Genomic DNA, 142,894 nt, shown 5'->3' with positions numbered 1-142,894 from the left:
CGCTCACGTGGGGAGTGGTGGCCCACCAGATCCTTATCAGGTGATCTGGTCCCCAATTAGTAAACTTGATAAGATAACGATCTTCGGAAAAGGAGCACCGTCGCAGGCCCTTACTCCGAGCCATTCTGTTGTCAGATAACCTGCCGATGTATCTGTTGAGATTGGTGCCTTTAAGAATAATAACTGTTTTTGATTGTGTTTTTTTTTTATCGCCGTATAATCTTTCAAGTATCTTTCAGTCATAATCGCCGCACGTACTCGCATCCTCTACAGAATATTCAACTGTCCCGTGACCCAAGGTGCTAACAAAGTGATAAGGGTTGCGTATGATCAATAAGGAGTACGGTACTGCGTGAACAATATTGAGTAATCATTCATTAACGTTAAGGTTTTTCTTAGCATAGTATTTGCATGTTTTAACGACTCTCTCTCACTAACAACCATCGCGTTATGCGGGATCCATGTGCCGCTGTCAAAGTGAAATCAGACAATCGTTGATGATACTGTATTGATGCCGTGTTGACGTTCCGGGATTGAGAGTTCGCATACTATATCATAGTTGAGGTTGAATTAGTAATAAATTGATTAATACAGAAGTGGTTGTGTGATTCTTTCCTGAAATCTATGCATAAGATCTGCTTCTGCGTTGAGATCTGAACTTGGTGACCTTAATAAACACACTAATACATACTCAGTAAATGTTAAAGCGATAACGGGGTGAACCGGGGACCTAAAATAAGCGAGAATGAGACGAACCTAGACAACGATGCCGAGTTAATCTAAGTTAATCTTGCATACTTACACCACACCTGCATAACTGCATACGATTAATTGCCTTATTCCGATCGATAACCCACCCTCGTCACCGAGGCGGGGTCTGGTTATCATAACGACTTGCATTATCATAATTACACCCACTCGCATAATTACTACGATTACCTCTCGAATTGGCATAATTAAATGTGCATAATTACATAAATTAACATATTTCCGGATAATTACACATTTGGCCAAATTTCATTTGATTATTATTATTTTCACTGAATATTCATAACCCACATATACAACATAATAATTTCACCCACGCACGCATACAACATAACAAATTTTGATACCCAACATATACAACAACCCCCCCCTCTCTCCATCATCTTTATCCATAAAACCATCTATATTTATCCTCTCGTCCTTCTCTCTCACTCCTACATCATCCTCCTCTTGACAATTCATCTGCTTCTTGCAATAGACATGTTGTCACACATCACTCATTCTACAAATTAGCTGTTTCCCGTTCAATCCTTGCCTCGAAAGACGTTTGCCCTACCCTTTGAAGGCATGTGCGTTACAAGCAAGAGACTAAAGTTTTGTAACGATTAGGAAGGCTTGTGGCCAGCGTACGTCGATTGAACTGCAGTTCAATAACGTTGAATAAATCTATATCCGTGCATGAATGCATGAATATAACGAACGTGTGCGGCTCGGTACGAATTAAGCGATATCAATGTAGTTCGAGTTATACTGGTAGGAACCTCCTGGTTACACCAGCCCACAGGGGACTATTGTGTCCGTCCGTCCGTCGTGAATCCAAAAATGGGAGGGGTGGGGCTGGGTGGAGAGGGGAGGGTGGGGAGGGGCTGGGTGGGGAGGGGCTGGTCACCCCGTGGTGCCCTTATAAAACTCAACGTTTAACCTACTCACGCCGGCTTGTGCCCGCCCTCAGTCGGCATGCGGAATACACCACGCCGCCGTTGACCCTGGCCATTGACCGAGCAACCCAACGTTCCTACCAGCTCCCTCCACAGGAATGTGTTCGTCATCGTGTGTAGCAGCAACCGTTATTGTCATCAGCAGTGACATCGGCACCATCAGTCACAGCGGAACCATCGACAGCAGAACCATTATATCCATAGGGTTTTTTTGGGGTTAGATCTCGTAAATGTCATTAAAACCCGCCACCACCAACTCGTAAGGGTTGTCACGTAAACAGAACTTATCAATTCGTTACTAGTTGGGTTTTAATGACATTTCAATATTTACGCGATCCAACCCAAAAAACACCTCTTATGGATATTGGTCGCGAAAGCCTGAACATGTCATCGTGAATAGCGGCAGCACTCATCGCCACCACCGCACGCCAATGGGTCCGCTGTGCACGATTATCAGTCTATCGTTAACTGAATACGGTATTTGGTGTGCTATGAAGAAGGCCCATTGCCAACAACATCGCCGATTGTAGATTTTCCCAAGGCGGTGTTATTGACTAACGCGAGTCGTTTTTGTATCGTTAGAGGTCGCTATGGTCGCAGTTTGTACGCACTTTGTACAAAAAACTGGTGCGCAGATTAAGCGGCGGGACGAATTCGTGGCACAGAACGAGGACGTGGATCACATTGCATCTCTTACTCATCTACACCTCATTTGACATCTCTGCCTCCGTGTACATATCTTCTCTTTCACTCATCATCCATACCTTTTCATTCACCTCATTATTTCTACATCTCTATCACTCATCCACGTGGCTTTTCATTTTATTCCATTGCGTTTTTCTATTTTCTGTATCACGTCTCACATGACTAGATCTCTTATCGGTTGGCTCAAAACATATCTTGCTAGTTACTGCAGATCCTTGGCTGGGCATACATTTCACGACTTCACATTAAACACATTCCTGCGGAGGGAGCTGGTAGGAACGTTGGGTTGCTCGGTCAATGGCCAGGGTCAACGGCGGCGTGGTATATTCCGCAAATATGGCCGACTGTGAGGGCGGGCACAAGCCGGCGTGAGTAGGTTAAACGTTGAGATTTATAAGGGCACCACGGGGTGACCAGCCCCTTCCCACCCAGCCCCACCCTCCCCTCTCCACCTAGCCCCTCCCCTCTCCACCCAGCCCCACCCCTCCCATTTTTTGATGCACGACGGACGGACACAATAATCCCCTGTGGGCTGTTGGAACCAGGTGGTTCCTACCAGTATGGTGGCAAAACTACACAAGCATACGCACACTTCACTGTGCCAATGGATTTTCTGGGACCCACATCAGCAGTTCCTCTTAGCTCAACTCTGACGTCATACCAGGGATATGAAACCCAACACCCATCCAGAGGCAAGCATCTCTCAATGGATCCTTCACCTCACGTCTCCTTTACCCTCCACGTACCTCCCCCTTCACGTCGCCAGGTTTCCCTGCATGTTCATTCGCCCCGACATTTCTCTTCACATCCACGATTCTCTCAGTCTCCACCTCCCCATGCCACGACCATAACCGACTCGTCCTTCCAGCAGATCCACGTCATTTATTGTTATTTAAAATAAACACACCCAAATTCAAATACGCGAACACATTTTCCCCATATAACGTTCAACAGACTGCTGTAGCAAGTGTTGTTAGCGAGCACCTATTAAGATTAGCACAGAACACATGTACACACACACACGGGGGGGGAGGGACATGGGAATGCTTGGGGGGGGGGGGGGGCAGGAAGATTTGGGGCGATTATATACAACACTTTAATGGGGTTGTTGTAGTTAATTGAGTTGTTGTAGTTAACGTTCAGGGGTAGAGGCAAGGCTGTGGTGATGCCCGGTGGTCAGGCTCGGGCAGTTTTGCGAATGACACTTGCCAGTCACAAAAGCACTTTTACATTTAATTATTTTTCGTTGACTTAACAAATCAAATAACACTGCACATACCTAATGATTGGTGAACACTAGACGTGAGCGAGCACACCCGATTGAAAAAAACGCTACACGGCGGCAATTTGTAATGGACATGTCAAAATCATCAAGCACGTTTAGTATGCAAGGACAATTTGTATCTGAACAGTGAATAGTGATCACTGCAGATCTACGCACTGTAGTGAGCAGGGGGGATTAGGAGCGGGGATAATTCTGGCAATATGACTTTAGCATCCCCCTCTATGCTCGAACAGGTGAGGGTCAATGTTGATAAGAGTTGTTGCCAGTGGGATGTTGGTTAGCGCAAGCAGTTCTGCGAGAGCCTCCCCGCGTTGCTGCCTCCCAGCTGCTGCTGTATCTTCTTCTTCCGCGACTGGTCCCCCTGGAAGCAGCGCCACAGGCGCAGGCTCTCATCGGCACCGACCGACATCACGGAGGATCCGTCGGGGCTCGCTACAACCTGCAGCACGCGCTCTGTGTGGCCTGCGGGGTACGGAGAGACATGGCGGGGGCGGGGGGAGAGACACATGGGGGAGGGAGACACAGGGACACGGGTTAGACGTGGATCATGGGGAAGGGATGGGGACGAGGGAGAGACATGCGCGAGGGAGAAAGACAATTTGGCGGTGTGGTTGTTTGTATCCTTTAATTAACCGGATGAGATAAACCCACGGAGTCGCGTGAAACATCACTGGCTTTCTTTCAAGGACGACCTGGGATATGAACTCATGTTCCGCCATGACCAGTGTCCCCGTGTCCCTATACTAGGTAGTTATTGATACACAACCAGTGTGCATCCCCCCCCCTATGCTCCTGTGCGTCCACCGTCCTCGTATGCCCCTATTTTGCCTCGTGTGTCACTTACTCTTTAGCTCGGCGCTGGACATCAATGCTCATTATCTCAGGAATAGGCATGTATGTATGATGGACTTCTCTCATACCGTATGTAGCCAACCGTGCTAATCAGAGGTGCGGAGAAGGACAAACTAAACACAAAAAGCAGTTCTAAACAAAAAAGCAGTTATAAAGAAATCATGACCAGGCACATTTATATTGTCCCCCCCCCACGTTGCCATCTCCAGATTTGTCCTTGTGCCTGTGTGCTCGTGTGCCCCCATACCTAAGAGCTCGGCAATGGGCACCATCGCTGGGTAGACCCATAGTGTGAGCTGGTTCTTGGCGTAGCCATGGGCGGAGAGCAGCTCCTTGTGTTCGCTCGACCACAAGACGGAGCACACCTGGAGCGGGGGAACGAGTCGTTAACACGCGTCCGCGTCTCTTCGTGCCCGAGACACACACAACGTCCACGGCACGGAAACACTGCTACTGTCTCGTGTCCCCCATTCTCGCAGAGCGTCTCCCTCGTGTCTGTGTGTCCATGCCTGAGACTTGGCGTCCACTGCGTTTAAGCAGACCCCCGTGTTGACATTCCACAGGCGAATGTGGTGGTCGTTTGTTCCACCCCCACTCGCCAGCAAACTCGCTTGCCATGGACACCACGCTAGTGCCTGTATACAAACAGACAGACACGAAGAGACAGACAAATATTCTTCATTTAGCCTCAGATTGTTGAGGCCAGTGCCAACATCGCACACCTATTAGGTCGAGCACGGCACATCATGCCGGCCGCCTTTGTCTCCCCATTGCTGATGTTCAGACACGGCACCAGGAAGGCTGAGTTGATCTCGACGAGTTCAGGACCAATTCAGACATCACCTGCAACCGATGTTAGCCGTGGCCGGGAATCGAACTCGTGATGCCGGGTTTGGAGCGCAGTGCGCTTTGCAATGCACGACCGCTCAAAAGAAGCACAGAGATAGTGTGTCAGTGTGCGTCAGTGTCCGTCACGCACTCGGCGTGCACACGTTGCACACTGTGGCTCATGCGGTGGAGTCGGGAGGGCAGGTGATCCATCTTCTAGTTCTAAGCTAACCCATAACACCTCGGACCTGTCCCAAGATCTCTTGCCAGCAAGCCTTCAACACTTCACATGACCTGCAAAATGCACAAAGGCCATCTGTGCTTTTTATACGTTTCTGCACTATTTTTCTGTTTTGATGGGTTTTTTTTTTCAGACGAACACTGCGGTGATGTTTCCACTACTTAGCGGCCGTTATAGCAATTGGCTCGGCACACGTCGGCGAGCGCGTGTGTCAACGTGTCTGTTGTGCCAGCGTGTCACTGCGTGCGTGTCCCTGCCTTGACGGCGGCCGTGTGCTGCTGGAGGGAGTGGAGGGGTGCCGAGGATGTGCTGCCGTTGGCCCACACGAGGAGGTTGTTGTCGTTGCTTCCGCTGGCCAGCAGGCGTCCGCCAGGGGACCACGCCAAGCCGCACACCTCCTGAGAGTGGCCACTCAGCGTGGCGACGTGATGCTGCACCATCCGCACGTCATGGTGGTGGATCTGACCCGAGCGGGACCCACTACAACAAACGCCGCCATGACCGCAGAGTTTACAAAAAACCACAACCGCCACGGCCACAACAAGGAACGGCAATGTAGTGTGACGCCACCCGCATCTCGAAGTTGAGAGCCACAACCACCACTACAACACCGGCGTTAACCACCACAACCAAAGTGTTCACCACAACAAGTGTGTGGTGTGCGCTCAAGCACTTGCCTTGACAGGAGGTGTCCGTTCCAGGACAGGGAGCTCACACGCCCCGTGTGGCCCTGCATATTCCTTAAACACTTGTTGCGCTCCACGTCCCAGATCTACATGTGCAAACACACACACGGAGATCCACATGAGGATAGGCACGCGCAGGCGCGCGCGCACGAGGACAAAAACAGGGACACAGACGCACACGCAAAAATATACAATGGGGAGACACAGGCACACATGCTAAACGATATAGACACATAATTGGTTCTTTACCCTTCTATCTGGCAACAAAACTGACACCTTTTTTACAAGGAGTCATGTTTGCATAGACCGCAATACCTGCAGTCATAATACAAACAAAAGAACATAACTCTGATAATGTGCACTGTCCTTAAAGTTGATTGATCCAAACCCGAGACAGCTTTCCTTAGAGCCTAGTCTCATATGGGTTGGACCAGATGACGCCAAAAGGCGCACAACTCAAAGACAATGCACCATCAGAGTATGAGAGCTCGGGGCAAGCATCTACACTATGGGAACCTCATTTGCCATATGAGACTAGGCTCTAAGGAAAGCTGTCTCGGGTGTGGATCAATCAACTTTAAGGACAGTGCACATTATCAGAGTTATGTTCTTTTGTTTGTATTATGACTGCAGGTATTGCGGTCTATGCAAACATGACTCCTTGTAAAAAAGGTGTCAGTTTTGTTGCCAGATAGAAGGGTAAAGAACCAATTATCACATTTTTACTGGCAAATGAGGTTCCCATAGTGAGAGTGATATAGACACATACAAGGACATACAAGTTATGGCACCAATAAAAAGCCCACCTGCTCACTTCCCATAATCCTCTGCTCCCCTACCAGGCAATTGCTCCACACTCCCCCCTTCCAGAATGCCCTGCTCCTTGAAATATGCTAGAATCCTCTGCTCCAGGCCCCTTTCCAGAATGCTGTGCTCATTACCTGCACGGTTTTGAAACTGGTTCCGATGGCGATGATGTTGCCTCCAGTTGGTACCCATGAGACGGACGAGGGGTAATCCTGCCCCTCCATCTGATACGCGGGCAGAGACACAGCGCACAAACACGGCACAGCCTTAACACCTTTCTCATGCTCAAGTTCCCGGTGTGCATGTGCTGCCTCACGGCACCCCGTCTGCTTTTCACAAGAACACAACACTGCCCCCGTATCCCCATGCATCTATGAATGAGCCTGTTTTCCATTCGTCTGTGCCTGTCTGCATTTCAGTGTCTCTGCATGTCTGTGTCGATCCATGCATGTGTTCCAGTATGAGGAGCGGTCGTGTAGTGATTAGCGGGCTGCGTTATAAACCCGGCGACCCAAGTCCGATTTCCGCTCACCGTTAACACAAGTGACAATTCTCTGAACCAATCATGCGCCTCCCCTAAGCAGACTCAACATCAAATGAGTACCTGGTGCTCATCACCCATAGGGAGACAAAGGCGGCCAAGTCTGTTGTTAGTCACCCACCCCCTTGTGTGCCATGCCAGTGCTCTCTAATAGCACTTGCCCCAATAGTATGTCAAGGCTATATGGGGGGGATCTTTGTATTTGTGTCCCAGTATCTCTCCGCATGCCTTCATGTGCTGGGTCACATTCCCCGTTTCTGCGTCCCACAGATACGTCCCAAATTGGCCCAGCGCCACACACACGACGTTGTCCACACTCCAGTCCAGCGGGTTTAGGTCTGCGCACATGGGGGTACGGGGTCACAGGTCAGGATAAGGGTTATAACTTTTAGTTCAGGACCAATTTTGTGTTGTGCATATATATGTATCTATATTACACATATACATGGGTAAATATGGATTTTATATGATGCCGGTTTTGCAATTCAGGAAAGGTATAGATCTAATAACTGGTTAATTACTCCCGAGTCCAGCGGTTCTCAACCCATGGGTCATGCCCCCAACCGGAGTGAGAACAAGGCCTTAGTTGTGGCGGGGAGGGCGGTGGTGTCGCAGGCTGCAGCGTGGATACTGTACAGGATAACTTGAGAATGCATGAGGAGAACGTCAGTGCCACATTGTGGCGAAAAAACACTAATATACAATGTGAATAAAAATGCCAAACTAACACTGCGTTGACTAGTTGCGTGGACGTAATCTCAGTATTGTGGCCTTAGTAATTGGTCAGGATGGGCACGTGGGGGACTAGCGGTCTTGATTGTGGGGCACTCGTATCTAAAAATATTAATTTGCTGCTAAAAATTCCCACGTGATAAGCCACTTTGTTGAGCTATCATTTGTGGCCAGGTTGCTGCTGAAAAATAAGTTAATAGCTCAGTGGGCTTTACCTGGTAAGTTTTACTTGTACATAAATTAAGTGATTTGTTTACCTTAACTATACATTGCACTCCTTTCGTGTTTGTCATATTGTTTGTTGTTGTAACATTCTGACCAGTCCCTACTGGACATTTGTAAAAAAACAGCTGTATAGCTCATTGGATTCCTCCAGGATGAATACATATTTAGATTCTGATGTGAGACGTAAATTATGGACCATATTCTTAGTCACGGATCAGCTCTGGCTTGAGGTGCTGATGTTTCTTTCAAACATCGAAATCCTGAGCATGCTGGGAGCATGCTCAGAGCTGGCTAAAGTGAAGCACGCTCCCTTGAGCAAAGGCTGAGCTGAGCATAGCTCTGGCCGAGGGGTTTATTCTGACTGGAAGTAACCATGGATCTATGGTAACGATGATGAGCTATTCACATGTGCCTGCGTAGATGTGTATACACGTGTGTGTGTGTGCACGTGTGTGTGCGTGAGTGTGCGCGTATCTCACAAAAGTCATTGCGGACGGCCGGCGCGTCGAGCACACGCTCGGGCTGCGTGGGTATGTGTCGCTTCTTCTTGAGCAGGGAGAGGGGTGTGTAGCCCTGCTGGGAGTACAGCACCTTCTGTGTGTTGCTGTAGCCTTAGGGGACAACCACAACAATATTAACCACCACAGCAAATGCCATGACCACATTCACCACGAATGCTACGAACACAGCCCTGGAGGGAGTACAGCAACTTGCCTGCGTCGATGTACCAGGGGGAACCACTCACAGCCACATCCATAGTTCCCTTCTCCCCCACGTGTCTCCGGTTATCTCTATCCCCCTGTACGCCAGTCTCCCCCATGTCCTTCCCTCCACTTTCCTGTCTCTGCCTTGCCCCAACACCTTTAACCGTCCCTAGGTCTTTTCTATCCCTCAAGTTCTCTCTCCCACTACGCCCCGTGTCCCCACCGACACATCAAATCCACTACTCAGCTGCAGATCCCCGTGTCTTCCACCATCTCTCCGTGTAGCCGGTCTTACCCTCAGGTACAGGTGGCGCGGGTCCCTGGTAGCGTAAGATTCGTGCTTTCTCCACATCCACGCCGCTCAGCAGATGCATCATCGCTGCCTGCTTCTCCTTCACACGGAAAAATAAACATGGAGCAGTGTTCCCTTGCCCCCACCTCCGTTGCTGTAACGATGTCCCCAGGGCGTGGAGGAATGAAGCAGACTCGTCAAAACACGAGGCCGATTGCCTGCCACCTCCGAGCATCCTCGTGTGTCCCGTGACCGTCAATGGGGTGGAGACACCACCGTCGCATCTTGAGACTAGGTGGCTTGACCAGATCCATGTGTTTATATGAACCATGACTTCGTGCTTCCCACGTATCTCTCTTTGAGACACGTGGAAGTAGCCTGCCACCTCCATTACAGCGTTTGATCCCGTGTCGGTCTCTTTGAGACACAAAGTAGCTTGTTACCTCCATGTGTCTATGTTCTGTATACCTAGTGAGTCTTAATGTGTCACCGTGTGTGCGTGTCACCGTGTGTGCGTGTCACCGTGTGTGCGTGTCACCGTGTGTGCGTGTCACCGTGTGTGCGTGTCACCGTGTGTGCGTGTCACCGTGTGTGCGTGTCACCGTGTGTGCGTGTCACCGTGTGTGCGTGTCACCGTGCCTTCAGTGGAGATGCGGTTTCTTCTCGAGATACGAGGTAGCTCGCCACCTCCATATTTTTGCTGTTGCGCACTGGGATGAATCGGTCACAGAACTTGCCATGGGGAGTGCGGGGGGCACGACCTGGAGTTTGGGCACGCACAGCTGGCATTCATGGCAAATATGTACACGGACAGTAAACACACAGCAAAGTATATACAAAGAGAATACATATATATGGCGATGCGTACACAAGCGTGCATACAGACCCACACGCCGCACATTCCACACATTCAAACACCACAATCATCACACACCATATGCACAAAACCACAGACTATAGATGTATATTTAACTTATTTCGCACCGTACGTAGCCACGTCACACTCACCAGGTGAGCTCTTGCCCTTGGCCCCGGGCGTGTTCTGGCACTTGGACGTGGGAGTGCGTCCTGGCGTGCGGCTGCTGCTATTGGCGCGACTAGACCCCTTCATTGGTGACACTGCCATTATGCTGCTGTTGTTGCTGCTACAGTTGTGGGCGCCAGGGGGGGCTGGCATGCCCAAGCTTCCCACCGTGCTCGTGTTCGCGGACGCCGCCTTGCGCTGCCAACGCGGCTGGGGACCCGAGGAAATCGGGGCATCCAGCTTCAGCAAGTGACTCACGTCACTCTCAAACGAGAACTGCGACATCCTGAGACACGCGAAGACATGCAGCGAGATATTGATACAAGCAGTGATGTAGATCAGCTCTGAAATTTCAGCAGGACATGATCTTTCTCTCAAAGGGCACTCCTGGAACATCCTCAGATAGATGGAGCCACACAAGGACACAGGCATTACTTATCTCTTAGATAAAAAGTTTTACATCTTCAGACAGACAGACAAATATGGAGACATAAGAAATCTCAAACAAGACCTCAGATATGTGGGGACAAAGCCCCAGACTAGCGAGGCAAACGATGTCAAGCTACCAAGTGCAGCAGTTGTGTGCAAGTCATCCAACACACATTACATTGTAATTCAAATAATTTGCAGCCTTTTGTGAAATTATTGTCAGAATAAGGCCTTCTCAGGCTATGTCAGTGATTGTGTTATGTTAACCATACTTCACCATGTTGGTCAGAGTGGGACCAATTAATAAAAGGTGTGCTGGCCAGGTCAGTGTGGTTACCCCACCTGGTTTGGTCAGCTTGGATGCTGGAGGGAATGTAAATACAGATAGAAAAACGCAAGGAGATGTGAATTGTCACTGGTGCACCCTGAGACAAGGGTGCGGTGTCGCCACAACCTTCCGCGAACCGCACTGGCTCGGCACGGCTCGGTTGTGCCAGTCGAAAATGAGACTCTGACGTACACTGTGTAAGGTGGGGCCGGCTCGGTTTAATAAAATATTTAAATATACTTTTTTTTAACGCTTTAATAAAATGTACTGTCCGAGCTGCCCCTCCCCCTGCCCCCTTCCCCCATCGCCCCTCCCCTCCTTCCACATCCCCCGCCCCTCGGCGTGGCTGCCCGAGGCCGTGACGTAAGGGACCGTGGCGATTTACAGGCAACGTGAGTTGAGCGTGGATAATTGGAGCCGTAAAAAAGATTGTTAAAAAATATATTTTTTTTATGATAGAATATCGTGTTGTGATCAGTATGACATACCTATACCAAGTTTGCAGTCGATACGACATTGGGAAGACGGTTGAAATTGAGTTACAAGATTTGAGGATATCACAACAGACAGTGAGTTAATAAAAAACGTGTAAAATGTAAAATATATATATTTAATTTTTAATGATAGAATGTAGTCTTGTCATCAGTATGACATAAGTATACCAAGTTTGCAGTCGATGACACATTGGGAAGTGGGTAAAATTTTAGTTACAAGATTGAGGATATAAAATCGTGTAAAAAAAAGGCACGGGGCAATGACGTCACCCGCTTTGGAGCAACAATTATCTTCCCAGAAGACTTCTTCTTAAAACGTCGAGAAGAGTTACACATCTGATCATAGGTCAAAGTGGCCTTTATCCACCCCAAGTCTCCGTAACACGCTTAAATAACAAAGACTTCGTTCAGAGCCATCGCTACCTGGCGGCCACCGTGTGCGCGTTGATTCCGGACTTGGGCCAGAATCTAAACAAAACTCTTCCCAGCGGTTGTGGAATCAAGGCAAGCGACATAAGCATAGACAGTATATTAGTTTAGTTCATCCTCGAGGGGCAAACACAATTAAACGGTGGGCTCCACCAACACTCACCCAAGCTCGTATATCGAAACACACGACCACAACAAAGACACACGCCGTGTCGCTACAGAGACATCCACACATCGCAACCAGGAACACAAAGACCCCCACCCGTATCGCCTGGACAGACTTTATATCGCCTTAGCAGACTTTATATCACCTTGGCAGACTTTATATCGCCATGGCAGACTTTATATCACCTGGACAGACTCTAAACAGAGTCGACGGGTTAGTAGCACTTTCACACAACAGCGGCCACAGCCATCACAACTCCAAACCCACGATTACAATTCTAGATTTGAATTCTAGATTTAAAGCTTTCGTGACTGCAAGGATTCATACGATCACAACCACGCAACGCAATGACATCAGCCGCGATAAAACTACAAGCGAACACACGATAATAACCACCACACGACCACTGCAATAATCACCACACAATCAGATCAACCACAACACACCACAGCAGCACGATGCCAACCACTGTAACCACCATCAGACATCCTCCTCACCTCACGCAGCCCTCTCTCGCAGGAGAGTGACCGCTCCCCGTGTCTCTCTGTTGCCTCTCAGTCTTGTGCCTCTCTCACTCTGTATCTCTCACGCTGTATCTCTGTATCTCTCACGCTGTGTCTCTGTGTCTCTCACGCTGTGTCTCTCACGCTGTGTCTCTCACGCTGTGTCTCTCACGCTGTGTCTCTCACGCTGTGTCTCTCACGCTGTGTCTCTCACGCTGTGTCTCTCACGCTGTGTCTCTCACGCTGTGTCTCTCACGCTGTGTATCTCACGCTGTGTCTCTCACGCTGTGTCTCTCACGCTGTGTCTCTCACGCTGTGTCTCTCACGCTGTGTCTCTCACGCTGTGTCTCTCACGCTGTATCTCTCACGCTGTATCTCTGTATCTCTCACACTGTATCTCTCACGCTGTATCTCTGTATCTCTCACGCTGTATCTCTGTATCTCTCACGCTGTATCTCTGCACTACGAAGCCCCCCACGTGTTCAACGGAAGCGCAGACGCCCCTCTCATAACGGTCGCTTCGCGCTGATTGGCCGCGCATTTTTGAAAACGGCGGCTCTCGATTGGTCAACGACGCCGAGGACCCCACCACGCCCCCGCCCCGCCCCCACCACGCCCCCATCACGCCCCCGCCCCCACCACGCCCCCGCCCCGCCCCCCGCTTGGTGTAGGCGGCCACGGAGAACGCCTGACGCGAGCAGCGGTCGCCACGGCAACCGCCGGCGTCGCGGTTTCTTAGGCTTCAGTTTAACACGGGGGAGGTTTCTTTTTGGTTCTTTCGGTAAAGTCACGTAAAAGGGAAGTAATAAAATAATGAAAATAAAACATTATTAAATAATTCTCACGACGTTTCGGCCACAACGCAAGCAGCCGTCCTCAGGTGAAGACCAGGTCTGTCGGGGAGACGCTTCACCTGAGACGCTGTCTCCCCGACAGACCTGGTCTTCACCTGAGGACGGCTGCTTGCGTTGTGGCCGAAACGTCGTGAGAATTATTTTATTATGTTTTATTTTTATTATTTTATTATTTCCCTTCTACGTGACTTTACCGAAAGAACCAAGAAGATGAATCCCTGCAGTCATGGATGCTTCAAAACGGGTGAGGTTGTCACCTCCAATATCATCCCTAATACACTGTACAGGTCGCGTAAATGTATGAAGTGTCGTTAAGCCCGCCACCACCCGACACAGGCAATTAGTAAGGGTTGTCACGTAAACAGTCTGTTAAGGCGATACGCGGGGTTCTTTGGTGTTGAGGTTTAGTTTTTGTTAACAGGACAATTTATCTTCTTGGTTCTTTCGGTAAAGTCACGTAGAAGGGAAATAATAAAATAATAAAAATTAAACATAATAAAATACAGGACAATTTAGTTCTAGATTTGAAGTAGATTTGAAGAAACCAAGGGGTACAATTTAGCTCATATACCGAAATGTAAATCTATCGTGGGGCCGGCTGTGTGACCGCGACTGAGAATAATGAGAACGCCGTTCCCACCTCTCGGCCGCCGCCTTTGTCTCTCCCAGCCGCAGACATTCCTCTTTGCCACGTGAAGAATGAACAGCAGAGACTCAAGTGACCCCCCCCCGCCACCATCAACCTACCCATACATCCAGCGCAGTGCGAGGCCGCACAAATATGTGCTCAATAAACACACTTCTTTAACGTAAAATACATATTTTCATATCTATAATATTAGAATATAATGTTTCGTGAGTATTACTGCCAACACGTTGCTCTTCTTAAACAATAGAAAATCTTTTACAGGCCCCATGGTGAAAAGGATGTCAGTACCCTGGTGTTACAAATAGTCCTCGCGACACTAGTGTGTTCTGTACTTGCTCCGGCAGTACATATACTAAAATTGGAACGATACAGAGAAGATTAGCATGGCCCCTGCGCAAGGATGACACGCAAATTCGTGAAGCGTTCCATATTTTTCACCTTTTAATTCACATTCTTGGACGGCTGCTTGTGTTGCGGCCGAGACGTCGTGAGAATGTGATTATGTTTAATATTTATTATTTTATTATTTCCCTTTTACGTGACTTTACCGAAAGATCCAAGAATATTCCTGTACCTAATGGCAAACAAGCGTTGCTGAATTTATTTGCTTACACGAATGATACACTAAGTGTCTTCAGATGGTTGGCATTACACAGATCTGGGGGCTGGCGAGGAAGTACAGCAAGTAGATTCCCGTACCTGTCTGTGCAGATCTTTGAGCGTTAGACTCATGTTTGTGGTTTTCCTGGCCATGTTGGTTTCTCCTTGAATGCAAAACTACACTGTGGCCCTCCCTCAAATATATACATTATTTGGTGACACTGCGTTGGCCCTTGCACGACACATCCCATATTTATTACTTTTCATACGTGCTGAATATACAAATGTGCAAATAAGAACGGCTTTGACCCGTCAGTAAATTCAAACTGCCTCTGACCCAGGACATCTTTGTGCCATCCATGAAGGCACCTCCAGTGTGCCCACCTGTTCTATCCCACAATGCACTCCGGCATAAAACATGCCAGTGAATCCCAACAAATATGTGCTCAATAAACACACTTCTTTAACGTAAAATATAATTAAAGTTGCAATGACATATCTATAATAATAGAATATAATGTTTCGTGAGTATTACTGCCAACACGTTGCTTTTTTTAAACACTAGAACATCTTTTACAGGCCCCATGATGAAAAGGATGTTAGTACCCTGGTGTTACAAATACCCGTCGCGACACGAGCATGTTCTGTACTTGCTCCGGCAGTACATATACTAAAATTGGAACGATACAGAGAAGATTAGCATGGCCCCTGCGCAAGGATGACACGCAAATTCGTGAAGCGTTCCATATTTTTCACCTTTTAATTCACATTCCTGAACGTCTGCTTGTGTTGCGGCCGAAACGTCGTGAGAATGTTATTATGTTTAATATGTATTATTTTATTATTTCCCTTCTACGTGACTTTACCGAAAGATCCAATAATATTCCTGTACCTAATGGCAAACAAGCGTTGCTCAATTTATTTGCTTACACGAATGATACACTAAGTGTCTTCAGGATTTCAGCTGGTTGGCATAACACAGATCCGGGGGCTGGCGAGGAAGTACAGCAAGTAGGTTCCCGTACCTGTCTGTGCAGATCTTTGAGCCTTAGACTGATGTTTGTGGTTTTCCTGCCACGTTGGTTTCTCCTTGAATGCAAAACTCCACTGTGGTCCTCCCTCAAATATATACATTCTTTGGTGACACTGCGTTGGCCCGTGCTCGAAACGTCGCATATTTATTACTTTTCCTACGTGCTGAATAGTCAAATGTGCAAATAAGAACGGCTTTGACCCGTCAGTAAATTCAAACTGCCTCTGACCCAGGACATCTTTGTGCCATCCATGAAGGCACCTCCAGTGTGCCCACCTGTTCTATCCCACAATGCACTCGGGCATACAATATGCCAGTGAATCCCAACAAATATGTGCTCAATAAACACACTTCTTTAAAGTAAAATACAATTAAAGTTGCATTTACATATCTATAATATTAGAATATAATGTTTCGTGAGTATTACTGCCAACACGTTGCTTTTTTTAAACACTAGAACATCTTTTACAGGCCCCATGATGAAAAGTATGTTAGTACCCTGGTGTTACAAATACCCGTCGCGACACGAGTGTGTTCTGTACTTGCTCCGGCAGTACATATACTAAAATTGGAACGATACAGAGAAGATTAGCATGGCCCCTGCGCAAGGATGACACGCAAATTCGTGAAGCGTTCCATATTTTTCACCTTTTAATTCACATTCTTGGACGGCTGCTTGTGTTGCGGCCGAGACGTCGTGAGAATGTGATTATGTTTAATATGTATTATTTTATTATTTCCCTTTTACGTGACTTTACCGAAAGATCCAAGAATATTCCTGTACCTAATGGCAAACAAGCGTTGCTGAATTTATTTGCTTACACGAATGATACACTAAGTGTCTTCAGATGGTTGGCATTACACAGATCTGGGGGCTGGCGAGGAAGTACAGCAAGTAGGTTCCCGTACCTGTCTGTGCAGCTCTTTGAGCGTTAGACTCATGTTTGTGGTTTTCCTGGCCATGTTGGTTTCTCCTTGAATGCAAAACTACACTGTGGCCGTCCCTCAAATATATACATTATTTGGTGACACTGCGTTGGCCCTTGCACGAAACATCCCATATTTATTACTTTTCATACGTGCTGAATATACAAATGTGCAAATAAGAACGGCTTTGACCCGTCAGTAAATTCAAACTGCCTCTGACCCAGGACATCTTTGTGCCATCCATGAAGGCACCTACAGTGTGCCCACCTGTTCTATCCCACAATGCACTCCGGCATAAAACATGCCAGTGAATCCCAACAAATATGTGCTCAATAAACACACTTCTTTAACGTAAAATATAATTAAAGTTGCAATGACATATCTATAATAATAGAATATAATGTTTCGTGAGTATTACTGCCAACACGTTGGTCTTTTTAAACACTAGAACATATTTTACAGGCCCCATGGTGAAAATGATGTTAGTACACTGGTGTTACAAATACCCGTCGCGACACGAGTGTAGTCTGTACTTGCTCCGGCAGTACATATACTAAAATTGGAACGATACAGAGAAGATTAGCATGGCCCCTGCGCAAGGATGACACGCAAATTCGTGAAGCGTTCCATATTTTTCACCTTTTAATTCACATTCCTGAACGTCTGCTTGTGTTGCGGCCGAAACGTCGTGAGAATGTTATTATGTTTAATATGTATTATTTTATTATTTCCCTTCTACGTGATTTTACCGAAAGATCCAAGAATATTCCTGTACCTAATGGCAAACAAGCGTTGCTCAATTTATTTGCTTACACGAATGATACACTAAGTGTCTTCAGGATTTCAGCTGGTTGGCATTACACAGATCTGGGGGCTGGCGAGGAAGTACAGCAAGTAGGTTCCCGTACCTGTCTTTTCAGATCTTTGAGCGTTAGACTCATGTTTGTAGTTTTCCTGGCCACGTTGGTTTCTCCTTGAATGCAAAACTCCACTGTGGTCCTCCCTCAAATATATACATTCTTTGGTGACACTGCGTTGGCCCGTGCTCGAAACGTCGCATATTTATTACTTTTCCTACGTGCTGAATGACCAAATGTGCTAATAAGAACGGCTTTGGCCCGTCAGTAAATTCAAACTGCTTCTGACCCAGGACATCTTTGTGCCATCCATGAAGGCACCTCCAGTGCGCCCACCTGTTCTATCCCACAATACACTCCGGCATAAAACATGCCAGTGAATCCCAACAAATATGTGCTCAATAAACACACTTCTTTAACGTAAAATACATATATACATATCTATAATATTAGAATATAATGTTTCGTGAGTATTACTGCCAACACGTTTCTTTTTTTAAACACTAGAACATCTTTTACAGGCCCCATGATGAAAAGTATGTTAGTACCCTGGTGTTACAAATACCCGTCGCGACACGAGTGTGTTCTGTACTTGCTCCGGCAGTACATATACTAAAATTGGAACGATACAGAGAAGATTAGCATGGCCCCTGCGCAAGGATGACACGCAAATTCGTGAAGCGTTCCATATTTTTCACCTTTTAATTCACATTCCTGAACGTCTGCTTGTGTTGCGGCCGAAACGTCGTGAGAATGTTATTATGTTTAATATGTAATATTTTATTATTTCCCTTCTACGTGACTTTACCGAAAGATCCAAGAATATTCCTGTACCTAATGGCAAACAAGCGTTGCTCAATTTATTTGCTTACACGAATGATACACTAAGTGTCTTCAGATGGTTGGCATTACACAGATCTGGGGGCTGGCGAGGAAGTACAGCAAGTAGGTTCCCGTACCTGTCTGTGCAGCTCTTGAATCCAGAGTCAAGAGAAGCGCATTGTGAAGAAGAGAGGCCATGCGTTGTATTGTTACAAGTCAAGATTTAATAAAAGAAGTGTGTTCCCGTCAAGGAGTTTCCTGCCGTCATTTTCCAATACTTCATCTGGCGTCAGAAGTGAAACGGGCTTCCAAGTATGGAGACGAGGAAGACCCGTAGGACCCACGGGATTGACCGCGAGGAATACCTGGACGACTCGGGGCCGCTGGTGGCGGGGGGTGAGGAAGAGGACTTGCCCACGCTGCAGGGTCCGTCGACCGGGGACAGACGCCGGGCTTCGTGAGGCGCACTCCCGACTGGCGGAGCTGCTGCTCGCCGCCGCGTCCATCTGGCGGAGATCAGCTCGTCGGGAGGAGCGGGGACGGTGGGGGACATTTTACAAGGTCGCCCCGCAGATTCCCGCCAAAACGGATGGGGGATTCCCGCCATTGCGCCTGGGCCTACTTTTGGCGGGAACGGCGAGCGCCACGTGGTGGTGGGTTCCCAAGCGCGCGCATCGACGTCATCAGCGCGCGAGGGGGTCCGCCATCTTACGTCTGCTGCTGGAGCCGCCATCTTAGACACCGACGGACAGGCGGAGAGGAACCACGAGGCGGATGACTTCATTTTTCAGCAGCGCCTGCCCACGTTGTCAGCCTTCAAGGCGGAAGGCGGAGACTGGGGCCAATTTCAGCGAAGGTTTTTGGCGCATCAAGAGATGTCAGCGTGGTCCGATGCTACGGCGCTGCGGGCATTGCCCGCCATGCTGGACGACGATGCGCTCGCGGCCTTCAGGGCTGCACGGAAGTCGGACCGCTCCACGCTGAAGGATGCGCTGGGTTTGTTGGCCAGGGTCTACGGGCCTCCCTCTACATGCCGCCATCAGTTCTACGCAAGACGGAAAGCGGCCACGGAGACCGCGCTGGCCTATCGCACGGCGTTGCTGGCTCTTGCTGATGCTGCGTTCCCTCGGATGGACGAGGAGGGCCAAGACGCGATGGTTTTGGAGCAGCTGCTCAAGTTGGCGCAGGACCTGGGGGTCCCTATCAACACAGCTGACGAGATTGATATTTCTTCTTTGAGAGTCGCCACGAGTATTCAAGCGCACGAGGCCCTACAACGGAAGCAAGGCGTTGGTTGCAACGCTGCTGTCGTCGCAGCCCCGGGTTTGGTGGTCGCCGAACCCCAAGTCGTCAGCCCACGAGAGGAGGCGTTCGCCACGGGACGACCAGGGGACTGGAGGCCGGGGGCCCGGTCGCCTCTGCGATCGGGCCGAAAGTCGGAGCAACCAAGATCTACTCCGACCCTCGTCACGTGCTATAACTGCGGCCTCCGGGGCCACGTGGCGTCCGGGTGCCGCGCTCCGCGGCAGCGCGCCATGGGAGCTCGGCTGGACGACGACCGAGAGCCCAAGTCATCTCTACAATCCCCGGCAAGTCGCGGCACCTCACACGCTCGGCCTGTTTATTCGGCACACATGGGACGCCGCGTTGCGGCGGAGGAGGGCCGGTTAAGGTTCGGGGATTCGGTTCGGCGAGGGGGGTTCGGCCGGGACCAGGGAGACATTGAATGGGCGGAATTGGGGCATAGAATTGTGGCTGCTTCGGCGGGTTCGTCCGTTGTTACGGGATCTATTGATGGGGTTGAGATTAGGGTGTTAGTGGACACGGGGGCATCGGCAACTATTATATCGGACCTCATTTATAATATTCTTCCAGTCCAATGTCGTCCGCTGCTTCCAGTGGATGTGCCATTTTACGCCGCTAATGGGGGATCGTTGGGCATTATCGGTCAGGTTAGGGCGTCCATTTGCATTGGAGATATCAAATTGTCGGGGCCCGTTTTCGTTTCGTCTTCCTTGGCAGTTCCGTGTCTTTTGGGCACTGACTTTTTGGCTAAAATGCCCATTAAAATTCTTATCGATCAACGATGCATTGAACTGCCATCGGGTCGCCGGATTTCATTTTTGACGGGCCCTACTGACATTCGGACGGCGTGCGCTACGATACAAGCGGTGGCGACGCAGACAGTGCAAGTGCCCCCGGGTTCACAGATGTTGATTCCCCTCCGGTTGCGGAAACCATGGGTGAGGGAGGCTTCGGGACAGAGTATGCTTTTGGGTCCTTCTAACAAGGCTGTCGGGGGTCTTGATTTATCGGTGGCTCACACTTTGGTGCGGGCTGACAGGGATCCGTTTGTGATGGTTTTGAACGCGGGGTCGCGACCAGCTGTCATTCCGCAGGGCACCGTGCTGGCTCACGCGGCGCAGGTCCCTGGGGATGATGGGTTGGTTGCGCAGGTGGGCTCGAGCCCCGCGCGGAACGTTGAGCCAAGGGAAGACCTTGAGTGGGTCCATTCGTTATGTGCCGCCTCGGACGATTTGTCGGCGGCGCAGTTGGGTGCGCTGCGCGAGTTGCTCATTGAATTCTCTGATGTATTCAGTAAACATAAGTATGACATTGGGTGCACGGATTTGTTGCACCATCACATTGAAACGGGCGATGCGGCGCCGGTCAGGCTAAATCCCTTCCGACTGAGTCCCGTGGAGAAGGAACATGTTCAGTCGGCTGTTAACGATATGCTAGAAGCCGATATTATTTCGCCCTCCTCTAGCCCGTGGGGAGCGCCTATTGTGCTGGTTAAGAAGCAGGACGGGTCCCTGCGATTCTGCGTTGATTTCCGTCGCCTGAATAAGATCTCTGTGGCTGACGCGTATCCGCTCCCCAGGATGGATGAGTCCCTCGATGCATTGTCTGGTGCGCGATATTTTTCGACTCTTGATTTGTTATCGGGGTTTTGGCAGTTGCCGCTCGACGAAGAGTCGAAACCTAAGACAGCATTTCGGACTCCAGGGGGGCTGTTCCAGTTTAACCGGTTACCCATGGGACTTCACTCCTCTCCAGCGACGTTTCAGCGACTTATGGAGCTGGTTTTGTCGGGCTTGCAGTGGGATACATGCTTGATTTATATGGACGATGTCATTGTTTTCAGTAAAACGTTTGAGGAACACCTCCGGCGATTGAGAGGGGTGTTCTTGCGAATGCGATCGGCTAAGTTGAAATTTAAACCGGCCAAATGTCACCTCCTTCGTAGGTCCGTTAGATACTTGGGTCACATTGTCGATTCTTCGGGGATCTCCACCGATCCCGCGAAGACGGATTGTGTCGGTTCGTGGCCGACACCTACGTCCGTTTCCGACGTGCGTAGTTTCATCGGGTTTGCTTCTTATTATCGGCGGTTCGTTGAGCACTTCGCCACTATTGCAAAACCCTTGCACGCTCTAACGGCGAAGGGAGTGAAGTTCAAATGGGGACCGGAGGAGGAGGCCGCGTTTCGCTCCCTCCGGGACGCCTTGGTGGGTGCCCCACCCTTGTGTTATCCCGATTTTGCCAGTCCCTTTTTGCTGGACACGGATGCTAGCAACACGGGCATTGGGGGGGTGCTATCCCAAGTCGTTGGGGGTGTCGAAAGAGTTGTCGCCTACGGTAGTAGGGTGTTGTCTCCGGCGGAGCAGCGCTACTGTGTCACCCGTCGCGAGCTGCTTGCCATTGTTTTTTTTGTGCAGCAGTTTAGGCCATATCTTTATGGTCGTCACTTTACAGTCCGAACGGACCACGCGGCGCTACAGTATTCATTGAGGGTCGCCCAGCCCTCGGGCCAGTTGTCGCATTGGTTGGAAGTCCTCCAGGACTATCAGTTTACGACTACGTACCGTAAGGGGTTGCGACACACGAATGCCGATTGCTTGTCGCGGTTGTTGCCTTGTGATGAATGCGCGTGTTTGTCGGGATCGGCGCGCTGTAAACCGACGCTTGCGGGGGAGATGGGGGCACTGGCTGCGACAGCGGGCGCACCGATCGGGGATGATTCCACTGCCTCTCAGGGTCGGGACTCGCTGCTCTCGCTGTCGCTCAGCGAATGGGGCCGCCTCCAGATGGCGGACAGCTCGCTGCTAGCATTGCGCCGCAAGGTTGGGGGTCCCGAGGGGGACCAGGAGCGTACCGGCTCCTATGTACTTGAGCGGGGCGTGTTATTGAAATGGGACAGTTTGTCCCGGCGGAACGCACTCGTGGTGCCTTCCGCTGTGAGGGGGAGGGTTGTCTTGGCGGCACACGAACGCCTCTTGCACTTGGGAGTTAACAAGACGCTTGCCCTGCTTCAGCGTGACTATTACTGGCCGGGAATGGGAAGTGATGTGGTGCATATTCTGAAGGGGTGCGTTGAGTGCGCCAGGCGTAAACCACCGGCCGTGGCAGCTAATCCACCGCTGCAATCTATTCAGGTCTCGCGTACCAACGAGCTCGTTGCACTCGATATTTTGGGGCCCTTCCCAGTCACGCCGAGAGGGAATAAATATTTGTTAGTGGGGGTCGAATACTTTACCCGATGGCCTATGGCGTGGCCTCTCGCTAACCAGTCGGCAGCGGCTGTGACGGATGCCTTCGTCCAGGGCTATGTCCTGGACAAGGGGGCTCCCGAACGCCTGCTGACCGACCAAGGTAAAAATTTTTCGAGTAAATTGTTGCAAGAGGTGTGCGATCTGTTGGGTACCAAGAAGGTGCGTACCTCCCCGTACCACCCGCAGACTGACGGGATGGTGGAGAGACTCCACAAAACCTTGACTTCCATGCTGTGCCAGCAGGTGTGCGAGGCACATGTAGATTGGGACCTGCAGGTCCCGGGAGTCCTTGCTGCGTATAGAATGGCCCCCCATGCAGCTACGGGGTTTTCCCCATTCTATTTGATGTACGGTCGGGAAGCTGACCCGCCAATAGAAAAGCAACTTGGCCTGTCCGCTCCACGAACTAATTCTAATTTGGCAGAACATATTAAGTTTAATATTCACAAGCTGACAGAGGCGAGGGAGGCCGCGCGGCTTAATTCGCGGGCTCGCCAAATTGCTAATGAACGGTTGCGGGCACGGAAGGTGTCCATGCACGAATGGAAACCAGGTGACAGGGCCTGGCTGCATTGCCCTCAGGCACCCTTGGCTACGTCGCCTAAATTGTTGAGACCGTGGAGGGGACCCGTGGAGGTTGTGCGCGTTGCACGGCCCCAGTGCGTTCAGATAAAGTGGGGAAAGCGCCGGTGGTACGTTCACCCCTCCCGACTGAAACCGTTCTCGCCTCCATATGGCCTCCCCTTGTGTCGTGATGGCCGGGCGTGTGACGTGACCGGCGACCCAGAGGGGGAAATGTCTCTGCCTGATCCACACGTATTTTCGCCTGATCTGCTCCCAGGTGTCTCGGAACTGACAGCTGCCGATCACCGGCGGCCGGATCTCCGCGGCGGGGCCGGCCCTTTCAGGCCCGTTCCGCGCCGTCTGGAGCAGCCGGAACCGCCGGACGGTCGTCAGTGTCCCGCCCCATACGATGGACCAGCCAGACGGACTCGCGCCAGGTCGTGCTACTTTGCATGACCTGCCTCGTGAGGAGTCGGGGCAGTTGGAGCGCCTCGTCACTGCGTGTAGTCGCAGGGACGTGGGGCGCGTTCGTTTCGAATTTGCTCGTATCGTGTTATTGTTGACTTTTCGGGTTCATTGTCAATCTGTACATAGTTATTCTTGTTGTTGTTGTTGTTGTGTTATGTTACGGGGCACACTCGGGGGGTTACGGGGTTTTTTTTTGTTGGTTGTCGTTTTATCGTCGCGGTTGGTTGTTGTTAGCAGCCGGGCCGGCTGCGAGCTATGTGGGAGGGGGTGATGTAGTGGTGATACGCGCTGGGTGTATATGTCGTGTGCCAGCGCGTATGTACGGGTGTGTGTGTGGTGACGCGCGCTGACGGGGAGGAGCAGGCGTCAGTGCGCGGGTGGGGGTAGTGCTGCTGATTGGCTGTGTGCCGTGACGCGCCCAGAGGGAGTGATCGGGTAGCAGCGCGGTGTGATTGGTCGGGGAGTGGAAACACGCGCTGAGCGGAACCGGATCGTAGGGATAGCGCGTGGGGATTGGGTAACTGAGGAGCGGTGCCGACGTTGAGGTCCGCATCCGCTCCGTCTCCCGGGAAGAAGGGGTATATAAGGTGATGCACAGAGGAGCAGGGGCAGAAGTGGAACCATCTAAGAATGAAGACAAGGGTGCAGAGATAGAGCCCGGAGAGGAGAGTAATGGAGAGTAATGGAGAGTAGAGGAGAGTAAGGTATAAGTGTGTAGCCAGCGAGAGAGAACGGTCTACACGAGCTGAGTAATGTATAGTGTGTAGCCAGCGAGAGAGAACGGTCTACACGAGCTGAGTAATGTATAGTGTGTAGCCAGCGAGAGAGAACGGTCTACACGAGCTGAGTAATGTATAGTGTGTAGCCAGCGAGAGAGAACGGTCTACACGAGCTGAGTAATGTATAGGGTGTAGCCAGCGAGAGAGAACGGTCTACACGAGCCGAGTATGCATACGGTGTAGCCAGCGAGAGAGGAAGGTCTACACGAGCCGAGTATGCATACGGTGTAGCCAGAGAGAGAGATGCAAAGTCTACACGAGGCGAGTGGAGAGTGTAGCAGAGGCGCAGAGTCTACACGAGGCGAGAGAGGAGTGTAGCCGAGGCGCGGAGTCTACACGAGGCACAGAGAGCCGGCAGCACAGAATCCAGAGTCAAGAGAAGCGCATTGTGAAGAAGAGAGGCCACGCGTTGTATTGTTACAAGTCAAGATTTAATAAAAGAAGTGTGTTCCCGTCAAGGAGTTTCCTGCCGTCATTTTCCAATACTTCACAGAGAAGATTAGCATGGCCCCTGCGCAAGGATGACACGCAAATTCGTGAAGCGTTCCATATTTTTCACCTTTTAATTCACATTCCTGAACGTCTGCTTGTGTTGCGGCCGAAACGTCGTGAGAATGTTATTATGTTTAATATGTATTATTTTATTATTTCCCTTCTACGTGACTTTACCGAAAGATCCAAGAATATTCCTGTACCTAATGGCAAACAAGCGTTGCTCAATTTATTTGCTTACACGAATGATACACTAGGTGTCTTCAGGATTTCAGCTGGTTGGCATTACACAGATCTGGGGGCTGGCGAGGAAGTACAACAAGTAGGTTCCCGTACCTGTCTTTTCAGATCTTTGAGCGTTAGACTCATGTTTGTAGTTTTCCTGGCCACGTTGGTTTCTCCTTGAATGCAAAATTACACTGTGGTCCTCCCTCAAATATATACATTCTTTGGTGACACTGCGTTGGCCCGTGCTCGAAACGTCGCATACTTATTTCTTTTCCTACGTGCTGAATGACAAAATGTGCAAATAAGAACGGCTTTGACCCGTCAGTAAATTCAAACTGCCTCTGACCCAGGACATCTTTGTGCCATCCATGAAGGCACCTCCAGTGTGCCCACCTGTTCTATCCCACAATGCACTCCTGCATAAAACATGCCAGTCAATCCCAACAAATATGTGCTCAATAAACACACTTCTTTAACGTAAAATTCATATCTACATATCTATAATATTAGAATATAATGTTTCGTGAGAATTACTGGCAACACGTTGCTCTTTTTAAACACTAGAACATATTTGACAGGCCCCATGGTGAAAAGCATGTTAGTACCCTGGTGTTACAAATACCCGTCGCGACACTAGTGTGTTGTGTACTTGCTCCGGCAGTACATATACTAAAATTGGAACGATACAGAGAAGATTAGCATGGCCCCTGCGCAAGGATGACACGCAAATTCGTGAAGCGTTCCATATTTTTCACCTTTTAATTCACATTCCTGAACATCTGCTTGTGTTGCGGCCGAAACGTCGTGAGAATTTTATTATGTTTAATATGTATTATTTTATTATTTCCCTTCTACGTGACTTTATCGAAAGATCCAAGACTATTCCTGTACCTAATGGCAAACAAGCGTTGCTCAATTTATTTGCTTACACGAATGATACACTAAGTGTCTTCAGCTGGTTGGCATGACACAGATCTGGGGGCTGGCGAGGAAGTACAACAAGTAGGTTCCCGTACCTGTCTTTTCAGATCTTTGAGCGTTAGACTCATGTTTGTAGTTTTCCTGGCCACGTTGGTTTCTCCTTGAATGCAAAATTACACTGTGGTCCTCCCTCAAATATATACATTCTTTGGTGACACTGCGTTGGCCCGTGCTCGAAACGTCGCATACTTATTTCTTTTCCTACGTGCTGAATGACCAAATGTGCTAATAAGAACGGCTTTGGCCCGTCAGTAAATTCAAACTGCCTCTGACCCAGGACATCTTTGTGCCATCCATGAAGGCACCTCCAGTGTGCCCACCTGTTCTATCCCACAATGCACTCCTGCATAAAACATGCCAGTCAATCCCAACAAATATGTGCTCAATAAACACACTTCTTTAACGTAAAATTCATATCTACATATCTATAATATTAGAATATAATGTTTCGTGAGAATTACTGCCAACACGTTGCTCTTTTTAAACACTAGAACATATTTGACAGGCCCCATGGTGAAAAGCATGTTAGTACCCTGGTGTTACAAATACCCGTCGCGACACTAGTGTGTTGTGTACTTGCTCCGGCAGTACATATACTAAAATTGGAACGATACAGAGAAGATTAGCATGGCCCCTGCGCAAGGATGACACGCAAATTCGTGAAGCGTTCCATATTTTTCACCTTTTAATTCACATTCCTGAACGTCTGCTTGTGTTGCGGCCGAAACTTCGTGAGAATGTTATTATGTTTAATATGTATTATTTTATTATTTCCCTTCTACGTGACTTTATCGAAAGATCCAAGACTATTCCTGTACCTAATGGCAAACAAGCGTTGCTCAATTTATTTGCTTACACGAATGATACACTAAGTGTCTTGAGCTGGTTGGCATGACACAGATCTGGGGGCTGGCGAGGAAGTACAACAAGTAGGTTCCCGTACCTGTCTTTTCAGATCTTTGAGCGTTAGACTCATGTTTGTAGTTTTCCTGGCCACGTTGGTTTCTCCTTGAATGCAAAATTACACTGTGGTCCTCCCTCAAATATATACATTCTTTGGTGACACTGCGTTGGCCCGTGCTCGAAACGTCGCATACTTATTTCTTTTCCTACGTGCTGAATGACCAAATGTGCTAATAAGAACGGCTTTGGCCCGTCAGTAAATTCAAACTGCCTCTGACCCAGGACATCTTTGTGCCATCCATGAAGGCACCTCCAGTGTGCCCACCTGTTCTATCCCACAATGCACTCCTGCATAAAACATGCCAGTCAATCCCAACAAATATGTGCTCAATAAACACACTTCTTTAACGTAAAATTCATATCTACATATCTATAATATTAGAATATAATGTTTCGTGAGAATTACTGCCAACACGTTGCTCTTTTTAAACACTAGAACATATTTGACAGGCCCCATGGTGAAAAGCATGTTAGTACCCTGGTGTTACAAATACCCGTCGCGACACTAGTGTGTTGTGTACTTGCTCCGGCAGTACATATACTAAAATTGGAACGATACAGAGAAGATTAGCATGGCCCCTGCGCAAGGATGACACGCAAATTCGTGAAGCGTTCCATATTTTTCACCTTTTAATTCACATTCCTGAACGTCTGCTTGTGTTGCGGCCGAAACGTCGTGAGAATGTTATTATGTTTAATATGTATTATTTTATTATTTCCCTTCTACGTGACTTTACCGAAAGATCCAAGAATATTCCTGTACCTAATGGCAAACAAGCGTTGCTCAATTTATTTGCTTACACGAATGATACACTAAGTGTCTTCAGGATTTCAGCTGGTTGGCATTACACAGATCTGGGGGCTGGCGAGGAAGTACAGCAAGTAGGTTCCCGTACCTGTCTTTTCAGATCTTTGAGCGTTAGACTCATGTTTGTAGTTTTCCTGGCCACGTTGGTTTCTCCTTGAATGCAAAACTCCACTGTGGTCCTCCCTCAAATATATACATTGTTTGGTGACACTGCGTTGGCCCGTGCTCGAAACGTCGCATATTTATTACTTTTCCTACGTGCTGAATGACCAAATGTGCTAATAAGAACGGCTTTGGCCCGTCAGTAAATTCAAACTGCCTCTGACCCAGGACATCTTTGTGCCATCCATGAAGGCACCTCCAGTGTGCCCACCTGTTCTATCCCACAATGCACTCGGGCATACAACATGCCAGTGAATCCCAACAAATATGTGCTCAATAAACACACTTCTTTAACGTAAAATACATATTTACATATCTATAATATTAGAATATAATGTTTCGTGAGTATTACTGCCAACACGTTGCTTTTTTAAACACTAGAACATCTTTTACAGGCCCCATGATGAAAAGTATGTTAGTATCCTGGTGTTACAAATACCCGTCGCGACACTAGTGTGTTCTGTACTTGCTCCGGCAGTACATATACTAAAATTGGAACGATACAGAGAAGATTAGCATGGCCCCTGCGCAAGGATGACACGCAAATTCGTGAAGCGTTCCATATTTTTCACCTTTTAATTCACATTCCTGAACGTCTGCTTGTGTTGCGGCCGAAACGTCGTGAGAATGTTATTATGTTTAATATGTATTATTTTATTATTTCCCTTCTACGTGACTTTACCGAAAGATCCAAGAATATTCCTGTACCTAATGGCAAACAAGCGTTGCTCAATTTATTTGCTTACACGAATGATACACTAGGTGTCTTCAGGATTTCAGCTGGTTGGCATTACACAGATCTGGGGGCTGGCGAGGAAGTACAGCAAGTAGGTTCCCGTACCTGTCTTTTCAGATCTTTGAGCGTTAGACTCATGTTTGTAGTTTTCCTGGCCACGTTGGTTTCTCCTTGAATGCAAAACTCCACTGTGGTCCTCCCTCAAATATATACATTGTTTGGTGACACTGCGTTGGCCCGTGCTCGAAACGTCGCATATTTATTACTTTTCCTACGTGCTGAATGACCAAATGTGCTAATAAGAACGGCTTTGGCCCGTCAGTAAATTCAAACTGCCTCTGACCCAGGACATCTTTGTGCCATCCATGAAGGCACCTCCAGTGTGCCCACCTGTTCTATCCCACAATGCACTCGGGCATACAACATGCCAGTGAATCCCAACAAATATGTGCTCAATAAACACACTTCTTTAACGTAAAATACATATTTACATATCTATAATATTAGAATATAATGTTTCGTGAGTATTACTGCCAACACGTTGCTCTTTTTAAACACTAGAACATCTTTTACAGGCCCCATGATGAAAAGGATGTTAGTACCCTGGTGTTACAAATACCCGTCGCGACACTAGTGTGTTCTGTACTTGCTCCTGCAGTACATATACTAAAATTGGAACGATACAGAGAAGATTAGCATGGCCCCTGCGCAAGGATGACACGCAAATTCGTGAAGCGTTCCATATTTTTCACCTTTTAATTCACATTCCTGAACGTCTGCTTGTGTTGCGGCCGAAACGTCGTGAGAATGTTATTATGTTTAATATGTATTATTTTATTATTTCCCTTCTACGTGACTTTACCGAAAGATCCAAGAATATTCCTGTACCTAATGGCAAACTAGCGTTGCTCAATTTATTTGCTTACACGAATGATACACTAAGTGTCTTCAGGATTTCAGCTGGTTGGCATTACACAGATCTGGGGGCTGGCGAGGAAGTACAGCAAGTAGGTTCCCGTACCTGTCTTTTCAGATCTTTGAGCGTTAGACTCATGTTTGTAGTTTTCCTGGCCACGTTGGTTTCTCCTTGAATGCAAAACTCCACTGTGGTCCTCCCTCAAATATATACATTGTTTGGTGACACTGCGTTGGCCCGTGCTCGAAACGTCGCATATTTATTACTTTTCCTACGTGCTGAATGACCAAATGTGCTAATAAGAACGGCTTTGGCCCGTCAGTAAATTCAAACTGCCTCTGACCCAGGACATCTTTGTGCCATCCATGAAGGCACCTCCAGTGTGCCCACCTGTTCTATCCCACAATGCACTCGGGCATACAACATGCCAGTGAATCCCAACAAATATGTGCTCAATAAGCACACTTCTTTAACGTAAAATACATATTTACATATCTATAATATTAGAATATAATGTTTCGTGAGTATTACTGCCAACACGTTGCTTTTTTTAAACACTAGAACATCTTTTACAGGCCCCATGATGAAAAGGATGTAAGTACCCTGGTGTTACAAATACCCGTCGCGACACTAGTGTGTTCTGTACTTGCTCCGGCAGTACATATACTAAAATTGGAACGATACAGAGAAGATTAGCATGGCCCCTGCGCAAGGATGACACGCAAATTCGTGAAGCGTTCCATATTTTTCACCTTTTAATTCACATTCCTGAACGTCTGCTTGTGTTGCGGCCGAAACGTCGTGAGAATGTTATTATGTTTAATATGTATTATTTTATTATTTCCCTTCTACGTGACTTTACCGAAAGATCCAAGAATATTCCTGTACCTAATGGCAAACAAGCGTTGCTCAATTTATTTGCTTACACGAATGATACACTAAGTGTCTTCAGGATTTCAGCTGGTTGGCATTACACAGATCTGGGGGCTGGCGAGGAAGTACAGCAAGTAGGTTCCCGTACCTGTCTTTTCAGATCTTTGAGCGTTAGACTCATGTTTGTAGTTTTCCTGGCCACGTTGGTTTCTCCTTGAATGCAAAACTCCACTGTGGTCCTCCCTCAAATATATACATTGTTTGGTGACACTGCGTTGGCCCGTGCTCGAAACGTCGCATATTTATTACTTTTCCTACGTGCTGAATGACCAAATGTGCTAATAAGAACGGCTTTGGCCCGTCAGTAAATTCAAACTGCCTCTGACCCAGGACATCTTTGTGCCATCCATGAAGGCACCTCCAGTGTGCCCACCTGTTCTATCCCACAATGCACTCGGGCATACAACATGCCAGTGAATCCCAACAAATATGTGCTCAATAAGCACACTTCTTTAACGTAAAATACATATTTACATATCTATAATATTAGAATATAATGTTTCGTGAGTATTACTGCCAACACGTTGCTTTTTTTAAACACTAGAACATCTTTTACAGGCCCCATGATGAAAAGGATGTTAGTACCCTGGTGTTACAAATACCCGTCGCGACACTAGTGTGTTCTGTACTTGCTCCGGCAGTACATATACTAAAATTGGAACGATACAGAGAAGATTAGCATGGCCCCTGCGCAAGGATGACACGCAAATTCGTGAAGCGTTCCATATTTTTCACCTTTTAATTCACATTCCTGAACGTCTGCTTGTGTTGCGGCCGAAACGTCGTGAGAATGTTATTATGTTTAATATGTATTATTTTATTATTTCCCTTCTACGTGACTTTACCGAAAGATCCAAGAATATTCCTGTACCTAATGACAAACAAGCGTTGCTCAATTTATTTGCTTACACGAATGATACACTAGGTGTCTTCAGGATTTCAGCTGGTTGGCATTACACAGATCTGGGGGCTGGCGAGGAAGTACAGCAAGTAGGTTCCCGTACCTGTCTTTTCAGATCTTTGAGCGTTAGACTCATGTTTGTAGTTTTCCTGGCCACGTTGGTTTCTCCTTGAATGCAAAACTCCACTGTGGTCCTCCCTCAAATATATACATTGTTTGGTGACACTGCGTTGGCCCGTGCTCGAAACGTCGCATATTTATTACTTTTCCTACGTGCTGAATGACCAAATGTGCTAATAAGAACGGCTTTGGCCCGTCAGTAAATTCAAACTGCCTCTGACCCAGGACATCTTTGTGCCATCCATGAAGGCACCTCCAGTGTGCCCACCTGTTCTATCCCACAATGCACTCGGGCATACAACATGCCAGTGAATCCCAACAAATATGTGCTCAATAAACACACGTCTTTAACGTAAAATACATATTTACATATCTATAATATTAGAATATAATGTTTCGTGAGTATTACTGCCAACACGTTGCTTTTTTTAAACACTAGAACATCTTTTACAGGCCCCATGATGAAAAGGATGTTAGTACCCTGGTGTTACAAATACCCGTCGCGACACTAGTGTGTTCTGTACTTGCTCCTGCAGTACATATACTAAAATTGGAACGATACAGAGAAGATTAGCATGGCCCCTGCGCAAGGATGACACGCAAATTCGTGAAGCGTTCCATATTTTTCACCTTTTAATTCACATTCCTGAACGTCTGCTTGTGTTGCGGCCGAAACGTCGTGAGAATGTTATTATGTTTAATATGTATTATTTTATTATTTCCCTTCTACGTGACTTTACCGAAAGATCCAAGAATATTCCTGTACCTAATGACAAACAAGCGTTGCTCAATTTATTTGCTTACACGAATGATACACTAAGTGTCTTCAGGATTTCAGCTGGTTGGCATTACACAGATCTGGGGGCTGGCGAGGAAGTACAGCAAGTAGGTTCCCGTACCTGTCTTTTCAGATCTTTGAGCGTTAGACTCATGTTTGTAGTTTTCCTGGCCACGTTGGTTTCTCCTTGAATGCAAAACTCCACTGTGGTCCTCCCTCAAATATATACATTGTTTGGTGACACTGCGTTGGCCCGTGCTCGAAACGTCGCATATTTATTACTTTTCCTACGTGCTGAATGACCAAATGTGCTAATAAGAACGGCTTTGGCCCGTCAGTAAATTCAAACTGCCTCTGACCCAGGACATCTTTGTGCCATCCATGAAGGCACCTCCAGTGTGCCCACCTGTTCTATCCCACAATGCACTCGGGCATACAACATGCCAGTGAATCCCAACAAATATGTGCTCAATAAACACACGTCTTTAACGTAAAATACATATTTACATATCTATAATATTAGAATATAATGTTTCGTGAGTATTACTGCCAACACGTTGCTTTTTTTAAACACTAGAACATCTTTTACAGGCCCCATGATGAAAAGGATGTTAGTACCCTGGTGTTACAAATACCCGTCGCGACACTAGTGTGTTCTGTACTTGCTCCTGCAGTACATATACTAAAATTGGAACGATACAGAGAAGATTAGCATGGCCCCTGCGCAAGGATGACACGCAAATTCGTGAAGCGTTCCATATTTTTCACCTTTTAATTCACATTCCTGAACGTCTGCTTGTGTTGCGGCCGAAACGTCGTGAGAATGTTATTATGTTTAATATGTATTATTTTATTATTTCCCTTCTACGTGACTTTACCGAAAGATCCAAGAATATTCCTGTACCTAATGGCAAACTAGCGTTGCTCAATTTATTTGCTTACACGAATGATACACTAAGTGTCTTCAGGATTTCAGCTGGTTGGCATTACACAGATCTGGGGGCTGGCGAGGAAGTACAGCAAGTAGGTTCCCGTACCTGTCTTTTCAGATCTTTGAGCGTTAGACTCATGTTTGTAGTTTTCCTGGCCACGTTGGTTTCTCCTTGAATGCAAAACTCCACTGTGGTCCTCCCTCAAATATATACATTGTTTGGTGACACTGCGTTGGCCCGTGCTCGAAACGTCGCATATTTATTACTTTTCCTACGTGCTGAATGACCAAATGTGCTAATAAGAACGGCTTTGGCCCGTCAGTAAATTCAAACTGCCTCTGACCCAGGACATCTTTGTGCCATCCATGAAGGCACCTCCAGTGTGCCCACCTGTTCTATCCCACAATGCACTCGGGCATACAACATGCCAGTGAATCCCAACAAATATGTGCTCAATAAACATACTTCTTTAACGTAAAATACATATTTACATATCTATAATATTAGAATATAATGTTTCGTGAGTATTACTGCCAACACGTTGCTTTTTTTAAACACTAGAACATCTTTTACAGGCCCCATGATGAAAAGGATGTTAGTACCCTGGTGTTACAAATACCCGTCGCGACACTAGTGTGTTCTGTACTTGCTCCTGCAGTACATATACTAAAATTGGAACGATACAGAGAAGATTAGCATGGCCCCTGCGCAAGGATGACACGCAAATTCGTGAAGCGTTCCATATTTTTCACCTTTTAATTCACATTCCTGAACGTCTGCTTGTGTTGCGGCCGAAACGTCGTGAGAATGTTATTATGTTTAATATGTATTATTTTATTATTTCCCTTCTACGTGACTTTACCGAAAGATCCAAGAATATTCCTGTACCTAATGGCAAACAAGCGTTGCTCAATTTATTTGCTTACACGAATGATACACTAAGTGTCTTAAGGATTTCAGCTGGTTGGCATTACACAGATCTGGGGGCTGGCGAGGAAGTACAGCAAGTAGGTTCCCGTACCTGTCTTTTCAGATCTTTGAGCGTTAGACTCATGTTTGTAGTTTTCCTGGCCACGTTGGTTTCTCCTTGAATGCAAAACTCCACTGTGGTCCTCCCTCAAATATATACATTGTTTGGTGACACTGCGTTGGCCCGTGCTCGAAACGTCGCATATTTATTACTTTTCCTACGTGCTGAATGACCAAATGTGCTAATAAGAACGGCTTTGGCCCGTCAGTAAATTCAAACTGCCTCTGACCCAGGACATCTTTGTGCCATCCATGAAGGCACCTCCAGTGTGCCCACCTGTTCTATCCCACAATGCACTCGGGCATACAACATGCCAGTGAATCCCAACAAATATGTGCTCAATAAGCACACTTCTTTAACGTAAAATACATATTTACATATCTATAATATTAGAATATAATGTTTCCTGAGTATTACTGCCAACACGTTGCTTTTTTTAAACACTAGAACATCTTTTACAGGCCCCATGATGAAAAGGATGTTAGTACCCTGGTGTTACAAATACCCGTCGCGACACTAGTGTGTTCTGTACTTGCTCCGGCAGTACATATACTAAAATTGGAACGATACAGAGAAGATTAGCATGGCCCCTGCGCAAGGATGACACGCAAATTCGTGAAGCGTTCCATATTTTTCACCTTTTAATTCACATTCCTGAACGTCTGCTTGTGTTGCGGCCGAAACGTCGTGAGAATGTTATTATGTTTAATATGTATTATTTTATTATTTCCCTTCTACGTGACTTTACCGAAAGATCCAAGAATATTCCTGTACCTAATGGCAAACAAGCGTTGCTCAATTTATTTGCTTACACGAATGATACACTAAGTGTCTTCAGCTGGTTGGCATGACACAGATCTGGGGGCTGGCGAGGAAGTACAACAAGTAGGTTCCCGTACCTGTCTTTTCAGATCTTTGAGCGTTAGACTCATGTTTGTAGTTTTCCTGGCCACGTTGGTTTCTCCTTGAATGCAAAACTCCACTGTGGTCCTCCCTCAAATATATACATTCTTTGGTGACACTGCGTTGGCCCGTGCTCGAAACGTCGCATATTTATTTCTTTTCCTACGTGCTGAATGACAAAATGTGCAAATAAGAACGGCTTTGACCCGTCAGTAAATTCAAACTGCCTCTGACCCAGGACATCTTTGTGCCATCCATGAAGGCACCTCCAGTGTGCCCACCTGTTCTATCCCACAATGCACTCCTGCATAAAACATGCCAGTCAATCCCAACAAATATGTGCTCAATAAACACACTTCTTTAACGTAAAATTCATATCTACATATCTATAATATTAGAATATAATGTTTCGTGAGAATTACTGCCAACACGTTGCTCTTTTTAAACACTAGAACATCTTTTACAGGCCCCATGGTGAAAAGCATGTTAGTACCCTGGTGTTACAAATACCCGTCGCGACACTAGTGTGTTGTGTACTTGCTCCGGCAGTACATATACTAAAATTGGAACGATACAGAGAAGATTAGCATGGCCCCTGCGCAAGGATGACACGCAAATTCGTGAAGCGTTCCATATTTTTCACCTTTTAATTCACATTCCTGAACGTCTGCTTGTGTTGCGGCCGAAACGTCGTGAGAATGTTATTATGTTTAATATGTATTATTTTATTATTTCCCTTCTACGTGACTTTACCGAAAGATCCAAGAATATTCCTGTACCTAATGGCAAACAAGCGTTGCTCAATTTATTTGCTTACACGATTGATACACTAAGTGTCTTCAGCTGGTTGGCATGACACAGATCTGGGGGCTGGCGAGGAAGTACAACAAGTAGGTTCCCGTACCTGTCTTTTCAGATCTTTGAGCGTTAGACTCATGTTTGTAGTTTTCCTGGCCATGTTGGTTTCTCCTTGAATGCAAAACTCCACTGTGGTCCTCCCTCAAATATATACATTCTTTGGTGACACTGCGTTGGCCCGTGCTCGAAACGTCGCATATTTATTTCTTTTCCTACGTGCTGAATGACAAAATGTGCAAATAAGAACGGCTTTGACCCGTCAGTAAATTCAAACTGCCTCTGACCCAGGACATCTTTGTGCCATCCATGAAGGCACCTCCAGTGTGCCCACCTGTTCTATCCCACAATGCACTCCTGCATAAAACATGCCAGTCAATCCCAACAAATATGTGCTCAATAAACACACTTCTTTAACGTAAAATTCATATCTACATATCTATAATATTAGAATATAATGTTTCGTGAGAATTACTGCCAACACGTTGCTCTTTTTAAACACTAGAACATCTTTTACAGGCCCCATGGTGAAAATCATGTTAGTACCCTGGTGTTACAAATACCCGTCGCGACACTAGTGTGTTGTGTACTTGCTCCGGCAGTACATATACTAAAATTGGAACGATACAGAGAAGATTAGCATGGCCCCTGCGCAAGGATGACACGCAAATTCGTGAAGCGTTCCATATTTTTCACCTTTTAATTCACATTCCTGAACGTCTGCTTGTGTTGCGGCCGAAACGTCGTGAGAATGTTATTATGTTTAATATGTATTATTTTATTATTTCCCTTCTACGTGACTTTATCGAAAGATCCAAGAATATTCCTGTACCTAATGGCAAACAAGCGTTGCTCAATTTATTTGCTTACACGAATGATACACTAAGTGTCTTCAGGATTTCAGCTGGTTGGCATTACACAGATCTGGGGGCTGGCGAGGAAGTACAGCAAGTAGGTTCCCGTACCTGTCTTTTCAGATCTTTGAGCGTTAGACTCATGTTTGTAGTTTTCCTGGCCACGTTGGTTTCTCCTTGAATGCAAAACTCCACTGTGGTCCTCCCTCAAATATATACATTCTTTGGTGACACTGCGTTGGCCCGTGCTCGAAACGTCGCATATTTATTACTTTTCCTACGTGCTGAATGACCAAATGTGCTAATAAGAACGGCTTTGGCCCGTCAGTAAATTCAAACTGCCTCTGACCCAGGACATATTTGTGCCATCCATGAAGGCACCTCCAGTGTGCCCACCTGTTCTATCCCACAATGCACTCGGGCATACAACATGCCAGTGAATCCCAAAAAATATGTGCTCAATAAACACACTTCTTTAACGTAAAATTCATATCTACATATCTATAATATTAGAATATAATGTTTCGTGAGAATTACTGCCAACACGTTGCTTTATTTAAACACTAGAACATCTTTTACAGGCCCCATGATGAAAAGTATGTTAGTATCCTGGTGTTACAAATACCCGTCGCGACAGAGAAGATTAGCATGGCCCCTGCGCAAGGATGACACGCAAATTCGTGAAGCGTTCCATATTTTTCACCTTTTATTCAATTTATTATGCTCCATAATAAATTGCTGGGGCACATGCCAATTCGTTTCTCGTGTCGTGACGTAAATGGAGTCACTATGTCGTTTATCGCCAGCTACTGTCACAAGAGTGGGACTGTGCATCTTGAGCACAGTATGGCATGGAAGCGGACCCCAAGGGGCATGGTTCTGGTGACGGTCAGAGAGAGGTCAAGTAAGGACGTGATATTCTGGATGAACCCGAGAGGGCACGTGAAGGGTAGCGAGGGGGCCCAAAGGGTGGCTTGAGGGACTCGTGATGCTTGGTCGAGAACCTTCTGGAAAAATCCAAAAGAGGGCGTGGCCGAAGGCAGAGCGAGGCCACTCTCAGGAGCATAAAAGGGAAGTCCTGAGAGCATTTGCGGCTGTCTGTTGGAATGGAACCCATCGGTGCTACGGCTCTTCGATCCTTGGTCTTTACACTCGGCATCGTGCATCAGGTAGTGTTTTACTGACTGATCCGGTTATGTAGTTACCCCGTTGTGGTAAAGGGTGACAAGAAATGTCCCTAGTGGTCCTCAAGGTAGGGCTGCTGATGTGTGGAATGGAAAATTGCAACGATATAACTTTGTGGTACACGCCGTTCTGTGGGGCAAAGTATAGGGGCTGCAGATTAACGGTTGCTGCACCTTGAGGTGCAACAGACTGAGTCGACCTTGAAGCGTGTCTTCCTTGACCCGGTACATGGGTCGACCTTGAGGCACGACTTCTTTGGCCAGGGATGCCGGAAGACGTCCAAATTGTACTTAAGAGGTGTGTGATTTGATGGGCATTTGAAGGTTCATACGTCGCCCCATCACCACCTGATTGTTGAGGGAGGTGTGTGATTGGATGGGCACTTATAAGGTTTAGACTTCGCCCTATCACCACCTAACTAATTGATGTGATGGTTGCACGGTGGCAGGGGACCCTGACATCCATGTTGTGTCGATGGGTGTGTGTGTATCCAGTCTGATCGTTTGTTGTGCATCCGTCACGACTGAAACCGTTGTTATCCCGCCGGGCGGGATCCCTTCATCTCCACTACCCAAGGGCCGGGTGGCTGATGTGTCCAACGAGCTGGGGCGTGTGTCCGCGGATGTCGTGCCTCAGGAGTTTCAGGTTTTCCACCCACAGGATTCCAGCGCCTGGCACCCTTGGAGTTGCCGGTTGCGCCGACCGGATGTGGATTGGGGAGAGTGGAGCAGCCGTCACCCACTTCTCCTCCCGTTGTTCTTCCCGGGAGGTGCCGCACCCGTTGGGCGTTCTTCAAGTCCTCCCGTTGAAATGACCCTTTCTCGTCTTATTGATCCCTACGCCGTTGGAGATCGCACACACGAGCCGGACTGTGCTGCCGGTTGGACTTGGTCCTTCATGTGCTCGTGGGTTGTGACATGTTTACGGGCGTTGGGTCGTGGACATTGTCTGGGGGTTGTGTTGGTCATGTGTGTGTCTGTGTAATGCTGTGTGTGTGTAATGCTGTGTGTAATGCTGTGTGTGTGTAATGCTGTGTGTAATGCTGTGTGTGTGTAATGCTGTGTGTGTGTAATGCTGTGTGTGTGTGTAATGCTGTGTGTGTGTAATGCTGTGTGTGTGTGTAATGCTGTGTGTGTGTGTAATGCTGTGTGTGTGTAATGCTGTGTGTGTGTGTAATGCTGTGTGTAATGCTGTGTGTGTGTAATGCTGTGTGTGTGTGTAATGCTGTGTGTGTGTGTAATGCTGTGTGTGTGTAATGCTGTGTGTGTGTGTAATGCTGTGTGTGTGTGTAATGCTGTGTGTGTGTAATGCTGTGTGTGTGTGTAATGCTGTGTGTAATGCTGTGTGTGTGTAATGGTGTGTGTGTGTGTGTAATGCTGTGTGTGTGTGTAATGCTGTGTGTGTGTAATGCTGTGTTTAATGCTGTGTGTGTGTGTAATGCTGTGTGTGTCGTGCAGCGGCGAGCGAGCTGCGCTGTTACGAACCCCGCCACCCGAGTTAGATTCCCGCTCACGGCCAACGCCACCGGTGACAGCGATTATCTGAACCGGTCCCGTGGGACTCCCTCACGACCGGCGTCACCTCTCGGCCACCGCCTTTGTCTCTCCCAGCCGCCGACATTCATCTTTACCACGTGAAGAATGAACAGCAGAGACTCAAGTGACCCCCCCCCACCGCCACCATCAACCTCCCCACACATCCAGCGCAGTGCGAGGCCGCCCCGGTTTTTACAATCCCACAATGCATTGGGGCTGGAAAAACGGGAGTTAAAATCCAAACAAAAATATGCTCAATAAGCACAGTTTAGACGCGAAAACTGTGATTATTCTCGATAACAATAACATTAGTTTCAAATGTGTATGAGTACGATTGTTAGTAATTTATTTAAAATAAAATAACACAAGTTTTTGTGGGGCCCATAGTGTAAAGTGTATTCTGGCCGCGGTACTATAAATACCCGTCGCGACACTAGTGTGTTCTGTACTTGCTCCGGCAGTACATATACTAAAATTGGAACGATACAGAGAAGATTAGCATGGCCCCTGCGCAAGGATGACACGCAAATTCGTGAAGCGTTCCATATTTTTCACACTTTTAATAAATATATTATGCACATGCCAATTCGTTACTAGCACAGCAGCACACCGGTCTGTGGGAGAGCAAAGCCACAACATTTACAATCTGAGTGCGACGTTTTGCCAGTAATTACAAATAGCTTCATCAGGCAACAGGCAGATTTGTTATATTATTATTTCAATGACTCCCCTGGGAAATTGCGTGGTTGTTGGTGCGTCGCATGTTAATGGTCTGAATTGAACTCACAACCTTCTGACTGCGAGATGACGCTAGCTCAAACGCTGAGCCCCCAGGACCGGTGTTCATGTGTGTGTGCTGTGTAATGCTGTGTGTGCTGTGTGTCTGTGTAATGCTGTGTGTGCTGTGTGTCTGTGTAATGCTGTCCGTGTAATGCTGTCTGTGTAATGCTGTGTGTGTCTGGGGAGCGGTGCGCTATGAACCTGGCGACCCGGGTTCGATTCCCGCTCACGGCCAACACCGGTGACGATTATCTGAACCGGTCCCGGGCCTCCCCTAGGTCGACTCAGCCTCAAATGAGTACCTGGTGCGGTGTGTAAACATTGCCACTAGGGAGACAAAGGCGGTCGGGCGTGGTGCTGGCCACCCACCCCCTCGTGTACCGTACCGGCCTTAATAGGTGCTCGCTAAAAGCAGTCTGTTAAGACGATACGCGGGGTTCTTTGGTGTTGATGTGTAGTCCTGCTCCTGCTAACAGGACAATTTAGCTCAAATACCGAAATGTAAATCTATCGTGGGACCGGCTGTGTGACCGCGCCTGAGAATAATGAGAACGCCGTTCCCACCTCTCGGCCGCCGCCTTTGTCTCTCCCAGCCGCAGACATTCCTCTTTACCACGTGAAGAATGAACAGCAGAGACTCAAGTGACCCCCCCGCCACCCTCAACCTCCCCCGGCCACCCTCAACCTCCCCACACATCCAGCGCAGTGAGAGGCCGCCCCGGTTTTTTAAATCCCACAATGCAATGGGGCTGAAAAACTAAACTTAAATCCAAACAAACATATGCTCAATAAGCACATTTTAGACGCGCAAACTGTGATTATCTTTAAAACACAATAACTATAATATAAGTTTCAAATGTGTATGAGCACTATTGTTAGTAAATTATATAAAATAACACACATTTTTGTGGGGCCCGTAACGTAAAGCGTATACAGTTCGCGGTACTATAAATACCCGTCGCGACACTAGTGTGTTCTGTACTTGCTCCGGCAGTACATATACTAAAATTGGAACGATACAGAGAAGATTAGCATGGCCCCTGCGCAAGGATGACACGCAAATTCGTGAAGCGTTCCATATTTTTCACCTTTTAATTCACATTCCTGCACGGCTGCTTGTGTTGTGGCCGAAACGTCGTGTGAATGTTATTATGTTACATTTTTTTAATTTTATTATTTCCCTTCTACGTGATTTTACCGAAAGATCCAACACATCCCTGTGTTCAGCACACCGGTGGGCTAAAGAAGTCAATTAATTTGTCCTTTGAAAACGTGACACATTTTTTACTGTTTGGCCGTGTCGGGTGGTGGAGGGTTACGACACATTTATAAATAACGCGATCTGACCCAAAAACCTATATTATGTTTGTGTAATGTTGTGTGTGTTGTGTGTGACAGTTGTATGTGTAACGCTGTGTGTGTTGTCTGTGTAATGCTGTGTGTGTTGTCTCATCGGCTACAGCATCCCACGTCGGAGAATGAGGAGGCTTACCGCAGCCTTCGCTCGGAGGTTCGGAGAGCCGTGAGGCGCTGCACGGATGGGTTGTGGTCGTGGGTTGCTGAGGAGATGGAGTCTGCCTCAGTGGCCCGCGATTACAAATCGCTCTTTAATCACATCAAAAAAGTAACCTGCAGTGCAACACCTATTACAATCATTAGGGGAAAGAACGATGATCCAATCTCCGACCCCCAGGAACAGGTTTGCAGATTTGCTGAGCATTTATGTCAGGTCCTAGGGGAGGGGAAAATCCCTCACCCAGGAAAACAACGTGGGACAAAGTGAGGATGACCCTGCTCAGGCTGCGGTGCCTCAAATATTGGAGGAAGTCACCCCCTGTGAGTGGCTGGCTGAGGTGCCATCTGTTGAGGAAGTACTGAAGGCGATCCAGAGTCTGAGACCAGGAAAGGCACCGGGCAGAGATGATCTCCCAAGCGAAATGCTGAGGGAGGGTGGCGTTTGTGCACAGACGGCCCTATATGACATCATAACAACAGTCTGGGCCACTGGACGGGTTCCACAGGATTGTAAGGATGCCCTGGTGGTCCCCCTCTTTAAGAAGGGGGACCGCACAGACTGTAACAACTACAGGGGCATCTCACTCCTCAGTTTGCCGGGAATGGTCCTGGCAAGGATTATTCAACATCGCCTTGCTAGGCACGCTGGTAAAGTCGTGTCGGTGGAGGCCCAGTCGATTCCGAGAATCGACACCGAATCGCATCGTTCTGCAGATCGATTCCTACGTAATCGAACGTCTGTCCGTGCGCCTCCGTCGTTCAAACCCAGGCGCCCCCTGCATGAAAACGACGGGAAATGCAGCGTTCATCACAGAGGAAGTGATGCGTTTAAATGTGGAGAAGATGCAAATCTATCGTGGGACCGCGCCTGAGAATAATGAGAACGCCGTTCCCACCTCTCGGCCGCCGCCTTTGTCTCTCCTAGCCGCCGAGATTCATCTTTACCACGTGAAGAATGAACAGCAGAGACTAAAGTGACCCCCCCCCCGCCACCATCAACCTCCCCACACATCCAGCGCAGTGAGAGGCCGCCCCGGTTTTTCGATCCCACAATGCACTGGGCTGAAAAAACTAAACTATAATCCGAACAAACATATGCTCAATAAGCACATTTTAGACGCACAAACTGTGATTATCTTTAAAAAAACAATAACTATAATATTAGTTTCAAATGTGTATTAGCAGGATTTTTAGTTATTTATTTAACACACTTTTTATGGGGCCCATAGTGTAAAGCTTATCCGTGACGCAGTACTATAAATACCCGTCGCGACACTAGTGTGTTCTGTACTTGCTCCGGCAGTACATATACTAAAATTGGAACGATACAGAGAAGATTAGCATGGCCCCTGCGCAAGGATGACACGCAAATTCGTGAAGCGTTCCATATTTTGCATCTTTTAATAAATATATTATACTCTGCCATACTTGCTAGGGCACTTGCCAATTCGTTCATTATACTAATACAGCAGCACACCGGTGTGTTTTTTTGGATCAAGTCCCAGGATCTTTAACGTCCGCTTTGAAGCAGACTGTGCCTGTTTGTGGTTGATATTTCCAGAGTAGTATTAACCAGGGTGGCTGTTGGGCTTAAACTACGAACCTCAGCAAAACATGAATTGATGTATCTTGAAAGGCGGTGATACGCTACTTTGTGAGGAGCTGTATAATAACAATGGGATCGTGCATTTACTCATTCGTCAATTAATATCAATCCTAAAGCGGACGATACAGTGTACAGTATCAAATTGCACGTGTACTAATTGTCATGTACCGAGCCCCGTTTATGCTTTTGTATTTTACCCCAAGTATTCCAGTGCGTCGTGTCGTGAGATGAAGATTTCATTTAGAAATATTGCAGGGCGGCTATGCAAAAGAACGGCTGACAGAAGTGGAGCTACTTCTGAGATATTTTCAAGTGACGTCTTTTCAACACGAGAGGCTGCATCTTCTCACCCACCCTGCTACGGAGAAATGTTCGTTGCATGACAAACTTCAAAATGTGTATTCTCAGAGCTGGAATTTTTGCCAAATTAAGTGCAAGACCAATTTTGCCACGATGGCTTTTTGGTTCAGTCATTCGTGGCTGGGCTGAGTCCATCATCTCACTACACTTGAGAAATTCACATTTAAACCCAGGATCTTAGAAGTGGCGACTGAGCACTCTGACCCATGAGCCACGCGGCCACCGCTTCAGCACCCTGTTGTTTAGCAGAACTCTTTCCCAGCCAAAGCACTACAAGGTTCACGCCAATTAACCAGTAAAGCCCTATTAGAGCATTTATTTATAATTATGAACGCTATTGTAATCGTAATAGCTTTATCAAGACGAGGGTATGAAGAGCTTGAACCCATAATGGCGTTGGCTGTGTACCAAAGATGACCATGATGAACTCCATGAAGATACACTCAGACCAAGGGTTGTAGTGCAGGAACTCATCGCTGCTATGCACCTCAATTTCTCAGACATGGTTATTATGAATCCCCAGACACCCAGGTCCAGCTTGAACTCAATACCTCTACAATGCTGCTTTCAGTGTATGTGACAGGGCCAATCTCATGAAATTGTAGCTTTTGATAAGCAAATTACATAATTATGTTTTTTTTCCATCTGCGTGCCAACATTTCACAAGGAATTCACCGAGTGAATGGTTGCATAACAGGAAAAAAACACTCACGTGTTTTTATGTTTAGTTTTATTGTTTTAAAGAAATGAGTTCTAAATCCCTGCTGCAATATCAGGTGTCAGAGACAATGATCCATCGGTAAGTCCTGGGTAAAGCCCCATGAGCTACGTTTTTCTCTCTCTTTCACTGGGTTTATAATGGCCATGTCAAGTTGATAATGGACAAGTCACAATAAACGAGCACTACCGAGACCCTGGCATTGCACAGAGGGTCTGAGAATCTATGTCATGTACACGCACGGGCGTTTTGTTAATCCACTGCTGGATTACGGCCTCCCCATGCCTTGGTTAGTGTGGGTTGGAGGTGGGAGCATTTTTCTTTTGCATGGCAGTGTGTATATAGATGGCATAGTTGAATGTGAATGTCCTTCAACCAATCCAAGGCGGCAGTAGATGCAGCGATACCGCCAGGGTGTGCATGGATGGCGCACTCTTCGGTGATGTGTTTGATGGTTTGGGCTTTACCACAGTCGCAGATTGGTGAATCTTTGATTTCCCATTCATGGAACGTGTACGCACATCTCCCGTCCTGCGTCAGTGTGGTCCACAGATGCCGTGAGAGAAAGAATCGCGGCACTTCCACGGTCGGGTCCTCAATGATGTTTTTGTTTGCCACGTTCGTAGCCGCACACCCTTCAGACCATCGAGTGCCAGTGTATAAAAGTACATTACCCTCAACGTCGCCTATGTTTCTATGTTAGGGGCTTCATCATGACGGTGCCAGAGCCATTAAGATTCTGGGTTTCAGCACCGATAACCCCACAAAATCAGAACATTGAACAATAAAAAAATTCCACTTAACTTCCCGCTTAATTTGGTCACACTGCAGGCATAATGTAACAACCATAATATAGGTTTATTTGTGGGTTAGATCGCATAAATATAAATCTGTCGTTAAACCCATCACCACCCGACACAGCCAATAAGTAAGGTTTGTCGCACAAACAGAACATGCCAATTCGTTCCTCGTACAACACATCGGTGTGTTGGAGAGCAAATCCACAACATTCACAATCTGAGTACGACGTTTCGCCAGTAATTGCAACTGGCATCACCAGGTGGCAGGAAGATTTGTGAATGTAAATATAATCGGACGACTGACACATGGCAAACCACCCTTCGTGGAAACTTGAAGGTGAGTTAAAGAAAACCCTCGCTGGAAATATCATGTTCCAGAGGCCGTGCCCTGTCATGATGCTATGAGGCTGTGATAATTGCGAAGTTTTGCGTGGAATAGCCTCGACAACTTGCATGGCAAGGAGAGGACCTCGTCCCAAAGTGGACTGACAAAACGGCTTCACATTTACATTCACATGATTAAAAAGGTTTCAACAAAATGGGATGCCGTGGGGTTTTTTCTTCAAAGATTGTTTAATAAAATTAAATTTTTAAAGAGCTGGATTTTCTCAAAACAATTACAGAAAATAAAATAAAAACATAAAACGTACAGTAAGAATGTCTTATCAAAAGTATAATCGATAACAATGTGCTTTATTTACCCAGCAAAACCTCGCTTAGTCTCAACACTTTTTCCAAACGATCCAGCTTCAGGATATTTGGCCAATTTTTTTTACTTTTTTTTTGTTTGGCTTGAAATGGAGGGAAACCAGTTTTCCTGGAGAAAATCCAACATGCTTGCGAGGTGATCATGCTGGATAAATAAGCGATAGATATTTGTCAGCAACATACTTGCTGCAATGTCATTTGTTGGACAGCAACCGCCAATGAGAAATTACCTCGTCGTAGGAAACTCGTAATCAGGTTCCAAAAATATATTTCAAATACATTTAAAACTATTGTTATTAACAATGATTAAAGAAGCAATTGTAACAGGTTAGTCATAAACAAGCAACGGTAGTTATTTAAATCAAATATTTGACAAAATATGTTGCGTATAATTTTTGTTTACACATTTGGACCAACCATCTGAAACGTGTTTTTCCCCACTGGCCATACCAATTCTCAACATTGATAAGCGAATGCGCCGTGGTAAAGTGTAACTACTTTACTATGCTTTTACGAGTTTACACTCTGTTAAGCGACAGAGCAGTATGAGCACTTTCCCAACGAAAAATGTGCCCACAACTGTGGCAACGTTCAACTTGGCACTGTGTCGCCTTGTATCTTCGCTTTGCTGAAATTTCCTTTTCACAAAGTTGGCTTCTTTGTATATTTTTGTTTTGTTCAGACACAAAATACACGAAATAGTTAACAGGCCTGTTGAGATTAATTTAAGTCCCAACCAGTCCAGGATGTTTAGACAAAAGCTCTTGTACTACACTGATGCAGAAGGCACATTGGTCGCTTCATTAAATGTATCGTTAAATTAAGCAGCCTTATTGATAAATGTGCATGTTAAGAGATTGCTTACTAACAAGCCCAAATAAATGTGGCATCATATGGCAGCTGATATCTCCCTACGCCTTTGTGAAATTAATCGCTGGCTAATTTTGGTTTATGAAAAAGACATTTACGATTCTGCGTGTAAAGCGCTTTTATACCAAAATGCAGAACCGAGTGCTGCACTTGCGATTATAATAAATAAATAAAATCAACATATTTTCAACTGCTAACGACTGAGGTTTGCCATGCGTTATCACAGGTGAAATTGAGGCATTTTTGGGATTCTTAAGTTCATTAGAATGCCCAAAAACCACTCAAAGGCCTATACCGACGCTGGATTCATACTATTGAAGTGTTTTCAAAAATAGTTGCCAAAAGACATAAAAAAACTGCCAGATTCATCGATTGTTGTTTGAACACGGTTGCCCGTTATTACAGTTACAATGATTTCGCAGCCAATCACATTGTGAGTTCTTGTCAATAACCGGTGGGTAGAGGCTGAATGAGAGCTCTTGACTCCACTCTCACCTTGGTGACCCACCCCAGCAGGTTAACTGAAGATAGGCAGAGCGCCCAGGCAAGAGGCACGGAAGGGCCTATTTGGGCTGATAAAGCTTAATTGGTATATTACAGAGGAAACGACATTACTCTAAGCAGATATATAAGCATATATATGTGAATAAGGTGCAGAAATGTTGTATGTATTTACATTGCTTATTGTACATAAGCTAAAACGTTTCCTTCGACAATCATTACACAAATTTGCTCAAAATACTACGAGATTACGTGAAACGTCTGATCATACGAAGACATTTCAATCAATTACAAAAAAATCTCCAAAGCCATGTCTCTGTCACTCACATTTCAGTCATTTAACACCTAACAACTGGGCGAGTAGAATTCATGACGGCAAGGTTACGGTCACACTGAGACCGCACGGATTTTCTTTAGCGTTCTCCCTCATAGGCGTAGAGTTTCTCTGGACAATCCGGTATCCTCAAATGTGCAACAAAAACTCAATGAGAAATTGATCAAACATCCCAGGCAAAGGACTTTCAGCTTCACAATTGAGGCTGTCTAAGGCAGAGATTCTTGGTAGTTCAGCCAATCGCTGAAATAAAACTCCACATGTTCTCCTTTCAGTCACTCCTAAAGGTAATTTAATTTTAATAAGTCTTTTATCCAGAAAAGCCTCACTGAGTCTCAAAACTATTTTTAGAAGGTTCCTGTATTGGTATGATTGATCAATGCCTTTCTGTTGTTTCACATTTTAATAAACCTGAGTATCCGGAGAAACCCAGGCAGACAGGGGGATGATACTCATGTTCTGCAATACAATATCAGTAGGTCGCTTACTTGCTTTACTGATTTACAGTTTATTCTTTTACTAACAGTACCATGTAAGAAAGATGATAATTATATTGACTACATTTATGATTAAACTGAAATAAATTCTCAGTTCGTCATCTTGACTCAGTTACCTTGCGATTTTTTATTATTATCTGTTAAATCGCCTGCGATTTATGACCAATCGGTAACCGTGATTTAACTACAATATGTAAATTTATACAGCGTCTAAATGGCACTGCAACTCTAGATGCGATACAGAAACTACGGGAATATTTGTTGAATACAGAGAGGCAGTCGGTCACGTATATATGTATGTTGAACTTCTTTCGCACCGTACGTAGCCAACCGTGCTAATCGGAGGTGTGGTATAGGCAGATGACAAAAGCAAGGCTTTGAGCCTGGACTTAAACAAGCGCGCGGGGGAATTGGCAGCAGAGATGGCTTGGAGAAGGCAGTTCTAGACAACTGGGGCAAGAAGCGATTGAACCAGCCTCCCACTGAGGAAAGGTTGACTGGGGCTGATAGAACAGCTTTGATTGCTGGAGGAGTGTGATTTATTACAAAATGAAACACAAATGACCGTGTGCAATACCAATCAGTGTAATGAAAAAAAACAAATATGGTTTACACCAAAGGCAAGCATTGACAGTGATGCACACGCACAAACAATATCTTCTACCTTTGTCAGGGACACTGCCTCATTGTAATAATTTAATATTACATGGTGTATTGCGTTATGTATGTTGAGTGGATTGTGTTGTTTTGTGTATTGTGTTGTTTTTTTGTATTGTTTTGATGTGATTGTGTTATGCATGGCGCTCTGAATGTGTTGCGCATTGCGTTGTACTTTGAGGCGTGAATTGCGTTTCATTTGCCCGTGTCATGTATTGTGTTGTCATGCTTGTGATATGTATGTGTTGCATTGTTGTTTCTTAGTTTGATTCTGTGTTTGTGTTATGCTTGGTGCTGCATCACAAACACCGTGATATCGGTCCTCTATTAAACACCCTCGACCTCAAGGCTTAATTAGGCATCAAGCCCACATCCAGGCCTGAACCTTTTCAGGCCCAAAGCCTCAGTCAGTCCCGGACTTGGCAAATGTTTTCAGGTGACCTCCGCCTCCGTTTTCAGTAAAAGATGGCTGAAGCCCATTCGATCGGAACCCCTGGTTCGTTTCTTCAAACTTGAAGGACGCCCCGAAGCCATTTCCAACCTAATGAACAAAAAGTAACACATACGAAACAATCATGCACACGCATGGATTCTGTAATGCTTGCCAAAATGCATTTGTCCTCTGAAAGATTGAATTCGCGATATTTATGTTACGTCCATCAAAAAACCCACAATGGAATTACTTCAAATAGCTTATGACTCGTGATGTGAAGAGATGATGTCATTAAGTGTGAGGTCATCGCCTTGACTGGCAAAGCATGTACTTTTAGTGCTGTTTTTTCTCTTCTTACAAAGGCTTTGGCAATCATTTGATACATTTGGCCAGTATTCTCTAGAATAATAAGTTCCTAATAGCAGAGGTGTGGACTCGAGTCATGTGACTTGGACTCGAGTCAGACTCGAGTCATGAATTTGATGACTTGCGACTCGACTTGGACTTGCATAACAATGACTTTGTCCCACCTATGAGATGTGGACTCGAGTCATGTGACTTGGACTCGAGTCAGACTCGAGTCATGAATTTGATGACTTGCGACTCGACTTGGACTTGCATAACAATGACTTTGTCCCACCTCTGCCTAATAGCAACACTACTTCATATTAAATTTATTTTTGCATTGCATCATCTTTACGAGCTATCGTGATCCCCACTTTACATGCACACGGACGAAAATACATGAATGCTTCGAACCTGAATTTCAAACCCTGGAGACAAACCACATATTCAAGAGCATATAACACTCTTAGACCTGAGTGTGAAAGAGGAAAGCACTGAGCAAACCCGGAGAATCCTGTCATTGTATTAGAGGGGAGAAAGTGATCCTACTGAGCTGCGTGTTCGTGTGTGTCAGCAAAATGGGAGCTGTAGTGTAGCGGTTCGCACGCTGCGCTACAAACCCAGTGACCCGAGTTCGATTCCCGCTCATGGCTACCAACACCAGTGACGATTATATGAACCAGTCCTGGGCCTCCCCTAGGTCGACTCAGCCTCAAATTATTACCTGGTGCGGCGTGTAAACATTGCCGCTGGAGAGGCAAAGGCTGTGTGCGGTGATGTCCACCGATCCCCTCGTGTGCCATACGGGCCTTTATAGGTTCTCGCGAACGGCACTTGCCCCAACAGGCTATTACAGGCTACACGGGGGATCTTTGTCTTTGTTTTTTGCAGAATGCCCCTGGGATTAAAGGGGACAGCGGGGATCTCACCGAGCCCCGTGTGCGGGTTCCGTGGCCACTGGAGGATGACGTTGATCCCCTCACGAGTTCCGTGTAGCCGCAGAGACGCCGCGCGATGCGAACGTACTCGTCACGCACCTGCGCACGGGAGCACAGCGGTTGAGTTGAGAGCCTCGCATTGAACGGATGTTCCTGGTTACTAGCTGCGTGTTGCATCATGGGACCTCCTTTGCCAGTACCAAAATATACTAATAGGGTTTTTCCCCTTTTTTTTCTGGCAACAAAACTGACACCTTTTGCAAGGAATCATTGTCTTTCAGTTTCAAAGACAATGCATAAATTATCAGAGTTTTTTTTTGTTTGCATTTGACTGCAAGTATTGTGGTTAATGTAAACATGATTCCTTGCAAAAGGTGTCAGTTTTGTTGCCAGAAAAAAAGGGGAAAAACCCTATTAGCTACGTGTTGCTTCATGTGTTTGTCTTTTGTGCATGTCGGCTGTCTCGGGGCCTCCTGCCAGCGAGCCTTCGACACTTCACGTGGCCTCAAGGTGCACCCAGCCTGGTACAAGTGCTGTGGTGGTGTCACAGCCACTTTCCGGAAAATGGCGATTTGTTGTCGTTTTTGTGTAGTTAAGAGGCAATTGCTTGGGGGAGCATTAGTCTAGTGCAGGGGTCGGCAACCAAAATAACAAGAAGAGCCATTTCTTTCCAATTCGGTACAAAATTCAGTATTTCAAGAGCCGCAATGCATCTGAGTACATACTGTACATACGTACATATCGTCAAGAAGCAGCCCGTAAAGAGCCGCATGCGGCTCCGGAGCCGTAGGTTGCCGACCCCTGGTCTAGTGGTTAGCGCACTGCGCTATGAACTCGGCGACCCGAGTTCAGTGGTGAATATTTTAACTAGTCCGAGGCCTCCTCTAGCTCAAATCGGCCCTAAATGAGTGTCTGGCGTGATGTGTAACCATCAGCACTGGGGAGACAAAGGCAGTCGGGCATGGTGTTTTCACACCCCTCCTGCCCCTGCACAGCACTTGCCCAGAAAACCTACAAAAGCTGCATGGGGGATCATTGTCTTATGTTTGTTTATGTGTGTGTGCGTGTATGTATACGTGTGTATGTATATGTGTGTTTATATTCCTGGGCCTCCCCTAGGTCAACTCAGCCTCAATTTAATACCTGTTGCGGTGTTTAAAAACATCGCCACTGGGGAGAGAAAGGTGGTCGGGCGTGGTGCTGGCCACCCACCGCTTCGCGTGCCGTGCCGGCCTTCATAAGGTGCTCGTGAACAGCACTTGCCGTAACAGTCTATTGAGGCTATACGGGGGTTCTTTGTGTGTTTGTTTTGTATGTATACATGTGTATGCATACGTGTGCATGTACACGTTGTTTATAGACCTTCTTCTGCAGCAGGCAATGAAAGATGTAAATGAAGAGCCCCTGCAGAGCGGCGAACACCGTGAAGATGTAGAGTGCGAAGGCGGTGCCATCGCTCACGTAGAACAGGGCAAACACCCAGGGCACGCCCAGCAGGAAGGTGAGGGCCAGTGATGACAGCACCAGCACCCTGAAGTTTACACACACACACACACACGTACAAGCACATTAGAAAGACACGATAGAGACGACATCCCCTGGCCAGCACCACGCTTGGCCGCCTTTGTGTCACTGAGTGGTGATGTTTTTACTCGCCGCAACAGGTACTCATTTGAGGCTGGGTTGACCCCCCGAGTTCGATTCCCGTGAGCGGAAATCGAACTCGGGCTGCCGGGTTTGTAGCGCCGTGCACTAACTGCTGCACCACCGCTCCCCTGCCCCACACACACACACACACGTATGTACGTATAAACACACGTGCAGTGTGTAACCACAGAAACAAGACAACTCATGTAAACCTCCCTTCGTGATTTCAAACCCGTATCTAAATTTGGAACTCTTCCTTGTTTATACATTAAGAACTCCTACGTGTTTCTATTTTTAAGTAAAAAATTCCAACTCGCACAGGAAAAGACACAAGAAATTTACAAAACACAAAGCCTCCCTCCCCATCTCCCCCCCCCTCTTCCCAGTATCCTCCACACCTCCCCAAGCCCAACTTACAATGACCGGAAACTTACAAAGGCTTCTATTGTTATTACCATCTCATTACTGTCCTCTAACCACATATTAAATATCCACTACTGGATGAAAGCCTCCCCACGCTGTACATGGGTGCAGAGGCTCAGTGGGTAGTCGCACTGTGCGATTCCAGGCCACGGCTAACATCAGTGGTGAACTGACTAGCATGGTGAAGTATGGTCAAATAATCCCCATGGCCCCCATGGCATGGGAAGGCGCATATCCAGCAAGGGATCCACAAAGCAAAACTGAACTAGTTTTTATTTTACCAGGTAAGGCCCACCGAGCTATTATGAGCTCTTTTTCAGAAGCGACCTGGCCACAAATGAGAGCTCAACGAAGGAAGGGGTTTACCTTGTGGAAATTTACAGCAGCCAAATACTCCAAACACACGTTTCTATACGTGGAGGTAAAAACTGGAGGGCCCAGAGAAAAATCCACGTGACCACGGGGAGAGAGACACGCAAACTCCAAATATACAACAGGTGTCGGGATCGGGATCAAATCCACGACCTCCTGTATACCAGGTGAGGAAGTTAACATCTCTACACCATGGCACCCAGTACTAAAGGTGTGTGTGCGCATGTGCGTGTGGTGCGCGTGCGTACCGCATTGTCTCCATACACGAGACCCCGGGGGTGATGGGGTGTCTGTGGCGAATCATCTTGTACATGGTGATGCCAAGGAAGCCCAGGTTTGTCTGCTCAGACACACCCAGCATGGAAGAGGCACGACTTAGTCTGGCTCTCCCAGCCTCCATCATTTACACTGAACTGTTATAATGCTAAACGTACTTTAATGCGGCTCACTAAGTGTAATGTATTAAAGATGCATCCTCGGCATCCTGGACATGCTACGGTCTGGCTCTCTGAGTCGCAGTCATTTACACTGAATTGTAAGAATCAGAAATATTTCAGTACTGACTCCCTAAGTATAATCAATCAATCAAACTTAATTTTACGTTCCAATATCGCCCTCAATAAAGTAGACATCAGTGCAGATTACAGCAGAAGGGGAAAAGTAGAGGAGGGGCACACAGCAACATGAAACAACAAAAAGAAACCCATCGCGACCTCACCGACTAACACCGATGTTTTAACGAGGGTACTTAAGAAGAAATAACGCCCTGGGAATGTCCAATGAACCATCAGAATCATAATTATACCTTAGTCTGGCCCTTAAAGTCTAGGGCATTTACAATTAGCCCCGATTAACTGAACAGCCAGTGTCCTGAACATGGTGATGCCACGGAAGCCCAGGGTTTTCCGTAAAAAAAATAATAATTATTTGTAGATAAAAATCATAATAATTGTAAAAGCAGTTTAATAAATCCATCCATGTCACCGCTGTCAGTGAATTTGACTCGCGATCTTAAGGACACAAGCCAAAATCCTGGTTAGAGGTCAACCCATCATTCCTTTGGGGATTCTTAAAATGAGCACCACATTGTTGTATGAAGAGGCTGGTCACCTCCATTGAAAGGTGGAATTTACACCACTGGCCCTTGGCGGGAAATGGAGATAAAATTCACCGCAAACACTCTCTTGAGAGCAGGGCGGCACCAGGGCTGACATTTGATTGTCACGTGCGATGGAAGGGCACCAGAGATTTGATTTGAATCACCGGATGCCTTTTGGTGCCACGTGTATGGTAGCAGACGCTTAATGTTTTTCAGAGTGTTTTTGTCTTTCCCCCAATTTTATGCCAAATGTTCTTTTGGTATAATGTCATGGGATGAAAAATACATCTCAGGAGCAACGTCCTTCGCGTTAGAGAATTATCCACAGAAGTACCACAGAACTACTTATGAAATGTCATTCAAATTTCCACCCCCCCCCAATTTTATGTCGCTTGCGCTGTAAGTGTCACGTCATGAAATGAACAATCCATTCGGAACTCTAGCAGATCAGTGTAACCCTTTGTGTTAAAGATTAGCCAATGGAAGCAGATATCAAAGAACGACTGCTGAGATCCTTCCAGTTGACTGCATGATCCACACTGCAGCGGGCAGCGCTTTCCCACCTGCCTTGCTACAGAAAGTAATGTCCGTCACGTGACAGTCAAACTAATATTTGTAACTCTCGGTGCTGGACTTTAGGAACTTTTAAGTGGAGAATCAAATGTAATATTTTGTTGTTGTTCAGTGATTGGTGACCGAGCCGAGATCATCAACTTGGCGCACACGAGAATCCAGTTTCACCATGTGTGGCTGAAACCCGGATTCGAACCCAGAATCTAGGCAATGCCAGATCAATGCTCTGACCTCCGAGAAACCCATCCAACTCTCGGCGTTTAATATTTCTCAAAGTTGCATTTAAATATAAATGTTTTATTACTAAACCTCACAAAACAACAAACGGAATGGAATTAAATGTAGCATTTTTCATGATAGACATCTCAAAGTATTTCACAATCTCGACAGTGCATTACACTGTGAAAAATAAAATAAATGGAAAGATCAAAGATTAGACAAAACTTTTAAACGAGATCATTTATTTTTAAGAACTCAGAGTCCTCGGCTGGCAAAGGGACAGATTTCCACAGATGACGGATAAAAACAAAGAGCCCTCGCTGGCAGGGAAGCAGCCTTCACATCGTTTTCTGGACCTGGAATGGTCCATGCCCTGCAGTGATTCAACAAAGTGTCGGTATTGAGAGTCATGATGCGATTTAAGAATCAGTACTTTTTTTCAATCTTGATTTGAAGCTTTCGTGACTGCAGGAATCCATACTCTTTGGTTCTTTCGGTAAGGTCACGTAGGTATAAAATAAAATAAATCACGACGTTTCTGGCGCAACACAAGCGTCCATCATCAGGTGGGAAAGCATGGTCTGCTGCTGAGGCAGACTGTTTTAAAAAAACTCAGAGTCCTACGTGACTTTACCGAAAGAACCAAAGAGTAATAATTTTTTTGTCTTATTTTAGCCGTATTTATGACCCCTAACGACCCCGAGGACCCACGTGACTGTGGTCATGTGAGTGAAGGTCACGAGTTCAAATCCTAGTTCGAGGGTCAACTCATAAATCATCCATGTGGGGTTAATAAAATCATCACAACTTTGTGGTAATTCAACGGTAGGTAAGAGGGTTGTTGGCGAGGGGTGGCCGGGTGGGTCAAAGGCCAAAGCCTTCAGCTGACATCACTGAGATCCTGGCTTCGAATCCGAGCGTAGTGAGTTGATAGTCTAAACCCGGTCGCCAAAGACTACAAAAAAGAACTGATGACATGAATATTTGGTTTTGCACCTAATATTGCTAATTTCCAGCTCTGAGAATTAAAAATATGGGATTGACTCTCGTGCGATGAACATTATTTTCAGTGGCAGAGTGGCTGGGAAACTGCTGCCCACTACTCACTGGAAGGGACTTCAGGTAGCAGCAGCTCTGTAATATTTGCATTCCTTGCACCGTTCTCTCACACGAAGGGTTGCACTGCTCTGTGGCAGATCCAAATGCATTCTTGATCTCATGATACCGAGAGCACAATTGTAATAAAATGAGGGTAAAGACAAATATCAAATTTCGATTTAAAGCTTTCGTGACTGCAGAGATTCATCTTCTTGGTTCTTTCGGTAAAGTCACGTAGAAGGGAAGTAATAAAATAATACAAATAAAACATAATAATGTGAGAATTGTTTTATTATGTTTTATTTTTATTATTTTATTACTTCCCTTCTACGTGACTTTACCGAAAGAACCAAGAAGACAAATATCAAACTTGAGGTGTGCTTATGGAGAGACTTGCTGCCGTGTGAATGTGTAATATCCAGCCATTGGTCTCCATGGTGAAGAGAAGCCGACCGGGTTTTGTTAGCGAGGAATGCCGTGTGCGACGCGGCTCTGCCGACTCACCGTGATCACGCACAGCACGGGGCCCGCAAAACTCCAGTAGATGCTCTTATCCAGCCAGCAGCTACAACACAAAACAAAACAACAAACATCCCCTGTATAGCCTCAACAGATTATAGGGACAAGCGCCGTTAGCGAGGACCTATGAAGGCTGGAACGACACACGAGGGGGCGGGTGGCCAGCACCACGCCCGGCCGCCTTTGTCTCCCCAGTCGCGATGTTTACCACACACTGTATCAGGTACTCATTTCAGGCTGAGTCGACCTAGGGAAAGAGGCCTAGGACCAGTTCACTGGTGTTGGCCGTGAGCGGGAATCAAACTTGCGTCCCTGGGTTCGGAGTGCTGCGCGCTAACCGCTACACTACCGCTCCCCAAACACACGACACACACAGCATTACACAGAAACACACAGCCTTATACATACAACTGTCACACACAACACACACAGCATTACACAGACACATACACACCGCACACACACACAGCATTACACAGACACACACACAGCATTACACACACACAGCATTACACAGACACACACACAGCATTACACAGACACATACACACCGCACACACACACAGCATTACACAGACACACAGCACAGACACATGAACACCGGTCCTGGTGGCTCAGCTTTAGAGCGAGCCTCGCCTCGACGCCAAGAGGTTGTGTGTTCACATCCTGGTTGGGGGTTGACTCAGCCCATTAACATGCTTTAATCTGCATTCGGAAATTTCCATTGAACCATAAAAATCACAACTATAGCTCAGTGTGGCCTATTGAGTACGGGGCACTTCGAGTGATCCCTGCCGGAGTGAAGAGCAAGCGTCTCCCTGACCTACCAGCCGCAGGGTGGCACTGCTCTGTGGCTCTCCATTGGCCACGTTCTGTTCACGTGACAACCCTCACTAGTTGGCTGTGGCGGGTGGTGGCGGGCTTTAACGACGCATTTATATATTTACGCGATCGAACCCAAAAAAACCTCTATTATGGAATTATGAAAGCTGTTTCATAAATCTAGTTACCGCCATCACCTGTGCACTTGACTCACAATCTGAATGACAAGTTCAAATCCCATTCATAAGTTGACTCATCATCATCATCAATCCTCTGGGGTGTACAAAATAAGTATAATTTCGTGGGAAGGTCAATAGTGGTTTTACTTTGGACTTACCACCACCATAGGAATGTGGAATTCCACCAATCAATGCTTATTAAGCAGGAAATAACCTTCATATCACATCCATTACGATCATGACACAACCATTACGAGAATGAGATGGCCGTTATGAACATGACACAGCAAATAGATAGGCACCCATCCTCAGAACTCAGGACCTGGCGATGGGTGTCTAACAGCACTCACAAGTTGAATTAGACGCCAATCGAATGACAGTAAAAGCTTCCACTAATAACAACAACAATGACAGCCATTGTGAAGCCGATGGGGGCGACGTGTGCAAGGCCTCACTATTTGTCGGTTCCATGAGAGCCGGGGGCGATGGCCGATGTGAGGATCAAGATGACCAGTGGCACGCCGTAGCCGACAGCGTAGAGCGAGCGCACGGGCAGGTCACGTGACTTGAACACCTGTACGGGAGACGTGGGGGGGGGGGGGGGGTGATGGCAATGGGGATTCGTGGAAATAGACGAAGACTCGAGTCCTAAGGTTCAGTGATAAAACTCAACACTCACCGAGCCAGACTAAGGCATGTTTATGATTTTTTTTGGTTACGTAGTAATGAATTAGACTTATCGAGCCAGACTAAGGCATGTTTATGATTATTTGGGTTCCGTTTTAATTAATTATAATTAGACTCAGTGAGCCAGACTCATGCATATTTATGATTCTTAAAAGGCCAGTGCTTACGACTGAGTTTCAGAGAACCAGACTAATGTACAACTATGACTAAAAGTTAGCTGTTATTGCTTAAAACCCACAGAGCCAGAACAAGGCACTTGTAAGATTCGTAGGGTTTACCGTTAAGGGCCGAGGTTCCCAGACGAAGATCATGTCGTGGTGTTTGGGCTGTAGTGTGAGCGCCCGAGGCTCATAGAGGCAGACTAAGGCACCTGCACGACCATGAAGTAGAGGCAGACGCCCTCGAGGCTCATCCAGGTGAACGCGGCGAGGAAGAAGTAGTGAAGAAAGTAGGCGATCACTTTACACAGCACCTGCACGCACACACGGGCAGTTGGCGAGCGCCTATTAAAGCCGGCACAGGCACGTGTGGTCTGCGAGAGTGTGTTGTAGATGTAGTTGTTGAGTTTGTTTTCTCACACGCACCTGCGATTAGCACGGTTGGCTACGTACGGTGCAAAGGAAGTTCAATATACATACATAGATAACAGCACTTGCTCTAACAGTCTGTTAAAGGCTATATGGGGAATCTTTGTCTTTGTGCATATGTGGGAAGCGGTAATGCAGCGGTTTTAGCACGCTGTGCTATGAACCCGGTGACCCGAGTTCGATTCCCACTCACGGCCAATACTAGTGAAGATGATCTGAACCAGTCCTGGGCCTTGCCTAGGCTGACTCCTCAAATGAGTACCTGGTGCGGTGTGTTAACATCGACACTTGGGAGACAAAGGCGGCCGGGCGTGGTGCTGGCCACCCACCCCTTCATATGCCATGCCGGCCTTCTTAAGTGATCACTAGCAGAACTTGCCCAAACAATCTGTTAAGGCTATACAGGTGATCTTTGTTTTTGTTTAGTTTGTTGTCCTTTCCCCACACCTCCAATTATCACGGTTGGCTACGTCTGGTGTGAAAGAAGTTCAACATAACAACTGCACTTGGTCAAACAGTGAGTTAAAGCCTATATGGGGACCTTTGTCTTTGTATATATTTGTGTGTATGTGTGTGAGTGTGTGTGTACGTGTGCGAATGTGTGTGTACGTGTGTGAGTGTGTGTATGTGTGTGTGTATGTGTATGTGTCTGTATGTGTGTGTATATGTGTGTGAGTGTGTGTATGTGTGTGTGAGTGTGAGTGTGTGTATGTGTGTGAGTGTGTGTGTATGTGTATGTGTGTGAGTGTGTGTGTATGTGTGTGTATATGTGTGTGAGTGTGTGTGTATGTGAGTGTGTGCACACACAGTGTATGCTGTCTGATGCACGCCCAGCAGGAAGATGAACTCGGCGATGAAGAGCGTCGCGCACAGATTGGCGTGCACCGAGTTGCGGGCTCCGTGCAGCGCACGGCTCAGCATGAACGTGGCCACGCTCAGCGCCAGGCACACCAGCGACACGGAGAGCGCCACGCGCGTCAACACAGAGAGGATCAACGCATCGTGCTCCGATACCTGGGCACACGCGCACACATATTCACACACACACGCATGCTCACATATACACATATGCAGGGGCACTCTCACATACACAGACACACAAAAACAAAGATCCCCCGTATAGCCTCTAACAGACTCTTGGGGCAGGTACTGTGAGCACATGTGAAGGCTCGCATGGTACATGAGGAGGCATGTGGCCAGCAAGCACGCCCACCTGCCTTTGTCTCCCCAGTGTTGATGCTTACACATTGCATCATTTTAATTTTATTTCGTCCCACACACACAGTGGCACAGAACAACAATAACAACAACGCGATTCCCCACTAAGTGGTGGCGATGGAATCACGGTGCTTGTGCCAGGCTAGGTGCACTTTCAGGCCATGTGAAGTGTTGAATGCTCGCTGGCAGGAGGTCACGGGAGAGACCCAGGTGGCTATGGGGTTGACTGACTGAGATGACTGGCACACACACAGGTGTACACACACACACAGGTGTACATACACACACAGGTGTACACATACACACACAGGTGTACATACACACACAGGTGTACACATACACACACAGGTGTACACACACACAGGTGTACACATACACACACAGGTGTACACATACACACACAGGTGTACACACACACACAGGTGTACACATACACACACAGGTGTACACACACACACAGGTGTACACACACACACAGGTGTACACACACACACACAGGTGTACACACACACACACAGGTGTACACACACACACACAGGTGTACACACACACACAGGTGTACACATACACACACAGGTGTACACACACACAGGTGTACACATACACACACAGGTGTACACACACACACACAGGTGTACACACACACAGGTGTACACACACAGGTGTACATATACACACAGGTGTACACACACACACACAGGTGTATACACACACACAGGTGTACACACACACACAGGTGTACATACACACACAGGTGTACACACACACACACAGGTGTACATATACACAGGTGTACACACACACACAGGTGTACGCATACACACACACAGGTGTACACATACACACACAGGTGTACATATACACAGGTGTACACACACACACAGGTGTACACATACACACACAAGTGTACACACACACACACAGGTGTACATATACACAGGTGTACACACACACACAGGTGCACGCATACACACACACAGGTGTACACATACACACACACACGTAAACAGGGGCAGGCACACACATATACACACATATGCACATACATAAACATGCACACACATGATGTGTGTTCGCCTGGTGTGTGTTAGAAGAGATGTACACGTCGTCACAATTGGATGACTTGGTGCACACACACACACACACACACTGCGGTTACACAAACACACACGTGGATGCACCCACACACACGGCGGCATGCGCACACGTACACAGGTTCGTGCAATTGCACCACAATCCATATGACCTGGGTTAGATTCGCAGCTATGAACAATATCAGTGCTAAGTGGTGTCTGAATCTGTCCTGGGTCCTATCTGACTTGACATTAACCAAGTATCTGCTGCAGTCTGCAAGTATTGGCATTGGGCAGACAAACACAGTCCAGTGTAGTGCTGGCATTGCCACCCCCATGTGCACTCTGCTGTCTCCAAACAGGACTTCCCATGAACGGCACAATGAGGGATCTAAAGAGGTTAACGCTGTGTGACCCCTATGCCCACGTGATTGACAGTGGCTCCCCATGCCTAACCTTGTGTCCGCGTGTCTCCAGGTGTGTGCCGCTGTTCCCGTGTCCACGCGTGTCCCCTTCCATGTCTCACGTGGCGATGAACGAGGCGGATAGCGAAGTGGGTAAGGGGGGAGCAGTAGCACTGCGTATGGCTGCCTGTCCCTCCGTGTCCCCCCCTCCCACTGTGTGTCTTCCCCCGTGTGTCCATGTATCTCACCGGGCGGTGAGCGAGAAGGATGGTGAAGTGGTTGCATGTCCCCCTGTGCATCTCCCCGTGTCCCCCCCCGTGTGTCACCCCGTGTGTGTCCCCCGTGTCCCACCCCCCCGTGTGTTCCCCCCACCCCATGTCCCCCCCGTGTGTCCCCGTATCTCACCGGGCGGTGAGCGAGAAGGATGGTGAAGTGGTTGCATGTCCCCCTGTGCATCTCCCCGTGTCCCCCCCCGTGTGTCACCCCGTGTGTGTCCCCCGTGTCCCACCCCCCCGTGTGTTCCCCCCACCCCATGTCCCCCCCGTGTGTCCCCGTATCTCACCGGGCGGTGAGCGAGAAGGATGGTGAAGTGGTTGCATGTCCCCCTGTGCATCTCCCCGTGTGTCCCCCCGTGTGTCACCCCGTGTGTGTCCCCCGTGTCCCACCCCCCCGTGTGTTCCCCCCACCCCATGTCCCCCCCGTGTGTCCCCGTATCTCACCGGGCGGTGAGCGAGAAGGATGGTGAAGTGGTTGCATGTCCCCCTGTGCATCTCCCCGTGTCCCCCCCTCCGTGTGTCCCCCCCCCCCCCCCATGTCCCCCCCATGTCCCCCCCGTGTGTCCCCGTATCTCACCGGGCGGTGAGCGAGCAGGATGGCGAAGTGGGTGAGGTGGGAGCAGGAGCAGTGCGCGTGGCTGTGGTTGAGGGATGCGACCTCACAGCCGAGCGTGCTCCACGTGCTGGCATGCTCCACCCAGAACCCACACTGCACAAGCCCGTCCTCCTTCAGAGAACCACACACACACACGGCATGGGAATGCGACACATCTCCTTTAGAGAACCACACACACGGCATGGGAATGTGACACATCTCCTTTAGAGAACCACACACATACACGGCATGGGAATGCGACACATCTCCTTTAGAGAACCACACACACGGCATGGGAATGCGACACATCTCCTTTAGAGAACCACACACACACACGGCATGGGAATGCGACACATCTCCTTTAGAGAACCACACACACACACGGCATGGGAATGCGACACATCTCCTTTAGAGAACCACACACACGGCATGGGAATGCGACACATCTCCTTTAGAGAACCACACACATACACAGCATGGGAATGCGACACATCTCCTTTAGAGAACCACACACACACACGGCATGGGAATGCGACACATCTCCTTTAGAGAACCACACACATACACAGCATGGGAATGCGACACATCTCCTTTAGAGAACCACACACACACACGGCATGGGAATGCGACACATCTCCTTTAGAGAACCACACACATACACAGCATGGGAATGCGACACATCTCCTTTAGAGAACCACACACACACACGGCATGGGAATGCGACACATCTCCTTTAGAGAACCACACACATACACAGCATGGGAATGCGACACATCTCCTTTAGAGAACCACACACACACACGGCATGGGAATGTGACACATCTCCTTTAGAGAACCACACACACGGCATGGGAATGTGACACATCTCCTTTAGAGAACCACACACACACACGGCATGGGAATGTGACACATCTCCTTTAGAGAACCACACACACACACGGCATGGGAATGTGACACATCTCCTTTAGAGAACCACACACACACACGGCATGGGAATGCGACACATCTCCTTTAGAGAACCACACACATACACAGCATGGGAATGCGACACATCTCCTTTAGAGAACCACACATACAGCATGTGCACATGACACGTATCCTTTATAGAAACACACACGTCGATAGAATGTGACACGTTTCCTATATATCAACATGCGTGTAACTCAAAGGCAAAGATCCCCCATATAACCTTTATAGAGTTTTGGGGCAGGTGCTGTTAGCGAGCACCTATGAAGGCCGGAACAGCACACGAAGGGGGTGGGGTTGCCAGCACCACGCCCGGCCGCCTTTGTCTCCCAAGTGTCGATGTTAACACACCGCACCAAGTACTCATTTGAAGCTGAGTCGACCTAGGGGAGGCCCAGGACTGGTTCAGATAATCGTCACTCGTGTTAGTCATGAGCGGGAATCTAAACTCGAGTCGCTGGGTTCGTGGCGCAGCGCGCTAACCGCTGCGCCACCGCTCCCCACGCACACAGACACGTGTCCAGTGCCACGCAGAACCACTCACAGCCACACGGGGCCGCTGGAGTGGCCTTAAACAAAGCGGATCGCTGCGATGCATTTCCTCGTGAGAGAAGGTGCCAAGGCTGCCAAGATTCAGGGTCAAATCACAGAGCTGTGCAGTGGGGACACCTGCTACAATAGCAGGAAGTGAGCGGACTAGTGTGATGAGTGGGGAGTGTCGGCGCAGTGGGAGTGCGCTACGAAGTCGGCGACACGAGTTCACATCCCAGGCACGGCTACCACGAGTCGTCACGTGATACTTAAGCTGGTTCTGGGCCTCCCCTAGGTCGACTCGACATAATGAGTAGGTAGAGTACCTGGTGTTAACAACATCCGCACTACAGGCTGCATCGGCCTTCATGAGGTGCCATGCTCACCGCCTTCACCAACTGGTACCGAATAACCCTCCCTCGCCTGCATGAGCTCATTGTCCAGCAGTGGATTGACAAAAGGGCTATACTCGTGCACATGTATGCTGAATTTCTTTGCAGCCAACCGTGCTGATCGGAGGTGCGGGGGAAGGACAACAAAACTAAACACATAAAAGCAATTCCAAAGAAATGAGTTTTACATTTCCATTTAAAAGTGCATAGCTCCGGTGGCTTCGTAATATCGGAAGAGCGTTCCAGAAGGCCGCAGAAGCGCATCTGAAAGCGCGCGATGCGGTGACCGTCTTTGTTCGATGGTGAACTGTACACACGCGCGCGCGCGCGTCTTTGACGCGACATCGCGTGAGCCTCACCGGGTTCTCCAAGAGCCTCAGGCTGAAGGTCACGTTCCCCGTGAGATGCACGTGGCGCGCCGTGCTCGGCAGCAGTGTGGCCGACAACACCGCCGAGATGATGCGCCGGGGGCCGCGAGGCGAGGAGTCGGGGGGGGCGTCCGCGGCGGAGACGAGGGGCAGGGGGGGCAGGTGGGAGTGCACGTGGGGGTTGTAGCCAAACGAGACCGCCGCCGCGCCTGCGACGGCAGACACGAAGACAAAGATCCCCCGTAAAGCCTTAACAGACTGTAGGGGCAAGTGCTGTGAGCCACCACCCATTAAGCACCATGACCTTTAGGTACTTTATTTGACTGATGAGTCGACGTAGATAATGGCAGACACGCACAGAGATACATCATCATCAGCCGTGGTCTTTCAGCCGGATAAACCACTACAATCCTGCCAACGAACTGATTTAATCGCTCCATCTGCTCGGTGGATATCCTCAAGACGCGTTCTATTGCCTGATAGCCACTCCGTTATTATTATTCTTGACTATTGGCCATCATCCCTTCAAGTGACAAACTTACACAAATATCACCAACACAAAACAAATCTACAAAGATCCCCCATGTAGAACATGTTCACTGTTGGGGCAAGTGCTGCTAGTGAGCACATATTCAGTCAGTTTATTTCGATTAAGGCCCATCGCGCTAAGAATTTATTTTTCAATGGAGCGCAAGCGTCAGCTGGAGATATGAGCAAGATGATTCTGCAGAAGGGAAGAGGGGAATAGGAAGGTAACGTAATCGGTCGGACAACGTGAGCAGTTTGAGAGACTCTCAACGAGGGACGCGAGAGATAATGAAAGATGGAAAGCATCTGCCATGTGCATTTATATTGAGCATAGTGCCACCGTGAAGTGAGACCAACCCGGAAAATTCTGGATATAGCCATAATTCGCGGCCAACTCAAGACCGCAAAAAAAAAAACACTGCCGGGACGTCACGGCAACGAGTCGCGGCTCATGGAATCAAGAAAATAGCGACGCAGTTACACACGCGCGGAACATACAGAGTCAAATTGCCTCACTGCTCAAAGGAGTTTTTTAGGCAGGGTCCTTGGAGTGTGATGCCACATGCCTATGCCAGAGTTGGTCCCTCCATGAGATAACTACTCATTTTTATTGACCCTTGACGGATGATAGGCCGAGTCAACAGCTGAACTCACGACCTTCAGGCGGAACAAGGCGGAGTAAGTGAAATAACGTCACCGCGTGTCGGCGTGCTTATAAAAATATACCAAAAACAAACACCAGTTAACTGTTACAACAACAAAAAAACATTAAAATATGCAAATAAAGATCTACAATTAATTTCAGAATAAATTAAACAAAACTACTTCCAAACACAATAAACACATCGAATGGAAATCACTCCCCTCAAGCACTTTAGATATTTATGGTTCGGGGTCGGGATTTGGTTCCAGAGTTGATTAAAAAAAAATGTGTCTCGTTGTTGCCATCCATTTCCCTTTGTGTTCCTCTTTTTTCTATCTCAACAGTTTTGCTCATTCCACCAGCCTCGAGACAGCAACAGCATATAACTTGTGTACAATAAACATAAACCGTACTTAACTTCTCCTCACGCACGTGATTTAACAGCGTGTCTCTGACACGGCCATAATGAATCCTTCTCATTTTGAGTTGCCTATATGGCTATTGTGAAACCCTCTCATTGTCTCTGATATGCCCGTTATGAACTCCTCTTTCTCAGCGTCTCTGACCCAACCATTATGAATGTGTCTCACCAGGCGTGAGTTCCGTGTTGTTGACGCTCAGGTAGATCACATGCGGTAAAGTCACGTAGATAGGTTCAAAGAAAATAACAAAAAAACTACGACGTTGCAGCAGCCATTATCGATTCACTGCCTTCCCAATCAATAATCCATCCCGTCCGTCCTAGCGTATGAGCCGATTCAATTTGATAAAAAACAACACGTGGCTTGGAGAACATGACGCAGATTCTATGACAAAATTCCAAAGGTTAAGCAAAGTAAGTGGCTTGGCCAGAACTCATCACTAGAAGGGTTGGTGGCCACCGGTGGTTGAGATTCAAGTTGGAGTGGCAGCCAAAGAAGGGAACCAACCGGGGGCTGAGGTGGTCCGTGAAAGGGGGATAGGGGTGGGGGGTGGGGACAGGGGTGCGCAGGACCAGGGTATCTGGGGAGACTCGTTAAACAGGAAGCCATTAGCGAGCTCTAATTGAGTAATTGGGACCTCATTATCTCCATGCCAAGTGCTCCATTCAGGAAGTCAATGGAGCAAAAAGCTTTGTTTGGCAAGCTACGTACGTTTTAGGGCTGAGTGAACCTAGTGGAGGCCTGGGTCAGGTTCCCATGCTGATGAGCACGTGGATCGCGGCGCGAGTGACGCGGCAGAGTCGAACTCGGGTGGTTTGGGAGTGCAAATGTAAAATTTGACCGCGCTGAAATCTTAACAAGCGAATCGATTAAAAAGCGGCCTCGCACTTGGGACGCGGCGCACGGCATCGAATTTGCGCGCGAGGAGCGCCGAGCTCACGCTGCGATTCTGGACACACGGAACCCGCCGCTGTGCGTGCATGTGTGGAGCATTCCGCTCGCTGTGAGTCTGGAATCGTAGGATTTGTGTGGACCCGCGGATCGCCGCGGCGGACGTCGTGTGTTTGGTGTGTTTCAGGCCCGCACGCGCTCCCTGCCCGCCGTCACGTAGTCTCACCCCCCGTGGGGTTTCAGATTAAATCCGGGACCACACACACACAGACGGAAACCACAGAGATGGGCGGGGCGGGGGGGGTGTGAGAGGAGGGGTTGGTCATTATGAAAACTTTTACTGCGTGTCCCTGACACGGCCATAATGAATCCTTCTCATTTTGAGTTGCCTATATGGCTATTGTGAAACCCTCTCATTGTCTCTGATATGCCCGTTATGAACTCGTCTTTCTCAGTGTCTCTGACCCAACCATTATGAATGTGTCTCACCAGGCGTGAGTTCCGTGTTGTTGACGCTCAGGTAGATGCCAGCTTCGACTCCGCTCGAGACGAAATGAAGATTGGAAACTCCAGGGTGCAAAGACATCACCTCCAGCTCTAAACAAAACAATAGAAATAAACAAATATTAAAAGTAACAATTGTTAATAACAAACTACATCCCCATATCTCAACACAGATAACAACAACAATTCATCAGCTATAACACAACGACAGCATCTTGAAAATGACATATCATTATCACCAGTCATGATCAATCCACGGCTGGATGAAGACGTCTTGAAGCCATTGCTGACACAACAATACTTACAGCCACTTGCCAGTCCACTCCTTTGTGTTGTGTTGATGCTTAAGAGTTGAATGGCCTTTCTATACGTATTTGCGGTTGTTGCTTGAGACTCAAAGGATACAAGGAAAGTTCAGAATGTTTCGTCTTTTTCAGAGAGCCAGAGGAAGGCGTGTTTATGATTCTCAGAGGAGACTGAATGAAACCTACAATAATGTACACATTGACATCTGAGATGGTCCAGGATGGTCTGTATCAACATCTTCATCAGTGAGTTTTCACCCTGTCTCAGTGTGTACTAAACTCGCACACACATTCTCTCCACTTCCTGTCTACCCACTGCTAAACAATCGAGATGTCCTTGAACGATCACTCTGACAGAACCCCCCCCCATCTGACTTGAGGTCTTCCCTTGGGTGCAACTCTGATGCCTGCCTCAGTAAACCCAGCTGCCCTACCTTCTCCACCCTGGAAATGTGTCTGACCAATCGCAAAGTTCCTCTTCCCGGCTACATCTGCAATGATCTGGCTAAGTAGTCACGGTTACAACGCTGCAAAAGACTTTCACGTTGCTCACTTTTATCCTGGCTTGAAACTCACAGCGTGTATTGTACATGCGCTTAAGGGCCAGAAGCTTATTTATTATTTACCCTACAAAAGTACGTCTCTCTGACCCATACGGTAACACGGACAAAACTCATTTCTATCTAGTCCTCTAAAGTCAATGGCAGAAAATGATTAGGACATTATGATTCTTGTTTTCCTAAGAACCAATATGAACAAGACAGTAAAAATGAGACAAGTATAAATGATTATTAAATTCAATTGCAAGCCCAAAACCGTGACAATTCATCGTCAGCAACAACAACAACAAAAACAATGAGACAGGAGAAGCGTTACGGGTCGATGGAACATCAACTCCTGAAGACCCTCCCGTCATCCCTCACCATTCCCATCAGCCTGGCCTCGCATGACCTGCCCTGGGCGTTTGAGGAGAGCGGCGGCCACGCTGATGGCCTTGTCGATTTTGGCGAGGCCACGGGACAGGATGTGGACGGCTTCGGCGGGGGGCAATTCTGCCCAGTCCCGCGGGGGCTCACGGGGCAGCAGGGCCGCCGCCAAGGACGCTGCCCACTGTGGACACGGGGGACACACGGGGGACACACGGAGAGACACGGAAAGAATAGGATAATAGGGGAGTGAGATAGACAATGAAAAGTTGAGTGAGTGACAATGTGAGAGAGAGATGGGTTGAGCAATATGTGGTATGAGAGTAATGGCGTGGGCGAGAAGCGGGAAGAGTGAGCGACGGGGCGAGCAACATATGAGGTGAGCAAGAGGCAAGGTGAATGACGAGGTGAGTGAGCGACGAGGTGAGCAAGCGACGAGGTGAGAGACAAGTTGAGCGAGAGTGACGATTAGTGAGAGACGAGGTGAGTGACCGGGTGAGCGAGCGACGAGGCGAGTGAGCGGCGAGGTGAGGGAGCCGTGTGGCGAGTGCCGTCCCGGCGTGGACAGTGCGCGGCTGGGCGATGCACGAGCGAGTGGCACCTCCATGGTCGCGTCATCGCCGTGCCCCATGAAGTCATCGGCCTCCGTCATGGCTCCACAGATCTCGCTAGTCCAGCGCTGCCACGTCGGCCTCGCGGGACCCTGGAGAAGGACAGGGGACAAGAGGTCAAGGACAGGGGATGAGAGGTCAAGGACAGGGGACGAGAGGTCAAGGACAGGGGACGAGAGGTCAGGGACAGGGGACGAGAGGTCAAGGACAGGGGACGAGAGGTCAAGGAAGAGGATGAGAGGTCAAGGACAGGGGACGAGAGGTCAAGGGCTGCCACTCTGACATTATTATCGACCATCGGACAATCGGCACTGCTCGTTAAATCGCCTTAAATGTCTTTACATTAACAGGCTAAATGTCTCACTAACACAGCCACCGTTGCGGTGGTTCTCTTACATTGACATGTTAATCTCTCACAATACAATGGCCACCTCCACAGCTTTGGTATGGCAATGTTCTCAGGAGTTAAATGCCAATGTTGAGGTCTGCCAGCCACGAGAGGGCTTCATTACAGAGTTCGTGTAGTGTGGCTGTTCCTCCACTATTGAAGAGGAATGCAGATCGCGGAAGGGGTAAACGGGACTTGAGTCGGCAGGCGAGAAACATCGTTGAGGCGGTTGGTTGATGGGCTGATTGTTGTTTGCAAGAAAACGTGTGAACTCCCTTGTGGTTTTGCGCGATGTCTCGGCGAATATTTGGTGGCAGAGCGTTCAGTAGAAGAACAGAGGGGCCCAGGGGATTGGTGTCGGTCTCACCGCTCCCGCATTACGATGGGCATCGCTTGATTCATTGGTGCATCGACGGGCGGCGTTGTGTGTGTCACGTTTTATTTTGTCTTACGCAGAAAGCACAACCTGACGAACGAGGTACCGTAGAGACAATGCCTACACGGGACGATGCAAGTGGCACGTGCACAAACGAGGAAATGGAAATAATGCCACTGGTACATTTGAGACAGCCGGTACGGATGAGGGAGACGCCACAAATTAGACACCACAAGCTAGACAGTACAAACTAGGCACTACAAACGAGGCAATGCAAACAAGACAGAAAGTACAAATTACCTTCTCATCTGTAGTGTATCTCTCATTTCAACTCTCTTTCAGAATAAAAAATTATAAAATGGGGAAGCCAAATATATTTACTATTAAACTATTTTTATTTTACCAGGTAAAGCCCACTGAGCTATACAGTACAGCTCTTTTTCATAAGCGACCTGGTCACAAATTATTGCTCAGTGAAGTAGTTTACATAGTGAAATGTATAGCAGATGAATACTCATGTTTCTGAATGTGCAGGGAAAAACTGTAGGACCCGGAGAAAAATCCATGCTACCGTGAGGAGAAAGACACAGCAAACTGCAAATATACAGCAGCAGGCGTCAGAGTCGGGATTGAACCCACGACCTCCTGTATAGCAGGCGAGGAAGATAACATCTCCTAGCCACCATAGCGGCGCCCCAAATCGTGACTATTGCCGGAGGGAGGAGAGTGAATCGTTACCCTACAGCTAATTTGTTCCCCTGGGGGATATGGAGGATTTTAATTTTAACAAGACAAAAGTTGACCTTCAGAACCCCTCCCTTTCCCCCCCGCTGTTTGTCATTAAACCTACACATCCGCCATGTGCAGCTGTGGTCAGATAAGAGAAGGTTGGAAGTTCAATTTCCAGTGTGGGTCAACTCGGGATTCTTAGTGTTATCATCCTCTCCATTTTGTGTGGGACGTCAATGGCACTTTCCATGTGTAGGTAGACACCGGTCCCTGTCATGGGAATGTGGAGTTTATACAGCTGGCTGAATGCTGCATGTGTTGATGAGTGTGCGTGTGTGGGGAGCGGTCGTGCAGTGGTTAGCACGCTGCACTATGAATCCGGGGACGCAAGTTCGATTCCAACTCACGGTCAATATCAGTGACGATTATCTGAACCGGTCTTGGGTCTCCTCACCAAGGTCGACTCAGCATCAAATGAGTAGCTGATGCGTTGTGTGGTAAGCATCAGCACTGGGGAGACAAATGCGGCAGGGCGTGGTGCTGGCCACCGATCCCCTCATGTGCCATGCCGGCCTTAATCGGTGCTTGCTAACAGCACTTGCCCCTACAGCCTGCGTAGACTATACGGGGATCTTTGTCTTTGTTGTGTGTGTGGGTGGGTGAGTGGCTGGTTGAGTGTCCAAGCAATAGTGTGGGCGAGTTCTAATTGCGTCTGAGAATGTACGAGGCATTACTAAAAAGGACCAGCTCACCATAGGCAGCTACAGCTGCTTCCTGTAAATGGGACAGCGTGTGCAATCACTGGGAAAGATACACGCCACCCAGAGAGGGACGAAAACAAACATAGCCTGCTGGGTCAAGTGCTGTTAGCGAGCACTTATTCAGGCTGGCACAGCACAGGAGGTTGGTGTGGTGGCCAGTGCTGATGTTTATACTTCGCACCAGGTGCTCATTTAAGGCTGAGACTACCTAGGGGAGGCCCAGGACCAGTTCAGATAATTGCTACTGATGCTAGCCGCGGAAGGGAATCGATCGCAGGTACCCTGGGTTAGTAGTACAGGATGCTTACCATTGCACTATCACTCCACACACAAGACGCACACACTCACGCGCATGCCTGTAATGCAGGCGAGGGTTGGTGGAGACGAGGGTTGGTGGAACACGTACAGATGTGTGCAACTCTCAATGAACTCGAGGCAGCCAGGAGTTTGTAGTACAGTACAACCCAATGGCTTCTTGAATATGTGTTACCCTCCTGGTATGCGTGGTGGGTTTTTGCCGGATAAATCTCAGGGTTTCCTTCGACATGAAGCCAAATACTCATAAATGGAATTGGCCAAACATTCCAATGCAGGACCCTCCTGAAAAGGGGTTTCATTTGATCGATTCGCGTGGGGCTGTGCGGTTGAATTTGTTCTATGCCCAGTGACCACGCCGTGACTTGGGCAAGAATGGAGTTCCTGCAGTGTGGCTGAGATATTGCGACATGCAACAACACTTTCCCACAGCCGGCCTTCGACGTCAGCAAAAACGCCAGTAGAAACTACACAAGTCCATCGGATGTTAAGGCAGCCAGCCCTTACCATGCACGAAAACCAAAGATCCCCCCCGAAAAGCCTTGAACAAAATGTCGGGGCAAGTGTTGGTAGCGAGCGCCTATGACGGCGGGCGCTGGACACGAATCGGTGGATGGCTAGCATAATACCTATCTGCCTTTGTCTCCCTAATTCTGAGGTTTACACGCTGAATCAGGTACTTATTTAAGTCTGAGTCAACCTTGGGGGGGGGGGGGGGTCCAGGAGCGGTTCAGATAATCGTAATTGGTGTTAACTGTGAGCGGGAATCGAAATCGGGTCACCGGGTTCGTTTCGCAACGCGCTAACCGCTGCGCTACTTCTTCCCAACGCAAGCTTCGGACACACGTACACACACACACGCACACACACGTACACACACGCACACACACGTACACACACACGTACACACACACGTACACACACGTACACACACACGCACACACACGTACACACACGCACACACACGTACACACACGCACACACACGTACACACACACGTACACACACACGTACACACACGTACACACACGCACACACACGTACACACACGCACACACACGTACACGCACACACACGCACACACACGTACACACACACGTACACACACGTACACACACGCACACACACGTACACGCACACACACGCACACACACGTACACACACGTACACACACGTACACACACGCACACACACGTACACACACGCACACACACGTACACGCACACACACGCACACACACGTACACACACACGTACACACACGTACACACACGCACACACACGTACACGCACACACACGCACACACACGTACACACACGTACACACACACACGCACACACACGTACACACACACGTACACACACGCACACACACGTACACACACGCACACACACGTACACACACGCACACACACGTACACACACGTACACACACACGTACACACACGTACACACACACGTACACACACGTACACACACGTACACACACACGTACACACATGTACACACACACGTACACACACGTACACACACACGTACACACACGCACACACACGCACACACACGTACACACACACACGCACACACGCACACACACGCACACACACGTACACGCACACACACGCACACACACGCACACACACGTACACACACGCACACACACGTACACACACACGCACACACACGTACACACACACGCACACACACGCACACACACGTACACACACGCACACACACGCATGCCCCATGGGCGATAGGTCACGGCCCACGTTCATCCTTCCCGTTGTGCTGACAAAAAGAGAAACGATGCATTGTGAGAAGTCAAGCGTAGGTAGACTGTCATATTTGTATTGTATGTCTCGTTTGTACTGTTTGTCTCGTTTGTATTGCCTACTGTTGTATGTTGTCATGGGAAAGGGGGATTTATAGAGGCATTTATTGATTCAGCCCCCTCTCATGACGTCGCCACCGCAGTGACGTGATGAGCAGCCGCAATCCTGCCCATGATGATATTTCAGAATGTTTCTTGTTTTCCCTCGCGAGTATCGTTTCTCTATTTTTGCCTTGCTGGTCTCATGCGTTCCACTGCCATACATTGCACGTCTCCACAAAATGTTAATTCATCGCGGAAAACCGATCCTAACGCACCCACGACTCGATGAGTGCACCGTGAATGATAGAATTGGCAGTTCTTTTTGACGGTTTCGTAAGATTTGAATTCTATTTTATGTCCAAATTCGCAGCTACTTTCTATATTCGTCGTCCGTCCCAGCTCTGACATTCAGCCTCGGAAAGAACTGTGGTCACGCCGTACCGAGGAAACAACTGTGGTCACGCCATGCCAATTCCAAGGATTTGTGTTTACATGGCACTTAACCACAGCTGCATCTCAAAGGGATTTTTTTACTTTCAAATGGCACAAAAATGAATGGTGTATGGGAGTTAGGCGATGATTAATAATAATCCATCCAGCTCAAATCGAGATTGAAAACGCATTTCTTTCAAAGTGCTTAGCACGATTGGGTACGTACGGTGCAAAAGAAGTTCAACGTGCACACAGTACAGTACATACCCGTACTCCACCCGAGCTCGATTCACACCATATCCACGGCCGACGTCCTCTCGGGCATTTCGTTCCCAGTCCGCCTTGTTGTCACACAGGGTCAAAATCTCGATGCCGACGCCCCGACCCTAACGCCTGTATATTTAGAGTTTTGCGTGTTTTCCCCGCGGTCGTGTGGATTTTTATCTTCCGTAGAATGAACGTGCGTTTAAAGCATTTTGACTGCAATAAACTTCCACACGACAAGCCACTTCGTGGAAGTTTTATCATTTGTTGTCAGGTCACGTCTAAAAAAGAGGTTGAAAGCTCAGTGGACCTAATCACGTTTATCCACGGTCTTGCACATTTCACTCAGCTTTGCCTCACCAGACAAGCCACATTGGGCAATGTATAAACCACGTGGGAAACTGTTCAATCCTATTGAGTAAAAGTACAGCCCACGTGGCCAATGCACGGTCCCATGTGGGAACTGCGAACTGATGAAACCCTTATCTTGTGCCAGCACCACCAGCCCGTCTGGCTGGCAAAATGCTGAGCTTTGGTTTAGATCGTCTGGGGAGACAAGGAACCAACAACTGCTCATTGGAACTCTATTCAAGCAGTTCAATTTCCAGTTTCAAGCCAGGACCGCAAAACGTTAACGCAGAATAAAACCCATATGCTCAAACAGGACCCATAGATTTACACGGGAATGTTACACCAGACGGATAAAATAAACATGTGGGACTGAGCGACGTCTTGGTTTGGTTTAGGCAGAACTCGGTACTCGGAGCACGGCTTGTGAGATTGTGTGTGGGGTCCGTGGGCGAATGTGGAATGTATTACCCTGCGACCACGGTGTTACACGACAACACGTACTTAACACAACAATAACCCCACTCAACTAAATTAACACTCATCAGCAACCATACCCTTACTAAAATAACAACAACCACACCCTTACTGAACTAACCCAACCCCCTGACGGAAATAACAAGCACGCCTTTACTATATCAACATTTAACTGCACCCTTACTAAACTAACGCTTAACAACCACAAACGTCTTCTTGGTTCTTTCAGTAAAGTCACGTAGAAGGGAAATAGTAAAATTAAAACATAATAAAATAGAATGCTCACGACGTTTCGGCCACAACACAAGCAGCCGTCCTCAGGTGAAGAAACAGAGCTGTCGGAAAGACAGCGCTCCAATGAACACCGCTAAGCTTGGCAGCGTATTTAAGCTGGGTGAGAGGAGCAGAGCGCCTTGACAAAAGAGTTTACAATATCGTTCAAACCTACGCGCACCCTGCACGAGAACGACGGTAAGTGCAGCGTTCATCACAGATAAAGTTCGGCGTTTAGATCGATGAACGCTGAACGACAGAGGCGCACGGACAGACGTTCGATTACGTTGGAATCGATCTGCAGAAATCTATAAATATAAATGCCTAACTTCTTCTACCTACGTGACTTTACCGAAAGAACCAAAGAGTACAAATAAAATATTTAAGAATCACAATTAATAGACAAACAACATATGCAATATTTTAAACAAGAATGAAAATATTTTTTTTTTACTTCAAATCTCATTAATGGTCCTCAAACTATTGGGGACACTGTCCCTGTGCCTGACCAGGCTGCTATTATTATTTAATTTAAAACACCGTGAGCACCAACTGAAAGTTTCCAATTTAAAAGCAGTGCTTGAACGCCATCACATTTTTCCTTCAGACGATAACAAATTTGACCAAATAAAAGCTTTTGTATAAACACGGAGGATAGGGTTCATTTTCCTTCCATCTGCTGAGGAGATTTAATAAAGCGAGCTCGTTAAGGTGCTTCGTGAAGTGAGGCACCTGGGGCATCTGTGATAAAAACGGAGGTAAAAGTAGCCAAACGCCAAGGCGATGTGAATACGGGTCTTGCCTTTACAGCTGTCGTCAGTGATCCCGGCCTCACCTCGATGGTGCAGCCTTTGAAGTTGGGCCCTTTCTTGGACCAATTGCCGTTTGCGGTATGGCAGGAATAGTTGGCGAAACCTGCGGCAAAGCGTCGTGTGAGTGCCGAAGCAGGCGCCGGGAAATCGCGTAGCAAGAGTCGAACCAAACTATTTAAAAAAACATCCATCAGTCACCGACTGCAATTAAGGAAAAAAAACGCATTTATGAGTTTTGAAAGAGTTTTTTTCCCCTTTCCTTTAATTTAAAATGTTGATATACAGGAGGGGGTTACCGGTCCAGGCAAGATGAAAACCTCGAGTTGGAATACGTTGCCCTCCTCTGTCACTCCCAGCGCTCACTCCCTCCGCAGAGTGCAACAGGAGAATGGCGTGTAATACTGCTCTCTCTCTCTCTCTTACGTGAACAAATATGAAAGCGTCTTCTTGGTTCTTTCGGTAAAGTGACGTAGAAGGAAAATAATAAAAATAAATCATAACAAGTCTATCGTAAAGACAGCGTCTTTCCGACAGACCTGTTCTTCACCTGAAGACGGCTGCTTGCGTTGTGGCCGAAACGTCGTGAGAATTGTATTTTATTATGTTTTATTTTTATTATTTTATTGTTTCCCTTCTACGTGACTTTACCGAAAAAACCAAGAAGATGAATCCCTGCAGTCACGAAAGGCTTTAAATCGAAATTTAACTATGAAAGCACTTTGAAGATTTTATAAACACGAATGCTAAGCACAAACGCTCGTGCCTCTAGTCATTGTTTTGATAGGGCTCTGCCCGTACCGTTACTCCGTTTACAGCTGTTGTCCCTTCCGCTTTGGATGCGTGCCCTGCCCAATGTGTCAATGCGAGGTCTCTAACCTTGTGTATGTTCTCTACTCCACGTGCTCCTCTTCCTTCTCTCTCAGTGGAATTCCAAGCACACAATCCCCCATGGGTATGCATGTGCTTATGTATGTATGGATAATCCTATATAAGTGTGTGTAGATGAGGGTGGAGCGGTTAGCGCTGCACTGCGAACCCGGCGACCCGAGTTCGATTCACGCTCACGGTCAACAACAGGTGACGCTTATCTGAACTGGTTCTGGACCTCCCCGAAGTCGACTCAGCTTCAAATGAGTACCTGGTGCGGTGTGCAAACATCACCACTCGGGAGACAAAGGTGGCCGGGCGTAGTGCTGGCCACCCATTGCCTCGTCTGCCGTTCCGGCCTTCATAGGTGCTCGCTAACAACACTTTCCCCAACAGTATGTTAAGGCTATACGGGGGATCTTTGTATATTATTTCTGTATATGAGGATGTGTGTGTGTGTGTTTACAATGTGTCCTGGTTACCTGTGGAGTTGGGGTAACATGGAACTATCGCAAAGTTTGTCGAGGTCTCGGGAAACGTGACACCGCACACGCTCGCAGCAGGGCACGGATGCTGCACACACACGCACATCACACGCATGTGTATACCGCAAACACAGTCGTACGCCGCACGCACATGTGGCTAGTAACACTTTAATGTTATCATTTAGAGAAGGGTTTTCAGTGGTGCACAATTAAAACCATGAACCTTCAGCTGCTATTAAGATTGGCCTTTGACATAAAAGTCACCGATTTTATATCTTTTTGTGTTATTAACGAATGTTTTTGTTAATACGCATAATCTATCACACACACATATAGCAAATACAGATATAACACATGTATGTCGTGTATCAAGACAAAGATTCCCCATATAGCCTTAACAGACTTTTGGGGCAAGTACAATCAGCCAACAGCAATGAAGGCTGGCATGGCCAGCATCATGCCTGGACGCCTTTGTCTTCCTAACGGTAAAGTTGACACATTTCACCAGGTGAGGCCCAGGACCAGTTCAGATGCTCGTCACTGGTGTCGGCCGTGAGCGGGAATCGAACTCGGATCGGCGCGCTAACCACTGTGCCACCTGCCCCTAATGCCATTTATCACACACACACAAGTTGGTATGTGTGTGTGTACACACACACAAGTTGGTGTGTGTGTACACACACACAAGTTGGTGTGTGTGTGCGCACACAAGTTGGTGTGTGTGTGTACCCAGCAGTTTAAATGGCTACACCACAGGTTAGTCCATCAATAAGTTGGTGTGTGTGTGTACCCAGCAGTTTAAATGGCTACACCACAGGTTAGTCCATCAATAAGTTAACCGAGGAACTACTATAATGATTTAAGGATGAAAGGATCTTACCCTCTTGACTTTATTCACTGTGTGAAAAAAAAAACAAGGCAGCAGTCAATAAAAATACACTCAGTGGATTCTTAGACGCGCGTACAACTGCAAGTGCAAGTAGTACGTAGTGCTGCTATGGGTGTGTGCGTGGAGAGCGGCAGTGCAGTAGTGTGCACGCTGCGTTGCGTACGGCACTGACGAGCAGAGATTGAGTTCTGGATATCCAAAAACACAGTGGCCAGTGGCGTTTGAAACTGTTCTGGGCCTCCCTTAGGTCAACTCAGCCTCAAATTAGTTGTCTGGCACAATTTGTAAACATAAGTAATGGGGAGACAAAGAAGTCTGAGATTGGCGTTACTCACACCACTCTGAATAGTTGGTATATTTATGTGCGTGAAGCCACTCTTAATAGGTGCTTGCTAACAACAATTGTCCTAACAGACCATACAGGCTATGCGGGGGATCTTTGTTTTTGTGATTAACCCCACGTAAATATACCAACTACCATGCCCCCGGTTTGCCTCTATAGAGCAGGTAATAAAGCAACATACGCACCGGTTATGGCCTCGTCGATTAAAGGTGCAAGTGCTTTTTCTTCTTGGTTCTTTCGGTAAAGTCATGTAGAAGGGAAAGAATAAAATAATAAAAATAAAACATAATAAAATAATTCTCACGACGTTTCGGCCACAACGCAAGCAGTCGTCCTCAGGTGAAGAACAGGTCTGTCGGAAAGACAGCGTCTGTCGGAAAGACAGCGTCAGACGCTGTCTTTCCGACAGACCTGTTCTTCACCTGAGGACGACTGCTTGCGTTGTGGCCGAAACGTCGTGAGAATTATTTTATTATGTTTTATTTTTATTAGACAGCGTCAGACGCTGTCTTTCCGACAGACCTGTTCTTCACCTTGCGTTGTGGCCGAAACGTCGTGAGAATTATTTTATTATGTTTTATTTTTATTATTTTATTATTTCCCTTCTACATGACTTTACCGAAAAAACCAAGAAGATGAATCCCTGCAGTCACGAAAGCTTTAGATCGAAAGGTGCAAGTGCTGTTAGTGAGAACCTATGAAGGCCAGCAAAGCACATACATTGGAGGTTGCGGTGGTTCTTGGTTTTGACTTAAACCAGAGCATCATACGCAGTGAGTTTGCTATGTCGGCCTGGTCACGTATGAATGCACTAGATACTGAAGGTCAAGAGTTCATCACTGCCAATGCAGTTGAATCCACCACACCTCGCCATCGCTTCCTTTTGCCAGGACCCTCACCCGTGTCTCCATCGCTAGGTCTGCGCTCAGCCTCATCATCACCAGCGTCTGTCTTGATTTAGGGTTCTCTTTGTTACACAGTCGATACAAGGATCACTCCTACAGTCTCATCACCATCTGTCTGCAGGGCTTGGCATGTGTTTGTTTGGAAGTGTGGATGTTGTATTGGTTTTGTTGAGCATTTTTTGCGCAGTTTGTCTAGTTTGGTTGTTGCCGCGTGTTTGTAGCGTGGTTTTTGTTTACGTGTGGTTGTCGACTAGACGTTGGGGTGGTTACTGGTGCATGTTTAATGTTTCTGTTGTTTCGTGGTTATTGCTTGTGGTTGGTGGCGTGGATGTTGTGTGGTTACTGGTAGGTGTTGATACTGTTTCTTGCGAATGTTTTTGGTGGAGGGTGTTGGTGGTAACCACGTACCCACACATTTATCTTTTTTCTCGTGGAAGCCGGTCGGACAGTTGCACTTGTAGCTTCCTGGAGAGTTGTGGCATTCATACGTCTTGTCGCATATGTCATCCAAACACTCATCAATGTCTGCGCAGGGACACATGGGGAGACACGGGAGACATGGTAACACGTGAGGATAAACGGGAGCACGTGGGGACATGGGCACATGAGCACACGGCGGTTACAAGAGAACAGGGACAGATGCAGACATGGGGAGATACAGGCAACAGGAGATGGATGGAAATCATGAGATGTGGTGAGACAGGAGAAGGGGAAAGAGAGATACAGGGACATCATCATCATCATCACCTCGCCACGGATAAGTGGATTTATGAATGGAGTTGTGGCACAGTGGTAAGTGCATTGCACACGTCGTAAAGGCTGGGCTCCTTATCCACCTGCAAAACCGCATCTCCCTCCAATCTTCAGGCACATAAAACGCACTCCCTTTCCACGGGAACAGCGAGACTTTGCCCAGCCCAGGATTGTTCACCTGATGCTGGCAGGGACGGAGCCTTCTCAAGCACAGCCCCAAAATCTGGAACACCCTTCCACCCCCGCCCCGCCTGCCACGGGACATCCGAAATGTGCCGAGTGTCTCCCAAATCCGTGGTCTGTGCAAGATGCACCTACTCAGACTTGCCTTCCCACAACATCTACCATTTAAGAAGGGGGGAAAAAACCTCAAACAGTTTGTATGCTTATTATAAACTGTATGGACTACTTACTCTTCTTACACCATTCATTGTGCACGGTTGCACTTTATTTTTGCGCGCGGTTGGAATTTACTTTGCTCAGTAGTGTTAGCAGCTAAGGTCGTGATGGGTTTCATTCCTGTTGCTCCGTGCCCCCTGTCACCGTTCCCGTTCCGCTGAATGTGCACTGGTGCCTACTTTATAGAGGGTGGTATTGGCACGTAAAATGAAGATCGATTGATGATTGATTGGCATGTGTGTGTGTGTGTGAGATGAAACTTGCCTTTGCAGATGGTGATGCCGTTGCCAATATAACCTTCGGCGCACATGCAACGCCCCGTGGTTGCGTTGCAGCGCGCGTCAATGTTGCAGGTCGCGCACGGAGCGGCCTTCGTCACGTTCTCGTGTGCAGGGCCCTAGAGTGACACGGGGACACGGGGACGTGAGGACGCACTGTGACAGAGCACGCGTTGACCCCTCGTGACCTCAAGAGACGCAAGGACATGGGGAGACATGGACGTGGGGAGAGATGAGGGAGGGACACGCGAACGCGGGAAGACACAGGGACAAGATGAGATGCAGGGAGACGCATGAAAGGAAAGACGTGGACAGAGGCATTGGTATGGGAAGACACAGAAATATTGTGGAGACGGAAGGAAAAATAAGATAGGGGAAGACATATCATCATCACCTACAAGGAGAAAAGAGGATATGGAGATACATGAATAGACATCTGGAAACACATCAAGATACTGGGTAATAGATATGGAGACACAATCAGATGTGGGGACATGGGGAGACAAGGGTGGGAGGGGGATACAGTTATGCACAGTTATGGAAAAAACATGCAGACATGAAGACGCTGAGAGGAGTGGACCCACCCACAGAGACAAGGTGACATGGACAAAGACTCGAGGACATGGAGAGGGACACCAATCAGAGGTCGCAATCGGGTACCCGATACCCGTACCCTACCCGATACCCGGCCGGGTACGGTTAGCCGGGTATCAGGTAAAGTACGGGTATCGGGTACCCGTTTGCGACCCTGGTGCGGCCGGGTACGGGTACGAGTAAGGAATCAAAACCCGTTAGCGACCTCTGACACCAATGCACAAAGATATACGTATACAATTGAAGTCGCATGATATGACTTTGCAACCATATTTTAAAACACTGCAGAAGGATTTGCCTCGCAATGACTTCCATTTTGTTTTTAAAAATAATATTATTATAAAAAATATTGTATAACACCAAGCAAGCTGTGGCTTGCAACAACTGTGACAACTTACGCCACTTCCCCCGAAGCTTTGCTAAACCCGGGCAAATACTCACGTGTCGCCTTGCAGTGATCCGTGCATTTCCACAAAAGGGTTAATAGTGTCAACATATGGCAGGAGTCCAAGACAATGTACACACTTTAAGGAACATGCACACGTTGCGAGAGAGTTTAACCCTCTCATGCATCAAGTATTCAAAGTAAAAACGCATGACATTGTTTAAAGTGATTTTAGTCAAAACAACCTCCAAGGTTTTGATTTAAAGCTTTCGTGACTGCAGGGATTCATATTATTGGTTCTTTCGGTAAAGTCACGTAGAAGGGAAATAATAAAATAATATGAATATAAAACAATAAAAAATTCTCACGACGTTTCGACTGCAACAATCATCATCAGGTGTGAAATCCACAGCAAGAAAATTTGAAAAAAAAGAAAATAATATAACCTCCCAGGTGTTCAACAAGTATCATGTGATGTATGAACAAAAATATGATATCTGGAGGACCCGGAGCGTGGACAGCCAGAGGATGGAAAGTCACTCGGTGGAGATGCGTTGCAGACGAGGGGATGGGTGAAGAAAAGCACCGTCCAAACATCATCGGGAATATCGAAACCGCCGTCGCTTGTTAAACGTAACCGCCAATCGTCCCGTCCCGTTCCCCCCCCCCCCCCCCGGCGACAGCTCTTGAACAGAATTAGTCGCTTATTATTTCCCTGCTTAACATCTGTGGTGTAACATGAGCCTCACTCCCCTCATTAGCCTCCCCCCCACGATGTCGCACACTCCTCTGTGCCAGGCCCGTGAGACTCCGCGATGAACGTTCCACTTACGGAGGTTGGCAGCGATGCCCGTGGCGAGGCGGACGGGTTGTCAGCGGGGGTGGTGAAGGCGTCAAATATGCGCTCAGATGCGTTCATGGCGATCCTGGCCTGGGAGCCTGCGGACAGGAGACCTCAAACAAATCGGAATAAACAACTAAAGTCGCCACTTCTCGATTTAAAGCTTTCGTGACTGCAGGGATTAATCTTCTTGGTTCTTTCAGTAAAGTCACGTAGAATGGAAATAATAAAATAATAAAAATAAAACATTCTAAAATAAAATAATTCTCACGACGTTTCGGCCACAACGCAAGCAGCCGTCCTCTTCGCCTTGATCTTATCATTATCACACCTGAGGACGGTTGCTTGCGTTGTGGCCGAAACGTCGTGAGAATTATTTTATTTTATAATGTTGAATTTTTATTATTTTATTATTTCCATTCTACGTGACTTTCCCGAAAGAACCAAGAAGATAAAGTCGCCACTGTTATCTTCATCATCACCACCACCACCATCAGTTTCAATCATATAAAGACCATCATCATCATCATCACCTTCCTGAACATCACCACTATCATCACCTTCACTACAATCATTTACACCACCATCTATGTTGCTATAGCTATCATCATCACTATCAACGCTTTGATCTTATCATTATCACTGCTAAATGAAGACCTTGCCATGTTGGTCATGTGGGTCGTTTGACCGCACTTCCTCATGCTCGTCAGTTCAGGATGAAGGCAACACCCATGATATGTCACTTGGTACTTGTGTTAGCTGTGGCCACGATTCACACTCATGTCACAGTGCAAACACCATTTAATTGTGCCAACGTTCCTTAAAATTGTGATAGTTCACAGATGAAAAAAAATCATTACATTCTCAACAGCATTCATGCGGTGAAGTACTTCTCATTAAAATAAGGAGTGCAGATTCATAAATGTGTTTTTTATTCCAATGTGAAAAAAAAAATCCCCAATTATATCCCAATTGTGCTGTCGCCGCCGTGTTGAGATAAATCTATTCATTGAGATCTCTGGCACAGTAGTGCAACCCTTCGTGTTAGAGAATGGCTCACCGAAGTGGATTTTACAGTTACCTCTGAGATCCCTTCAAGTTACGTCTGGTCCACATTATCACAGCTGGAATTCGCACATTCGCTCTTTAAACTCGCCGTACAGTACTTGAGAACCCAAATGAATCACTGGTGGGTGCCTGCTTTCAAACCCACATTATTTAGAACGCATGCATGGCTCTTCTGAAATGTTGGCGCTGCAACGGAAAATGTTCTTTCCAAGTGTTTTTTTTACAATTCGGCACGGATTTCCTTCAATCGGAGCAAATCCGTGTGAAAAGCGCAGGACAATAGCAAGGGAAGTCAGTGGCCGAGGTACCCAAACACTCAAGTACTTTACGATTTATGAGTCAGCAGGCGATTTTTACAGGTATATCTGAAATGCTATTAGTAACCAGTGAATGCTTTTATATATTGGTATTATTATGAAGTATTATAATTGTTTTTTTTACCCTTCTATCTGGCAACAAAACTGACACCTTTTTTACAAGGAGTCATGTTTGCATAGACCACAATACCTGCAGTCATAATGCAAACAAAAAACATAACTCTGATAATGTGCACTGTCCTTGAAGTTGATTGGTCCACACCCGAGACAGCTTTCCTTAGAGCCTAGTCTCAAAGGCGCCCTTTGGCGTCATCTGGTCCAACCCATGTGAGACTAGGCTCTAAGGAAAGCTGTCTCGGGTGTGGACCAATTAACTTCAAGGACAGTGCACATTATCAGAGTTATGTTTTTTGTTTGCATTATGACTGCAGGTATTGTGGTCTATGTAAACATGACTCCTTGTAAAAAAGGTGTCAGTTTTGTTGCCAGATAGAAGGGTAAAAAAAAAACAATTATCATATTTTTACTGGCAAATGAGGTTCCAATGGTATTATGGAGTATGTTTATTGTTTGTTGCACTCCAACGTATTCCGGTGCATTTGCGCGGGATACACAGCCGAGTTGGTGGGTGGGTAGGCGTGACGTCACCACGTACGATCCCAATTCAACGCAGTGGGATGCGGGTGACGTCAACACGCAAATGTGCGCGGTGATGTCACCACAGCGCCAAAAATCCAGCCAGAACGCCAGCCAGCAAAACTTTGCTTTTCTAAATTGACATGATTAGCTGTTGCCAACATTATTAATACAGGGGATTTTACTGGTAGGAACCTCCTGGTTCCACCAGCCCACAGGGGATTATTGTGTCCGTCCATCGTGCATCCAAAGATGGGAGGGGTGGGGCTGGGTGGAGAGGGGAGGGTGGGGAGGGGCTGGGTGGGGAGGGAGGGGCTGCGTGGGGAGGGGCTGGGTGGGGAGGGGCTGGGTGGGGCGGGTGGGGAGGGGCTGGGTGGGGCTGGGTGGGGAGGGGCTGGTCACTTCGTGGTGCCCTTATAAAACTCAACATTTAACCTACTCACGCCGGCTTGTGCCCGCCCTCACAGTCGGGCATTTTTGCGGAATACACCACGCCGCCGTTGACCCTGGCCATTGACCGAGCAACCAAACGTTCCTACCAGCTCCCTCCGCAGGAATGTGTTATGTTTAACTATGTTTGGAATTTTGTGCTAATTTAAGTATTTGAGGTGACCGAATACAAATGACAAAAATTGCGAACATTATTAATACACGGTAATTCTATATGTAATTACGTTTGGTATTTAGTGCTAATCTAAGCATTTGAGGTGACCGAATGAAAATGACCAAAATCCTCAACAACAACAACAAAAAACCACAATGACGATGACCACCGAGAAAAGTGAACAAGCACTGCGTTTGGCAGTGTGCACCGGCCACAACCTCGCTCGCCACACTCAGCAGACTCAAAGGGGGTGGTGAACACGACCCAGCGAGCCGACCTCCTTATAACAGACATTCACGGTTCTAATCCTGTGGCCGCCCTGATTATAAGCAGGCGCAATAACCGATGGTAATACCGTAAAGTCGTCGTGACAATAAAGATGTCGGATCCCGTGACGTGGCTCGCAACAGTAAGGCATTGTGTGCCCTTCGTTCTGGGTCCAATTTGGCCAAATTTGAATATTTCCCGCAAATTAATGTGGCTGTCGCCTACTGGCGAAACGTCGTACTCGGATTGTAAATGTTGTGGCTTGGCTCTCCAACACACCGGTGTGCTGTACTGGTGATGAATTGGCCACGTTCTGTGTACGTGACAAACATTACTGAATGGCTGTGTCGGGTGGTGGTGGGTTTAACAACACATGTATATATTTACGCGATCTAACAAAAAAACCCAATTATTATGAATAATCAAATAACATAGCGATCGTCTCCTACTGGCAGGCATTTAGTCTGCCAGTTGGAGGCGATGATAGATATGTTTCATCCTAATTGGATTTATTTGCGAAAACAGTAGATAAGTGAGAATAAATTGGTCTCTTGAATTCTCACTCGGTTAAACAAAATAAACATGAAATTTACAGAAGATAAAAATCGGCTAACGTTTCAGGACATAGCCCTTCTATAGAGCAGACTGGAAGATTGCACTTTACACTGTGGTGGGGCCCTGAGGAAATTGGGGAAATGCAAGTGACAAAGTTATCACAATCGAGTTGAGAGTAAAGGCCTGGGATTAGGCAGAACTGCGCAAGACAGTTGTGAAACTCGACGGAGATTTAATCGGATCTCACCTCAATGTGACCGAAGTTTGTGTCAACATTGTTACGTTGGAATAAATGGTCCTCACGCCAATATTTGTCTGTAATCTGCACTGCCAGTGGTAAACCAACAAACAAGTCTCCAGGGCTGACAATAGTAACGATAATTTAGCTGATGATGAATGATGCTGCTGTTTCCACTCACCTCTCTGCTGTTGCAGGACTAAGCCCATGATGATGATGAGCCGCATGGTGACGTGAGTACACACAACCTCGTGTGGATACACTGAGACTACCATGTACACACACACACAAACTAACCCTGCTGCGTGTACACACACTGACCCGTGTACACCCACACACACACGCAACACACCACAACTGACCACCAGTACATTCACAATGAGCTCAAGAGAGTGGACTCTTGGGTCCGTCCCAGGACACACCCCTCATCATCCACCACCTCCTCCTCCTCCTTCCCCACGCAGTGCCCAGAAGCAACGCCCCAACTTCCTTGCACAGAAAGAAGAACACTGACCACGCGACGCTTAAATAGGAGGGCGAGGTCAAAATGACCGCGTCGAGAGATTGATGGTTCTCACCACATCCACCAATAACACTGCTTCGCGCAGACACGTATGTGACAGGAAGACGTTTCGGGCAATGGCCCTTTTTCAGAGCAAAGAGAACATGGGAAGGGAGATTGAATTTGTAGTTAGAGATCGCAACTTTATACTGTGGGGCCCTGGGAAAAGCGGGACATTAAAAAGCGTAAGAAATATATTTTAAATAAATTGACATATTAGCAGTTTTTAGGAGTCAAAAGTGATTTCCTGCTCATACAATCATTGAGGCAGTGTTAATCTCCTGCTTACAGCCCTGAGTCGGTGGTGTAAAATCCACGTTGCTAGGGTGGCGGCAAATCTATCAGTCACAGTTGAATTAGCCACAAATTGGTGCTCATCTTATCGTCCCCGGAGGGATGATGAGCTGATTCAACAGCCCCTAACCAGGATTTGAACTCGTTACACCTCCGATGTGCGAGCCGCTCACTCGACCACTGCGCCATCCTGGCTGTAAACAACCAACCCCTTCACGAGTCAACTCCATGTTTGTAAACGTATTTCCATTAAAAGTAGTAGACACAAAACATTACAGCAGAACGACCACAAGGGAAGTGCCACACTCATACAGAGCCCATGATGATAGTAAATGAGCCGTGAGCGGTGTGAAGCCACAGCCGGTGTTATCATGAGAATCAGTGTGAAAGAGTCTACTGCGCATTTTTTGTACAGAGAGGATTCTTATACTGGGAGGAATCTCCTGGTTACACCAGCCCACAGGGGATTATTGTGTCCGTCCGTCGTACAGGGAGGGGCTGGGTGGGGAGGGTGGGGAGGGGTTGGGTCGGGCTGGGTGGGGAGGGGCTGGTCACCCCGTGGTGCCCTTATTAAACTCAACGTTTCACCTACTCACGCCGGCTTGTGCCCGCCCTCACAGTCGGGCATATTTGCGGAATACACCACGCCACCGTTGACCCTGGCCAATGACCGAGCAACCCAACGTTCCTACCAGCTCCCTCCGCAGGAATGTGTTAAACATCGGGCAGCTGTATGTGTGCGTATGTCTGTTGAACTTCTTTCGCACTTCTTACGTAGCCAGCCGTGCGAATCGGAGGTGCGGGGGAAGGAAAACAAACGAGAGACAAAAGGCAGTTCTAAAGAAATGAGTACTCACGACTGAATGAGCGAAAAGGCGTCATTTACCCTGTCGGGCATAAATACAGGTGTAAAGAATGAACAAAAAAATACAAAATAGACACCTATAGTTTAGATCTTAAGTTTTCGTGACTGCAATGTTCCATACTCTTTAGTTCTTTAAAATAAAAAAATAATAATAAATATTATTTTTATTTTATACTTACGTGACTTTACCGAAAGAACTAAAGAGTATAGACACCTATAACAAGGCATCAAGTCTACATTGATGCCTTGTAAGAGGTGTTTGTCGTCTGCATTTTTATACTTTCTCTATTATTTAATATGATACGGTACTGGCATAAGGGTCCCAGAGACAATCTTGACTCTGCTAGATGAAACTAAAAGCTTATTGTGTTTAGTTTGTTGTCCATTCCCCGCACCTCCGATTGGCACGGTTGGCTATGTACGGTGCGAAAGAAGTGTAACGTGCACACGCACATAGATAGACATGATGAAACAATGAGTGTCGAAACGGGTCCAAAGTTTTCTCGTGTTGAAATCAATGCTGCTGATAATTGTGCACTCCAGGAGATTCGTGGGGTCGGGCGAACAGACGAGGGATATTTATAGCCCGCGTATCGTCGTTGTTGGTGACATTTCGGTGGCCCAGGTCACTCTTGCAACATTCGAGTAAGCTTATTTCTTCTAGGTTTAAAACTCATTTCTTTATATCTGTTTTTTGTGTTTAGTGTGTTGTCATCCCCCCCCCCCCCCGCATACCCGATTAGCACGGTTGGCTACATACGATGCGAAAAGAAGTTCAACATAATTCTAGATTTAAAGTTTTCGTGACTGCAAGGGTCCATACTTTTTGTTTTTTTCGGTAAAATCACGTAGGTGAAAAATAAAATAAAAATAAATTAAATCACGTTTCAATTTGATACAGTAATTTTCCTGTGACGATTCCACCTGAAGACGGAAGCTTGTGTTGCCTCCTAAACGTCGTGATTTATTTTATTTTTTATTTTATTTTTTACCTATGTGACTTTACTGAAAAAACCAAAGAGTAAGTTCAACATGCATCATTCAAACTTAAGAAACACTGTGTTGGTGGTCCTGGGCGAGATGTTAACTACCTCGCCTGGTATAGAGGAGGTTGTGGGTTCGATCTCGACGTTGGCGTACGCCTGCTGTATATTTGGAGTTTGCACGTCTCTCTCCTCATGGTCGTGTGGATTTTCCTCCGGGTCCTCCGGTTTTTCTCCTCCACATTGAGAAACGTGCGTTTAGAGGATTTGTCTGCTCTCAATTTCCACATCAAAGTTAAAAGTTAATTTATTAGGTGTAGCCCTGTGAGCCATTCGGCTCTTGAATCGGGTGCAACCGCAACAAACAGAAAACAAAAACATGAACAAGAAAACATCTTAAAGTGACTATGTGCAAACATAAAATCCAAGAAAAGACAGCAAAATATTGCAGAAAAATCACCGTACACCAACCCTGTGCAAATATCCCAGTGGGATGCAAGTCAAACAACAACAACAACCACAAGACAACTTATATTAAGGCCATCAGTCTAACTCTGTACTACAACAAACAAACATGGCCAAACCAAAAAACTTTTCGAAAATCACCAAAATAAAGCCATAAATGACAAGCCACTTCGTTGGACTATCGTTTTTGGCCAGGTCGCTTTTTAAAAAATAACTACAGTATGTAGCTCAGCGGGCCTTACCTGGTGAAATCAATAAAAAAAGTTTTTAATTGCTTTTTATTTGTGGGCATGGCTAGCCTTTGCCGCTCTCCAACTCTTGGCCCGGTGTCACAGCGCCACCCAGCGGACACGCGCGCGCCCGACAACTCGGGAAGACCACGAGCATATTCTTCACGATACGATCATAGAGTTCACATTCTAGATTTGAAGCTTTCGTGACTGCAAGGATTCATATTCTTAGGTTTTTTCCGGTAAAGTCACGTAGGTCAAACATTAAAATTAATAAAAGTAAAATAAAATAAAATAAACACATCTCACGATATGACGATTATCGCGACATCAGTTCCCCCTTTTGGGTTTGCAGTCCAGTAATTTTATTTCAAATGTTTTATGTTCTTCAGTACCTCCAGTACAAGTTACAGATAACTTAAACGTTATTAAAGTGCAATTCACTCAACATTAGCCGGTCACTAGAATCTGCCTAACCACTGCAATATACATCCAAGGCTTTAAAACGTCACATTTGAACTACAGGACATAGTCATTCAAGTAACAAGCGAAAATCTGAAATGTCATATCATTTTTCTTAGGTTTTTTCGGTAAAGTCACGTTTTACCTACGTGACTTTACCGAAAAAACCTAAGAATATGAATCCTTGCAGTCACGAAAGCTTCAAATCTATGTCATATCATTCCATGCGGTTAGTTCTTACGAAAAATGCAACAGTCATATAACGGATGACCGCTATTCATTTGGAAATGTAATCCTTAAACGTGTCCTTTCATTTACATTTTGAGAGAAAATTTAATATTTAACAACGTTGAACAACTACATTAATCACGATTTAGGCAATACGGTATTGTTTTTAAACGTAACCTACGATTATTTATCACCGGTCTTATATCGCTAAATATATCGCAACATCTCCAGAGCGCGGCAAGCCTCGAATTCGTCAATAAACCCGGCAATAGCCCTTCATAAGAGAACTGCCAGCCAGACATGCCCTTCAATCACCACCAGAATTAACAGCAGAGCTAGATGAGAGCGAAACCCATCGTTAAGACAATATAAGGCAAACTATTGTAGTTAAATAAGATGAAAATGTTTGCACATTTAAAAGCACGTAATATTTTTCACGATATATTTATGTAAAAGTTGGAAAAATATGGAACGCTTCACGAATTTGCGTGTCATCCTTGCGCAGGGGCCATGCTAATCTTCTCTGTATCGTTCCAATTTTAGTATATGTACTGCCGGAGCAAGTACAAAACACACTAGTGTCGCGACGGGTATTTATAGTACCGCGGCACCTACTCGCCTTTCACTATGGGTCTAGTGAAATATTATTTTTCATCATTATTTGTAGACCATAACACTCACAAATATTAAAGGCCTCTATTATTGATAGTGAATTGTACTTTACGTTGGAAATGTGTTTTATTCAACATATAATTTGTTGGGGTTTAGTTGAGTTTATACGACGCAATGCATTGTGGGATTGACCGGGGGCGGTCTATATGCGTGAGCGTCACGCATGGAGACCGGATCACTTTGTCTCTTCTGCTAGGCCTCGGCAAGGTAAGGTAAAAGTTAAAAGGTAAAAACAACGAGCCTACCTTTACCCTACCTTTTACCTTACCACAATACAATCACTCTACCCTACCTTTTACCCTTCAGCAGGTAAGGTAAAAAGTAAAAAGTAACAAGTATAACCCGTAAAAACAAAGTTTTTCACTATAAATCCTTTATATGCGTGGCGGCGAGAGTCCTCTCGTCCTCTGGCTTGAGATGGCTGCCACCTATAGGTCAGATGATTGCATGGCAGCATTAAGCAATTGGTAATTAAATATAATATTTTTGTCCTACAAAGTGTACAATTTTGGAAAAAAATTTGCACAAACATTAATTGTCACTCACAACGAGTCTGTGTAGAAAATGTCAGCTCGATTGGATCACGGGAAGTGGGTTAAAAAACGAGCGAAAGATTTGCACGGTCCTAAGCAAGCAAGCGAACTTAATATAAAGGATTTAAAAAGCAACGAGCCTACCTTTTACCCTACCTTTTACCCTTACCCCAAACAAATTACCCGATTACAGGGTAAATACTGGGGAACTACACATCAACAAGGTTTATAACGGTAAATGCTGGGTAGAGCGATGTATTAATATAGCATACTCTCGATGATTCCAATTATACACGCTTTCTATTAACTCACTGTTGTTGTCGTTGTTGTCGTCGTTGTATCCTCAAATCTTGTAACTCAATTTTTACCCACTTCCTAATGTGGTATCGACTGCAAACTTCGTATACTTATATCATACTGATGACAATACTATATTCTATCATAAAACAAATATATATTTCTTAACATTTTTTTTTATATGTTATGTTTCGGCTTGGGTCTAATTGTCCACGGTCAACTGACGTTGGCTGTAAATCACTACGGCCCCTTACGTCGTGGCAAGCTTCGGGGCCACTTCCTGGAGTCGTGGAGTTCTGCCATTACGAGTACATTTAATAAAAGCGTGTTTTTAAAAAAATTCTTTTTAAAATATTACTTATTAAATGGAGGCCACAGACTGCCCCACGGAGCTTCTAGCGGTAAACAAGGCACCGTATTTACCGGGTAATATTTCGCGCTATCTTTACCCTACCGGGTAATTCTTCCGAGCTACCTTTACCCTACCCTTTACCTTACCCCTTGGCATGTCGACACCTTTACCCTTTACCTTTACACATTTCTCAAACCCCCGCCCCCCTCGTCACATCGTCACAAATGTCTGACCCCCCCCCTAGGTGCGTGACGTCATTATGGACGGCCCCTATAAACCGCCCAGCCACTGTGACCGCTTCGATGCCCGATCCCACAATGCAATGCGAAGTTAAACGGAAATAAACCCCAAAAAGACGTGCTCAACAAACAGGCTTTTTCAACGTGAACTACAGTTACAGTTTGACTTAAATAACAATAATATTGTATAATATTAATAGGTATTATTGTCAACATATAGCATGTTTAATACTGTAACATTATTTTTGATAGACCCATAGGGTAAGTGGACGCCGAGAGGCGGTATTATAAATAGCCGTCGTGACAGTGAAGCTGTTGTACTTGCTCCGGCAGTACATATACTAAAATTGGAACGATACAGAGAAGATTAGCATGGCCCCTGCGCAAGGATGACACGCAAATTCGTGAAGCGTTCCATATTTTTTTCACCTTTCAATTCACAAACTCGACTACCGTAACTAATGGAAACTATGCATTTCTACATTTGTATAAACTTTTGTTTCACTTTGTATCATCATAATTTCGGCTGAGTGGCAGATCTGGGAGCTGGCTAGGAAGTACAGCAAGTAGGTTCGCTTACCCGTCTGTGCAGATCTTTGAGTGTTCGACTCATGTTTGGGGTTTTCCTGGCCACGTTGGTTTCTCCCTGAATGTAAAACTTCACTGCACTGTTGTCCTTCCCCCAACATATAGATACATCATTTGGTGACACTGTGTTGGCCCTTGCTCTAAACGTCGCCTGTTGATTACTTTTTCCTACGTGCTGAATGTACAAATGTGCAAACTAGCACTGCTTTGGCCCGTCAGTGAATTCAAACTGCCTCTGACCCAAGACATCTTTGTGCCACGCATGAGGGAATCCAAAAGGGCAGCAGTTGAGGACTCAACAAGATTCTTGACAAGATCGGCTGCTCCCCAAAGCTCGCCAGCCTCATATTCTTTATCCATTGCAACATCACAGCATGTTGTGTGCCCTAAACCAGGGGTCCCCAACCCCCGGGTCACGGACCGGTATTGGTCCGTGGCCTGTTAGGAACCAGTAGCAGGAGGTGAGCGGTGAGTCCGCGCGTGGAACCCGACCCCATTGTTTTACTATTGACCACTTCCGTCCGCGCCTCTTTCCCGCACTGCGCACTTGCCTCAGTCACGGTGTTGGTGAGCTCACAAGCTCTAACCCCGAGCAGCCACAACGAGTCAAAAACAAACGTCGCTGGAGAGCTTCTTTGAATTGGGGGAAGACCCAATGATGACCCCCTCCCCCCACCGGTCCGTGAAAAAATTGCCTTCCACGAAACCGGTCCGTGGTGCCACGCAGGTTGGGGACCGCTGCCCTAAACCAACGTTCCTCATGAACTGTCAGAGGGGGCTCACTGTCACCGATAAGACATCATTCGGTGTGAGGACCGCCATACATTGCATTGTATTTGACAGCGTGATGTGGGGGGTGTTCTCACTCGTTGTGTATTTTGTCGGGGGCCGGACGTCAGGGGCCGCACTCAAGGCCACCAGGGGCCGCCAGGAGCCCGCCGGCCTTGCAATGAAGGACACTGCCCTGAACCGTGAAAGCGTGCACAGTGTGACGTCACAGCAGTCTCTGTTTCTCTGACACCGCTGTTACTCTGCAGTCTGTGACGTCACCATCTTGTCTGTGCACTATGACATCACAGGGTTATCGGCACTCTGTGACGTCACCGAGTGCTCTGTGCACTATGACATCACAGGGTTCTCTGCACTCTGTGACGTCAACGAGTGCTCTGTGCACGATGACATCACAGGGTTCTCTGCACTCTGTGACGTCAACGAGTGCTCTGTGCACTATGACATCACAGAGTTCTCTGCACCCTGTGACGTCACCGAGTGCTCTGTGCACTATGACATCACAGGGTTCTCTGCACTATGTGACGTCACCGAGTGCTCTGTGGACGATGACATCACAGGGTTCTCTGCACTCTGTGACGTCACCGAGTGCTCTGTGTAATGTGGCCACGATGATGATGGCGTGTCACCGATGGTGGTGGTGATGGCGATGAAGGTGACAGCGGTGTTGTCGTTATTGTTGACAATGATGATGATGATGTTGTTGTTGTTGTCGATGTGATCCTACCTACACAGCGGCCCCTCCTCCGTGTGAATCCCGCGCGGCAGCGGCACTCAAAGCTCCCCGGAGAGTTCTGGCAGAGCTCGTGATTTGCACAGGTGTCATCCATGAGACACTCATCCACATCTACACGCACAGGCACAGACACACGCACACCGAGTGGGTCTCGCGCAGTGGAACACGCAAGCCGCTGCTTCCCACTGACACGTGGCGGTGGTGGGGGGTCTAAGGGGAGGGGGCGATGGGGACGATTGCCTCCACGCACCACCACCACCCCCTCCCTCGAGACCTGATTTTTTTTATTGCTATTTATTTTGTCGTTTTTTTTCATTACAAACGATAATTTTACATGGCAGTAATAAGAAATGACGTCATTAAAATCACAATGCCAGAAAAAACATTGAATATTTATGTTATATATAATAACATTGGATATTTATGTTTTACTCATGTAGGGTCATTTTTAAAAGGAGAGACTTTTTCCCGACCGCCATAAAGACTTTTGGACCAAGTCCTGTTAGTGAGCGCCAATGGAGGCTGGCAACGGCACATGGGGGTGGGTGGCCAGCACCACACCCGGCCGCCTTTGTCTCCCGAGTGGCAATATTTACACACCGCACCAGGTACTCATTTGAGGCTGAGTCGACCTAGCGGAGGCCCAGGACCGGTTCAGATACTCGTCACTGGTGTTGGCCGTGAGTGGGAATCGAACTCGGGTCGCCGGGTTCATAGCGCATCGTGCTAACCGCGACACTACCGCTCCCCAAAGACAAACACACCCACATTCACTCATTTACACAACCACACTCACAGGCACACACACACACCCACATCCACCTATTCATCCCCCCCAACCCCCAGACTCACTGGCGCACACGCACACAATTGCACACACACAGATCAACTCATTCACCCTACCAAACTCACCGGCACACACAATTACTCACGCACACATCCACCCATTCACCCACCCACACTCACCATTACACACGGTGATGCCATTCCCGATGAATCCGTGTTTACAGAGACACCGCTGGCTGCCGTCAGGACGGGTCTCACAGATTGCATGCGGGTGACAGCGCACGCAGAACGGGCGGTCTTGCTGCACCCGCTGCGTCACCTCGTGCGACGCACCCCCTGCACCACGCACCCCCTCCAAGTGCTCCGGCTCCATCTCGACCTCATCGCCCGACTCCCACTCCCCCGTCCCATCGGAGTCTCCCATCGATTCCTTCGTCCACTCCTTCGCGCCGCTGAGTCCTCTCCCTGGGGGTGACAGCACCACGGCATCGGCGCTCAGTCCTATCAGAGTGTTACGATCGACAATGATCTATCCACTGCTGAATGAATGCAATTCCCGTGTCGTCGCCATCCCTCACGGTCCCACGATGTCGTCACTGCGCCCGCGGGCGTCAGCCACTCATCCTGCCTGTTAGCATCACAACGACTATTCTAATGATTAATTTGCTAACATCTACAAGTGCATATACATTTGTATTGATCGGTGATATGATCGTAATGGGAATTAGGTGGTCGTTTGGCTGCCGTGCTTTTTCAACGTTTGCTGGCTGGGGCTTTATATTTGAAGGCTCAAAATTTCGACTCGCTTCATTTGCCGAATTCTTTGCGGTCACAATTTGTGGCTACAGGGACAGCTGCCACTAGGGGTGCCCTTTCAGATATGTGAGGATGGGAAGTGATGGACAGCGCTCTGAGATGCCCCGGCATTTCTGACGGGTGCTGCATCATAAACAAATCATTTCAATTACAATTTTTATGGTAACATTTTTAAGTTATTTATTTGTCATTTTGGTGACTTGGGCGACTCTTGCAAATGAAACTTTAAAATCTGGGCAGTTCCACAATTTCGCATGTGCATCTCGTACACTTTAAAGAGTTCACACAATCAATAAGCAGGCAATGTCTCCTTCACGTGTCCATCTCTCCACATGAAAAACATTTCTTCACACAAACCATCAGCCGCACGGTCTTCTGGGAGTGCAGAGTTTATAATGGCCTTTAAGGAGTTAGGATATTAGTATCATCATGAAGTGGCTTTTTGTATGTATGTTGTACGTATGTATATTGAACTTCTTTCACACGGTACGTAGCCCGCCGTGCTAATGGGAGGTGTAATGTGTCAACCAATTAGACCTGATATTCAGACTGTATTTGTCCACCTTTCTCAATAAGGGAGAAGTGCTCATAAAATACGACGGTGTTGGACGTACTGAGACCAACCATTTTTCATCCACGCCGGGATGGTGACGATGTGGCATTCAGTCCTGTGTGTCACACCATTGACGTTATATAACGAATTAACGTTTTTCTAAAACGATTTACCTTCTAGTTTGTGGATGGTGCACGTGAGTCTATGGGTCTCTATGTAAGTATTTAGATTGTGTAAGTGTTTGTGAGTCTATGGGTCTCTATGTAAGTATTTGTGTTGTGTAAGTGTTTGTGAGTCTATGGGTCTCTATGTAAGTCTTTAGATTGTGTAAGTGTTTGTGAGTCTATGGGTCTCTATGTAAGTATTTGTGTTGTGTAAGGGTTTGTGAGTCTATGGGTCTCTATGTAAGTCTTTGTGTTGTGTGTTTGTGAGTCTATGGGTCTCTATGTAAGTCTTTGTGTTGTATGTTTGTGAGTCTATGGGTCTCTATGTAAGTCTTTAGATTGTGTAAGTGTTTGTGAGTCTATTGGTCTCTATGTAAGTCTTTAGATTGTGTAAGTGTTTGTGACTCTATGGGTCTCTATGTAAGTCTTTGTGTTGTGTGTTTGTGAGTCTATTGGTCTCTATGTAAGTCTTTATGTTGTGTAAGTGTTTGTGACTCTATGGGTCTCTATGTAAGTCTTTGTGTTGTGTGTTTGTGAGTCTATGGGTCTCTATGTAAGTCTTTAGATTGTGTAAGTGTTTGTGAGTCTATGGGTCTCTATGTAAGTCTTTAGATTGTGTAAGTGTTTGTGAGTCTATGGGTCTCTATGTAAGTCTTTAGATTGTGTAAGTGTTTGTGAGTCTATGGGTCTCTATGTAAGTCTTTGTGTTGTGTGTTTGTGAGTCTATGGGTCTCTATGTAAGTCTTTGTGTTGTGTGTTTGTGAGTCTATGGGTCTCTATGTAAGTCTTTAGATTGTGTAAGTGTTTGTGAGTCTATTGGTCTCTATGTAAGTCTTTAGATTGTGTAAGTGTTTGTGACTCTATGGGTCTCTATGTAAGTCTTTGTGTTGTGTGTTTGTGAGTCTATTGGTCTCTATGTAAGTCTTTATGTTGTGTAAGTGTTTGTGAGTCTATTGGTCTCTATGTAAGTCTTTGTGTTGTGTGTTTGTGAGTCTATGGGTCTCTATGTAAGTCTTTAGATTGTGTAAGTGTTTGTGAGTCTATTGGTCTCTATGTAAGTCTTTAGATTGTGTAAGTGTTTGTGACTCTATGGGTCTCTATGCAAGTCTTTGTGTTGTGTGTTTGTGAGTCTGTGGGTCTCTATGTAAGTCTTTAGATTGTGTAAGTGTTTGTGAGTCTATGGGTCTCTATGTAAGTCTTTAGATTGTGTAAGTGTTTGTGAGTCTATGGGTCTCTATGTAAGTCTTTAGATTGTGTAAGTGTTTGTGAGTCTATGGGTCTCTATGTAAGTCTTTAGATTGTGTAAGTGTTTGTGAGTCTATGGGTCTCTATGTAAGTCTTTGTGTTGTGTGTTTGTGAGTCTTGGGTCTCTATGTAAGTCTTTAGATTGAGTAAGTGTTTGTGAGTCTATTGGTCTCTATGTAAGTCTTTAGATTGTGTAAGTGTTTGTGACTCTATGGGTCTCTATGTAAGTCTTTGTGTTGTGTGTTTGTGAGTCTATTGGTCTCTATGTAAGTCTTTATGTTGTGTAAGTGTTTGTGAGTCTATTGGTCTCTATGTAAGTCTTTGTGTTGTGTGTTTGTGAGTCTGTGGGTCTCTATGTAAGTCTTTAGATTGTGTAAGTGTTTGTGAGTCTATGGGTCTCTATGTAAGTCTTCAGATTGTGTAAGTGTTTGTGAGTCTATGGGTCTCTATGTAAGTCTTTAGATTGTGTAAGTGTTTGTGAGTCTATGGGTCTCTATGTAAGTCTTTAGATTGTGTAAGTGTTTGTGAGTCTATGGGTCTCTATGTAAGTCGTTGTGTTGTGTGTTTGTGAGTCTTGGGTCTCTATGTAAGTCTTTAGATTGTGTAATTGTATGTGAGTCTATGGGTCTCTATGTAAGTCTTTAGATTGTGTAAGTGTATGTGAGTCTATGGGTCTCTATGTAAGTCTTTAGATTGTGTAAGTGTATGTGAGTCTATGGGTCTCTATGTAAGTCTTTAGATTGTGTAAGTGTACGTGAGTCTATGGGTCTCTATGTAAGTCTTTAGATTGTGTAAGTGTATGTGAGTCTATGGGTCTCTATTTAAGTCTTTAGATTGTGTAAGTGTATGTGAGTCTATGGGTCTCTATGTAAGTCTTTAGATTGTGTAAGTGTATGTGAGTCTATGGGTATCTATTTAAGTCTTTAGATTGTGTAAGTGTATGTGAGTCTATGGGTCTCTATGTAACTCTTTATATTGTGTAAGTGTATGTGAGTCTATGGGTCTCTATGTAAGTCTTTAGATTGTGTAAGTGTATGTGAGTCTATGGGTATCTATTTAAGTCTTTAGATTGTGTAAGTGTATGTGAGTCTATGGGTCTCTATGTAAGTCTTTAGATTGTGTAAGTGTATGTGAGTCTATGGGTATCTATTTAAGTCTTTAGATTGTGTAAGTGTATGTGAGTCTATGGGTCTCTATGTAAGTATTTAGATTGTGTAATTGTTTGTGAGTCTATGGGTATCTATTTAAGTCTATGGATCGAATAAGTGTATGTGAGTCTTGGGTCTCCATGTCATCCTTTGGATTGTATAAGTGTATATGAGTCAATGGATCTGCATGTACGACTTTGGATTGCGTAGGTGAGTCTATAGGTCTCTGTAAAGCTATGGATCATGTAAGTGGCTAGGGGCCTATATGTAAGGTTGTGGATCTCTATGGTGGATGTGGGTAGAGAAGAAGCACACACATGCATGGAGAAGGAAAATCTTGAGCAGCCCACCCCATGTAGTGATGGAGCATCCGGCTTAGAAGAAGCCCGTAGGGTATTCAAATGATGGTATTTGAATTCCTCACGTCTAAATAAAGATTCTGATTATGATTAGGCTCACTCCTGGTTGCTACCATTCATCTCATCGTTAAAAAAAATAAAAAAAAATTCGAAAATAAAACAGCAACCCTGAATCACGGAAATGGACCAAATCCCTGGGTGGTGACTCATTCATCCCCGAGTGTGTCGAACACATGTGTGTGAAATAAAAAATAAAATGCTTATCCATCTGTAAATCCACTACATATAGCGAGAGGCTGTTAGTTAGCGCACTGCACCACAAACCTGGCAAATCTGAATTCGATTCCAGCGTACGGCCAAGAATCAGCGGAGCTTGTCTGAAACTGGGCGACTCAGTTTTAAACGACGAAACTTCGTGCGACGTGTAAGCATCAGCACTGGGCAGACAAAGGCAGCCGCATGTGGTTCTGGCCACGCCAACCCATCGTGCGCTGTGCCGGCCTTCAAAGGTGTCACGGGAGCGACAACGTTAACTACCTCGCCTGGTATACAGGAGGGTCGCGGGTTCAATCCCGACCCTGACGCCTGTATATTTGGAGTTTGCGTGTCTCTCTCCCCGTGGTCGCGTGGATTTTTCTCCGGGTCCTCCGGTTTTTCCCTCCACATTTAGAATCAACATCACGCGTTTAGAGTCTTTGGCTGTTCTACATTTCCACACGATAAGCCACTTCGTCGAGCTCTAGTTTGTGGCCAGATTGCTTCTGAAAAACAGCTGTGTAGCTCGGTGAGCCTTACCTGGTAAAATAAAAATAGGCTTTAAAAATGTTTCACGTGTGCTCGCTAACAGCACTTGGCCCAACAGTCTTTGTATGCTATACGGGGTATTTTTGTCTTCGTGTGAGTTGGGTTTTGTGTGGGGAATCCGTTCTGGGACATTCTCATCAGCGAGAAATGGGACCTTGTAAGGATGTAAGTTCCCGCACGTGTGGGCGCACGAGTTCTCAAGTGTCTGTGTGCGCGCGTGTCTGTGTGCACACGTGTCTGTGTGCGCGCGTGTGCAGTTTTGTGCACATGTGTGTTTTTCTACTGCTTTTATACATGCACGTGGAAATATGTGTGTATTACACTGAGTGGGGAGCCGTAATGTAGTGTGCACTACGAAATCAGCGACCCGGGTTCGATTCCCGGTCATCTCCAGTGATGATTTATCTGAACCGGTCCTGGGCCTCCCCTAGATCGACTCAACCTCAAATGAGTAAATATCACAACTGGGGGAGACAAAGGCGACTGGGCGTGGTGCTGGCCAACCACCCCCTCGTGTGTGCTGTGCCGCCGACCTTCATAGGTGCTCGCTTACAACACTTGCCCCAACAGTCTGTTAAGGCTATACGGGGGTATCTGCCTTTGTCTGTATTACACTGAGAGGCATAACAAGGAACACGTGAATCAAGAGATCTAATGCAAAGTTAGATACCCGATATTCACTCCTTCGTTGCGCACGAATTGCGTTTTTTGTACTGCGTTGTTTGTCGGAGTTCAAGTATCCGCTCTTTTCATAATGGCTGGAGGTACACACCGATTGAAAACGTTATTGTTTGGGCACATTGGAATAAAAGTGGATTTTCATTATAAAATGTAAATTTACGAAAACAAGTCAATCTACTGCCACCTTTTAATTGTATAACTTGTTCATAACGCCTGTTTCGCCAGGCAACAGTTTTCAATACATATAATAATGAAGCTGATATACATTTTTTACAATTTTATCTACGATCAGACACGAGAAAAAACACCAAAATTGTTGACGACTTGTTTCAATTTCTTATATTTAAAGACGTACCCTTCAGAACTGCTCAATTTAAAAATTCCGTTCTTTTTCTAATAAAGAGAACAAAATAATATGAACTTAGTACCCAATGAGGGGAAGCTCCTATCTTTTAGCGTTTTCGAATTATTCATATTGGAACATCATAAAATGCGTATTTTTTGTTCAAACCCGCTTGAATCCGAAATATCTAAAAAAACAATAAAAGATCAAACAATGGTTCTCGCTTTCATTTTAATTGCTGTTTAACGCGCTATCAAACGAAAACCATAATGTTATATTTTGAACGTTTTCTGAATGACACCACGCACAAACATATTAATGGGGCACTTAAACTCGAGCTTTGGGGCCTGAAAACGAAAAATCTCGGATTTTCTGATTTTTCCTATCGTTTGTTTCATGAAAGCGACCTACCTACCAAAGTGAAGCTTTCTGCCCTGTTGGGAAGTACCCTCGAGGTGTTTGAGACATACCTATTAAGGTCTTATGGATAGAAGATTTTGATGATCTACCAATAAAAGAATAATTTCACGAGGTGCAATAAACATACTCATTTTTATTCTTAGGTTTTTTCGGTAAAGTCACGTAGGTAAAAACATTAAAATTAATAAAAGTAAAAATAAAAAAATAAAAATCACGACGTTTCGGAGGCAACACAAGCTTCCGTCTTCAGGTGGAACCGTCACAGCCACGACAGCTGTATCAAGTAAATGAGAATATGAATCCTTGCAGTCACGAAAGCTTCAAATCTAGAATCATACTAATTTTCCTGTTCAGTCATTCCAACAACCATATGATTTAGTACGTGACTTCTGATTTTGTTCCTAATTTCTCTTGACCCCTCATTTTCCAGCGTATCGTTACATTTGTTTAATGAATTTCCGGTTGGGAATCACGCGTGTTACAGAAATAGTCGTACGTATGAAAAAATGTGTCAGGGTCATTCATGCAAGGCCATAACAAAAAAAACGATGCCACATTATTTGGTGACGCTGGTTGCTGCGTTGACAATGATGTACAAGCACAATTAACATATATGATTTTAACATTCTGCCTTTAAAGAAGAAGATATATAATCGGCGACGCTATAGGTGGTGGCTCTTTTCATTGCACATAAAACAATGACGGATCGCTGAAATTTCGATTTAAAGCTTTCGTGAATGCAGGAATTCATCTTCTTGGTTCTTTCGGTAAAAGTCACGTAGAAGGGAAATATTAAAATAATAAAACGAAAACATAACAAAATACAATTCTCACGACGTTTCGACCACAACGCAAGCAGCCGTCCTCAGGTGAAGAACAGGTCTGTCGGAAAGACCTGTTCTTCACCTGAGGACAGACCTGTTCTTCACCTGAGGACATCTGCTTGCGTTGTGGCCGAAACGTGAGAATTGTATTTATTACGTTTTATTTTTATTATTTTATTATTTCCCTTCTACGTGACTTTACCGAAAGAACCAAGAAGAGGATCGCTGAAACTTTGTGGGGTGGTCATTTTTGGCAACTTCTGGCGTGAAGTCATATCGCAAATTGCACAACGCCGTCTGGATATTTACAAGACAATGACAATGTGGTTTTTTGCCTTGTGTTGCAGCACGGGGTTGTGTGATGGCGTGTCTGGTGAGGGACACGTTTTCAAAGAAGCCGAGATTTGCAGGAGGCTGTAGGCGTTATGGTTATGAGATGCGCGTCTCTCACGTGGAAATGTGTTTGAGCGGTGCAAAAAGGTTCAACTCGCCTGCCTGTCCCATCGCTACATTGCTTCTTACTCTCTCGGTCATCCACCGTATCTCTAATCACTCCTGTGTCACCATGCACTCCAGCTCACGGTGGAACTCCCCACAGCAGCATGACTCGCAACCTCCTCCTCTTCATATTCTCTATACCATGGGCCAAAACCATGATCACTGCCAGGCATCGTTTCTCTGTGGAAGCTCCCGTATCTCTAATCACTCCTGTGTCACCCTGCACTCCAGCTCACGGTGGAACTCCCCACAGCAAAGTGACTCAACATCATCCTCTCTACACCATGGTCGCTGCCAGTTGTCGTTTCTCCGTGGAAGCTCCCGCCGTGTGGATTGAACGCGACCATCATCATCCTGCTGCTGCTGCACAGTCGCAGCAGCAGCAGCATCAGCGTTCAATCCACACCGACTTTCAAAATAAGATGCAGGGTTCGCGAAATGAAAGCAGAAGTCCTGAACTGGCTGCGTGGGTATGCGCGCACAGACGGGGAATAGGCCGAAATGAGATCAGGTTTCATTCACCCCACTTAAACTTGGAACATTCCAAGCACTGAAAGTACAGGTTACCTCTAAATGACCGCGTCGTAATTGGTTTAATTGTGCGCGTGTTTCATATTGCCGCTATGCACATACCTCCAGCCCATTGTCAATTCACTGATGGATCAATGCCTTCCCCACACCATGTCGAATGAGGGTTGTTGACCATACTTCACCACACGAGTCGTTGCGGGTTGGTGAAGGTGGTGTGGAGGGGGGGGGCTAGGATTTGGGGTATGGGGCCAGACCGGTTTGAGACATCACTTCGCTAAAGATCCTGGCCGTGGCTGGGAATCCAACTCAGGCGGCTACTGCAGTGCGCCCATCACTGCTGTTCCCCAATTCATATCGAGTAAAAAGGCTCTCAGAGCCGGACTTTGAGTAAGACCGAATTCGGCCCAAGCCAGAAGGCTACCCTAAAATAAGTGAATAAATGAAAATGGTATTGTTGTTATACGATACGTACGCACGAGATTCTTGAATTGAGTCAGGATGCGGGTTCGGGGAGGAAATTACGTGAGACTGTGGGCGTTGAAACTAGGGGTCGGCACGGTTTGGCTCAAACCACCAAACCGCGGTTTGAACCGAACCAAATCGGTTTGGTTTGGCTCTGTTTGAACTGGTTCGGTTTGGTTTGGGGCTACGAAAACCGACTCGGTTTGGCTCGGACAGGGTGGAACCGGCTCAAACTAGTTTGGTTCAAGCCAACTTAAGAGGTTTGGTTTAGCTTAGTTTGGTTTGGTTTTGGTTTGGTTTGGTTCAGTCGTCGCTGGTTTGGTTTGGATTGCTCAATTTGAAACCAGTTTGAGTCGGTTCAAACCGTGCCGACCCCTAGTTGAAACATGATGAAGTAATGAAAGCCATCTGGAGAGACTGTGTTGATGTGGGCGTATGAGAGAGTTTGGAGACCGGTGGTGTAGCGGTTAGCGCTACGCTGCGCTACGAACCCGGCCACCCGATTTCGATTCCCATTAACGGCCAACACCGGTGACAATTATCTGTACTGGTCCTGGGCCTCGCCTAGGTCGACTCAGCCCAAAACGAGTACCTTGCGCATTGTGTAAACATCGCCACTGGGAAGACAAAGACGGCCAGGCGTGGTGCTGGCCACCCACCCCCTCGTGTGCCGTGCCGGCCTTCATAGGTGCTCGCTAACAGCATTTGCCCCAGCAGTATGTTAAGGCTATACGGGGGCTCTTTGTCTTTGTACGAGTTAGGGTTAGTGTGGGGAATCTGTTCTGGAACATTCTCACCAGGACCTTTTAAGGATGTGAGTTCACGCACGTGGGGGCGCACGTGTTCCCGAACGCACAAGTGGAGACCAGCAACCTTAATAGGTGCACGTAAACAGCACTTGCCCCAACGGTATTTTAATGGCTAGATGGGGGATCGTAATCTTTGTGTGAAAGGGTAACATTGACACTACCCATAGCCCTAACGCAGAAAATAGCCTGAAGACTGCCCACAACACGGACCGTGTCACTATCCCGACCACAAACCTCCGACAGAACCCCTAACACTAACACGACCCATAACTCAAGCAGGGCCACTTTGTTTTGCTAAGAATCCATTCCCACGGTGTTGGATGAATCGTGTGGCTCAAAAACACATAAACCAAAGCATTCCATGGGCTCGGCTCGACAATATTTTCCTAAACTTACTCCGCTTGGTCATGCAGTACTGTTTTGTGCAGTTAACCCCGTTTTACTGTTGAGTGATTCGTTTACAAACTAATAATCCGTCCACCCCGGGGCCGTGCAATCATCTTGTGGGCAGCAGCGAGATTGGGGACTGCTGCGTCGCTCGCTTGTGAGAGGCAGCCACGGCTTTGGGGGAGTCTTTCACACACCAGCGGAGAGATCGTAGCCGCTGATTACGATGGTGAACAATTCAAAGTTCGATGTCAATCCACTGCTGAAGGAATCCCTTCCCCCCAAGCAATGCCAGTCACGGGGGTCGTGTGGCAATACTTTGATTTCGATTCCCGCTCACGGCTAACACCGGTGACATTTATCTGAACCGCTCCTGGGCCTCCCCTAGGTCGACTCAGCGTCAAATGAGTAGCGGGTGCGGTGTGTAGAAAACATCGCCACTGGGGAGACAAAGGCGGCCGGGCGTGGTGCTGGCCACCCACCCCCTCGTGTGCCGTGGTGGCCTGCTCGCTAACAGCACTTGCCTCAACAGCTATACGGGACATCTTTATCTTTGTGGTCATACTTCCCCACCCTGGTCAGTGCACGTTGGTGAAATGTGAAGCCCAGGAGAGATTCGGTTATCGATCGCCACAGATATTGGCCGTGGCTAAGAATCTAAAGTAGGTCGCCGCGTTCCGTGACACGGTGCACGGAACCGCGGCGTCACCACCACGACGCTCAGCCACGCGTCGAGTCGCATCGCAGAGACGACGAAACGTCACGAGCTGCTGCCGTGTGGGACGATGGAGTCACGTTGAGGTGGGGACGGCGCACGAAACAAAGTGCCGTGCGGTCAACAATTAAAAAAAAATTAACCCGTAAAAACAAAGTTTTTCACTATAAATCCTTTATATGCGTGGCATCGGTTTTATTTTATTATTCATTTCAGTTTTTCTTGAGTAAGAGTTTCATTTTATCACATTGGTATTTTAAATTAAATATGAAAAAAAAAATTCCTAAAAAGTGGAAAATTTTGGATTTTATTTTAAAATAAATTGTCACGCACAACGAGTCTGTGTGCAAAATGTCAGCTCGATTGGATCACGGGAAGTGGGTTAAAAAACGACCGAAAGATTTGCACGGTCGTAAGCGCGCAAGCAAGCAAACTTAATATAAAGGATTTAAAAACACGCCTGGCCCAAACTTTGTCTACCCAGTGGCGATGTTCACACACACACCCAATGGCACTCATTTAAGGCTGAGGCTACCGAGGGAGGGCCTCGTTCACGGTTAAGATATCACTCGCCACTGACCGTCAGCCCTGATGAGGAATGAATCATATTCTTTGGGTCTTTCTACGTGATTTTACCGAAAGACCCAAAGAATATGAAGTGCTGCAGTCACGAAAGGTGTAAGTTTAGGAATGAACCACTTTCACCATTGCTCTCCACACAAAGACAAACAATTCCCCGTTATCGCCTTTGGCGAGCACCCTATGAAGGTGGGCACGGGTGGGTGGTCAGCTCCACCCCCGGCCGTCTTTGTTTCCATAGTGGACACGTTTACGTCGTGCATCAGGTACTTAGTTCGTAGTGCGGTGCGCTAACCACTGTGTCACCGCTCCCTACAAAGGCACACACACACACTCACACATACCGATGCACACACACAGACTCTTTGACTCTACGTTACAATGCGTATCTGTTTCTTCGCAGAATTCCACACACAAAGACCCCGCCTGTGTAGTAGCCGCAGGAGTCAGTGCTGTTAGTGAGCACGTATTAAGGCCGGGAAAGCACTGCAGGTGATGATATGGCCAACACAACACCCGGCCTCTTACTATTCGTAGCAACATAAATCAGCAGACAATTCGCCTCCTATCACAAATCTGTCCCTCCACATAAAACAATTAACAAAAAGTATATTTTACACATCGCATCAGTAACGCAGCCTTCGAGTAGGAGGGCATCATGTCCGCAGCATTGGTTTAACGCAACAGAAACTCTGAACCGGGTTTTTTTTACATTCAGTGACTCAACGGTGGAGTCAGGCTGGCTTGAAGTGAAGTGCCAGCCAGATGTTTATAGGCAAGGACCATCTCCGTTAGACACAGGCTCTCCCCAGTACAAAAAAAATGCAGCGCTGGTCCAAAAGATGGCCCAATGTTCAATGTTAACTTGGTATATACTGTACGTGCTATTAGTTGGATTTACCAATCAACCCCATCTGTTTAGCCGCTCGTGCCTGTGGATGCATCTTGAATCACTTTGGGATCGTGGGTTTCTCGTTTCTCCCCTTGCTCTGTTTTTTCTACCCCGAACGGTTTTCCTGAGCTCTGTGCGTTCTTTGTTTTGTCTGACACAGCGCAGTGTGGAAACCGCCACACCAATCCTCCCCACACACACAAAGCGAAAGCCACAGGTCTCGCTACAGCCACACAGACTGCTGGGTCAGGTCCTGTTAGCGAGCACCTATTAAGGCCATGCAACACAGCGCAAGAGGGGTTGGTGTCGCCACCACCGCGTCCGGCCACCTTTGTCTTCCCCCTTACTACATTTGACTATATTCGCCACTGGTGCCCGTGGCCTATAATGGAACCAGTGTCGAAGGGTTCGTGGCGGAGTGCACTCGCAATTCCACCACTGTTTCACTGCTCCCCACAAAGATCCCTCGTCTCGTCTTTACAGACTGATGGGCAAGTGCTGTTAGCGAGTAGCACCTATGAAGGCCAGAACGGTACACGATGGGGTGGGTGGCCAGCACCACGCCCGACCGCCTTTGTCTCCCCAGTGACGATGTTTACACACCGCAGGCTGAGTCGACCTAGGGGAGGCCCATGACCGGTTCAGATAATCGTCACTGGTGTTGGCCGTGAGTGGTAATTGAACCCTGGTCGCCGGGTTCATAGCGCAGCGCGCTAACCGCTACACCACCACTCCCTACACACACAGACACAGACACCCGCACACAGGCACACACCCACACACACACTCTTGACCCTACGTCACAACGAATATCTGTTTCCACTCATTACACTGCTGTGATGTGGCATTCTCCTGCTGTTCTCACAATACCTCTCTCTCTCTCTCAGTTCATAATGGCCAAGTCGGAGACACTCACACAATCCCACCGATGTCCTGAGTCTACAACCCACGATGAATGGACTTCTTTCTCTCGGGGAGTTCATCATGGTCTTGTTGGAGACACACCCAGCCCACTACCTCTCCGGCCCGAGGTTTGAACCCTGGGTATCCGTGTCTCCCACACACTCCACTTCCACCACTCTGCCCTCGTTTTAGACGTTAATTGTTTAGGCGAGGTCCCATGATTGCGCACACATCTCTGGCCCTGACTCACTCTCTCAGAAACCCCCTACATCTGCAGATCACATGCTCTTGGCTTTATTTTTTTTTAAAAAGCGAAATTGAGCAGATTGGGTTCCAAGGCACACATATCTCAGCACAATAGGATACAATGTGGATGTTTTTTTTGTAAGCGTTTAAATGCAAACCCGCATCTCAAGCAGTGGTACGGAAACAGTGGGCATATTGACAGTACTGTACTGTGTGCGACTAGAAAAATAATGAAACGTACTTTTATCTCCAAAATCAACGAAAGTTGAACCACCCGTTGTCATCAGTGTTGTGCAAAGTCTGTAACTGTGCCACGCAGCGCTGATATTTCTGATGTTAAACCAAGACAACGCGGTACTGTACTGTGCATATTCATTCGAATGATGACCATAATGGAAATCAAGAATCTAATCGGACTAAGTTATTCTGAAGTTACCATATATATTCTTGGTTCTTTTGGTAAAGTCACGTAGAAGGGAAATAAAACAAATATATATAAAACAATAAAATATTTTTTATTATTTCCCTTCTATGTGACTTTACCGAAAGAACCAAGAATGTGAATCCCTGCAGTCACGAAAGCTTTCAATCAAAATTGACCATATCTAGTACGTCTAAAGTCTCGAGTCACCAGCAATCAGATGGATTACTTCAAAGTTATTCCTCTTCATGTCACCCACCCATGAATGTCTTCATCAGCCATGACCTCTCCACTGCTGGATGAAGGCCTCCTCCCCCCTGTCCCCCACCTCCATATCGTCGTCATCTTCGCACAATCCCTGCGATGTCACAACCCGTCGCGCTCCACCTGTACGTGAGGTCATCTCAACGCTTTCATTCCTGAAGGTGACTGTCCTCACGTGCGTTCTTCACTCCTTTGGCTACCATTAAAGTCACCAGCCTCGTCCATAAGCTCACTCACAAGCCCTACCGGTGAAGGGTCCTGCCCAAACACCGCCACTTACTTTTCTTAACAGTCAATAATTACGTCTCGGAGCTGGTCTTTGTTCCCGTGATCAATGTGTTCCTACTTCTGTCTCTCGGTCAAAATTCATTCCAAGTCGAAATCTCTCGATGCTTCCTCGCGCACATTTTCCGTTTGGTTTCATTCCGTCCGCATTTCAGGTCCATGTGTCGGAACATGGCAGCGAAATGCGCACTGATTGAAAACTTTGATTTCTGGGCACACTGGTACGTGTTGGATTTCATGATAAAATTCTGTTTTCTAAAAAGAGAAAACACCCCAGATTTGTTGCCATTCACCTCTTTACTTAATCATATTTGATCCCAGTCTGCCTTCAATATTTGCCCAAGGTACACCGACACACACGCACTTTCAGATGCGTTTTTTCAGCAGTAATCGTAAAAACTGGAAATCACATTGGAAAGCACCGCCTCAACAATGAGAAAAGAACTACGGTGAAGGCAGTTTAGAAAAACACATTAAAAATCAACAACAACACAGCACTGAATCCACTGGACATCACAGGCCAATTCTGAAACACACGTTGCAAAGCTACAGGGGGTTGGTCACTTTACTGATGTGGGACAGCCTGGCACGTGCCGTTCATTCGCAACGTGGAGACGCAGAGAACAACAAAGTCGGCATTGCTTTTCACGCACTTAAATAAAAAAAAACGTCTCCACGTTTAAGTGTTTAGGTGTTTCCTCCAAAAAATAAAAACTCCGTTATATGCGGGCCACGATATAACAGCCCCCTGCGCACGTGATTTCGATGGCGCACACTCCAACCGCAGCGGTGAGCTCATGCTCACGGAACAGCAGCAACGCGGCCAGCACAGCAGCGTGATGTCAGTGCTATCAGCGGACTTTCATCTTGACGAATGTTCTTTTATTTTTTTTGTTAATCAGATTTCTGGGCAATACTGAGCCCACGTCTCCATCTGCTCACAACGGGGCGGGAAAACATCGCCAAGGCGCGACGCGTGTTGTAACAGGCGACTCCTAAACACAGGAATCCAACTCAACCCTCTGACAACGCAGTTGAGGTCAACACAGGGAGACAATTAGCCTTTGAGCTACAAGACACAAGTGAGCAACGCGAGTACAAATAACGACTATAAAAATCGCACCAATATTCATGACCTCTGAAAACCAATAATAACGTAGAGCCCTTTGTCAATCTACTGCTGAATGAAAGTCCCCCCCTTCATGACGTGTCGACCACGCGGTTTGTTTGACCATAACTTCACCACCACTGGGTCAGCACGGGCTTATTGGAGAGGGGACCCAGGGCTGGTTGAGATATCACCGCTCGTCACTGATGGAAGCTGTGTTTTGGGGAATCGAGCCGAGGTAGCTGGATTCCTACCGCAGCGCTCAAACCGTTACAGCTTAGCCTCTCTCAACGCCAACTACCCGTTCATCATCATCACCATCAACCATTGTCTAGCCACTGCTGGATGGAAGGTCTCACCACGCCGTCGCCAACCCTCACGGCCGAGTGCTGCGTTCATCCACCTCACTCCTGCCTGCGCATAAACGAATCTCATCGCTCGCGGTCATTTCCCCCCCCCCCCGCGCGCCTTTGGCTGCTATTCCGTCGCCAGTCTCGTCCCGAGGGCCATCGTCTCGTCGCGAGATGTTTTGCCTTCCCCAACTCTCTCGCGTTGCTTCATGGACGACAAGACGTGACAGATCCACGAGCCCTCCTGTTGGTGTCTCTTCGTAAGAATCCGAGCGGACGAAGAAATGACACTTTCGGGCACTGCGCGGCGGCCGCATTCACCAGAATAACTTCAACGCGAAGCTTTGTGCTCTGCGACAATGCTAATGCTGGGGTGATGATGATGATGATGCAGTCAACTGTTAACATCATTACGTATTTATACTGTAGCATAACCATTCTGGTAATGGTGGTGTGCAGTTGACTGAGGTGATGACATTGATAATGTCAGCACAGTACTTTGATGGTGGTGATGATGTCGATGATGTCGATGATGGGGGCATGTTGATGGTGTATTGGTTCAGTTAACGATGGTGGCGATGATGAAGTTGGCGTGTTGATGTTGATCTGATGACGGTGACGATGGTGATGTTGGCTTGACGATGTTAGTTTAATTGTTGGCGATCATGATGAATGCTGTTAATGATGATGTTGGCGTAATGATGTTGATGCTGCCGATTGATCCGATGACGACGGTGATGACGACGATGATGTATCCACTCACCCGTCACGAGCTGCAGCAGAACTAAAGCCACGAGGAGACGCATGGCGCTGTGGTGAGTTCTCACACGACGACAAACTCGCCCACAGCTCACGACCGGACGTGCTCAATCACCGCGCCGCTTCTCTGGCCACGTGCGTGCTCACACTGAGCTCACAGCAGCGTTGGGGTTCAACGCCCGCGCACTCCGTGTACGGAGAGCAGCACACGCCCAGAATCCCCACGCGGCACGAGCGTACCGCCCACACGGCCACGCGTACTGAAGTGGGGGTTGGTGTGCGGTGATTTTTTTCTGGAAGACTTTGCAGTTTTTTCCTGGATTTTTCTGTTTGCGCATAGTCACTTTAAGATGTTTTCTTGTTCATGTTTTTGTTTTCTGTTTGTTGCGGTTGCACCCGATTCAAGAGCCGAATGGCTCACAGGGCTATACCTAATACATGAAAACTGACTCTGATTGTCTTATTAGCAAAGGGGCCGTCCATAAATGACGTCACGCACCTAGGGGGGGGGTCAGACATTTGTGACGATGTGTGACGATGGGGGGGGGGGGGTTGAGAAATGTGACGTCACATCAAAATACGCAACTTTAAATAAACATAGACAACACGTTCTACTTAATTAAAGACGTTTTAATACATGTTTTCTCCTACAACATCAGAGTGCAGCGCCACATTAAAGCAGAGCTTTGTGACGTCTTATTTGAGGGGGGGTGGTCTGACTTTTTGTGACGCCGTGTGACGAGGGAGGGGGGGGGTCAAAAATCGTCCAAAATCGCGTGACGTCATTTATGAACGGCTCCACAGGCAAAGCGTTCCAAAGCTGAGGAGCTGTCCTGGCAAAGTCCCCATCACCCCACGCAATGAACCTTGACCTCAAGAGTACTGAGAGACTATCCGTAGTTCTCAGGGACCTCGTTGAAGTGCTTTCTGATCAAAGTATAGATCTTAGTGTTTACCTTCTGCAGACGAGTCTTGACGTAATCGATCTCGTGCTTGGCTATAATTAACTTTGCCCTGTCTTTGTGCAATGTTGAAGTATAATTTGCATACTCTTTGGTTCTTTCGGTACAGTCACGTAGGTATAAAATAAAATAAATCACGACGTTTCGGGCGCAACACAAGCGTCCGTCATCAGGTGGGAATTTGCACTCCACCAGCTTATGAGCACTTCTTGTTGTGTTGAATCCGCTACGAGACGGAGATCTACACGTCTGATGCTGCTCTGGGATTTGTCTAGAAATCGAGTCCATTTAAATATACACTTACATCTCAATTTGGGCTCCTCCGTGTTTGTTTTATAGACTGCTCTTTGAGAAGAATCGTAGATTATATTGACGTCCCTGCTGGATGCAAAATAATTTCCAGCAAACTATTGCGGAGGCTTTCGCTGTTGTACCCCGTGACTCTCCAATGCATTCTAGATTTGAAGCTTTCGTGACTGCAAGGATTCATATTCTTAGGTTTCTTCGGTAAAGTCACGTAGATACAGCTATCGTGCTGTGACGGTCCCACCTGAAGACGGAAGCTTGTGTTGCCTCCGAAACGTCGTGATTTTTTTTTATTTTACTTTTATAAATTTAAATTTTTTTACCTACGTGACTTTACCGAAAAAACCTAAGAATATGAATCTCCAATGCATGTTCGGGTTGTACCGCCTGTTGTTTGGCGTGATGTCCGACGTTTTGCTCCACATGCCTCCGTGAGCATTCCTTCGGTCGTACATTTCCAGAAACTCTTATCGCTGCACCTTTTACTAATTCATGGAAGTCACCCGTTATGATGTCGTACAGAAAAACCCGACACAATCGCAAATAGCACTGTGACCTTAAATAAATATATTAAGCGGCGTTTCAGGCACATTCTGCTATGAAGAATGCGTGTTTTTTTAATGTAAGACCACAGAGTTATTGACGAGTCTTGAGTCATATTCTTGGGTTGTTTCGGTAAAGTCACGTAGGTTAAAAAAGTAAAATAAAAATAAAATAAATTTATTTTACTTTTTTACCTACGTGACTTACTTTTTCACCTACGTGACTTTACCGAAAAAACCCAAGAATATGAATCCTTGCAGTCACGAAAGCTTCAAATCTAGAAGGAGTCTTGAGTCTTTTTTTTATTGTTTTATGCTCCACTACCAAGGCAACAGCATCGCCAACGAATGTGTTTAACGATTATGTCAGAGTGTGTTTTGTTACTTTCTGATTGCAATCTCAGTGTAGCTCTTACATATGTATACACCGTACACGGATTTTTATCATTGTAAAATTACATTTTTTTTACCAGGGCCTTGAATTATGTGAGTTTGATTGGCTGCATCAGTTCCTGCATACCGTTTCCATTTCTTAATCTGCAAAAAACAGATATACTGTATATTTAAAATTAATTTGCCTTCAAGAGGAACTGATTACTGCTAGGATATTATTGTGGTCAAATTTATTAAAAAAAATATATGTTAAACCAGATTTCCTCCATGGTTGGTTGACATAAATGCATACTAATTATTGTTCTCTATAAGTTTAGTGATTAATTTATGTACGTTTGAATAGAGGGCTACTTTTTCTGCAATTCCTCAAGTTAGTTGCGTCTCAAGTTTTGAAGAGAAGAACGATTGAAGAGGCACAGAATTTAATATCTGGGTAAACACCGAGTAAAGAGATCTGCGAAAGTGTGATCCAACTACAGGTTCTGCTTCAAACTAGATTCTAAGCTTTCGTGACTGCAGGAATTACTCTTTGGTTCTTTCGGTAAAGTCACGTAGAAAATAAAATAAAATAATAGTAGAATACGACGTTTCGATTGCAACACAAGCAACCGTCATCAGGTAAGAATTAATGAGAAAAAACAAACATAGTAAACTTAGAAACACAATGCAACACAACACAGAGAGCCGGCCAACACAACAGCCAACACCCCACCTGACTAACCACGCTCCTCCAAAGAATGACGACAAACAGAAACACATCGCCACTGTGTCGATTACTTTACCGATATAACCAGACAGTAATTCCTGCAGTCACGAAAGCTTCTAATCCAGTTTGAACCACCTCTACAGGGAGGGTTTCCTCACAACTCACACTCAACTTATAATTTAGCAATCTTTGGAAGAACGTAATCAACCAGGCTATGAGTTAAGTGTGTATTAACCGACTCTCTGTGTTGCATTGCATTATACTTCCTAATTTTACTAAATTTGCTTTATCAAACTTCCGATTTTCTTGCTCTAAATTTTTCCTTGCTTGTCTGTTTCACACTTAACTTCTTATTTAGCCATCTTTGGAAGAACGTAATCAACCAGGCTATGCGTGAACTGCGTGTTAACCGACTCTCTGTGTTGCATTGCATTACACTTCCTAATTTGACTAAATTTGCTTTCTCAAACTTCAGATTTTCTTGCTCCAAATATTGCCGTGCCGGTTTGTTTATAGTCCATTGTCTCTCCTCCGGCCACTATGGTACTAAATTCCACGCAACTCTTCTTTGGAGGAGCGCGGCTTCCCTCCGGCCACCGTGGTCTGGAATTCCACGCAACTCTCTCATTGTCCTCTGCCCCAATCCCCCCCCTCTCTCTCTGCCACAACCCCCTTCCCCCCTCTCTCTATTTAAGTCCTCGACACAGTGCGCTGTCTTTTAAAGATGTCATCAACCAAGTCAAACTTTAGCTGCCTTATAATTGTACAGCCATTTATATTTCTTCCAGTTGTTTTCTATTCTCAGCTTGCTTAGCCCCATCTCTTAACCAAGTTAAACCTAAGTTAAACTTTAGCAGCTTTAAAGTTAACTGCAGTATACTGCAAGGCAGCCACTTCGTCAGCTTAAATACTGCCTCTTCTTTATGTGTCTCCCCTTTTAAAACCACTTACCATCGCCTACACACAACGCCCTCCCCTAACCCCCTGCAGCATAACAAAAGGAGGCTCAACTTAACCCTCCCCAACGGCCCATCCTGGCTCCTCCCTCCCTTAACCTGTATATAGTCTCGTGTCTCTTAGAGTTCTCTCCACTTCTTCTTGGTTCTTTCGGTAAAGTCACGTAGAAGGGAAGTAATAAAATAATAAAAATAAAACATAATACAATTATTCTCACGACGTTTCGGCCACAACGCAAGCAGCCGTCCTCAGGTGAAAACCAGGTCCGTCGAGGCGACAGAGTCTGAATGAAACAGCACACGAGCTCTGTCGCCTCGACGGACCTGGTTTTCACCTGAGGACGGCTGCTTGCGTTGTGGCCGAAACGTTGTGAGAATAATTGTATTATGTTTTATTTGTATTATTTTATTACTTCCCTTCTACGTGACTTTACCGAAAGAACCAAGAAGATGAATCCCTGCAGTCACGAAAGCTTTAAATCGAAATTTCTCTCCACTTGACACAGCAATTTTGCTGTGACGGTGCCACCTGAAGACGGAAGCTTGTGTTGCCTCCGAAACGTCGTGATTAAATTTATTTTTCGTTTATTTTTCACCTACGTGACTTTACCGAAAAAATACAAAGAGTGGCGCTGTCTTTCTGTTTGTCGTCATTCTTTGGAGGAGCGTGGTCAGCCAAGTGGGGTGTTGGCTGTTGTGTTGGCCGGCTCTCTGTGTTGTGTTGTATTGTGTTTCTAAGTTTACTGTTTGTTTTTTCTCATTAATTCTCACCTGATGATGGTTGCTTGTGTTGCAATCGAAATGTCGTATTCTACTATTATTTGATTTGATTTTCTACGTGGCTTTACCGAAAGAAGCAAAGAGTAGATTCTGCTTCATTGACGATGAACAAATGCAAATTAGAGACATCGTATTGGCTGAGGAGAGGAAGGGGGCTTGCGCAGGACACGGTGGGGGAGACTCGTGACGGAGTGGTACACCCGGGAGGACGTCCACTGTGGAAGTGAAGAGATGAAATCAACTCGTGTGTGCAGAGACCAGATGGACTGTTTCATTACGCGACCGTATGAGGTGGGGAGATGATGTGGGGCACCACCGCCGTGACCTCGTCACCACAGAGGGGGATGAAACGGTCTCCGAGTTAAGTGGTGTCTTCCAGAGTGGTATTTGTACACAGCTGATGTGCATGGCTTTTACAACAACGGCCTTCCATGATAGGTGTATTTAGAATCACTGAGGAGTTTTTTGGAGCTTCTGTATAACGATTTGAAAGCTGGAGTTGTTGTGAGTTCGGGAACTCTGTAAAGTGAGCGAGCATCTTCATCTAAAACTAAAGTATGTTTATTTTAAACAAATATTTTTTTTACCAGGTAAGGCCCACTCAGCTAAAATTATCTTTTCAGAAGCAACCTGGCCACAAATGATAGCTCAACGAAATAGCTTATGTCGAAATTTATAGCAGCCAAATACTCATTGACGCATGTTTCTAAATGTGGAGGGAAAAACCGGAGGACCCGGATAAAAATCCATGCGACCGTGGGGAGAAAAACACGCAAACTCCAAATATACAGGCATGTACTTATTATGAAAAAAAATTACGTCCAAAAACGAGACAGCGTAGGATTGTCACGAGCAGAGCACGTGGTAGACTGACGCGCCCAGAGCCACGTGGTTCACGGATTACGTTGGTCCACCACGTGGAGAGCTTGCGCTCGCTCACCCAGTCCAGCTCTGAGAGGTGTGAATGCCAGAGTTTTTCGACGCAGCATTTGGGCCAAGCCCCGTTGACCCAAACCACCGACCGTCGACAAAGCCACGATTTCATACCTGACAACCCCTTCTCAGTGCCTACCTTGTTACAGACCAATTCAGACCTTATTGGTCACCCCGTGCCCTTATAAATCTCAACGTTCATCCTACAAAATCCCATCACAAGGGAGACACACAAACGAGACATTTTATTTCCCGTATTGAAACGGCCGTACGCTGTATGGACCTGAAAACTCAATTTCTCTGTACAGGGATACGGGTAAACCGTATGGTTTGCCAGGTATGCGATTCTGCCTTTACATCACACGACACCTCTGACTACACTATACTGTACCACGTGACAGAAAGCACGTGACGCAAGGTTTTTTTTTATCTCACTCCCTAAAGGGCCAACGTGAGGCTCTGGGGTCACTTCGTTACTCTGAAGGCCCTGGCTCCTTTGAGTTGTTAACGTTAGCCCGAGCACACCTGGGCTCAGCCATTGCTTCCCACATCGAACAAAGCACTCGTAACATGTGTTTATTATTTACGTTCTGCAGCCCATGGAGAGACTGAACCTCGCCTTATGTATGTACGTTGAACTTTTTTCGCACCCCTACGTAGCCAACGACAAACTAAACACAAAAGCAGTTCTCAAGAAATGATGTTCCAATCTGGATGATTTAAAAGTGCATAGCTCCAGTGGCTTCCTGACATAGCAAGGAAGAGTGTTCCAGACGGCTGCAGGAGCGCATCTGAAAGCGCGCGATGGCGGTGACCGTCTTTGTTCGGTGGCTAGCCAAAGGCCGGTTTATGCTTCTTGACGAGATCAGTAAGGTGTTGTGGTTCATTTGTACCAGGGCAGGGAGGTTTGTCTAGAGACTGACAGAGGCCCAGGGAGAGAAATCAGGGCAAAGAGAGACAGAGGGAGGTAGAAGGAAACTCTACGTGCGGTACTCACGAACCACTTCCACCACCAGAGGAGAATCTACTCCAACGCCCACCACGCACGGTCACCATCAACACTTTCCGGGATCTGATGAGTGTGCGTTTTGTGGTGCGACAGAGACGGTCACACTCCAGTCCACACAGTGGAGGAGCCTCTAGGCCCTTGACAAGCTTCCGGTCGACTCTGTGCTAAAAATCTGCCTCAATTTCTCCTCACTGACACTCATATTTGCGCGCAGGAAGAACGATGACTCTAAATATCCAGAGATAGGCTGCTAAACGTGCTCATGGGTGGGTGAATGAGTGGATAGGTGCGTGAACGAGTGGGTGGATGATTGTGAATGGGCGATTGGGTTTGGGTGTGTGTGTGTGGGAAGGTGAGTGAGTTTAGTGAGTGCGTGAGTGACCAAGTGATTGGTTGGGTGGGTAGAATGGCTAAGCGAGTGTGAGAGTGAGTGAACAAGCCACGTACTCCAAACACAGACATGTTGGGCTGGCAAACATGAGCATGGCTTACACGAAGCCGCCTATTGAGAGGGGGGAGGAGGAAGACGGTCGAGGGATGAAGGGAGGGATGGAGGCAGCCGCTTGCCCAGTCGCCTCGGCCTTTTCAAAGGTCCTCCTTCTCCGCCAGGGTGTGGCCGGAGTTTCACCACTGGCCGACTAACGGGGGTGGTGGGAGAACGCCGGCCTTCCATTAGCAGTGGGTGATAGAGGCGAAGGAGGTGGTCGTGTACTCTGTGGATGGGGGCTTTTTTTAATAATGAGCCTTTAGAGCTTCCCTATCCCCTATTTACAAGACCAAAGCATCGACCCCCCCCCATCCCCGCCGCCCCCCAACACTGTAAACGTTGCATATGGCATGGCACAGGCAACAACAAAAAAACCTCCACTCATCCGATTAATGAACCAATGTGTCTATTTGAAAAAAAAACAATAATCTAAGCTTCATCTTATCGACAATAAAAAAAAATACGTGAGAGATTGAGAGGTAGGGAGAGAGTGAGGAACAGGCAGGGCGAGCGAGGAGGAAAGGGAGGGAGAAAGGGGAGGCAGAGGCAGGCAGCGAGGGAACGAGAGGCAGGGAGAGATGGTGACGGAGAAAAAGGAGAGAGAGAAAGAGAGGTAAGGAGAGGCAGAGCGGTGGGGTGTGGGGGCAAGGAGAGAGAGGAGGGGGGGAGAGAATCACGTGACGGAGAGATGAGAGAACGCACTCCGCCTGTCACCGTTGGATACCGAGGCGAGACCGCAGGCGACGCAGGCAGAACGGGGAGAGGGGAAGGGGAGAGACAGGGATGGAGATGGGGGTGAGCCAGACGCACGGTGTGTAGAGAGACACGTGGAGACACACACACAGGCAGGCAATCTATATTCCACGCAGTGGCACGCGGACACGCAGGGACCGTTTGCTGAGACACGCCAGGGCCAGGTACGGCTACGTGGTCGGAAGACGCGTGGAAGACGATCGACACAGCAAGGGGCCACGGACACCGAGAGGGCGGAGGACCCGTGGAGACAAAGAGCCGAGAGGCGTGGAGACGGGCGTGTTGGAGAGGGGGTGGGGGGGGGAAGACACACGCAGAGATGATGGGGGAGCATGCCGAAGGGTCACACGTGTGCACCGCCTACGAGACGGCGACTCACGACTCTATGTCCGCGTTCCTGTGTCCCCGCACGGGGGACCCATCGGAGTGGACCTACTGCTGCGGGTTCTCGGACAATAAGCACTGCTGCGAGACGCCGGACCAGTACTTCCCGTACCGCGGTGGTTACATGTGGTCCCTCAGGTGAGGCGTGGAGGAGACACGGCGAGAGACGTGGGGACGCCGGGACACGGGGTACAATTATAGGGGAGATTGTGTGTGTGTGGGGGGGGTCTAAGACGGGAGAGGCATGTAGAAGAGATGGGACACGGGGGGGGGGGGGGCATTGGGGAGATACGGGGCGCAGATGTGGAGATACAGGGGATACATCACTGAGACACACATCGGAGATATGTATACAACATTAATGGGGAATACGTACGGCGATACGGGCGAGACAATGAGATGCAGAGACACCTGGGATGCAGAATCACAGGAGAAACAAACGGGCTGAGACACGCCGGCAAGTGAGACAGACTCGATTGAGACAAACGCCCATCTACATCCCCCATCTGATTCACACAACTCGTTCATCACGTGTCATTCAATCACATAACTCATTCACAGCGCGTTCATGGACACATTCACACAACTCGTTCATCACATGTCATCCATCCACATAACTCATTCACATCTCATTCACACATTTACAAAGCTCATTCTTTCACACAACTCATTGGCAATCTCAATCAATCGCATTGTTATACTCATGAAAAACACATATCATTCCTTCACACAGCTCATTCATTCACATATTTGCACCGCTCACTGACACAGCTCATTCGTTCACATATATCATTTGCAGATCGACACAGCGAGCGAGATGATGCATTCGGATAGTGAGATAACCCATTCATTTTCACCGTTACACAGTCCATTACATCTCACGGCATTAATTCACGGCTGATTCCGAATTCTCATCCACTCTGATTCACACATTCAATTCCCAAATTTGTATTTAATTTACACATATCAACATAACCTCCCATGTATCTGTCTAACCACACACACGGTAACCACAGATACACAGTAACGCACAAACACACATACAATCTAAACACACACACCACACACACACACTTCCCATACCCCATCTCTGACATCCAGACATCACGTGGTTCATGTCTCCATGGCAACCTTGCATCAAATGGTCCCTCGCTCTGCTTCCCCATCTATTTCGCCTCCTGCTGAAACAAAGAGAAATGCCCCCCCCCCCCCCCCCGTGTCGCCTCTAACAGACTTTATTGTCGAGCCAGCGCTGTTAGCGAGCGCCGATGAAGGTGAAAGACGGGTGGGTGGGTGGCCAGCACCACTCGATTTGCCTCCACAGTGATGGTGTTGTACACATTGCCCCGTGCTGTTGTTGAGCACTTCACAAGGCACATGGACGACAACAACGACGACGACGACCATCGCCGTTCGCCGCTAAGTGGCAGTGACGTCGTCACGGTGCGTGTGCCAGGCTAGGTGCACCTTGAGGCGCTGTGAAGTGTCGGACGCTCGTCGGCAGGTCAGGGGGCACGCCCAGGAGCCATGGGTCGACTGGCTCCACGTAAATTTACTGGCGTAGGCACCACCTGTGCTCACAACTGCGCGGAATTGCTGCGTTTTATACCGCTCGTTGTTGTGAGCGTCGCTCCTCCGCCCTCCGTTGTTGTTGTTGGAGGGCGGCTGCCTGCAACTTGCCCAGTAGCAGCAGCGTCCTTCACGAGCCTCCTCCACAGAGGTGGACCTTGACGACGCTGGTACCGGTCACCGGCAAGTCCGATCAGTCCACGTCTTCTCGAGCTTCTCCATCAGACCAAACAGAAGCCAATCTTGATTTGAAGCTTTCGTGACTGCAGGAATCCATACTCTTTGGTTCTTTCGGTAAAGTCACGTGGGTAGAAAATAAAATGAATCACGACGTTTCGGGCGCAACACAAGCGTCCGTCATCAGGTGGGAAAGCATGGTCTGCTGCTGCTGGGGCAGACTATTTTAAAATGGAAGTGGCCGGGGCTGGTGATGTTAACGTGAGAAATTAGCATGTAAGTGTAAGATAGGAAGAGAGCGGCCTCCTCGATGATGTTTGAGCGTGGCTGGCCAATGCGGGCTTCATGACCCAGCCAACGCAGCCTCACTTGCCAGAGGAGTTCGCCGCTGGGGACTGAGTCCAGATCGTTCGTGGATCTGCGAGCTCGTCACACAAGCAAGTCTCGCCAGACCATGCAGGATGGGTCTTAGGCAGGCGAGCCTGAACGTTTCAAACCGGCGAAGATTTCCCTGTTAAGGGCTCCACGTTTCGCAGGTATAAAGAATGGTGGCATAACTGGCCGAGAAGACCCGGGGCTCCGTGTGGGAGCATTAGGGCAGGTAGCTTCCACACGGCGTTATGCAGCTGATGGAAATTACAATACTGCTCGGCTCATTCGGAGTGAGACCGTCACTGCCCATGTACGGAAACTTTGATATTCCACAACTGCCTCACTTCTCGTCATGTTGAGTCGAGAGGGTTGGAGTATTTGATGGCTTCAAACACCCAGACAGAGGGTTGGAGGGTTGGGGAATTTGATGACTTAAAACACCCAGACAGAGGGTTGGAGGGTTGGAGTATTTGATGGCTTCAAACACCCAGACATAGGGTTGGAGGGTTGGGGAATTTGATGACTTAAAACACCCAGACAGAGGGTTGGAGGGTTGGAGTATTTGATGGCTTCAAACACCCAGACAGAGGGTTGGAGGGTTGGAGTATTTGATGGCTTCAAACACCCAGACAGAGGGTTGGAGGGTTGGAGTATTTGATGGCTTCAAACACCCAGACAGAGGGTTGGAGGGTTGGAGTATTTGATGGCTTCAAACACCCAGACAGAGAGTTGGAGGGTTGGAGTATTTGATGGCTTCAAACACCCAGACAGAAGGTTGGAGGGTTGGAGTATTTGAAGGCTTGAAACACCCAGAGGGTTGGAGGGTTGGATAATTTGATGGCTTAAAACACCCAGACAGAGGGTTGGAGGGTTGGATAATTTGATGGCTTAAAACACCCAGACAGAGAGTTGGAGGGTTGGAGTATTTGATGGCTTCAAACACCCAGACAGAGGGTTGGAGGGTTGGAGTATTTGATGGCTTCAAACACCCAGAGAGGCGCTTTGCTTTTGTGTTTGCTGATGGTAAAGGCGCCGGTCTCTTCGTACATCACACACCACCACCAGCTTCGGCAGTGGCATCTCATCCCACTCCGATGCAGAGGAGTGAGCGCTAATTAACAGATCGTTACCATACATGGCATGGTTGACCAAATCGTAAGCCGTCCCTTGACTGCACCCCCGTGCATCGATCGGCCTCCCATTTTATCGGTAGCAGATGGAGATTCCACTGGAACAGCCATGGAGAGCGTCTCGAAGCACGTGGCCAAGGAAGACGTTACATAGCGGGGGGACGAGGGACGTCAAAAGAGACGCGGGAGGGATGAGGAGAGGTCGATGACGTCACGCGACACGGGTTAGGTCGAGAGGGAGTAATGACGTCAGGCGACACGGGTGAGGTAGAGGAGAGGGAGGGAGGAGAGGGAGTGATGACGTCGAGAGACGCGGGGGTGGTGAGGAGAGGAGGGGTCGATGACGTCACGCCACACAGGTTAGGTGGAGGAGCGGGAGTGATGACGTCACGCAACACGGGTGAGGTGGAGGAGAGGGAGTGATGACGTCACGCGACACGGGTGAGGTGGTGGTGAGGGGGTGATGACGTCACGCGATACGGGTGAGGTGGTGGTGAGGGAGTGATGACGTCACGCGACACGGGTGAGGTGGAGAGGGAGTGATGACGTCAGGCGACACGGGTGAGGTGGAGGGGGAGTGATGACGTCACGCGACACGGGTGAGGTGGTGGTGAGGGAGTGATGACGTTTAGAGACGCGGGAGTGGTGAGGAACAAGGGGTTGAGGCGAGATTAGTAATTGTCTTTTCGGCATTCATATGAAGAAAAGAAGAAATATTTCCGTCTGAATTAATCGGTTTATGAAATCATCAGAGTCTCTACATCGTCGCGGGTTCCTGCTTTATAATCCACGTGCTCCGTCACCGACGGAGAGAGAGAGAAAATAATAAAATTATTACAAATATTACATAGAAAACATAGGGGGGACATAGGCATGGAGTAGGGAGAGAGGGGGTAGAGAGAGAGGAGGGGGGTAGAGAGCTGAGTGTGAAATCTTTTGTCAAATATTTCATTTAAAAAGGGGAGGGTTACATAAAGCAAAGCATTAAAACCGAAATGATGAACGAAGCAAAGTGCCGACTACACCGAGCATCTTCTTGTTTCCTCTGATCGTAAAAAACACAGAGAGAGAGAGAGAAGTGCATACCGACACACAAACATCCCCCGGGTAGGGGCAAGTGCTGTTAGCGAGCACCGATTAAGGCCAACACGGTTGGGGTGGGGTTGACCAGCGAGCACGCCCGGCCGCCTTTGTCTCCCTAGTGCCGATGTCTACACACAGCACCAGGTACTCATTTGAGGCCGAGTCAACAGATGCCACACACGCACGCAACAACAGACATACACCCTAACACACACACACACAGAGACACACGCAAAAACCAAACAACATTCAAACGCACGCACGCACGCGCACGTCACAGGCACTTTGTGAAGAGATGGGGCATTGGTTCGAGGGAAAATGGAGAATTAAATAGGAACGAAGCGAAAGAGGGTGAGAGTGCAGGCCGGTTTCCGTGGAAACCCTCATTAAGAAGAACACGCGCGCGTCTCTCCGTCTCGACGTCAGCCGCGTGCGCCACGTGGAAGCCGGAGGAGGAGGAGGAAGATGGCGGCGCACGGAGAGCGCCTTCGACTGTTTCATTGCTTTGCTTTCGTGGCTTTATTTGGGTCATTTTCGAAAAGTTTTTCGGTTTGGCCACGTTTGTTTGTTGGAGTACGGAGTTAGACTGATGGCCTTAATCTAAGTTGTCTTGTGGTTGCTGTTGTTGTTGTTGTTGTTTGAATTGCATCCCACTGGGATTTTTGCACACTGCGTTGGTGTACGGTGCTTTTTCTGCAATATTTTGCTGTCTTTTCTTGGATTTTCTGTTTGCACTCAGTCACATAGTCACTTTAAGATGTTTTCTTGTTCATGTTTTTGATTTTTGTTTGTTGCGGTTGCACCCGATTCAAGAGCCGAATGGCTCACGGGGCTATACCTAATCAATGAACTTGAACTTGACTGGCCCTGGCTACTGCGCGATTGACGCTGGATCCGTCGGATTCGTATAGCGGTGTTTTGTAACTTACCAGGGAAGGTCCACCGAGCTGTCCAGCTCTCTTTCAGAAGCGACCTGGCCACAAATGATAGCGCGGCTTGTCACGTGGGAATTTATGGCAGACAAACCAGTCGAAGCGCGCGTTCATTCTGAATGTGGAGGTGGAAAAACAATCGGAGGAACCGGAGAAATTCTCACGCGACCAGGAGGAGGACATGCAAACTTCAAATGTACAGCAGGTGTCACGGTCTGGATCGAACCCACGACCTCCTGTATACCAGGCGAGGTAGTTAATATCTCGCCACTGCGGCGGACGTTGAGCCAAATGTGCACGGCCACTTGGGAGTGTGCTGTGGTGTAAACCGGCCTCAGCTCACAGCACTGACTGAACACCAAAAGCACCGAGTGAACATTGAACGAAAACGTACGTCGGGTCAACGTTGGGTCGAATGGTTCCAAACGCATGTGTTTGTTTAATGGGTAAACACGAGTGGTCCCCAGCAGTGTGTGTGTTTGTTTGTTTTATCTACAGTTGTCCCCAGAATATGGGGCTGCAGCTGAAACATTTGTAGACCGATCTTCTTTCTCAGAATGGCCTGGATTCTTTGTATCTGCATTTACATAGTTTAATGTGGTTAAAGTGAAAATTCGGGAAGAAAACAATAGAATTCGAAGTAAAAACATTTGAGAACTACATCAAAATTATGTTAATTTTAACATTCAACTTTACCGTTACATGAGATACATTCATGGATTAGGTTTGCATAATCAATAACGGCCCAAATAATGTAGAAGTTGTGGACAAATGCATATGGAAATATACTCAGAAATGAAATAATACCAAAAAATTTAACAGGAACAAAAACACAAACATTTCAGCACTTGGTGAACATCTCGACTAAATCAGAACTTTCCTTTCCTGACCTTCAAAGCTGCGAACTTGTGAAACACTTCATCGAAATAAATGCCTCTCGCCAACTCACTTTCAATTGATGTCGCAAGATCTAAAAGCCTTGACTGTCCCATTGTAGATCGCAAATAATTATTTATAAGTTTCAGCTTTGAAAAGCTCCTCTCACATGAAGCCACAGACACACAGATCGTCAGAAATAAGTTTAGGCTTAGTGAAAGGGTTTGGAGAGATTCTACGAAGTCCCATTCAGCTATGAATGTCAAAACGTTTAATGTTGCCCAATCTTTGGCTTCTTCCAGATCAATCTCTGCTGCTTTCAGGTGCCTTCTCAGCTTTGGTATTTCTATTAAAAGCTCACTCTCGGATACCTCATCATAGAAAGTGGTCAATTTGGGAATGGACACCTTTAACTCTTCTTCAGTGGCAGATAGGAGACTCTTCGCTTGAACATTCTCAAATATGGCTACTACTTTCTTGATGGCTCTTGATCTGATCTGGAGTTCAGAATGAAAGCCATCAATGCACTCAAGCATCACCCTCTTATTTTCTTATTGCATGCTCCCCTGCCATCTTCTTGAACCTGGCTTTTCTCTCTACTGCAATTCCATATTCGTCTGATTTTAAATGCGCCTGTTCAATTGAATGCTCCACTAGGTGACTGCACTCCTCGTGCAAAAAAAGTCTTAGCGCCTCGAGCTTTGTCACCACCTTGTCGAGAGTTCAGCCCTTAGTCTGCAGGTACTGCTGTGCAAGATTAACTTCCTGAAGTACATCACACCAGAAGTACAGGTAGCACTGTAAAGTGAAATCACAGACAGCAGGCAAAAGACCTTGTGCTGCTCCTCTTGTGTCCAAATTTGCCTGTGGATCACAAAGAGCTTCAATCGCCGCCACAAACTTATCGAACTTTTCTTTAACTGGCTTAACTGCAGCATAATGAGCACTCCAGCGTGTTGTTGATAGCCTTTTCACTGACACTCCAGTATGGTCAATTAACACATCCATCGATGGGTGGTAGCAGCAAAGAAAGAAAACATTGTCTCAAGAATTCCAAGAAATGTCACACGATGCATTTTCAGCAAAAGAGTGCTGACCGCACAAGTTAAGCGAATGGTCCACACATCCATTAAAAATAGCTTTCTTGTTCTTTTCCTGAAGAAGGGCTTGTACACCTCCATGGATTCCAGCGGTAGTGGCAGCATTATCGTAACCTTGAGCGCGTCACATCATTATGTCCAGTCCATCACCTTCAAGTTTTTTAAGAATGTCAGAACTGAGGTCAGCAGCTTTTTTTCACTTTCAAGGGAAACATCCTAGAAATACTTCCTTCACTTCAACTTTCCTATTGTTGATTTTTACTGATCACTTCGGACATCTGGTCAGTATGTGATATGTCAGGTGTGCTGTCGAACATGATCCCAAGGTACTTCGCAGACTTTATGTCCATGACGAGCTTCTTCACATGATTTGCCAGGGCACTTATAAACTCATTGTGAGTTTTTGGTGCAAGATAAGAGACCGATACTTTAAGTTTACATGTGCTCCGCTTTAATCTCATTAGGTGCTCTTTCAGCACTGGATCATATTTTGAAAGCGTCTCAACCATCTCAAGAAAGTTCCCTTTATTCAATGAACATTCATCTTCCTTGTGGCCACGGAATTCCAGATTCTGCTTGGCAAGAAACAATGTGATATCAAGCAATCTGTGCAAGATGTCCCTCCACTTTTTCCTCTCCATTTCCATCAAAGCAATAGTTTCGGCGTCAATTGTTTGGTGCAGCCTCAGTCCTCCTACCAAAGTTTTCCACTGTTCAAGGAAACGTAGGTGCTCTTAGGATGTCTCATGGTTATGCACTTTCGGGCTCAGTTTCCACCTCTTCTGAAACCCAGTTACAAATTTGGATATCGTATCTGTAGCACTAACGACAAACAGTCGGCAGTATAAACAGTATAAATTCATGCTGACGAGTGAGTAAACTATCCATGACCGCAGAATTTTCTCGCCATTTGGCATCACCTTGTAAAAACACTCTTTTGAAAGCTGGCGCACATCTCCCTTTGCTTGTGCATCTTGCCTTGCCGCAACACTGAAAGGCTCATCTTTGGTCTGGAAAGAAGCACTTCCCCTTTTGATGATTTGAACTCGAAAATTATCTGGAACTGGTATCTCCCAGAAAGAAACATCACGTAAAATTAGCCAATCTTTCTCCTTAACTTTACTCATCTCATTTACAGTATCATGGCTAGAGCCACTTTCAGCACTCTCTTCTGCTTCAAATTCTTCATTTTCCACTCCTTGTTCTTCTGCAGACCAAGGTACTCTGCAAACCTTCGGGCTACCTTCAAAGATGTGTCCATGAAGCCATCCAGATCTATAAACACGGAGACAATTTCAACCGAGAAGATGGGTATAAGCTGAGCAATCATTGGAAGGACGTTATTTACCAGGCAAAGTCGTAACTTGCTGTGGTGCTTCCATTCTTCCCTGCCGTTTGGCTGTTATCTCCGACTCTCTGAGTTGCATTGCCCTGTTGGGTGCCTCTGCATAAACGGGCTGGGGTCTCATGGCCACCTCTGCTCCCGTAGCCTCGATGTATCGATGGTTCTGGCTGTGTGATGGGCTTTGTGTCTCACTGACGCGACCACCGTTATGGTGGTTCACTTCTTGCGTGGACGCGCTTGCCTCTCACAGCGCAGTTAGCAGCGCCGCAGCTTGCGTTACACATAGACATGACATTAACTTGCTAATCCTCCTAATCTCCCTGCCTAATCTATCCCATCAACATAGTGCCAATCTCCCATTAACACTGCTGTGGTGCGCATATGCGAGATACTCTTATGCGGCGACGGGAGCTCATTTGATGCTAATCTCTCTCCGTTATTTCTCCCTAATCTCCTCCATTAACACAACTGACGTGCTTGCGCCCGGGGATGAAATTACTTTCCAGCTCAGACCCCGCTTTCTTGCCCATCGCCACATAAATAGCCTCTTGTTGTAACAGCTCTCTCGCTGGTTCAGCAGTTCCACTGCCGGATTATTTTTTTCTGCCTGATGACGACCGCTTGTGTTGCGATCGAAACGTCGTGATATATTATTTTTGGTTTTATTTTATTTTTCTACCTACGTAACTTTACAGAACGAACCAAAGAGTATGCTTAAATGTAATATTTCTTAGATTATATGAATACTAACAAAAACATTTTTCAACGGTTTTACTTTGTAATCAAAAGTTAGTCTACTTCCTGTTGTCCAATCAATTCCAAATTGTGCACACGTACTCAGATCCGGTGACAATGCATGCCTCTATCAAAAAGGTATCAATTAATCAATTAATTCGCAACTTTAAAGCAATTTACATTTTGTATGGACGCCATATTATTTGAAAAATATTTGTGTGGGTAAAAAACGCCGCGGTCCCTAAACTCTCGAATCGCTTCGCCCAAGAAGCAGGCGCCACGTGTCTCAGGCGCCATTGACGAACTTCTCGACCGTGAATTAAACGAAGTTGTTAATAAAACCGTTAAAAAAAATTTTTAAGGAGTTTTTTTGTAAAATATTTCTACATTGAATTACAACATTATTAGTTAAAACATTATTAGTAACTCAGCGGAAGCCTTTTTATTTTTCTCCTTTTCCTTTAATTACTACTTCAATCTCAAAAAAAGTTATTGATATAGGTTAACAAATACTAATTACCACAATATTGTAGCTAAAACACCAGAAAATGTGTCAAAATCAGCGACTATAAAACACCACCAGCGACGAAAACAACAGCGCGTGCTTGTAGCGCGTGCGGACGAAACCACGTGATTGGAAGCGTCATTGTAATTGGGTAATAATGACAGCTCTGACCGGAGCGCAATAGAAGGTTCAAAAAGTAAATTAGCATAGAGTTTTAGCCTTGTAGGTATATTGATACGGTACATGTCAGCTGGGCTTACAAACATTTTTTTGTTGTTATAACTAACTACAGAGACATTTTCATTAAAAAAAGAAATGTCTGCTGAAACACTTTGTCGTTTTGATGTCACCCCCTCTGATGGTGTCACCCGGTGCGGTGCGCACCCCCCGAGTGACGCCACAGGCGACGGATTTGCAAGCTCCGTCGAGCAATGTCGGGGTCTCGGTGTGCACATGTCGAGGGGACCAGGCTTTGTGCCACCAGCAGGAGGCATCATTTCCCCAACGATATGAGCTGTTGCGACCATGGCCTGGAGGCCAGAGGTCGCAAACGGGTTTTGATTCCTTACCCCGTACCCGGCCGCACCAGGGTCGAACACGGGTACCCGTACCCTACCCGATACCCGGCTACCCGTACCCGGCCGGGTATCGGGTAGGGTACGGGTACCCGATTGCGACCTCTGGGATGAAGCCATGTTGCAGGCGCGGGTGGGTTGATTCTAGGAACTTGAATTGTGAGAAGAGACAAGACGTTGGGAAATGAGTGACAAACAGTTACTCACCAGTGACTCACGGCCTACCCGTACCCGTACCCGGCCGCACCAGGTTCGCAAACGGGTACCCGTAATCAGCCGGGTACGGGTAGCCGGGTATCGGGTAGGGTACGGGTATCGGGTACCCGGTTGCGACCTCTGCTGGAGGGCTTTCAGATTCATTTTGCATTTAATAATCGCCAGCGAGCTGTTGGGGCCGGCACTGCAGACACGGCCGCTTTGCTCATGTTTCACTTTCAAGGCGCCAGCCCTTTGAAGTTTCTTCCCAAGGGTCTGAAGGTCTGGCGTTAGGGTCTGTCCTAATTGTCGGGGGGGGGAGATAAGACCGGAGCTATTAGTAGCGATGACAGCCACACTGATGATGTTGTGTGTAGTGTAGCAGCAGCAGGGATGTCGTTGATCTCGCGAGGTTCAAAGCCACGGTGTGGGAACGGATCTTTGAGGGGAGGGAGGTCGTTGTTGTGCCTGTGAATTCGGCAGGGATTTCCATTCGCTCGCTCAGCATGGCTATCGCCGGCTGGGAGGTGACTCGGCAGTTAAGGATCTTGAAACTTTAGTGTGAGACCTTAAAATACAACTACCGTGTCATAGGGGCCGTTCATAAATGACGTCACGCGATTTTTGACGACATTTGACCCCCCCCCCTTCGTCACATGGCGTCACAAAAAGTCAGACCCCTCCTCAAATATGACGTCACAAAGCTCTGCCCCCCCCCCCCAAAATAAAACATGCTTCAAATCGCTTTAAACTATTGTCATTGTAGTGCGTATTTAATGTGGCGCTGCACTCTGCTGTTGTAGGACAAAACATTTATTAACACGTCTATTTAATTAAGTAGAACGTGTTGTCTATATTTATTTAAAGTTGCGGATTTTGATGTGACGTCACATTTCTAAACCTCGTCACACATCGTCACAAATGTCGCCCCCCCCTAGGTGCGTGACGTCATTTATGGACGGCCCCTTGGTTTCAGAGATTCATTTGTTTATCCCCTGCACAGTATTGTACAGGGCTCAGCCGCTCTGTGTAACTTGCTGACCCACCCCTAGACATCTATGAACAGGAGCTTCATAGCTCATCGGATTTTTCCAGTCTAAATCAATAAAATCACTAAAAGTAAAAGTCGGTGGATTTGTATCCGTGGATTAGAATGTATCACTCAAGTACAGATACGTCGTTTAGAATGGACACTTACGCTCGCGATATGTGCACATCAAATAATATGTCGTAAGATTCGATTATTTTCTACTTTGTAGTGGGTTCGCATAAAACCTGCAGTCACAAGATATTATATACACACCACAACGGGGTGAAATGAAATATCATGAGCTTGAATCGTGATATTTAATCGAATTTCGATTTAAAGCTTTCGTGACTGCAGGGATTCATCTTCTTGGTTCTTTCGGTAAAGTCACGTAGAAGGGAAATAATACAATAATAAAAATTAAACAATAAAATCATCACGACGTTTCGATTGCAACACAAGCAATCATCATCAGGTGTGAAAACCACAGCAAGAAAATTTAGAAAAAAAACGCCACTTTTTTCAAAAAAAATATTGCTGTGGTTTTCACACCTGATGATGATTGATTGTGTTGCAATCGAAACGTCGTGAGAATTTTATTGTTAAAATTTTTATTATTTTATGATTTCCCTTCTACGTGACCTTACCGAAAGAACCGAACATATGTAATCGAATCACAAGAGTTATTTGCAACTTCTGACTTGTCTCGTGTATATATGTATGTTGAACTTCTTTGGCACCGTACGTAGCCAACCGTACTAATCGGAGGTGCGGTATGTGTGTGTGTGTCAAAATACTCAACGTGATTTCCTGCTTCAGTGAGCATTGCTGCATTGGTGTTCATCTCTTGTTTGCAGCCCTGAGCCAGTGACGGACATTCCACATTTCTGTGATGGCGGCGTGTATATCCATATGACAACCAGTGTTCACGTCCCCACGAAGTGTTACTCTTTTAATGGAAAACAAGAAAGAAAAACAGGAAAGCGAAGAGAGAAGAGGACGAACGAGAAATAAAAGGCAAAGAGGGTCAGAAGAGAAGAGCAATGGGGGGGGGGTGGGGTGTGGCTCCATCAGGGCCTTCATGCTGTTGCAGGGAGCGGCGTCTGTTTTCACAGGGGCACTGCACTCCCAACCCGGCGATCCGAGTTCAAATCCCACTCACAGCCAACACCGGTGACGAACATCTGAACCGGTGCTGGGCCTCCGTGTAAACATCAGCACGGGGCGAAATAAGCATGGGGCGGGCGTGGTGCTGGCCCCCCCCCACCCCCTCGTGTGCCGTGCCGGCCTGAACGGGTGCTCGCGAATTACACTTGGCTCAACAGTCTGTCAAAGGCTATCCGGGGGATCTTTTTGTTGTTGTTGTTGTCTTTGTGTGTGTCCCGCCGCGTGCAGCGTGGGCGCCCTCGTGGGACTCGGCATCGCCGGACTCATCCTCATCGCGTTCGTGCTCTGCGCCTTCGTGCTCTGCTACTTCTCCCTCTTCACCAAGCCTGCGCAGCGCCTCCCCTCGGGACTGCGCCTGCAGCCACTAGGTGCCGCCCTCCTCCTCCTCCTCTTCCTCCTACTCTTCTTCCTCCTCCTCCACCTCATTCGAACCCCGAGGGCACTGTAGTTGCCACATGTCCCGTTTTCTCTCTCTCTCCCAGGATCGTCCTCAATTTGTCCTGGGAAATCTCTAAGTCGAATTCACCACTCAAGAACATTGGCGGAACCAAGGGGGGGCAGTGATGGTGGGGAGATGGAAACATTGGTACTTGTGTGGTGACCCCGCCGGTGATAGCTCCGTGTAATAGGCCGCGTGTGTTTGGGACCCTCCCCAGGAAAGGATGAGCCGGACCGCCCAGCGCTCGGGGCCTACGCCGATCTGTCACCCGCACCGCACGCCCGGGGGAACGTGTCGTCGCCCACCACGCAGCACCTGACCTGCGAGACCCCCCTCACTTCCGAGTCGCGCCCCGAGGCGCTGAGAACCCTGCCAGGGTCGTCCGTCCAGAGCCCCCCTGTCCAGGGGTCCCCTTTCCCTGGGCCGTCCCTACAAAACGCACCTGTCCAGGGATCCCCTCTCCCAGGGCCATCCCTCAACAGCCCCCAAATTCAGGGGTCCCCTCTCCCTGGGCCATCCCTCCAAAACCCCTCTCTCAAGGGGTCTCCCCTCCCAGGGCCATCACTTAACACCCCAATTCAGGGGTCCCCTCTCCCACAGCCATCCCTTCACATTACACCCACACAGGGGTCCCCCCTCCCAAATCCTTCCCTCCCCAGTACCCCCATGCAGGGGTCCCCCCTCCCAAAGCCGTCCCTCTTGAGTCACCCCATCAAAGGTTCCCCACTTCTAGGGCCGTCTCTCCAGAGACCCCCCGTCCACGGGTCCCCCTTGCTGGGCCCAAGTCACAGTGAACCCTGACACGACAAGCATTTGAAACTCGGCCGAGCTGGGACCAGACCTGAGCAAGACGGGAGTGGGCCCGAGTAGCATCTCCATGACCCCTGTGACCTCATCCTCTCTGCCCATACTGCCCCTTCCCTCCATCTCCACATGTCTACACCTCCCACCATCTCGTCGATCTCCACCACAGTGCTCCAGATAAGGGGTTGTGTATCACTTTTTTTTAATTAACACAGTTATTGAGCACAGGCCCAGAGGCCCCAACACATCAAGCGGTCAGCAACGAACATCATCAAAATTGTTGAAACACTTCAGAATAATTTGCCCTTTCATTTTGACATGTGTGATAAATAATGGAGAAGATAAGTAACAAATACATAATTAGAGAATACAGTCCCCCCCCCCCGCCATTCACATATCTGGCGACTGCTCCTTCACTTACTCGCATCGGGGTTTTTTCCGCCAATCGAATTCCAGCGGTACGGCAACATTTGCTCAGCCTATTGCACTTAAATGCCGTCATTAGTATTTTTGATCCGTAAAACTCCCAGTACCAGAGTTATCTGGAGCACTGCCATCCTATCCACCCTACGCTCCCACCCCCGCCATACCCAGAAACCGTCACGTTGCAAACCCCTAAATCGTGAACACTCGCAGTGAAAATACGGCCAGACCCCATGAGCCATAGGTTTGGCTAGGGTTAGGGTTAAGGTACAGGCATGGTTGGGGCTACTGGGGTAGCTTTTTGGGGGTACAGCTCATGCTTGGCCAGCTAAAGTGTATCGAAGTAACAATACAGTATTAGTAATGCCAGTTACTTTCCCAGGAAAGTCTCAGTGAGTCTCAAAACTTTTGAGATGGAGGGTCTTTGCCTTGGGATGTTTGGCAATTTCTGAGTTGTTTAATATGGGAGAGAATACGGGAGGAAGAGGCGGAGTGCTCGGCACTGCCATCTCCTGGACACCTTAGGGGTAGTATTAATGGGAGTGCCAGAGGGTTTTTTTGGGGGGGGTTCGAGCTCGTGTTTGGTTAGCTCGTGTTGTTCGGAGCAGGGCTAGTGATTAGCACGGTCGGCAACGTATGGTGCGAAAGAAGTTGCAACATACATACGTGGTTGAATAGTGTGCATAAGGCGAGGGTCAGTGGCAGGTATCGGCTCTGGTTGGCTGGTTGGTTTGAGGCAGAGCTCGTGTTTGGGTTGGCTCCGAGATGGGGATAGTAGGGCTCGTGTTATGGCAGTAGTTGGAGCGTGTGGTTAGGATTGTTGTTGGTGGTCGGCTCGTATTCTCGGTGGTTGTCTAGATTTGGTTTGTCTTGGTTCTCCAGCCAAATGCTCAGAGTGGACTTGTCGCGTTGTCTTTGCTCGCTATTGGCTTGTGCAGCATTCCTCTGCTGGGCAGGAATCAAGGCAAGGTCAGGAGTGCAGAGGTTGAGAATAGTTGGTTTGAAAAAAACTATTTTCAAAATCAGAAGATGTATTTGTACTGGAGGAATCCGATGAGCTATAAAGCTCGTTTTCACAGATGTCGAGTAGGGACGGGAAAGAACGTCACAACAGTCTACTGGACCTGCAGGTTGGATTATGTCTATTTGGTAAAAAAATATATATTTATAAAAAAAAATTGGACATGTAGCTTGAAGTTTAAGGTGGCTGGGCAGTTGAGAAAGTAGAATAATTTGGCAAACATCCCCAGGAGGATCCTTCTGAAAGACTCTGCGAGGTTATGCTGTTGGGTTAACATTCCACAGAATGTCACACTTATGCATAAGTATGACTAGAGATTATTCCCGAACGAACATAATCACACTTCAGTCAGTGACCCAACTAATCTTTCAGTCTATGATATAATTAGCAAACCCACTTTGGCAGCTAATAACATGCTCCATACAAAAATGATGTGACCTCATGGCATCCAATTCCAGAGCCGTCACCCAAATCCGTGACTTTTATTTTAACCAATCACGAGAGATATATTCACGTGTGACGTTTAGGGCACGTGTTGCAGGGAAAGACAATTTATTGCCAATATATTTGGTAGGGAAATGTCCCAATTCTAGTACGAGGGTCACCTTTAAATGGCCCGTATTGTGTTGTCTTATATTTCACAACATGTGGTTCACCCACGAACTGTGGTCTATGGGAATAGTGCAACTTCCTGCCACCTCCCTGCGAGTTGTGTTACTCACAAAGCCAGATTTTGGCATCCTTAGTCCGGCTAAGGGGTCCAGTTTTCATCAGTGCCTGAAGTTCATAGAGCCAGACTAAGGCACCTGAGGATTAGGATTTAGTGTTAATGCCTTAGGCTCATAGAGCCAGATGACCTGACCATGAGTATTCTTAAGAGTTCAGTGTGAACATCTGAAGCTCAGAGAGTCAACGGCACCTTTAGGATTTTTAAGAGCCAGTGTTCATTTCCTAGATTCAGAGAACCATAGGCATCCTTATGATATATAGCATCCAGTGTAAATGTGAGGCACGAAGAGCCAGACTTAGGTATCCATTGTATTCCTAGGGTTCAGTGTTAATGTTTCAAACTTCAGAGCCAAACTATAGGGCTCTTATGGTTAAATGTCAACTCTTGAGGCTTACAGAGCCCGATTAAAGTATTCTTAGATTTTAATATGCATGCCGAAGGCTAACAAGAGCCAGACTAAGGTAAAAATGTATTCCAATGTTAACTGTTAACTTGAGAAGCTCAGAAGAAGACTAAAGTATTGTCAGTGTTCAGCGCCAATGCCAGGCGAAAGCTTCCTTTAGCCACCCTTATTCGAGCTCTCAAGTTTATTTCCAGACATCAGTTTCCAGTTGATTTGGCTGTTCCCCCCCAACGCCCACCCCCCATAAAAAGAAACCGAGACTCAAAGCTTGAGCCTGGCAGTGCTAATGAACAAAACCTGGTTCAGACATTTTCCAAATCTCTGAACGCAGGCTACTTCATAATTATACCAAACAAATGTTGCCAGACAAAACAATTTATACCCACAGATGCAAAGGTTTGATTTAGCTTTTCAGGGAAATTTAGAGGCAAAAAATAAAGGGAGGCTTTTATCGAGGTGTTTTCACTTTGTAACAGTTCCCTCAGACGAGCAATTTCTCGCAACCATAGTGACTGTTAAGACAAGTCAACTGGGCTTGGGCAGGATACATCGCTAGAAGGGGTGATAGCCGGTGGTCGAGAAAGAGTGACAGAGTGACAGCCAAGAGGAGGAAATGCCCAAGAGCGCGTCCACAGACGAGATCGAGCAAAGAGATCGCCTCGTGTGCAGGTGGTGCTGGATTCAGCGGTGGCCAACTGGCGTCTCCCGAGCCGCGTGCGGATCTTTACTCCACTACATGCGGCTCTATCGAAGGGGCGTAACGTCGAGCGTACTATCACAGTAGCAAAGAATCACGAATGAAAGTTGTATACGTTGTACGATATGTTTAAAAACACTTGGCGCTTTGCAGAACTCTGTTACAGGTTGGCCACGCCTGTGTTCGATGGACAGTTACATTGCAGGGCCATTACAGAGGGCATTGGCTTCGGGAATCCTTAATTCAACAGCAGATTGACCACGGCTGGATGATCATGATGATGACGACGGTAGTTGTGCATCAGTGTGAATTTGTGATGAGTGTTTTGAGGACGGGAGAATTTAAAACACTCATTGCCTGTTAAGGAATATTGTATGCATATTTTATAAAAGAACACAATGCTGCATATATTCATCACTGTTTTACCCCCCCCCCCTCCCCCAATGCGCAAGTGGGCTTGAGATTTTTCATTTCATATTTGATAAGATAAAATAATTTGTGTATTACAGTACAGTACTAGCAAACTGTGAAACGCCTCTTAATAGCAGCCTATTTATCCATAACCAAATTCATCCGCAGGGCCAGGCCGATCCACGATTATCCTGGTATATGTGGATCAATCCTCTTTTATTATCTGTTAATACACACACGATTATAGGCGTAACACGCGTGCATAATGACATCGCATTATCTGGTATTTATATACAATTGTTTACCCAGGAAAGCCTCACTGAGTCACAAAACTCGTTTTTCTGCAGGGCCCTGCCAAGTTTTCAATCCATTTGCAGGTAATTTATTTTTAGCAAGGGGATGTTGGGCCAATCTCAGTTACAATGTACGGGTTTTTTTTTTACCTGTGGGAGAAAACCCGATAACCTGGAGGAACCCCACGGTAGAACACGTGCAGGACACACAAACTCCACACCAAAAGGCACCCGAGTCGAGAATCAAAGCCAGGCCTTCATGCTGCGACGGACAGGCTATCACCACTGCGCTAACCCTGCAGCCCCGTTATTGGTGATTTCTATTGGACAACAGGAGTTAATGTTACAGTTCATGTGTTTTTGACACATAGGCTTTCGCGACAAATATTATTCATAAGAAAGTTTTTTTTGGGTTAGACCTCGTCAGTATTAATGTGTTGTGTCGTTAACACATCTTGCTCTTTTTAATACCTGAAGCAGGTAGATCTCATCACAATTCTTGTAAAAAATCGCCCGTTGATTCTGGATGTAATTACCAGCAAAACGTCGTACTCAAATTCTAAATGTTGTGGATATCCTCTCCTACACACCGGGTGGGCTGAAGAGGTAACCAATTTGCACGTTTTGTTCACGTGACAAACCTTACTGGTTGGCTGTGTCGGGTGGTGGCCGCTATACACATTTATACTTACGCGATCTAACCCCTAAAAAACCTTTATGAATCATGTTTTTGTTGTTGTTAGAACTACTCCCCTGAGGTTGTTGACAGTGTTTGCAATGCCATGATTGCGCACACTGAGATTGTCGCAAAAACTGTGGTGTGGAGTTGGCGTTGTGGTGAACCTATCACTAGATTCTGAAGTGGACATTGTGAAATGCCTTGTTAGGCAAGTTCCTTCCCCAGAAATGTGTACATTCACCTTTGTGTAGCTGGAACATAAAAAGACAATAACAAGTGGCAATACTGAAACTAAATAAGAGCTGCACAGATCTAATCGATCGTTGTTTTAACAGAGCCCATTACCCTCCACACACACACACATCCTTGCCCCAACCCACTCCAGGTAAAATCCTGCTAAGTTCAACTGCCACCTTTGTATTTAAGTTATATATCCTAGAATATGGGTGTTTGCGACAACGGTGTCAAACCACGCAAGTGGCTATTCACAGAGTAAAACAAAAACTAAGAGTAAAGATTACGCTGAAGAGGCACATGTTTGAACTTTTTAATGTTGTATCCGAATGTTTTTTTTCTGGGCTGCTTGTCGACTGAAGTACAGTAGGTGGCACGTGGCTATTAGCCGCAGTCACAGAGAAGTCGTATACTGGATGCGATGTGCCAATTGAGGAGTTATTGTCTGGGTCACTGACCCCGACAGACCCGGATCAAAGTCAGCCCTGGAACTGATTTCTCTACGGGTGGCAGCCCTTGGCGGGTTCAAGTATTACGATTCGCGTCGGGTTTTCGGAGAAATTTGTGTGCAAAGTCGTTACCACTTTGGACCACGTGCCTAACTCCGCGTGTGCGCGTCTGCGTGCGTGTGTGCGCGTGCGTGCGTCTGTGCGTGCGTGCGTCTGCGTGTGTGCGCGTCTGTGTGTGTGCGCGTGCGTGCGTCTGTGCGTGCGTGCGTCTGCGTGTGTGCGCGTCTGTGTGTGTGCGCGTGCGTGCGTCTGTGCGTGCGTGCGTCTGCGTGTGCGCGCGTGCGTGCGTCTGTGCGCGTGCGTGCGTCTGTGCGCGTGCGTGCGTGCGTCTGTGCGCGTGCGTGCGTCTGTGCGCGTGCGTGCGTGCGCGTGCGTGCGTCTGTGCGTGCGTGCGTCTGCGTGTGTGCGCGTCTGTGTGTGTGCGCGTGCGTGCGTCTGTGCGTGCGTGCGTCTGCGTGTGTGCGCGTGCGTGCGTCTGTGCGCGTGCGTGCGTGTGCGTGCGTGTGCGTGCGTGCGTGTGTGCGCGTGCGTGCGTGTGTGCGTACACAATCAAGTACACGGCTGTAATACGCGCGTGCCAAGTGTGCAGGCTTCATTGTGGCCGCTTTTAGAATATTCGTGTGTGTGTGTGTGCATGTGTGCGTGTTTAGTAGTTGTGTCAGTGGAATGTCCATCTGATATTGATACGATGGTAGGTAAATCGAGACACGGAAGGTCAACGAACGGGCACTTATTGATCTATTTCAATGTCCTCTATGTAACCGAGCGAAAGCGAGACAGCCCACTGAGATTAATTTTGGATAGTGAGCCGGGCAAAAGCACGAGACAACCTACTGGGATTGATGCCCCCTATGTAACCAGGACAGGGAGCCAATTGAGATGTCTATTTGACCAGGAGAGACAGTCAATTGTGACTCCTGCCTGTATTTAACCAGGACAGAGGGACAGCCCATCGATACTTCTGCCCAGGTAAACATAGCATGGCAACAGTCAGGAACCATCCGTCCAGACAGTAATAGCAGATGCATGAACTGTGCACCATTTGCTCGAACATTCCTCAATCAGCTCGCATTTTTGCCTTTCGTTCGATCTGTCTCTGGGATGGTCAGTGTAGACCGACTTCAAACGCCCCCACAGAAACAAATGAAGGGGCATGAGGTCTGGCGTGACTTTAGTGGCCATTCAATGGAACCTTGCAATCCAATCCACCTGCGTGGGACCATCCCCTGTACACCCAAAACTGTTTATTTTTTAATTCACCATCTATCTAACCAGGAGAGTCCATTGAGATTCCTGGATCTAGTTAAGTTCAGTTACATGTATTTAACCAGTCGAGAACATTCGAACGCGTGGATCTTCGTGGACGTGCTGTCTAGCCCTCCAGACGTGTTTTTTTCGATATGCCACGTTGCTTAATGGGCCTAAGTACCCACCGAGACTGCAAGTCTCTTTTAAAAGTATCAAGGATCTGGAAATCCAATGTGACCTCGAGTCTCAAGATTCTCCACCTTGAACAACATTTCCTGGGTCTGTCCCCCAGCTCCTCTCCCCATCATCATCGTGGCTGTGCTGGTGGGTGGATCTTGTGATCGTGTCGTCGGTTCGGATTGACTGTTCCATCTGTATGCAGTGCCAGTGATTGATGCTCGTTTACGGCTTTCAATTAAAAAAAGCGTTCACATCAAGGGGTTGGCTGTTCTCAGTCTTTGGCAACTGTGTGCGAGTGAGGGGAACGGAGAGTGAATTGCTTCATTGAACTCTATACGTGAATGGCCTTTTTTCACTCCACTACTGATG

General features: G+C 47.1%; 3 protein-coding genes, 24 non-coding genes and 1 pseudogene across 31 annotated transcripts; 25 read left to right on the top strand and 3 right to left on the bottom strand.

The window, feature by feature from the left end:
* Positions 1-3,273: 3,273 nt before the first annotated feature.
* On the bottom strand, positions 3,274-13,108 carry CDC20 (cell division cycle 20). 2 transcript variants are annotated; one of them, XM_078622912.1, is made up of 12 exons: positions 12,972-13,108; positions 10,613-10,914; positions 10,244-10,365; positions 9,608-9,704; positions 9,088-9,219; positions 7,880-7,989; positions 7,245-7,334; positions 6,295-6,389; positions 5,875-6,097; positions 5,058-5,183; positions 4,796-4,913; positions 3,274-4,158 (listed from the first exon to the last, which is right to left on the bottom strand). In XM_078622912.1, exons 2-12 carry the CDS (start codon positions 10,911-10,913, stop codon positions 3,974-3,976), a joined length of 1,599 nt encoding a protein of 532 aa, XP_078479038.1. In that variant the 5' UTR covers position 10,914; positions 12,972-13,108; the 3' UTR covers positions 3,274-3,973. The 2 variants fall into 2 exon arrangements, with proteins under 2 accessions (XP_078479038.1, XP_078479031.1); XM_078622905.1 differs by having other exon boundaries at positions 10,244-10,386; positions 12,972-13,101.
* Positions 13,109-14,808: 1,700 nt separating this feature from the next.
* LOC144717373 (U6 spliceosomal RNA) lies at positions 14,809-14,915 on the top strand. The gene has a single exon (XR_013585093.1). It is a non-coding gene; the product is annotated as a U6 spliceosomal RNA (small nuclear RNA).
* Positions 14,916-15,726: 811 nt separating this feature from the next.
* LOC144717372 (U6 spliceosomal RNA) lies at positions 15,727-15,833 on the top strand. Its single transcript, XR_013585092.1, has one exon. It is a non-coding gene; the product is annotated as a U6 spliceosomal RNA (small nuclear RNA).
* An 818-nt stretch (positions 15,834-16,651) lies between these two features.
* On the top strand, positions 16,652-16,758 carry LOC144717371 (U6 spliceosomal RNA). Its single transcript, XR_013585091.1, has one exon. It is a non-coding gene; the product is annotated as a U6 spliceosomal RNA (small nuclear RNA).
* Positions 16,759-17,569: 811 nt separating this feature from the next.
* LOC144717370 (U6 spliceosomal RNA) lies at positions 17,570-17,676 on the top strand. Its single transcript, XR_013585090.1, has one exon. It is a non-coding gene; the product is annotated as a U6 spliceosomal RNA (small nuclear RNA).
* An 809-nt stretch (positions 17,677-18,485) lies between these two features.
* LOC144717399 (U6 spliceosomal RNA) lies at positions 18,486-18,592 on the top strand. The gene has a single exon (XR_013585117.1). It is a non-coding gene; the product is annotated as a U6 spliceosomal RNA (small nuclear RNA).
* Positions 18,593-25,538: 6,946 nt separating this feature from the next.
* Positions 25,539-25,642, top strand: LOC144717381 (U6 spliceosomal RNA). Its single transcript, XR_013585101.1, has one exon. It is a non-coding gene; the product is annotated as a U6 spliceosomal RNA (small nuclear RNA).
* Positions 25,643-26,451: 809 nt separating this feature from the next.
* LOC144717398 (U6 spliceosomal RNA) lies at positions 26,452-26,558 on the top strand. Its single transcript, XR_013585116.1, has one exon. It is a non-coding gene; the product is annotated as a U6 spliceosomal RNA (small nuclear RNA).
* An 801-nt stretch (positions 26,559-27,359) lies between these two features.
* On the top strand, positions 27,360-27,466 carry LOC144717397 (U6 spliceosomal RNA). Its single transcript, XR_013585115.1, has one exon. It is a non-coding gene; the product is annotated as a U6 spliceosomal RNA (small nuclear RNA).
* Positions 27,467-28,267: 801 nt separating this feature from the next.
* On the top strand, positions 28,268-28,374 carry LOC144717396 (U6 spliceosomal RNA). The gene has a single exon (XR_013585114.1). It is a non-coding gene; the product is annotated as a U6 spliceosomal RNA (small nuclear RNA).
* Positions 28,375-29,182: 808 nt separating this feature from the next.
* Positions 29,183-29,289, top strand: LOC144717395 (U6 spliceosomal RNA). Its single transcript, XR_013585113.1, has one exon. It is a non-coding gene; the product is annotated as a U6 spliceosomal RNA (small nuclear RNA).
* An 809-nt stretch (positions 29,290-30,098) lies between these two features.
* On the top strand, positions 30,099-30,205 carry LOC144717377 (U6 spliceosomal RNA). The gene has a single exon (XR_013585097.1). It is a non-coding gene; the product is annotated as a U6 spliceosomal RNA (small nuclear RNA).
* An 809-nt stretch (positions 30,206-31,014) lies between these two features.
* On the top strand, positions 31,015-31,121 carry LOC144717394 (U6 spliceosomal RNA). The gene has a single exon (XR_013585112.1). It is a non-coding gene; the product is annotated as a U6 spliceosomal RNA (small nuclear RNA).
* Positions 31,122-31,930: 809 nt separating this feature from the next.
* Positions 31,931-32,037, top strand: LOC144717393 (U6 spliceosomal RNA). The gene has a single exon (XR_013585111.1). It is a non-coding gene; the product is annotated as a U6 spliceosomal RNA (small nuclear RNA).
* An 809-nt stretch (positions 32,038-32,846) lies between these two features.
* Positions 32,847-32,953, top strand: LOC144717376 (U6 spliceosomal RNA). Its single transcript, XR_013585096.1, has one exon. It is a non-coding gene; the product is annotated as a U6 spliceosomal RNA (small nuclear RNA).
* Positions 32,954-33,762: 809 nt separating this feature from the next.
* On the top strand, positions 33,763-33,869 carry LOC144717375 (U6 spliceosomal RNA). Its single transcript, XR_013585095.1, has one exon. It is a non-coding gene; the product is annotated as a U6 spliceosomal RNA (small nuclear RNA).
* Positions 33,870-34,678: 809 nt separating this feature from the next.
* LOC144717374 (U6 spliceosomal RNA) lies at positions 34,679-34,785 on the top strand. Its single transcript, XR_013585094.1, has one exon. It is a non-coding gene; the product is annotated as a U6 spliceosomal RNA (small nuclear RNA).
* An 809-nt stretch (positions 34,786-35,594) lies between these two features.
* LOC144717392 (U6 spliceosomal RNA) lies at positions 35,595-35,701 on the top strand. Its single transcript, XR_013585110.1, has one exon. It is a non-coding gene; the product is annotated as a U6 spliceosomal RNA (small nuclear RNA).
* An 801-nt stretch (positions 35,702-36,502) lies between these two features.
* On the top strand, positions 36,503-36,609 carry LOC144717391 (U6 spliceosomal RNA). Its single transcript, XR_013585109.1, has one exon. It is a non-coding gene; the product is annotated as a U6 spliceosomal RNA (small nuclear RNA).
* Positions 36,610-37,410: 801 nt separating this feature from the next.
* LOC144717390 (U6 spliceosomal RNA) lies at positions 37,411-37,517 on the top strand. Its single transcript, XR_013585108.1, has one exon. It is a non-coding gene; the product is annotated as a U6 spliceosomal RNA (small nuclear RNA).
* Positions 37,518-38,282: 765 nt separating this feature from the next.
* LOC144717382 (U6 spliceosomal RNA) lies at positions 38,283-38,378 on the top strand (annotated as a pseudogene).
* A 2,465-nt stretch (positions 38,379-40,843) lies between these two features.
* LOC144717389 (U6 spliceosomal RNA) lies at positions 40,844-40,950 on the top strand. The gene has a single exon (XR_013585107.1). It is a non-coding gene; the product is annotated as a U6 spliceosomal RNA (small nuclear RNA).
* Positions 40,951-42,156: 1,206 nt separating this feature from the next.
* LOC144717388 (U6 spliceosomal RNA) lies at positions 42,157-42,263 on the top strand. The gene has a single exon (XR_013585106.1). It is a non-coding gene; the product is annotated as a U6 spliceosomal RNA (small nuclear RNA).
* A 1,717-nt stretch (positions 42,264-43,980) lies between these two features.
* On the top strand, positions 43,981-44,087 carry LOC144717378 (U6 spliceosomal RNA). Its single transcript, XR_013585098.1, has one exon. It is a non-coding gene; the product is annotated as a U6 spliceosomal RNA (small nuclear RNA).
* A 2,129-nt stretch (positions 44,088-46,216) lies between these two features.
* Positions 46,217-113,616, bottom strand: LOC144739984 (adhesion G protein-coupled receptor L4-like). Of its 4 annotated transcripts, none has more exons than XM_078622876.1 (22): positions 113,460-113,616; positions 97,070-97,354; positions 96,095-96,214; positions 84,115-84,236; positions 82,290-82,422; positions 81,282-81,398; positions 79,617-79,633; positions 78,734-78,824; positions 77,408-77,487; positions 70,328-70,429; positions 69,724-69,910; positions 68,481-68,588; positions 65,499-65,716; positions 63,233-63,382; positions 60,493-60,699; positions 59,469-59,570; positions 58,867-58,985; positions 57,396-57,456; positions 54,151-54,242; positions 52,823-52,991; positions 51,452-51,559; positions 46,217-50,285 (listed from the first exon to the last, which is right to left on the bottom strand). In XM_078622876.1, the coding sequence occupies exons 1-22, from the start codon at positions 113,500-113,502 to the stop codon at positions 50,148-50,150; spliced, it is 2,769 nt and encodes a 922-aa protein (XP_078479002.1). In that variant the 5' UTR covers positions 113,503-113,616; the 3' UTR covers positions 46,217-50,147. The 4 variants fall into 4 exon arrangements, with proteins under 4 accessions (XP_078479002.1, XP_078479009.1, XP_078479021.1 ...); XM_078622883.1 differs by having other exon boundaries at positions 84,115-84,221; XM_078622895.1 differs by lacking the exons at positions 96,095-96,214; positions 97,070-97,354; positions 113,460-113,616 and adding an exon at positions 87,990-89,120 and having other exon boundaries at positions 84,115-84,221.
* On the bottom strand, positions 92,358-92,464 carry LOC144717387 (U6 spliceosomal RNA). The gene has a single exon (XR_013585105.1). It is a non-coding gene; the product is annotated as a U6 spliceosomal RNA (small nuclear RNA).
* LOC144717386 (U6 spliceosomal RNA) lies at positions 94,308-94,414 on the top strand. The gene has a single exon (XR_013585104.1). It is a non-coding gene; the product is annotated as a U6 spliceosomal RNA (small nuclear RNA).
* A 7,985-nt stretch (positions 113,617-121,601) lies between the features above and the next one.
* On the top strand, positions 121,602-136,734 carry LOC144734718 (protein shisa-like-2B). Its single transcript, XM_078617050.1, has 4 exons — positions 121,602-121,804; positions 134,683-134,822; positions 135,111-135,292; positions 136,729-136,734. Exons 1-4 carry the CDS (start codon positions 121,602-121,604, stop codon positions 136,732-136,734), a joined length of 531 nt encoding a protein of 176 aa, XP_078473176.1.
* Positions 136,735-142,894: the final 6,160 nt, after the last annotated feature.

The sequence above is a fragment of the Lampetra planeri genome, chromosome 3, assembly GCF_965212315.1.
Source record: "Lampetra planeri chromosome 3, kcLamPlan1.2.h2, whole genome shotgun sequence".
NCBI lineage: Eukaryota > Metazoa > Chordata > Hyperoartia > Petromyzontiformes > Petromyzontidae > Lampetra > Lampetra planeri.
Note: the sequence above shows the minus strand (reverse complement) of the source record. Positions and strands in the feature narration are given on the sequence as shown.

Excerpts from the sequence above, each read along its gene's own strand:
- CDC20 (XM_078622905.1), bottom strand. The coding sequence starts at position 10,913 with ATGTCGCAGTTCTCGTTTGAGAGTGACGTGAGTCACTTGCTGAAGCTG. Across the intron at positions 6,390-7,244 it reads CCAGTTTCAAAACCGTGCAG|ATCTGGGACGTGGAGCGCAA; the intron begins GTAATGAGCACA and ends TTGCACATGTAG. Across the intron at positions 4,914-5,057 it reads CAGTGGACGCCAAGTCTCAG|GTGTGCTCCGTCTTGTGGTC; the intron begins GCATGGACACAC and ends CCCCCGCTCCAG.
- LOC144739984 (XM_078622876.1), bottom strand. The coding sequence starts at position 113,502 with ATGCGTCTCCTCGTGGCTTTAGTTCTGCTGCAGCTCGTGACGG. Across the intron at positions 68,589-69,723 it reads AGGCCAGGCTGATGGGAATG|AGCTGGAGGTGATGTCTTTG; the intron begins GTGAGGGATGAC and ends TGTTTTGTTTAG. Across the intron at positions 65,717-68,480 it reads CAACACGGAACTCACGCCTG|GCGCGGCGGCGGTCTCGTTT; the intron begins GTGAGACACATT and ends CTGCCGTCGCAG.
- LOC144734718 (XM_078617050.1), top strand. The coding sequence starts at position 121,602 with ATGATGGGGGAGCATGCCGAAGGGTCACACGTGTGCACCGCCTACGAG. Across the intron at positions 121,805-134,682 it reads GGTTACATGTGGTCCCTCAG|CGTGGGCGCCCTCGTGGGAC; the intron begins GTGAGGCGTGGA and ends CGCCGCGTGCAG. Across the intron at positions 134,823-135,110 it reads ACTGCGCCTGCAGCCACTAG|GAAAGGATGAGCCGGACCGC; the intron begins GTGCCGCCCTCC and ends GACCCTCCCCAG.